The 128,535-nt window shown below is 43.0% G+C and overlaps 1 protein-coding gene across 2 annotated transcripts; it reads right to left on the reverse strand.

The window, feature by feature from the left end:
• Positions 1–4,263: 4,263 nt before the first annotated feature.
• On the reverse strand, positions 4,264–61,682 carry VSNL1 (visinin like 1; the record flags this gene model as incomplete). Of its 2 annotated transcripts, XM_079720693.1 has the most annotated exons (3): positions 4,264–4,461; positions 8,863–9,078; positions 61,521–61,682. In XM_079720693.1, 3 exons carry the CDS (start codon positions 61,680–61,682, stop codon positions 4,264–4,266), a joined length of 576 nt encoding a protein of 191 aa, XP_079576819.1. The 2 variants fall into 2 exon arrangements, with proteins under 2 accessions (XP_079576819.1, XP_079576820.1); XM_079720694.1 differs by lacking the exon at positions 8,863–9,078.
• Positions 61,683–128,535: the final 66,853 nt, after the last annotated feature.

The raw sequence follows: 128,535 nt of genomic DNA on the forward strand, positions 1-128,535 counted from the left end.
CCATGCCGTACTTGTTTCCTTTCACCTCCTGTCTTCATTCCCTGATGCAGATTGTATTTTCTGAAGATGACCACAGCAAGAGATCCCTTCTGTGTCCTTCCAAAACCTTGCCTTGCAGAGTCTAATTCCCTTCTTAAACTAGACAGACTAGTATCTCACTTATAACCGTTAGAATGACAGCAGAAATGTGTAACTTCCAAGGCTAAGTCAGAAAAGGCAATGAAAAGAAGCAGAAGTCCCACCTTGGTCTCTAGAACACTCATGCTGGATCCCTGTGCCACCGTGGAAGCAGTCTGACTTCCCTGAGGCTGCCACACCATGAGGAAGCCTGAACTAGACTAGCCTGTGTGGAGAAACCACACGGAGAAGCCCTGGGACTACATGAAGAGAGGTGGTCAGCCACCCTCAGCTGCTGCAACTCCCAAGTCACCCATCTCACTACACCCGCAATAGACCTCCCAAGCCAGAACTGCCCAAACAGAGTCCCTTCTGACATCGTGGGCCAAACAACCATGAGAGATAATACAATTATTATTTCAAGCCATTAAATTTCAGGGTGATTTGTCACATAGCATTAGTAACAAACAGATTTAGGTATCTGAAAAAAAGAGTACCCAAACAAAAATAAATATAAACCATGTGGCACTGGCTGGAAGGACCTTGAGGACGGTTAGAGTCACAAACGCATGAATCCGAAGGGCCTTGAGGAAGATGCTACTGGAAGCCTAAAGGGCCTTGGGGAGAGTGTTAGCAGAATCTTAAGACTTTCAAGGATGCTCTTGGCGAAAGCTAAAAGAAAGTAAGGAAAATGCCATCGGAAACAGGAGCAAAGGGGACCCTTGTTATGTAGTGGTGGAAAGTTGGCATCACTGATGCCACAGTAACATTGAAAGTAGGAAATATACCTAAGAAACTGGTGATCTAGCTGAAGATATGTGCAGGTAGAATGTGAAAAGTACCTCCTGGCTTCTTGCTGCCTATGACAAAATGTGAGAGGGGAGAGATGAACTAAAGAACAAGCAGTTACGCATAAGGAGCCATTTTTTATTCCCACACTCTTCCAGATGACAACCGATTTTTAAACTATAGAGTGGCTTCAGTGCAAAATTAAATCCAGGGTAGAACTGTAAGACCCTTGATTAGGACCTCAGAAAGATCTAAGGCTGTGCTTTTTGACCTTTTCAGACAGAAAAGGGGCCTTTTTCTTTTTGTTGGGGGGGGCAGGACTGACTTTAATTCTGTTTAGAAAGGAAAGTGGCTGTGATATGAAAGACTTAATGAGGTTGGAAATCTAGAAGGAAATGGAGCGGGACTGGATTACCAGGAGGAATGAAGGCAGCTGTCAGAGAGAACGGGGACGTCCCTGTGCGACTTCCAGGCCAAACAGAGGTAATCCACTCAGGGCCCGCACGTGGTGGGCAGGGGCCAACAACCAATCTTAGAACCACATCTGTCATCGATACGCAGAGCAAGGGGAAGGTGTCATCACGGGGCCGTGGAGGGGGCTCCACCCACAGCCAGGGGGCACTGGGAGTGCCCACCCCACTGCCAATCAGCCACGTCAATCGCTGGGCTCCTCTTGGCTGGGCTAAGGCGGTGACAGCTGGCCTGCTCCCTCACGGCTGCCTCTCTGGGGGGCAAGTGGATGCAGGGGCTGCAGACGAAGGCCCATGGGCCGTGTGACAAGGACACCTGCCGAGACAGGGCCCCATGCATGTGGGGAGGCCGGTGCGGCTGGGGGGTCCTTGGTGGGGTGTGGGGGACAGGCTTCCTGGGCTGGGCTCCCCAGCCTCGGTTCATCCTTGCCGAGCTGCGAGTGTGAAAAGGCCTTTTTCTAAGGGCGTGACTTTCAGGTCCTCTCCATTAAAGAACAGGCTTCTGAGAATATTAGGGGTGTTGTTCCTTAGGAATCACACAGTGAGCCCCTTCTAATGGAGTGGATTTTATAAATTGATACATAAAAACCCTTAAGAGTTTTTTTTTTTTTTTTAAAGAATTGTATCAGCTTAGACTGAAAGAGACAGTACAAAAATGAAAAGAAGGTATTGTACTCCTGAACTTTTATGGGGAGGCAGTAGGCAGAGAAAATTACTCAGCTATAAACAGACTATTTTTTTTTTTTTAATAAAAAAGGAAGGCTAACTCAGAGGGTAGAAACAAGAACACAAAATTCAGAGCCAAAAGCCACGGAGACCAACCTGCAGAAAATAGGACTCAGCCCTAATCAAGGAACTTACAAGGTGTACATGGCTGGATTTCAGAATTGCTATGGACCAGAGACTGCTGTGAGCTCTCCAGTTTCCCCTTTTTTGAAAGTGTGTCTCTACTGCAGTTATACTTCACCTGTCCCAACATTCTATGCCGTGTAAGGGGGAAAAGGGGCAATAATTACCCATTGGGTTCACAGGCCTTTGGATCAAAAAGGATGGTACTCAGTGTACTATACCTGATGAACCACATCTGAGGAGCCTGTAGATGATGAGATTCGGGGCCTCAAGCCTGACCCTGAAGTCATAATGAGATAAGGCTTCTGTGGTTGCCTGGGAGCAGGTGAATGCATTTTGTATGTGGAAGAGATGTGAATGTGGCTACAGGGCAGACTGTGGCTGATTGTTTTCCAGAGAGGGTGGAAATATCTCTCCTGTTCTTCTAGAAACTTGTTGTAACCTATCAAGACATAGAGTTTAATTTCCTTCTTGACTATGAATAGGTTTGTGACTTTGTTGTAACCAATAGAATGCTGGAGAAGTGTTACTTCATGACTATTGAGGCTAGGTCAGGAAAGAATATGAAACTTCCAGTTTCTTAGCAGGAATACTTGTGCTGGAGACCTGAACCATCAGGCAAGTAGTATGACTGCTCTGAGGCCTCCATGCTGTGACAAAGAACAAACTAGCCCATGTGGAAAAGCCCTGAGGCTGGAAGAAGAGAGATGCCCTCTCAACGCCCAGCTTCTCCAGGCACCTCTTGCAGCTCGCGCTTCCATGTGACTGCAACTGCATGAGACACCCCCAGCTAGAATCATCCAGGTGTACCTTCTCAAATTCCCGACCCACAGAAGCCATGAGGAATAATAAAATGATTGCTTCTATTTTAAGCCATCACATTTTGATTTGGAAAGACAGCTTTTTGGAGGACGCTTCTCAGTCAGCTAAATGTGTCCTCCACATAGTTGTGTAAAACATAGTGCATGGTTAGCACCACAGTAACACTAAGAAAACATCTATTGTCATATAGTGAGCATTTTTTGAGAATGAGCAAGTTTTATGTTTTATTTAAACTTTACACGCCATATTAATTGTCCCTCTTTTGAGGGCCAGGATGAAGCGTTGGGAAGTTGCTTTTTTCCCTTTGGTTGTCAGTGATTCTTTGAATTCCCAAGTTGTGTGTTCAAAGGTAAATTTAATAAGTTGTTGCTATTGACCCTTGATAATTATGAACATCTGTTTCAAATTTAAAATTCTGAGATAAGAACTGAGGGAAAAAGTCAAATGTTATAAATTTATTTGGGACATCTATTGCCACCTCTTTGGAAGCCTTTGAGAATTCAAGCAAAATCAATACACATACATCTTTTCTTTACTTTCAATAAATAATATCTTTGAGTATATGTATATATAGATAGATATATTTAGTTAATGAGTCATTTAGCAGTGTTTTTAAGTTTTATACTGCATTAATTCCAACACAGCTCTTTCCAGGTTGATAGGATGCAAATGAGGTAAGAATTAAGGCAAACCTAAAAGGCATGCAAATTTCGTACATTTATATTCACTGATAATACAAGCTCTTGTGTGTGGACCACACAGAGGAGTCAAGGGCCCCTCTGTGTGTCTGTCCAGTACTACTTTACAGGAGAATGGTGACACAGCTTATAATTCAGTTACATTACCGTGAGGGTTTCAGTGCTACTAACATTACGTAATCAAGGAGACACGAGCATTAGCAAAACATGAACAAGAAATCATATAACTCTTTGCAGCACATTTCTGCCCAGGCTTTGGAGGAGGAAGGTTTTTTTAATGAAATGATATCACACATATCACATTGTGGCAGGTTGTTTGTTTTATAATATATGCTTTTAAAATTCATTAGCAAATGACATTCTCATGCACACAAGTGTTTCAAACACAAGAAGCAAGTCCATTTATAGGTAGTCCAAGCAATATTTGTGTGTGTGTGTGTGTGTATGTGTGTGTGTTAATAGCTGCAGACTGAATGGAATATTGAGACTTTTGTGCAGTCCATAGTGTTGACCTCTGCTCATTTCTGAATGTCGCACTGCAGAAGTAATACGATGGAAGGGTCGCTCTTCGCAGCTTCTTTGAACTCATCCAGTGTAATCTGGTCGTCTTTGTTCTTATCCATCTTGCTGAAAATCTTGTCTACTCGCTGCTCAGGCGTGAGGCCATCCTCATTCATTTTCATCATGATCACGGTGCCCACCATTTTGTAGATAGCCTTGGGAAAACAGGAAACAGACCATAAAGTTCTCCTATGATAGGGTAAAGAATCTAAATTTACTTCAAAGGACTCCTTAAATGGTATTAAGTAAGATAGTGGTGTAATCAAACCTGTGTGAGTCTCATGACCAATTGGATAGAGAAGAATTTCATGTGCTTCCCAGGTTTCTGACTGGAGGAAGTGATTAGGAAGGGTAGTGGTGAGATCAAGAATAATGGATTAGAAACAGGTTCAGGAAGGAAACCGATGAGCTCAGTTTTAAACATTCTGAGTTTGAGGTCAGATGAGAGGCAACAAGTTCTACTCCTTGGAGATTTAGGAAAAGATGAAGTGTGGTCCCAACTTACAATCTTTTAAGAAAGCAAGCAAGGTGGACCAGTAAAATTTAGCTGTGAAAGAAGTTAGTTTAGGGGGATCTGTGAATCAGGGACTCTGTTCATAAGTCAAAGAACAGAGTAGGAAGATTCCATCTTCCAGTTCAATTAATTGTGCACAATTAATTCTCAAAATGGGAATTAAATGTATAAATGAGTTTCTTTCTTAGGAAAGTGCCTTAGAAAAATAAATGCTCATCTACACAAAGACTTGCAGGGGAATATTCATAGCAGCTTTTAAAATAATGGCCCCAAAGTGAAAACAGCACAAATGCTCATCAACTGGTAAACAGATAAACAAAATATGACATATCTGTACAACTGAATACTATTTTAGCAACAAAAAGGAATGAAATACTGATACATGCTATAACATAGATAAACCTCAAAAAAAAAGCCAGATATAAAAGGTCAAACATATATTGTACGATTCCATTTATATGACATGTCCAGAAAGACAAATCCATAGAGACAAAGTAGAAGGGTAGTTTCCAGAGTCTGGGGGTATGAACAGGCATGAGGGACCTTATTGGGAGAATTAAAGTGTTCTAAAATTGGATTACGGTGATGGCTGCATACTTCGGTAAGTTTACTAAAAATCATTGAATTGTAAAGCTAAAATGGGTGAAGTTATGGCCTGTTAATTATAACTCAATAAAGTTTCAAAGAATGCCAGTTAGAAACAGTAAACCATAACGAGTTTCATTGAACAAGTAAGATGTCTACTGAGATAAAATATATTTTGTTTGCTCATTTTTTGTAACTAGAGTGTGTTGATTTGTGGTAGAAAAAAATCTAGGACATTTGACTTCAAAAGAAGCAGACTACTGGGACTTCCCTGGTGGTCCAATGGTTAAGACTCTGTGCTCCCAACGCAGGGGGCACGGGTTCGATCCCTGGTTGGGGAACTAAGATCCCGCATGCAGCATGGTGCAACCAAAAAAAAAAAAAAAAAAAAAAGAAAGAAAGAAAGAATCAGACTATTGAAATTTCATTTGAGGGACAATTGGTAGAGGGGGTCCTGATTAACCTAGAAGCCTGATGTGGTATGTGAGGGAAAAGCAGACATGCCTGGACTTTAAAAAAGAGACAGATGGGTCATCCACGTGCAAGCTGCTACTCTTACTCCGTCCTCTGAAGGGTGAAATGACAAGGGCTTAAAGGAGCAATGGGTAGAAAGGCTGTTAGCACGACAAATGCACCATTGATGAAGACACGGCAAAAAGAAACGTAAACCCCCAAAGTCCACCCTGGACCACATCTAACAACTCTGAACATGGCCAGGTCTCATTAACCGTATCCAAGATGCAGCCCTGCAATTGGGATCATGAACGTGACAACCAGGAAATGACGTTCCAGATGCAGACTCACACTTCACACCAACCTAGGCCAAGGGCATGTCAGGCTCAGAACTAAATATGAACGTGTTCCCTGACAAATGTAAGGAATCCCTGTAGGCGCATAGGCTTCATGGGGTACTCCGGCATGCAACGAAATATGTAGCACTGTCTTCTCTGAAAAAAGGATGTGTTATCACAGGTGCTTTCCCAGGAAGAAATAACTGTCTCAGGTACTCTCTTATTCAACCAAAACTTGTGGACCCATTAGGCCTGTGCCCATCACTTCAGGGCAGATGCATTGTCCTTCATTGGGGTTACGTGGCCCTTGCTGGTCTCTCCTCACACTGACCCTCCCCCATCACAGCACCTGCCTCACTCTGCTGTCATTGCCTGATCACTTGTGTGGACACAGGCCCTTGGGTCAGTGAGCTCCTCCAGGGTGGGCACTTGTGTCTCTTCACGTCTGTCTCCCCTCCACCTTGCAGGAGGTTGGCGCCAGCAGGAGAGCTGACTACAGGCTACAGGAGCCTAGAGGGTGGTGGGCAACTCTGGGGTGAAGTGGGCCAAGAAGCCTTCTTGGACATGACAAGATAACCTAGACCTTGAAGTGTGAGAGGATTTGGATGGGCCCAGAGCCTATGCCTGGTACAGAGGACCTGCTCTGTAAAGCCTTTTGATCAAATGAATGAGCAGCTCCTGAAGCACAGAGATGCTGTAAAGACTGTATCAGTTATTGGTACCTTGGTTCTGGAAAGGTAGCTCAGCAGAAAGGAACCTAGAGGCCAGAAAGGGTGCCAGGGTGCAGGTGCAAAGGGCCAGAAGTTGGTGAAAATACCGGAGCTGGAGAAGGGGAGCCACATGCAGAGGGAACATGAAGGTGACACGGCTGATTGGAAGGAAAGAAGCTGAGAGTTGAGGCAGATGGTGTTTCCAAGGGAGACAGAGCCTCGGGAGCTAACTGCCGGTTACTGAGCATTTCCTACATGAGAGGAAGCGTGCCATGTGCTTAATCGTTACCACAGACTTGGGGGGTAGGTTTTTTCTTCTTCTTCTTTTTTTTTTTTTTTCGCGGTACGCGGGCCTCTCACTGTTGTGGCCTCTCCCGTTGCGGAACACAGGCTCTGGATGCACAGGCTCAGCGGCCACGGCCCACGGGCCCAGCCACTCCGCGGCATGTGGGATCTTCCCAGACCGGGGCACGAACTCGTGTCCCCTGCATTGGCAGGCGGACTCTCAACCACTGTGCCACCAGGGAAGCCCAGGGGTAGGTTTTATTACCTTTATTTTTTCACTGAAGACACTGAGGCTCTGGTGCCCTCAAAGCCCTATAGTCAGGAAAGCAGCAACGCCAGGCCTGACCCTTGCTGCTGTTGGGTTTTCCAGTTTACTTGGGAAGGTAAGTGGGTACCAAAGGGAGAAAAGGGACTAAAGATGCCAAGGGAGGATGGGTAAGTGGAAGGCAGGGCTCCAGAGGCCACAGGAGGAGCGGACTGTGCTGGGGAGCCATCCCAGGGGAGGAGAGTGAGCGTAGCATGGTGGGCATCTGGGGATTTGGTCACTTGGGTTTTGGCTACTGTTTCTTCCCATCAGCCCCCAGTTTTCATTTGGGGATCCACCCTCCCTGAATCTCAGCTCTGTGGTCTGGACGGGGCCTCACCCCAGCTCCAGGATGGGACACTTGGCTCTGGCTTGGGGCAAGTGGTGCATTTCCCCCCTTGGGTCACACTGGTCGGTGCAGAGGTGGACACACATGCTAAGACAGTCAGTCAGTGAAAAGGCACTGATTCATTCATCAGTAATTGAGTGCCCACCAGGCTCCAGGACTGTTCTAGGTTCTAGGGATACAGCAGTGAGTGAGCAGAGTCCTCTCTTTACAGTGCTTGCGTTCTACCATATGAGGTTATTTGGGGCAGTGATAAACGCTGTGACAACAAATCATGTTGGTAAGAGGTTAGATGGCCCTGGGGTGGGGCATGGGCACTCTTTGGGGAGGGGAACGCAGGGAGGAAGGCCTGCCGGGAGGTGAGATGAGGGCACAGCCCTGAGTGGAGTGAGGGGCCTGGGGAAGGGCCCTGGGCAGAGAGAGAGGACATCAAGGCCCCCACGTGAGGCTGTGTGTTCTGGGAAAACCAGGAAAGCCCAGGCATCTCGAGCAGGGTGTGTAGGGAGGAGTGTGGAAGATTAAGGTCAGAGCAGTGGGCAGGGGGTCCTGGGACGTCTGCACAGGCAACTGAGAAAGATGCCTGTTGCCATGGAATGATGGGAGCCTGGGGGCCGCGGGCAGGATCTTGTGCCATTGGAGGAATGGGCAGTGAGCGAGCTGGTCTGAGTCAGAGGGTGGCGTCCAGAAGGGCAGAGCTAACACAAGGGCTGGAGAAGCTGAGTCCTGATACCATCCTTTGCACCCACTAGGCTTACGTTTATGGGAGATGTCACACCGTGAGCACGGTTGGTTGAAAGGGCGATTGACAGCCAGGACCCAGCAGCTTGGACCTGTGACCTTTCCCAGTGCCTCGACGGAGCAAGGGAACAGGGACGGAGAAGTCAAGGTCTGGCAGGGCTCCTGGCTGGGGGGTGGAAGGGAGCTGCCGTGGGCCTGGGCCCCAGGGAGCTTCCTCCCAGGGGCCTGCCAGCCGTGCCCACAGCAGCCCCGGTCCTGGCCACACCCCGGGGCTGCTCCTCACCTCGATGATCTCCAGCATCTCCACGCGGGTGATTTTGCCGTCCCCATCCAGGTCGTACATGTTGAAGGCCCAGTTCAGCTTCTGCTCAAAGCTGCCCCTGGAGGTGATGGACAGGGCGCAGATGAACTCTCGGAAATCGATGGTGCCGTCCCCGTTCTTGTCGAAGGTCCGGAAGGCGTGCTGGGCGAACTTGGAGGCGTCTCCATACGGGAAGAACTACAGAGCAAAATGCACAAAAGGTCAGGTGTCGGGAGGGGACGAATCACAGCCCCCCGAGTCAAAGACCACCGCTCGCTTGCTTTCTGCTCACAGTCCAGGCTCTCCCAGCCACCCGGGACTGCGGACAGGCTCGCCTGCCCGGACAGGGTTCGGTCCAGCGCTCAAGGCCAAGGGCTGGCCCAGGGAGGCCATCTGCCCGGGTGTCCTCACGCCCAGGCCCCTCGCTCTCTCCTGTGGGTGAGGCTGGGGACACATCTGGGTTGGCGGGGCGTGGATTGGGGCCGCTAGGATTCCACATCTGCGGCTTCGGAGCCGACTTCTCTCCCGCACGGGGTGGTGCTACCTGTATTTCCACGTGCCTCTGGGTGTGACAATCCAAGTCCACCGTGCGCGGGGCCCGAGCGACATGACCCCGACCTCCAGCCAGCGGCTCCCCCGTCCCCAGCCTGCAACGGTGTCCCTGGGTGAGGGTCCAGGCTGTGACTTCTTCTAACGGGCACTTTTTTGGGGGGCAGATCATTTAAGAGCCACTAAAAATAGAACATGACTGGGCTTATTTCTGAGAGACGTAAAGAGGTGACTTCTCAGAGCCGACGGGGAACTGTAGGAGACCGAGGACGGGCACAGGCAGGGGGGGAGGGGCAGATCGCACAGGTGGGAGAACACGGAGCCCGAGGCCATGGCCCCGGCCCCAGACGCGCGTCTGGGCCGGTGACACACAGCAGGGATCCTGGTCTGATACCTGATCCTCTTACCCAGCAAAGCTAAAGGACATTCTCCAGGTGGAGCGCAGGAAACCAGCAAATAACCCTCACCTCATCCCCAAAACCAAACCAAAGCACACCACGCGGTGTTTTAAAGCAGAGAAGGTGTGTATTGTTTCTGGACGAATAAATCCCGCTAATACAAAATCCAAAGCAGATTCCTGAGGAGCCACTGGGGCTCCTGTTCCTGCGTAGGTGTTGCCACTTGCTCAGTGGGCCTGGCTGTGGCCACACGCAGACGGCCGGCATCGTGCCCCCTCTGGGCTGTGTCCTCTTTCTTGCTGTACATCCTGACCTGGGGCTTGCTGAGCTCGGCTGCCCACTCCTCCTACATCGAGAAGCACACCGGACAATAGAAAATTTCCCTCCAGAAGCAAAATAAACATTTCAGGTCAGGAGTCAATACAGGCGGGCCAAGGACAAGGCAAGTGTTCCAGGGGAGAAGCTGACTTCGGCTTGTATTTCAGTAGCTCCCACTTCCAGATGCCAGGATCTGTTCTGGCTGCGGTTGCTGTGGGAGAAACCACCCCAGAACTTAGTGGCTTGAAACTGCATGAATCATTTTTATTCATCTCAGAAAGTAAAAATCTGACAGTCTCTTCTAATCAAAGAGCTTATTCTGTGACTACGAGCTTCACGTACTCTGAACTGTCCTTTCCTTGTAACTCTTAGGGCACCATATGTGTGTGGGTGTTTTAGGTTTGTTTTATTTTTTTCCCCTCACGACAACCAATTTTCCAACTGGCCGGACGCCAGCTGGGTGTCCTACAGTTCAATTCAATTCTGACCCAAACTGCCTGGAGTTACGGCAGACCCCAGAGGGTAAGGGTTCAGTCCCACAAGACTGCGCCCACCTTCAACGCCAGTCCCAAGTCCCAGGTTGCCACCTGTTCCTCTGAGAGGCCTGCTACGAAGTTGGAGGATTCCCACAGCCCCTCCTCAGGGTGGATAATTGGCTAGAACGACTCCTTATTTACTACTAAATTCAGGAAGGCACTTTATTTACTACTACCAGTTTGCTTTAAGGTTACAGCCCAACGGAGGAGATGCATAGAGCAAGGTGTGGGCATGGGGGTGTGTGGAGCTTCCATGCCCTCTCTGGGTGCACTGCCCTCCCAGCCCTTGGATGCGTTCACCAGCCTGGAAGCTCCCCCAGCCCCGTAGTTTGAGGGTTTTTATTGCAGTTTCATTATGTAGGCATAGTTGATTAAATCATTGGCCATTGGTGATTGAACTCAATCTCCAGACCCTTTCTCATCCCCGGAGGTTGGGGTTGGAGCTGAAAGTTCCAATTCTCTAATCTGCCGTCGTCTTTCTGGGACCAGCCCCCCTCCCAATCCTGCTCCAGTCCTGAAGCTAGGGGTCCCCCAGCCACCAGTTATCTCATTAACATACAAAAGACACTGTTATCACTCCAGAGATTCCAAGAGTCTAAGAAGCTTTTGTGTCAGGAACCGGGGACTAAGACCAAATATGTATTTCTTATTCTCTCAATATCATATGTGCCCTGTGCATGAGTGGTCTTCATCTCTCTCTAGGGGTGTGCTGTTTGCTGTTGTGTCACCTGCTTCACGTTCAGTGGTCTTGGGCAGAGCGGGTACCTGTGAAATAGCCCAAGAACAGAGCAGAGTGACCTCCCTGGTGGATTCCCAAGTCTCCTTAGGGATGTTTATCCATCAGCCTTTCTACACGCAATGACATGAGGCCATTGGGTATAATTTCTCTCCATCCATGTAGGTTTCTGGCGATGTAATCCTTTACCCATCTCATACCTCACAGCAGACTTTTAAGTTAAGGGCTCTCTGACAGTTTTATCTAAAAATAACTGGGCACCTTATGCCAGTATATTAAAAATTAATTTAGATCAGGAAGGCCTTGAGAAAAAAATCGATTGTAAATTTTGAGCTATAAAAGTTACATGTGCCTTGCCGAAGGTCTATTTACTGACTTTTATAGCCAACGTGTTTACTTTGGAAGAACTGAGTGTGTGATCAAGAGCCCTCAGATACCTGGAGGGGTTATTTCCTTTAGAAAATTCATCCTATCATGTTCCGAGTACTTCAAGTTTTTCTAATCAGGGGAATGATCCTTCTTTTGATGAAATAATTCAACTCTGGATGGATCATCACAGAAAAATGAAGCCATACTCCCTTCAATCTCTGTAGGAAGAAATCAGGGTCTTGAACTCATATTCACTTCTCTTGGAGGAAAATAGTGCCTGAGAAGTACAAGTATTTTGGGGGTATTGTTGCTTGCGGGGTGTTTTGTTTTATTTTTAAAATTCAATGTATTTTGCTTCAGCTCCTGCATTAAATATTGGTGTGGAAATAATTTTTGGTGGTCTTAATAATCTAAACCTTTTAATATAATAGAAAAAAAAGAACGGTGAGGTTGAAATTTTTTAATATATATAATTATATATATTTCACTTACATCTTTGTAGTTCAGGCTGCTATAAAAAACTATCACAGACTGGGTAGCTAATAAACAACAGACATTTATTTCTTATAGTTCTGGAGGCTAGAGGTCCAAGATCAGGGTGCCAGCATGGTCGGGTACTGGTGAGGGCCCTCTTCTTCATTGCAGACTGTTAACTTCTTGCTGTGTCCTCACATGGTGGAAGAGGCAAGGGCACTCTGTGGGGTTTCTTTTATAAGGGCACTAATCTCATTCATGAGGCTCCACCTTCATGATCTAAGCACCTCCCAAAGGCCCTACCTCCTAACACCATCATTTTGGGTATTAAGTTTCAACATATGGATTTTGGGGACACACAAACATTCAGCCCATAGCAACTTGTTTGAAAGAAAATAAATTTAGTTATGAAAATTTTCAGAAACTGTATTAGATCATCTAACATAGCTAATCTTCAATAAATTTCCAGCCTCTCTTTTATGCCTATGTACACACGCACACAGAGTTTTTCTACTTTTGGTCAAAAATGTTATATCAAGTGTATCCTATATTTCCATTAAAAGGAAAAGAAATCTTCATCTGGGAAGCAGCTGCAAATGGTCACTTAATGCCCGCTGATGTGAATCCAGGCCCCAAGCCAAGAACCCTTCTGACCCCAGAAGCTGTGTGGTATGGTTCCTGGAGAAATCCTTTGGGGTTTGGCACCTGTGGGGCAGCCTGTCCTCCTGAGGGTGTCCAAGAGAAGGGCAGGGCTTGGGAGTGGAGCAGCGCCTGCTCCAGGTTCTGGCCAGCAGAACCCTAGGCTTAATTCTGGGGGTGTCAGTGAGCTGGCCAGTCCCCCAGGCTCCCTGGCTGGGGGTGATGGGTGGCTGGGCCAGTGCCCTGGAGGCAGTCTTCCCAGGACTCCCTACAGCCTGCTTTCTCAGGTCCTGTCCTTGCCCCTGTGCAGCCCACAGCTCTTTTGCTCTGACACTTGGGGGGTTCAAAGCCTAGTAGCAGAAGTGGGGCCAGAAAGTAGACCCTCTGTCCCTGGTGAATTTTGGCCCTGCTGATGAGACCCTGACCCTGAGGCCACACAGTGACGTGTCCCCATCCTACCACAGACACAATCCTGTGCTCCTGTTATGCTCTGAGGGAACGGGCTCTAGAGGCTGTTGGCCTCGGGTGGGACCAGGACCCAGCTACAAGGTGTAGCACAACGTCCATAGGAAAATGTCACCCTGGTGCTGAAAACCAACTCACAGGTGAATTTTAGAGGCCTGCCCTGTTTCCTCTTTTTTTTTCTTTTCCAAATTCTGCCTAAGTATAGACATTTTCTTTCTTTTATTTTTTAAAATACTTATTTATTTATTTGGCTGTGTCAGGTCTTAGTTGTGGCACGTGGAATCTTCATTCCAGCATGAGGGATCTTTCATTGCAGCGTGTGGGATTTTCATTGCGGCATGTGGGATCTTTCATTGCAGCATGTGGGATTTTCATTGCAGCATGTGGGATCTTTCATCGCAGCATGTGGGCTCTCTAGTTGTGGCTTAGTTGTGCCGGCTTAGTTGCCCCGCGGCATGTGGGATCTTAGTTCCCCGACCAGGGATCGAACCGGCGTCCCCTGCATTGGAAGGCGGATTCTTAACCACTGGACCACCAGGGGAGTCCCCCTGCGCTGTTTCTAGCTGGGGCAGGACCGCCTGTTTGTGGAAGGCAGATGGAATTACCCGCAGATCATAAGTGCCCTGTGCCTTCCTGCCTCTGTCTTTGCCCACATGGCACCCTTTGTCTGTGGGACCGTCGCCTACTGCTCAGTTCTATCTCCTCCCCATCATCTGAAGTGAAGCCCGGATGCCACCTCCTGCGGGGCCCTTCTCTGCAAACGCAGCCTGATGTCAACCCCTCTCTCCTTGCATCCGAGTTATCTTTGTACATGCGGCTTTCCTCTGCTGGACCACACATTCCTTGCTTCGCTCAGCTCCGTGTTCTCTGCACCATCTTTGTTAACCAAGTGAAGGAGCCTTTGCTTGCAGAAAACCGGCAAAGCCTGCAGTGGGAGGTTCCTCCGAAGATGAGAACCTTGGAAATCAGGACAAAGGAGTTGAGGAAAGGCCAACCCCGTGAGATCTCCTAGTTCTGCCGTGCTCAAGCCCACATTCGGGCCAAGACTAGTAGAGAACGAGGAACCCACAGCCCTCCTGCCCCATCCCGAGAGAGGAAGTGGAACAAGGCTTTCTAGTGGGGCCCTAGGGACAGGGCTTCTCAGCAGATTTGCAGGGGACGTCTGGCGTGGCAGAGGGCTGGTGTGCATGCCGGCCGCCTCCTGCTGACTGACGAGCAGGACAAGGGTGCCCTTGTCCCATGGCATTCCCTGGACTGACTTCTGGAAGTTTCTGAGATCATTCTTCTGGGCTGCACATGTTTCTTTCCTGTTGACTCCTCCTCTCCAGGATGCCTAGAAATGAGGGCTGCCAGCTGCCACCAGTCGAGGGGAGCTGGGGCAAAGCAGGGCTGCACCCCCCTCCTCTTCCTGGAGGTGGGGAGGGAGACGTTTCCAGGACCCTCCACTCAGACTCTCAGCAGAACCCAGTCAGGTGGGCACAGCCTGACGGTGGGGGTCGTCTGCCTGCAGAGCTGGGTCACGGGCAAGCTCCCCGCGCCCACTCTGGCCCCGCTGAGGAAAGTGGGCTCAGAGTTCCCATGGACCGCCTCCTTCATCTCTCATTCAGTGAGTCCCCTGCAGCAAAGGCCCAGCGGCTCAAGACTTCCTCTGCTTCTCTCCACATCCCCTCTTCCCGCCCACTTTCCAGTGGGAGGATCCACAGAGGTAAGCACTGCTCTCCCTTCTGCCTCGGCCAGAGCCCACACGCGCCCCACCCCATTGATTGTGTCATTTCTCTTCACATGAACACTCAGTGGAATCAAGTGCAAGCTCCTTTGCTTGTCATTCAAGGGCTTCCATACCTGACCCGATGATATGTGCCTTAAACATTGCATGTCCTGCTGGCTTTCCAAATTAAGTCACTATTCCTTGCCTTGACAACTCATCTCTAGATTTGTTGGCCTGTTGTGTGGCGAGCAGTATGAGCTTGGACGCGGCAACAGTCAGTTACACCTTCAGCATCTCCTAAAATCCTCAAGGCAACCCAAGGGGATGGTTTGGTCCCCTTACTTTTACTTAGTAACAGAGAAGCAGGTTTTTAGGACAGATGTTTAACGCCATCTGTTATACCTATTTATTTAAGGGATTATTTATTTAGTATCTATTATTGAACTGTGCATCCCCAGAACACAAACCTATTTGCTCACCGTTGTATTCACAACACATAGCACAGGTCCTGCAAATAGTAGGTGCTGCCTACTACCTTGTCGGTGTCAGCTGGAAGGTAACCAGGTGACCAAACACTGCTGCTAAAAACTGTTACCGCCTAGTGGACATTTATTATAACCTAGCCAGCTCTGTTCAGTAGAACTTCTTGCGATGATGGCAATATTCTATAAGCCACACTGTCCAAAATGACAGCCACTGGCCATATGTGTCAACCACTGTGTCAGGTGCTGGGAATAAAATAGAAAAAAAGACAGAGCATTGAGCACAGTGGGGCAGCAACCCTTGAAATGTTACTAGAGTACCTCAAGAACTGAATATTTGAATGTCATTTAACTTACGTATCACTTTCTTTTTAAAAAAACTAATTAATTAATTTATTTATTTTTGGCTGCACTGCACAGCATGCAGAATCTTAGTTCCCCAACAAGGGATCGAACCTGCACCCCCTGCAGCGGAAGCAGAGTCTTAACCACTGGACCACAAGGAAGTCCCTACATATTATTCATACTTTCCATAACCACTCGTGGCAAGGGGGCTTCTGTATTGACTAGTATGATCTATGCTATGTCATTAGCTTTCACAATATTCCTGCCAAGCAGTTATCCGCAGCTCCATTTCATGGTCAAGGAAACGTGGACTCAGAAAGGTCCAGCAAACTCTTAAGTTCTCCTCCCACTGTGTCAATCTGTTGCCATTTTGCAGAGGAGTTGTAAGAACTGCTCATGCTCTACCGAGTTGGCTCAGTGTATCCACACCTGTGGATTCAACCCATTGCAGATGGAAATTTGAAATTTGATCCGTGGTTGGTTGAATCCACAGATGCGGAACCCGTAGCTATGGAGGGCTGACTGTACTAGACCAGTTTATATAGGGGATTTGAGCATCTGAGATTTTGGTATTGGTGGGGGTCCTGGAACAAATACCCATGGATGCTGAAGGACCACTGCATACAAAACAGAAGGTAGAAAGTGAAAACTTTTCGTCGGCCTCATCATTTGTTGGAATACTTTCATGATTTTCACGCAGCACTGGAATGAACTCACTTCTAATACTTCTAATGTGTGCTATTTCATTTAATCCTTATAACAAAACTTGCCATCGTAAGTTCCTTGTTGTGGACGAGGAAACAAGCTTGAAAGGTCAAGGCTTTTGCTCATGGTGCCTGGCTGGCTATGGGAGAGGCAGGATTTGAACGCAGATCTGTCTGGTCATTTCTGCTAGATCTTTCTGTTTCTATTAATCAAGTATTAGCTGAGGAAATAAACCCAAGTTCACGTCTGATGAAACAAACAAATTTGCTGCATTATGTAATTCTTAGCTTCCATCGCCTCTAATGCTTGAAATCCTTGGCTGTGTGTATTTATGGCCACCTCCTGGCGGGATGATGTACTACATGGAAATTACTAAAATGCCACTGAGGGATATTTTTCATGATTCATTCATTCTTTTAACTCAACAAACTTTTACTGAGCAGTTACTATGTGTCAAGCACTGTGTTAGGTGCTGAATAAAATTGAAGAAAATGCAAAGACTGTTAAGGATAGTGGGGGAAATAGACACTAATCAATCAACTACATAAATATAAAATTATACTATGATACAAGTGTATAGAGCCACATACAAGAGTAATGGAGATGATCTTATGAGTTTGAAACTTAAAAATTTAGTGTGTGGTCCCCTTCCCCACCTAATATTCAGGCAGCTGATAATTCATTGCTCTTCATCATAGTTTAGGAAAGGTCTCAGAGTCTGAAACTTTCTGGGATTACACAAGCCTACACTGCATCCCCCTGTATTCCACATCCTTACTCGGAACTGACAAATGTGCAGGAGAGGAAACCCCCAGGAAATGCTCATGTACTTGTGTCTCTCCCCAGGGAGGCAATAGGAGAATTTCCACAAATTAACCTGCCTGTTCCAAAGCCACAGCAGAGGTTTTCCTTACAGATCGTGAGCCAAAGCCCCACGTTTCCATCTTTTCAATAATCTATCCAGTTTGAATATTAAAAGGTTTGTTTCCTTAAGGGATGGTGAATGACCCCAGACACCTCATGCTGAATATGCGTCTGTACCCCCAGGCCCTCCACCCGCAGTGAGCACAGGTGGCTGCATTAAGAAATGGCCTTAAAACAGTGCGCTTCCATCCCCCACCCCATCCCTCCGCACCATCTTGCTGCGTATAGTTCATCCTTCTAGAAGTTGTACTAAGTTCCGAGAAAACATTGTAACATTTCCCATGAATCCTTCCCTTCTCCCAGTGTCACTGGTGCCTGCCTCAATTTGATGGAGAATGCAGGTCCCCTAGAAGTTCTCTGCCCAACCTTCAGGTTGGGGGAGTTTTCACAAGCATGGCCTTGTCCCACTGTGACGGCTGACGTGGCAGCGTCAGGAGGGAGTGGCTGCAAGACCACCAAGGAGGACGGTCTCTCTCCAGCTCCCAGCTGATGCTGGGCAGCCCTCGGACCTCAGAATACGTTTCTGCCCGTTAGTCTGCCTGAAATAGGGCTCATGATGGGATCAAAGGACAGAAGACCTCTCTGATGCTCACTGTCCTGGAGAGGTCTGCCATCCAATCTCTCACAAGACACAGCCCCTTTTCCAATGTCCTCACTCAGGTCAATTCTGTTTTCCTTTGTTCTCAAATGTCAGAAGGCGATATTGTCTGACTTATGAACCCACCAACAGAATCCCCTCCCCAAGGGTGGAGTGGTAATAGGGAAGAACAAATCTGGCTCCACATTGGGTCTGTTTCTGTCTGTTTCTTTTACTTTAACCTTCTATTCTATTGCTTTTGTTTCAAGTTAATCATTAAAGGGATGTTGCCTATGGCTTAAAGTAACAGAATGGTCCACCTCCAGGAACCCTGCCTCCCTTGCCTGAGCATTAAGCTAAAATACCTTTGTTTGAGCTCACAGGAAACATCCTGACCGGGCCCACCCGTGATTGGATGCAGGAAAGAAGAAATTAACGCATCCCCTCTGGAGTCTGGTCTGGCTGCAACCAGGAAATATTTGCAACAACTTACCACCTTTTTTACTTTACTTCCTCACCTTCCCTTCTTTGTTCTATAAAGGAAGCTAAGCATCCAAACGGAGCAAGATGGTTCTTTGGGACAGTAGTCCAGCATCTTCTCGGTTTGTTGGCTTTCCGAATAAAGTCACTATTCCTTGTCCAACAACTCATCTCTCGATGTGTTGGCCTGTTGTGCAGTGAGCAGTATGAGCTTGGACTCGGTGACAGAATCTTCTCTGTTGCACCCCTGAAATATCGCTACTCTGCTTCCAAGGTCATCTCCCCTCACCTCTGCTGGAATTAGCTAGAGGCCTCCTCTCGGTAGCCTGGCTCAGTCCCACCTTTCCAGGCCCTGCTACTAGAATAGTCGTTATCATTTCATGAGAGCCTATCAGGGAGCGAGGCCCTAGGCAGGTCCTTTTCATGCGCTGCCTCAGAGGGTCCTTCAACACGTTTAGGACTTGAGGGCCATCATTCTGCGTTACGTAACTGGCATAAGGTCATACCACTAAGTGGGGTAGGTGGGCTGGGACCAAACCCAGCAAGGTCTGCAGACACTGCCTCTCCTGCACCGGCCAAGTCTGCCTGGCCTTCAGCACCGAGATGGAGCTGCAATCCGCCTCCTGCACCAGGATCTGGAAAGGCTCTGCCCGTCGCACCCACCCCTCTGCTTCTTTCTCCCCACGTGTTCTTCCTGCTTTGCGCTGTGCTCATGGGAGCCTCAGTCTTTGTCATCAAGGCTGGGCCAGCTCACAACAGGCCCACAGGGAGCAGGCACCCACTATTAGGGACAAAGGAGGCAAACACCTGCCCCTCCTAGGGAGCATCCCCTCAACTCCAGGCAGCAGGAAAGGCTGGGCCAGGGGGGTGGGGACCGTGGCCCCTAGCTCTGGGACAGGTGCCGCTGTGGAGGGAGAAGTGCCAACCAAGCCCGAGTCCGAGGATTGCAGTCAGCCTCCTGGACCTTGGCTATGGCTCAGCTCGGTGCTGATACTCTGTCTTCCCCGCAGGGCTGCAGGAGTGTGGTGTCCTTGAGACAAAGCAGGACGCACCTCAGGCTCACGAGAGGCAGAAGTGAGAGGTGAACCAAGTTCTGTCTCGTTCTGTGATATTAACTAGGTCAGTTAACCCATCTGAGCCTCCGTTTCCTCATCCACAAACCATGGCGATACTACTTGATACCTCTCACATAGGATTGCCATGAGATGCAATGGGGACGGCACGTGTGGAAGCCCTCTGAGGCTGCAAGGAGCTGGGCCCCTGGGGGTCGGAGGCTGCTTCCTCCCCTCCGTTTTCCCTTCAAGGCTTCCGAGATGCATCCCGTCCCCTGATGCTTGCAGATGGCACCTGGGTGAGCAGGAGGTTATAGGTGGGGTCTCAGCACACATGCCCAGGGCTACTGGTCAAGCTGGTGTCCCTGACGATTCACTTGGTATTTGATTTTGGCTTTAGGCTCATCACGCCCACGAGGCCTCACAAATCCAGAGGGAACTTTTCACACCCGAGTTGGCTCATGTCCACTTCCCATAACTGCCAATAGCATCTAATTGTTCTCAGGACAAGAAACAGAATTATCCCCAAGCCTCCGTGTCCAGTTTCGGGTCCACTCCTCTGCCCTCCGGGCTTCTTTCACCACCTGGGACCTTGCTGGACTCTCTACCACAGCTGTGGGAGCTTTGCCATGTTTTTCTCTTTGTCTGGAATGCTCCTTTTCTGCCCCAGCCCAGTTAATGCCAGTTCCTTCTTTAGACCTTGCTTCAATCTTCACATTCAGAACACCTTCCCTGAGCTGAGGTCGGAACCCCCCACTACACACATGCATATCACCAAGTCTTGCCCTTGGTAATATTTATTATCATTGTGAAGAAATGTTCATGGCATTGCTTGTGGATTATAAGCTAAATAGAGGCAGGGAATGGCCTGGTTTTGCCCATCGCTGTGATCCCTGGTGCCTAGTACAGGGCCAGGCACACAGGAGGTGTTGGATGAACACGTGACTCAGCACAACAGGTCTTTTTCAAGCCTGAGGAGACAGCAGCAAATCTACCCAAAGACCAGTAAAAGGCTTGAAATGTGTTCCGTAGGTTGTCTTAAGTCAGCCATACTAAAGAAGGCTCTCCATTTGGCCTTAAAACTTGTCATTCCCATTACTGCTTTAGCCGGTGATTCATGAGGGTATGAATCATCCCCAGAGCAGTACACGCACTTGGTCATATGGATGGGAAAAGGAGAGAGATATTTCCCCTTAATTAGAAACGGCGAACCCAAAAACTGTTTTCTGCCAAAGTATTCATTCAACAGATACTCCCAGAAGCCAGGTTAGTGTCAGGCTCTACGTGGAAGACACTAGAGAAAAGATAAAAAGGTAGCTTACAACTCTTCCTTCTGCCCTTAGTCTGGTGGATGTCTATGTGTTGGAGTCGACATTAAGGTTTGTGCCATCTCTGACCAGAAGTACCTTTATCATCCCAGAGAAGTGTAACTGACCACACATTGATTCACACCCGTGAGCTAGACATTAAGTCCTCTTACCTGTTTTAACTTAATTCTCACAACGGTCCTATGAGGTAGCGCCCATAGGTGAGGAAGCTGAGGCACAGAGAGGTTAAGTAACTTTCTCAAGGTCACACAGGAAATGGCAGAGTGGAGGTGTGAACCTAGGAAATCTACCTGCAGAGACCTGGGGCTGATCCCTTTTGCCCCGCTGCTATACCAGTGGCAAGACTCTTAGGGGAGAGATTTTGACCTTAAGCACCAAAGACAAGAGCCACAAACCAGCGTGGAATTGTTTAGGGTGGCCAGAATGATGACCCGAACCCAGATCACCCTGCCAAGGCAAATCCCATAAAGGCAGATATTTATGAATTTTTACATTTCGCCTGTCACTTGTTATCAGCCATCCCCGCAGCTTCCCCGCTGCCCATGGCTTTCTGTCAGCATTCTATTTTCTGGAGCATCATTCCCGGCAGGTCCCTGAGATTCCTGGCCCAGCACCAGCGCCGTACGGTCTCTGGGGCATCCTTTTGGTGGCCACACACCCCTGCCCTCAGCTCAAGTCCCTCCCCAGGACCCTTCTCCTCCCACTGGGGTACCTGCGGTTGCAGCAGCCAGAGAGGCATTTAATTCCCAGCTCTGCCCAACGGCCTGTTGCTAAGCTGCTGGTGCACGATGAGATGTGTGGAAGGAAACCCTCATGGTGACAAAAACAAACCCTCATGTTCCCAGAGCCACGTGCATGTGTGCGTGTGCGTGTGTGTGTGTGTTTAAAGGAGCTGGGGATGGGGGTGGTGAGCTTCCCACCCCATCAGGCCCAGCTGCCCACCAGCGCGCTGCCTTTGGGACTCATTCCCTGCAGCAGGACCCCGGCACAACATGGGAGCAGCAGGGAAGCACGGGTTGCGGGAGATGGGAAGGTAGGGGGTGGGACGGGAGAGCAGGGAGGTGACAGGTTTTCTCTTCTTTGGTAGTTGTGCTCCCCCCACAAAAAATACACAGAAATACCTGTCTTCCCTCCTCTCCCAGCTCCTACTGAGAAGCTCATTCTTGCTAGGCTGATCCCAATTTCCACACAGACGTGAAATGAGGGTGTAGGGACAGGAGAAGGGGGGCCACAGTAAGTGTGTGCCTTGGACTCAGTTCTCCCACTTCTGCGCTGCAGCGCATCTTCCCAGACAACACCGCTCACTGCCATCTTATTTGTTGCTCCTGCCATGTACACCGTGTTGAGAAGACCCTTAAATACAACGGCTGCGGGAGGGAGAGACAGAAGCCTGGACTGCCTTCTCTTCTGTTCCACTGCAACACAAAGCTGGCCTCTGGTCTTGGCAGGACCTTTTTTTTTTTTTTTTCGGTTCACGGGCCTCTCACTGCTGTGGCCTCTCCCGTTGTGGAGCACAGGCTCCGGACGCGCAGGCTCAGCGGCCATGGCTCACGGGCCCAGCCGCTCCGCGGCATGTGGGATCTTCCCGGGCCGGGGCACGAACCCGTGTCCCCTGCATCGGCAGGCGGACTCTCAACCACTGCGCCACCAGGGAAGCCCTTGGCAGGACCTTTTACATAATTTGTGGGACCCAGAGCACAGTGAAAATGCTGGCCCCTTGCTCAACAACGATTAAGCATTAAACCGAGCGCGGGCCCTTCTGAGCATGGAGTCCTGAGCCGCTGTGCAGGCCGCACACCCATGAAGCCATCCCTGAGTCTTGCCTCCGCCCTGCTGTTGGAACGAGCTAATCCATAAGCAAATCTAACCCTTTCAGATCTCTACTGAAAGCTTTTTGATGTCCTCGCCACCACAGGCTCCCACAGCCCCAGGAACAAAGTCACCCCGCTTAGCTCAGTCACATAGATCCTTCTGGACCTGGGTCCTGCAAATCTCTCCAGCCCCATTTACCAGCCCACCCCTTGGGCACTCCATGCCCGTATGATCCACTGGAAATTCCTCCCAAAGCATTCTTTCGAATTTGCATCTCACTGCCAGGAGTATCTCCCTTTTCTCTCTCACTCCCTGCTACTTCCCATTAGGCCTTTGTCACTCAGCTCAAGGGTCACCTCCTCTGAGCTGTCTTCCCAGACTGCTCTTTCCTTTCAAGCCCAGAGCCCACACTCTCTCCACCTAAGCTTACCCTCTGAGGGATGACGGAGCCCTGCCTGTATCAGTGTGTACCGGACACTCATCATTGTCATGATCTGTAATATACACCTGCTCCAGCTCTGCTGTGAGGTCCTCCAGAGAAGGGCTGTGCCTGACTCATTTATGTGTCCCCAGTGCCTGCAGTACAGTGGATATTCCATCAATAGCTCTTGATCTACTTAATGGGTGAAGCCCTCCACCACATCTGTCATTTACAGTTCTGTTGTAACTTTATATGAAGTTAACCAAGAGAAACTTCTTACAAGCTCTAGTCCACATTTCTTTTATAATTCTTCTCCATAGATGGCTCTGCTCGACGTATAACTGAAGGAGATTCATTGTTGATGTTTTTAGAAAAGCACTTTTATTTTCATTCAATGAAAATAGCAATTTGTTTTCTGACTATAAAGAAAAAACACATTTATAAAGAAAAATGTAAAACATAGCAATTAAGGAATAATTATCCAAAACTCTGCCACTCAGAGAGAGCCGTTATTCACAGTTCATTCACTGATTCAACAAGTATTTATTGAACACTGACTATGTTTCATGCTTTGGAGATAGAGCAGTGAATCAGACCCACAAAAAGCCTCTTCTTCATTCTAGCCAGTGTTTATGTATATGTCTATGGACAGTTCTGCACACACACGCACATACACACATAAGCATGTATATTTGCAATATCAAACTAGGCTTATTTACTAAGTGATATGCCATAAAAATCTTTTCATGCCAGTGGCTTTAAATGTATGACCCTCTTTTTCATGGTCAATATGTTTTGTAATTTTCTTTAATCAAATCTTAACTCTTGGACAATTGTTTAAAACGCCACTGTCATCAAAACCTTAGTGAATTTTTTTTTATTCATAAAATTGATCAGGTTACCTCCTAAAATAGATGGCTGGTGTTAAGAGTACACAAATTTTAATTTTGATGCATATTGTCAAATGACACTCCAATAGTTAACCAAAGTGTTAATCTGTCCTGCATCTTTGTCAGCACTGGATATGAGCTTTCTCCTTCATCTCTCCTCTTTTAGTAGAAGAAAAATGATATCACATTATTATCTAAGCATTTGTGCATTTCTCTGATTCCTGGTAAGTTTAAATATCTTTTGTATTTCCTTTGACAAAATCATAAGTAAGCGTGGTTATAATTTTCTTTTTTTTTTTCTATACAAAATTTTAATTTTTAGGTAGTCAAATCCATCAGTACTTTTCTAAATGGTTTCTGGTTTGGGGGTCATACTTTTTTTTTTTTTTTTTTTTTTGGCTGCACTGCATGCGGGATGTTCCCTGACCAGGGACTGAACCCGTGCCCCCTGCAGTGGAAGCACAGAGGCTTAACCACTGGACCGCCAGGGAAGTCCCTTGGGGGTCATACTTTGAAAGACCTTCTCCACACTAAGATTTAAAATATTCCTTCACATTTTTTTCTAATTCTCTCTTTCTCTCTCTCAGTTACCCTTGAACAGTCCCATTTGTGAATATAATGAGTAGACAACTGTTATACGATTTAATGAACAGTCCATTTTTTCCCTGTTTGAAATGCCACATTTCCCCCATATCCTGGGGCATATGTTTGCACTTATTATGCTGTTTCTTTGGCTGGCAGGCAATCTATTCCTCTGTCAACAGCATACTGCCTGAATTATCACAAGCTTATAATGAATTTTAATATGTGGCAATCATTCCCTTTACTCTTCTATTTTGGATTATTTTGAAAATATATTCTTCCAGAGGAGCTTCAAAATAATTAGGTCAAGTTTCAAAACAACCAAACAAAGCAAAACCCAATGAGATTTTGATTGGGGTGGCTTTGAGCTGCTACATTCATTTAGGGAGAGCTGGCATCTCTGCAATACTGCATCTTCCTATCCAAGAACTAAGAGCGTCCATTTGCTTATTTATGCCTGCCCAACGGATCAGGCTGCTGGAGTGTGAACAGACAGCTCCCTATCTCACAGAGCTCCAGGCCTCGAAGCTTGGAGTGGAGGCACTGAGCTCTCGGAACAACCCAAGAGAGACTCTGGGTTGGAATTCCCAGGGGTAGCTGTAATCCACTACCAGGTAAATCAATACTGCTGGACTTGGAAGGGCATACATAGGGAAGGAATTTAGAGAATCCTGCCCCGGGAATAAATATGTCTTTCTCTGGAGAACAGCCCCAGCCTAGATCTCAGCAGGGGTGACCCAGGAGGCCTCTTCTGAGCCAAGAGGAGAAGGGTTGCTAATTTGAGCCCACCTCCTAGGGCAGGTGCTTTATGTAAGCATCTCATTGCATCTTCTCATTGACCCTGGAGGTGGGTGATGTCGTCCCATGTAACAGGGACAGAGCTGAGGGTTTGCTGACCTGCCCAAGGCCTGGTAGCTGAAGCTCTGGGATTGGATCCTAGATCTGTCTGGCTCTAAGCCTGTCACTAAATCGCCCTGATCATCATGGGACCTAAGAACAGTCTGAAAACCCAGCTTGGGGGAGGGTGGAGACTGAGGGGGAGGGGGCAGCTCCGGAGCCTCAGGCTGGATGCCCGGGAGAGGGGCCAGGTGGGCGGATACCCAAGAGAAATGCAGGGACAGGGGAAGGCCCGGCGCTCTGAAGCCTCGCCTGGCTCTCAGCTCCGCGTGGAAGGCAGCCATTTCCCTTGTCCAGAGGGAGCCAGGAGTTTGGAGCCGAGGCTCCGTGTCTGTGGAGGAGGGCAGCGTGGAAACAGGTGGCGCAGAGGCCAGGATGAGGGCCCGGAGACAAGGGTCGAGTCCTCTAGGCCTGGGGTGGGCGGCAGGGAGCTGAGTCCTGAGCGCTGGCACCTCCAAGTCACTGATAGGGCTGCAGACCAGGCAGGATGCCGAGCTTCGCATCCAGCTCAGGGTCCAGGGCCTTCCCTGACCTTCTAAACTCAAGGACTTTGGATATTATGGAGTAACCTCCCTCGCACCCCAGAGGTGGGTAGCCTGTTCCAGGGCTGTGGGATTGTGAATTTCTCTTTTAACACTGTGAACAAAAAAGGAACAAAGAGTGTCACTCATCATCCAGTTCTACAAAGGGTTAAGTCACAACCCAGGAACAGGGTGCCCTGAGGGGAATTCAGGCTGGAAAAAATAGGCCGGAGCTCTCTGTGCTTTGGAAAAAGGGCCCATAGATAGTTTGATGTATCTCTCAGAAAGAATTTCAATGACCCCAGATTCTTGCATCTTCCCATACATAGAAAAGCACTGAAATCATTAACTTGAGACATATGTTTTTGTGATTAGCAGGCATTTTTTATCAAGACGTACACTTGACTTCATGAATTTCCTAACCAAAACAATTCATATATACACTGGCTCCTTCCCTACCTCTTTGGAGCAGTTTCTCAGAGCTACTGAGAGGCTGTCTCCTGGATTACAGTCCTTGGCAAGACCCTGAAGAAAAAAACAGAACTCACAGCTCTTACATCGTGCGTTTTTCTTTCAGTCGATAACACCGTTTAAAAGATGTTCCAAAAAACTGAAACCCACATCCGAACACAGATTACTGCAGCCATCACAAATCTCTTCTCTCCCTTGAACAAAGCTACTTTCCCAGACCTCCTGCCTTTAATCACCACCCAAGGGCACTGTTTTCTAGAACACACATTTCACAGCCACTCGGATCTCTTTAACATCTTCCCTGCCCGCTCTTGCCCAGAGGAAAACAGTGTTGACTCCCAAGCATGGCATTCCAAGGCCTTCAAAATGGGGTACTGATCTCTCATCACACCCTCTCTCCTCTCTATGCTGTACCCTAGACGTACTGAATTATTTGTTTTATTCAAATTCTTCATATGCCTCCAATGCTAGGTTAATTGAACAAATGTTAGATATCCAACATGTGTCAGACACCGTACTAGACTCAGACGAATACAGAGACAGAGAGAGGACGCAGGGCTGCCCTCAGCTCACACTCTTGTGCCTTTGCTGACTCGGGTTATAATCTCTATCCTGGATGTGCGCTTTCTTAACCTTTTATTTATACTTCTCTTAGGGTTCCTATCCCAGTGTATCTTATTTTACAGGTAGGTATCTGTTTTGGGGAAAAGGTCATTTCTTGTCTCTCTTTGTATCCCTCAAAGCACAGAGCAGGGCACGACATAGGTGCCTCATTGAGAATGAATAACTGAATGAGCCCTGGAAGCAATTACGGTCTTGTCTGCGTGTGAATATGCCTGAGTGTTTGAGGTATGCTCCCCTAATCTCCTCAAGTAACACCAAGGCACCTTCACAGCAGTGGTGTAGTAGAAGGGTGCCAAGTCTGGAGTCACGTGGACCTGGGTTTGAACTCTGGCCGTGAAGCTGTTTGGATGCAGTGTTGTTAAAATGAGGGTGGAGTTGCTGGGATAGGCTAGGAACAGTAGGCCTTGGGCAAAATAACCCTTTATTGATTTATTGCTGCTTGGAGCTTACCCCATCCTGAGTCTCTGTGGCAGGGATGTTGGACCCAGCAGGCCCTGGCAAGGGTCAGACCCAGCGGGAAGTGGGGCTGGCTTAAGAGTGCTGTAGTTCTTCATTGTGTGAATACATTAATGAATCTTCCCGGTGCTTCTTCCGAGAATCCAATGAAGCTTCTAGCCAGTGACAGATTTTCCCTGGTGTCCTGGAACTGTGGCCAATGCCCCAAACTGGGAATCAAAGGTGCTAAGCACTCCTCATTCTAACTTCAGAGAGCTGCTGGTTGTTGGGGTCAGCCATATGCTGATAGGGGTGTATGAGAAGGTGCTAATCCAAGAACCAGTCCTGCATCCAACCATGGTCTCCCAGGTCAGCTGAGAGAGTCTGATCCCTTTCCTCCCATGCTTCCCCTCCTCACCATCAAAGTGGGTGACTCTATAAAAAAGAACGAAATAATGCCATTTGCAGCAACATGGGTGGACCTAGATATCATCATACTAAGTGAAGTAAGTCAGAAAGAGAAAGACAAATACCATGTGATATCACTTATATGTGGAATCTAAAATATGACACAGATGAATCTGTCTATGAAACCGAAACAGAATCATGGACATAGAGAACAGACTGGTGGTTGTCCAGGGAGAGGGGGTTGGGGGAGGGATGGAGTGGGAGGCTGGGGGCAGCAGATGTAAGTTTTATATCTAGGATGGATAAAAAACAAGGTCCTGCTATATGGCACAGAGAACTATATTCAGTATCCTGTGATAAGCCATAATGGAAAAGAATATTTTAAAACAGAATGTATATATATGTATAACTGAATCACTTTTCTGTAAAGCAGAAATTAACACAACATGGTAGATCAACTACACTTCAATAAAAAACTGATAAAAAAATAAAGCAGTTTCTGTTTCAGGGAAAAAAATACACAAATTAATTGAATTAAATTTAAAAAGTAGGTGGTTCCAAAGGAATTAATATAAAAGAAGAGTGGTTTCCGTGTAAAGCAAAGACTGGCATCTCGTTCTCTGGATGAGTGCTGTGTAGGCGGTTCCTTAGTGGCCCCTGTGTTTCTGACTGGGGAGCACTGGAGACACGTGATGTGGTAGAGAATGCCTAGGCTGGATGCTCCCCACTCCGGTCCCCCTTTCCAGTTCTTAGTTCCTAAGGGGGTTGGACAATGGATCTGGCATGTGCCCACTAGCGTGAGAGGTGGCCTGCGGGTGGCTGAGGGGGAGTACAACCTGAGTCCTCACAGGAAAGCAGCATGAAATCCATGACTCCCAAGGGGCAACCAATGCTTAGGGGTACTGCACGCATAGTCATAAGCTCCGTTCTTGTTGGGGAAGCCTATTGGAGTCATGGCCATCCTTCAAGGAGTCTGGGTCAATCAATGGGCTGGACCAGAAGACCAGCCAAGGAGAGGACTGTAACCTGCCAGGTTCAGTAAGGAGAGGACTACCTTTTCTCTGTTTTCTCCTGCCCTAATGTACTGAAGACATGGAGGAGCTAGTTAGTCGTAAAGGCAGGAGGAGTGCTTTGCCAAGAGCTGATCATTGAAAATTCCCGCCCCCATCCCTAGAAGCTGCCGCCACAGACAAGTCAGCCTACGCTGTGGAGAAGCGTAGGAGAAGGAAGGAGATCCAGACTTGAGATGGAGATGGAATTTTTTTTTAATGAATAGGACTGAGTCCCAAATACCTGAAATGAGTCTGTTCTAATAACCGAAAGTGACTGCAAATTTAGGGAATCTTGCCAAGATGCTGTCAGAGCAACTGCTAGAGGACAGAGTAGCATGGCTGCCATGTGGGATTATAAGGGGAAAAAACCACTTCACGTTTAGAAGTCAAGGAGTTCAAGACTCCTCAGGAAATCTGGTTACCAGTACTGAGTCTCATTACAGCTGCCACTGTTACGGTCACCAGGGTAGTTTCAGTTGAGCATCTGGATGTCGATCACCATAGCAGCATTTCACGTAGGTGCTTTCATTGCAAATATCTTAGTTATACATTTGAGTGTTATTTGTTGCATTGGTTTCCTACTGGTGCTGTAACAAATGCCTCAAACTTGTAGTCCTAAAACAATGCAAATATGTTATCTTACACTTCTGGAGGTCAGAAGTGTGACATGGGTCTCCCTGGGCTAATATCCAGGTGTTGGCAGGGCTGCATTCCCTTATGGAAGCTCTAGGGGATAGTGCATTCCCTTGCCATTTTTTTTTCTTCTAGAGGCTGCCCACCTTCCTTGGCTTGGGGTCCCTTCCTCCATCTTCAAAGCCAGCAATGGGCAGTGGAATCCCTATATCACGTCTATGATCTCCTCTGCGGCTCCCCTCTTCTACTTCGGAGGACCCCTTGTGATTACATTGGGCCCACCTGGATGATCCAGGATTATCCCCCTATTTTAAGGTCAGCTGATTAGTAACCTTAGTTCCATCTACTACTTTAATTCTCCTTTGCCACATAATGTAGCATATTCACAGGCTCTAGGGATTAGGATGTGGACATCTTTGGGGGGCATTATTTTGCCTACCACATTTGTCATTTTCCACAGGAGGCAAAAGGCACAGGGAGGCAGAGGGACTCGTCCAAGTTTACCCAGTTAGCAAGCTGCAGACCAGTTGATAACCACACACTGGAGGTATCCGTCCACAAACAGCCTTGGCTTCCCAAAAACACTGGGTGTGACACGTATCAGCTAAATCAACCGTGGCCTTAACCCAGAAACAAGTCTGGGAGACTTGAGCGCTTCCTTTCTTAAGAGTTGCTTTGCAGAAATCTGTATTTTTGATCAGCTCCTTTAGTCCTTATGGTAACTCAGCACAAGGTGTTTCTACAGCAGAATTCCAGTTGGCTCTTGGCTTTTAATTTGGTCTGTGGTGTTTTTGGAGCTACACTACTTTTAATTTGTATATAGTCAAACTACGAATCTAACAGATATTTTCCATTACTTTTACTTTTAGAAATCACCCCCTCATCCAGGCAATTAACAGCCACTTCTATTTCCTTAGTTTCCTTAGTACTTAAAACAGTATGGTACTGGTGCCCACCACAGAAAAATGGCACAATTAAGTCAGAAACAACCCCTCGCCTACATAAGAATGGAGCATGTGATCAGATGCCATCACAGACTAAAGACCGCTGGGTCATTTGTTGGTTTTGGTATTTTGCGGGGAGAGAGCTGGAAAGAAATTCAGATCCTCTCCCTCCATCAGACACTAAATAAATTCCAGATAAATTAAAGAGTTGATTGTTTAAATTAAATAATAAGGAAACAGAAGTGGATGTTAATTGCCTGGATGAGGGGGTGATTTCTAAAAGCAAAAGTAATGGAAAATATCTGTTAGATTCGTAGTTTGATTATATACAAATTAAAGATAGTGTAGCTCCAAAAACACCACAGGCCAAATTAAAGGCCAAGAACCAGCTTATTTAATTTAAACAATCAGCTCTTTAATTTATCTGGAATTTATTTAGTGTCTGATGGAGGGAGAGGATCTGAATTTCTTTCCAGCTCTCTCCCCGCAAAATACCAAAACCAACAAATGACCCAGCGGTCTTTAGTCTGCGATGGCATCTGATCACATGCTCCATTCTTATGTAGGTGAGGGGTTGTTTCTGACTTAATTGTGCCATTTTTCTGTGGTGGGCACCAGTACCATACTGTTTTAATTACTGAAGTTATAAAACATGTTTTCATATCTGAGGTAACAAGTATCCCGCTTACTTAAAAGTCAGCTGCTCTCAGCCATTTATTCTTCCAAGTGGACCTCAGAATTATCTAAAATTGACATTTAATTGCACCTAAAATTAATTACAGAATAATTGATATCTTTATAATATGTAGTTTTGTTATCCAGGAACATTGTGTTTCTCTTCATTTACTTAACTCTTTTTTATGTCCCTCATCATACAAGTCCCACACTTTTTTTCTAAAGGTTGCCACTAGGTATTTTATTTTATTACTATTATCAGTGTTATCTTTTTCTATCTATAATATGTTTTCTGATTTATTATTGATGGTATGTAGGAAAGTTATAAATATAATGACTACATTTATAACTTAGATCTAGTCTTAGTTTAAAATTAATCATTATTAATATAAATTTTTCTGTTGATTCTCATGAATTTTGGGGGGGCATGGTCCCTCAATAATGATAAATATATCTCTTAATTTATGATACTAGTGCTGATTTCCTGTCTTACTGGATGGAGGAGAATTTCCATAACAAAAATAAGTAACAGTAGTCAAAGATCATGAGTGTCTCTTCCTCAGTCTTGACTTTAATAACTGTTTATTATTAAAGATGATGATACCAATGTAGGTTCATGATAGTGAACCTTCCTCAAATTGAAGAATTTCCTTCAGTTATTAGTTATTTTTTTCTTTTAGATGATGTTGTTTTTAAATGCATCTATCCAAATGATTATGTTTTTTTTTTTAAAAAATGGTATAATTATAAAGTATTTATAGTTTTTTCTAAGGCCAAACTATCCTTTAACTCCTGGGGGAAGAAAGAACTTAGTGGTGAATGATTGTTTTAATATGCATTAAATATTGCTGACTAGGATTCATGGAAGTTTTTCTATCTATGTTTAGAGGTGAGATTGGTGCTGGATTAAGAGATGAGCTGGAAGAGGTTGATGGTTTGTGATGCCCCTGGATTTGACTTCTGTCATGGGTGGGGGGAAGGAGGAGGCAAGAAAGAGTCCCAGAAGAAGTGAGGAGACTGCATGAAGACTTCCCCTGTTCCGATTACCCTCTTGCACTGTGACTCCTCCCAGGCTTCCCAGCTGTCCAGAAGAAACCAACCTAGGAATCAGTAGCCTCCCCAGAAACTGCTGATTTTTATAGGGCTACCTGGTAAGTGAGATTCCCTATTAATTGAGATGCTGGATATTGTTTTAAGAAAGTTATCCTTCATCAAGTTCATTCCTGTATATGAATATGACCAGACTGCTCATGACTCACCATTATGTAACACAGTCTATTATATTTTCATACCCACTTGCCTTATTCTCCTCATTGGCATCTGATTACACAAATATTCTCTTACACTTTCTTATGCTTAGAGGTGAGAGGATTATAATTCCATTTCTTAGGGACCACATAAAATTCAAATGAGCCTTCCCCAGTGAGTTTAAATTGAGAGATTTCACTCTTCTTTTTCCTGAATTTATCAGGAGTTACTCTCTGTGCTTTTTTAATAACACAAGCAAGGAAACATTGTATGACCTTTGCTATTTTTTTACTATACACTCTCTTTGATTTCTGAGGTGTGGAATCTATTTGTAATGGCACTAGATAAAAGACAATGGTGGGCGAGAAAATCTTTTTCTCAAAAGATAATATCATGACTAGCATGTTACTCACCTACCCGCCCACTTTTCCAGGAGAGCAGAGATGACTGCACTCTTTTGGTGGCCCCTCGGTTTTAATTACAGGATTGATCTGTGGGCAAGGGATCCCAGGCCAAAAGCAGAGACACTCCTCCATCCTGAAAACCTTCCATGCAGGGTAATCTCCTGGGAGCTCAGCTGACCTTCCCCGAGGGAGGAGACAGGCCCCACCCACCTCCCACCTGGGTCACCTGGCCGGTGGCTGCTGGCCTTGTAGCCTCCAGTCTGGCCCTCTCATCTTGCCAACCCATTGTCCACTGCTGCCAGAACCAACTACTCAAAAAGGGGCCTGTTCACCTCTCCAGGGTTCATCCCATTCATACAGTGGTGCCCCCCCTGCCTGATCAACACTTTCTGCTCTGGTAAAATATCCTTTTGTACTTCCCAGTGTGCCTCCCAAGTTCTGGCTGGTGGTGTGTCGCCTCCATGCTTCTCCCATTATATGGAAAGCTTCCATTCTGATGCCTTCCTACCTGCTGGCATTTTCCTACAGATCTTCCAGTACTCAGCTCACATAGGAAGCTTGAACTCGAGGTAGGAGGGGTGCCCTTCCTCCATGTCTTCTAACACCCCAAACAGGACTCCAGCATGGCGCCAACCGCGTGCTAGAATAGCCCAGTAACATCCCTGGGCTCTTGAAGAGTAGGGACTGCATCTAATTTTAATTTTTTGTTAATACTGACATTAACTCATCTTTGAATCCCTGGTGTGTAGTACAGTTCCTGGTCATAGCAGGTGCCCAGTAAACCTTTACTCAGTGAATGAATGAGTCACCCTCATTTTTCAGGTGAGAAAATGCAGCTGATGAAATAAAAGGAGCACCAGATGGGAGTCAGGACAAGACGTTCTAATATTGTTCGTGACCGGGCTACTCTACTTCCTACCTTTTCTAAAAAAGGCAAATATGAGAAAATCAACCTGATTGAGCATGTTGAGGTCTGAGGCTCAGATTTTCCTCCAGTGTACACTTAAGAGTAGAGAATACCTGTGGCCTCAGCAGGCTCGGGGGCTGCTGAGTTTGAACTTTCACATTTTATTTAACATTTATGTGAAATATGCATTATCTCCTTCTAAAAATCGAAACATGAAATTCAGACATCTATTGACAGATGAGTGGATAAAGAAAATGTGGTATATACATACAATGGGATATTATTCAGCCTTACAAAAAGATAGAAATCCTATCATATGCAGCAACATGGATGGACCTGGAAGACGTTATGCTAAGTGAAAGAAGTCAGTAGTAAAGGAACACGTACTGGGGGCTTCCCTAGTGGCGCAGTGGTTGAGAGTCCGCCTGCCGATGCAGGGCACAGGGGTTCGTGCCCTGGTCCGGGAAGATCCCATATGCCGCGGAGCGGCTGGGCCCGTGAGCCATGGCCGCTGAGCCTGTGCGTCCGGAGCCTGTGCTCCGCAACGGGAGAGGCCACAACAGTGAGAGGCCCGCGTACCGCAAAAAAAAAAAAAAAAAAAACCACGTACTAAATGATCCCACTGATACAAGGTATCTAAAATAGTCAAACTCATAGAAGCAGAAGGTAGAATGGTGGTTGCCAGGGTTGAGGGAGGGGGCAATGGGGAGCTGTTCAATAAGTACAAAGTAACAGTTATACAGGGACTTCCCTGGTGGTCCAGTGGTTAAGACTCCATGCTTCCAGTGCAGGGGCCGCAGGTTCAATCCCTGGTCAGGGAACTAAGATCCCACATGCTGCACAGTGCGGCCAAAAAGAAAAAAAAATTACAAGTATACAAGACGACTAAGTTCCAGACATGTGCTTACATGTATCACTGAGTTTCTTACATCCCATTTCCCCATTTGTAAATTAGGAAAATGACACCATCCTTGTGGAGCTTTACTGAGGATTAAATGAGCTAATATGTGTAAAAGTTTAGCGGCATGCTTATCACAAATTAGGTACTCTATATGTGGGAAAGATCACTCTTATTGAAACCCACATTCACAGAGCCTGGATGTAGTAGGCAGAATAATACCTCCCCCAAAGATGTCTATACTCCAATTCTTGAAATCTGTGAATATGTTATACAAATATGGAAAAGGGGACTTTTCAGACATGATTAAGTTAAGAATTTTGCAACGGGAAGACTATTTCTGGATTATTGGATGGACCTAATATAATCACAAGGGTCCTTAAAAGAGTCAGAGAAGGAGATGTGAGAACATAAGCAAAAGCAGACAGAGATTTGAAGATGCTACACTTCTGGATTTGAAGAGGGAGGAGGGGCCATGAGCCAAGGAATAGAGACAGCCCCTAGAAGGGAGAAAAACCAAAGAAGAGGATTCTCTCCCAGAGCCTCCAGGAGAAACATAGCCTTGCAGACACCCTGATTTTAGACTAGTGAAACCCATGTCAGACTTCTGACCTCCAGAACTGTAAGATTATAAATCTGCATTGTTTTAAGCCACTCAGTTTGTAGTAATCTGCTGTCACAACAGTAGAAGACCGATACACCAGGTGACGACAATCTTGAACAGCGACAGCAACAATGACCACCAAACTCTGATCACTAGGTACCGTGACAATAGCTGGTCCCCCTCACACTTCTCTCACCCTCCAACTCCCCACATCTCTTCCCCAGGTTGCTGATGCTGTCTGGTGCTGGGAAGGTACATCCATACTTGAAATGTGCCACTGAGAACCAAGCTTTTCCTTCCCAGAGCAAAGGTAGAGGAAAGAGGTGCAGGTGTCTGTGTGCACTTGTGTGTGTGTGTGTATGTGTGTAGACAAAGGCATTTTCAAAACTGAAAACAATATTACATGATGGGGCGATAATTCAGCCCTGCTCGACTCCAGAATGCCCAACCCCGGCAAGCCGAGGATGAAAAGCAGTTGCCATGGAAACATCATCCATTGGCTTCTGCTCACTGCCCCCTTAGCACAGCTCTGCTGCTGTGCAATCCAGTCATCTCCCAGTGCTTGGCAGTTCCTCATCATGCCAGGGTCTGGCTTACCACAAGGCTGGAGCCCTTCTGCTATTTTCCCTCTTTCTAAATTAACTGCATGGATTCTAGAAGCCAGGAAATTGGTTTGAGAGCAGGGATAGGAGGCTGCAAGGTACAATGGGCAGAGCACGGGATTCAAGATCTCCTCGTTAAGTCCTTTCCCTCTGAGCCCCCGATTCCTCTTCGGTGTGACGAACAGGGGTTTGCCCAGGAGGGTGCCTGAGAGCTCCTCTAACAACTGTGAGATCAAATTCACCAGGAGACAATGAACTTAAGGACTGGGGTGGAGCTAAAGAACAGTCAGGTTGATGGCTATTTCTTAGTGTTCCTGAAAACTAGCCTTTTCGACTCAGAGGGGGAGCCCCAGGGGACAGCTGGGTGCCAAAAAGATGCTGCTCTCTGTGTTATCCCAAGTCTCCATTCTTCTCAGAGGAGCGTCCCATTCCACAGTGAATGAGGTAGGAGAATGGGCAATGAATCCACCCTCCTGCCACCATCCATTGGAAGAGCCCCTGCTGTTGAGTTCCAAGGACCTTGCTCCCTGTGCTATTTATTCCTCGGGGACCGTGTCATAGCTTTGAAGCCCTGCTCCTGGCCGGAATGGACTCTGGGGCCCTGATAATACAAAGCAGGAGAGACTCCTCCAACCCATCTGACTGACCAGTTAACTTTTCTAAGGATGCTCAACTAGCTCCTGACTTCTGGGAGCTGTAGTCAAGCAAGGAAGTTGAGACGTACACACAAGTAATGGTTATCCAATCCAGGGTCTACATGGAGCTCACCTTGGCCAAGGGTACATTTATTGTTTTATTTATTTATTTTTTTGCGGTACACAGGCCTCTCACTGTTGTAGCCTCTCCCGTTGCGGAGCACGGGCTCCGGACGCGCAGGCTCAGCGGCCATGGCTCACAGGCCCAGCCGCTCCGCGGCATGTGGGATCTTCCCAGACCGGGGCACGAACCCGTGTCCCCTGCATTGGCAGGCAGACTCTCAACCACTGCGCCACCAGGGAAGCCCCAAGGGTGCATTTAGAAAGCAAATTCACTTCGCTCTGTCAGTTCATGCCACCTAGCACTGCACTACTCATCAGCATGGGGTGTTTGGAGATGTTCCCTCTGTCCTTCCCCATCTTTGTGGGACAATGCTGCAGAGAGGGTCCAGGGAGCTAGCAGTGCTGACGGGGCAAGGCTACACTATGTCATTTCATAACACTTCATAATAAATAAATTGGAGTTTATCAGTTCATCATGAGAGCCTGACAGGAGCCACAGGGCTGACTGCAGGACCACCCGGAGTCAAGGATCAGTGTGTAGCTGCTGGATTTCATTCTTTGATGATGTTCACGGTATGTGAGTGCCTTGTTCCCTTCACCAGGACCTCCCAAGGGAGCGTGTCATAGGCCAAAAGAACAGCTGGAGTGCAGGGCTGGAGGTGCAACGTTGAAGCTTTTTTGATGACTCTAAGCTGCCTGTGTTAGCTGGTGCATGGACCAATGCTGTGAGAAAGGAAGGCTATTGGGCCCTTCAGCAGACAGTCTAAGTCACCTCCTACTCTCCCTTCCCAGGGTTTTTGTTAATTTGGCTTTTGTTCAAAGCATCAGTGTTCCCAGCCTGAGGCACTGGATGATGACTGGACTAAAACTAATCGTGACAATCCTGTTCCTTGCTTTATCTCCATGACCATCATCGTCATCGTGATCATCATCACCATGTGATAGAGTTTAGGCCAAAGAGACAGAAGACTAAGTCTGTTAAAGATGGTTGGGTAGGAGGCACTTCTTGGAAATCTTTCGATTTCCTGATAAAAAAGGATTGAAGCAGCTGGTACCCTTTCCCTTTCTCTGGCAGATCTGAATAATGATGTGATGCCTGGAACTGCAGCACTCAGCTTGCATCCATGAGGGCAAGGCCAAGAAAATCTCAGAGATATATATTTTTTTTATGTGAGAAAAATAAACTCTTGTCTATTTAAGCCTCTGGTTTTTTTTGGTTACTCATAGCCAAGTAACTGAGACATGGGTCCAGTGCAAGGAAATGGAATTGGTACTTTTTCCGGTGCACAAAGGAACCCCTTAGAAGGGCTTATGTTGCTGTTTTGAAGATTAGTTCAAAATGAAAAGAAATACATGTGTGTTGTGAAAACTTTCAGGCCATAAAAAAGCATATAAAGGAAGGAGTGAAGAAGCCCCACTTCTTGAAGGTAAACACTATGAAGACGGAGGGGTGTGAGGAGAGATATGTGTACATTTTGCAAAAATAGGATCGTGCTATACATCTCTCTCTGTATAGTGTTTTGCAACTGGCTCTTTTCATTTAATGATATAGCATGGATAGAGGAGGCTTTTGAGGAAAGGTAGGATATCATGGGATATCTTTAAGGAAGACGAAGTTGGTATGTACTCAGTAATCTATAAAGAGGTCATAAACAAAATTAGACAAAATCTCTCCTCCCTCTGAAAAGAAAAAGGAGAAACTGAGCTGTACTGGTAACTTCCTAAATGCAAGCGCTATGCTAGGCATGTTTACTTAATCCCAACTCCTCTGTGAGGTTATTCTTGTTTTACAGATGAAGAAACAGGCTCACTCAGAATTGGAACCCCGTCCTATCTGACCCTGAAGCGCCTGGTTCCTCTATTTCACCAATAAGCAGGTTTGCATTTTTCCATGAGATGGTCCTTCATAACTGCCCATATGTTTCACGCTTCCAGATGCAAATATATGAATGGCCTTGACGGGGAGGCATCACGCAAAGTGAGCACCCAGAGAGCCTCTTCCTGGTGGGTTCTGCTAGGAAGCAAAATGCTCTGGACCTGCTCCTGAGGGTCCATGCCCCCTTGGGTGCTGGCCAGAGTGGAGCAAGTGAGGCAGGGACAAAGTGGCATCGGTTTTGAAGGACAGGATGAGAAAGCCAAAGGAAGCGCCGTGTGGAGCCCGTCAGCCTGGCTTCCCTGCTGACTGTTAAGCAAAGCTTTTGGGAAAATGACAACTGGCAAACTCATAGTGAGGGGTAATTACGCTGTCAGAGGAACTCTCTGGTGCTCAGGGCTGGCAAAATCTGCCAACAGGATTCATTGTGAATATGTAATTTACTGAACATTGTTAAGCCAACGCTTCCCCCAACTAGGAAGTCTGACAGCAGGAAGTGCCGCTTCAATGCCCCCTTCTCTGCTGCCACAAAAGCAAAGGTAGTGAGAGAGGTCACCAAGTCTTCTCGTGGCCTCAGCTATACCCCAGGGGGCTTTGCCCACATGAAAGGAATGCCTGGTGCAATACCCTCCCCGGCACAACCCTGGGGAAATTCTACCCTGGTTCAGCTCTAATGCAACCTCTCTCATGAAATCTCTTCTGACAGCCCCTCCCCATCATGTGTCCCAGTTCCCTCCCTACTTTCCAAACCTTTGTGACTTCCCTGTTGAAGGGAACTGAGCGTGTTTTGCCTTATAGAGTTAACGGTTTCTCCGTTACCCCGGGGACTGGGAGCTCTTTGGGGGCAGGATCTTGTTGGATCGATTTTTGTCTTGATCACCCCACAAAGAGCCATTTAAATGACACGTGCTACTTATGTTTTGGTGGAATGAATGAATGAATGAATAACTGGTTGGGGAAAGATGTATCCTTTGCTTCTGGGCAAAGGATGGAAAGTGAAGAGCCAATGAGCTATGGACCAGTAGCTCTGTCCTGCTCAGGGGAAAACCGAGCATCCTCCTGCATAGGGCTCCGCCTTCTGCATGCAGGGGGCAGGGTGGGGGGGTCACCTAGGCATTGCCATGAGCGAGAAGGGAGTTCAACCCAAAGGAAACACTGGGTGACTGTCCCAAAAAGGAGAGTCCTTAGAGGTTATTTAGTCCTGACACCTTTCATGATGAGGGAACAAACCCGGAGACAAGGTCTGTCTGGTCTCCAGTCTCATGGGGGTCAGTGGTCGGGCTGGAACGAGAACCCTTGTCTGCTCATGTTCAGCCCAGTGCTCACTCGGCTGCCCGGGCTGCTTCTGTTTACCATCCCTTGGCCGTCATCTGAATTTGGACATAATGATCTGAGGAATGTAGACAAATGTATAATTCATCAAACGCTTTCCAAGAATTTCACTCCATGTTTCAACCAATTTGTTTTTTACAATTCCTGTTTTCTACCTCAGTTAATATTTTCCGTGCACTCACTGAATAACCTGTTGAAGACTGGCGAGGTCACTCCTGTAGCAGGTACTGTCACAGGGTCATGTTCTTCCTTGGTCCACTTAGGCTGGCCTTCCTGGCCATTGGCGGACTGTGATGGATCACAGGGCAAGGATGCTGCAGTGCACAGTCTGAGCTCCCGAAAGCGAGAGAAGGGAGGGGAAGATGGAAACAGTGAAGGTAGTGGATTTGGGGGTGAGGACGAAGAAGGGGGTTGGCCTGGGGAGGAAAGCGAAGGAAGGGGAGGTGGGGCGCTGAGGGGCGGGGGAAGAGACCGTAGGCCCCCGAGGCAGCACTGCGTGTCTTAGTCGCCTCTGTGTCCTCAGCACTGAGGACTGAGCCTGGGCCTGGCTTCGAGAAGGGCTCTGGGAACTCTTTGCTGAGTGGACGAATGAACTGGAGCATGGGAAAACCCACCTTCTGGGAAATGAAACAACTGCTGTCACCCCGAGTCATCGGTCCCCAATCGGTGTTGTATTAAAACCCAGTGGGGGGCTTCCCTGGTGACGCAGTGGTTGAGAGTCCACCTGCCGATGCAGGGGACACGGGTTCGTGCCCCGGTCCGGGAGGATCCCACATGCCGCGGAGCGGCTGGGCCCGTGAGCCATGGCCGCTGAGCCTGCGCGTCCGGAGCCTGTGCTCCGCAACGGGAGAGGCCACAGCAGTGAGAGGCCCGCGTGCCGCAAAAAAAAAAAAAAAAAAAAAACCCCAGTGGGATGCATTTCAGAGTCATCTTGGAGCTTTTTCACAGTATAGATGTTGATCTCACCTCCCTTATACTGAATCAGAAGAGGGAGGGGCTGGCTCCAGCAGGCACACAGAAATCAAGAAAACATACCCCTGAGGCTAGGAGCTGCGCTTTTCATTTCTTCAGCTTCCCTGGCCTCTTACAGATGGCCTTGCAATGGCTGTAGAGTCGTCACTTTGGCATATTTAGGGTGATCCATTCTGTAGGGTTTGGTGGGACTGAATGTCTACTTGGATTTTCCCAACCACAGGAACTACTACTCTGTGTCCCACCTTCACACTCACCTGTCCCTTGGGGTCCTCTGAGGAAGGACTGATGGGATATCTGTGAAAGGAGAAGGGGGCCTTTATACTGGGGACACTTTGAGAAGGGAGATCCTTGCTGATGAGTCCCCCACACGAGCCACAGAGATTGCACGGGTGTCAAGCATCCTCTGTGGCCACCCACCCTCTGCTTCCCTCCTCGGGGTTGAGAGCTTCAGCCCCAGCAAAGAACCACGTTGCAACAAGATTTTTTTTTTTGCCGAAGGGAGCTAAAGTCAATGAAGGCCAAGACTTTCAAAACACCCGTCCCTTTTCTCGTCCCTAACACACACACACACACACACACACACACACCCCTCTGGAGTGAAGCACAAGGCTTGGCAAATTCCCATCCCTGATGATTAACAGCATCTTGCCTTGTGCTGCTCACCTGTGTGATGTGATGTGAATTCCAGCACATAGAAAAGGTTCCTTCTACAGGCCCTGAAATCTCACCATTATTACTCTGAGTTTCCTGCTAAACTATTGATATAAGTCTCTTAGCATGATGTCCACACTAATCTAATCGGTCATTGATATGTTGGTATAAATAAATTGATTACAAACATCTGGGGAGCAGGTTAGGATGAGTGAGGGGACGGCAAGCATGGACAGGTAACTGTGGGGAGAGAGAAAAAGGCCCAGAGAAATGGAGGGGAGACGCTGGGCTCAAAACTGGCCCATGTCACAGTTGGAGCCACCCCTGTCCTCGTCAGAATAATCCTCCAAACCTCATCCTAACCTGAAAAGGTCTACTTTTTGGTCCAGTTCAAGCCCCACTTCCTGGATAAAGCCAACCCCAGAGCAGCCGTACATGAACGTTCCACTGCATATTTGTTACAGGCATGGTCACCCTTCATTCTATCTCCACACAAGCTTGGTCTCTCGGCATAATGATTGAACATGACCGGGCATTGCTACGTCCATCACTGAGATGAAGAAACTGAGGCTGAGAGAGTTTATGTAATTTGTCCAGGGTCACACAGTGAAGGCCAGAGCTGGGGGTTCCAAAGTTATAGGCTGTATACAGCTTAGCCAGTTCATTGTTTATGTGACCGTAGACACGTTACTACTCTCTGTTTGTGCCCGGTTGCCTCATCTGTAAAATGGAGCCAGTAAAGGTACCTAGTACAAAAGGCTGTTGTAGGAATTAAGTGGATTAATATACAGAACATACATAAAATAATGCCTGGCCTATAGTAAGTGCTATGTAAGTGTTTGCTATTATTACTGTACTCGTCCTTGCTATTGTTACTATTCATTATTGCTCCCAAGGGGGTCCTATCTCCTCGGTTTCTCTCATAGCATCTACTGGACACATAGTAGGAACTCGGTAAATATTAGCTCCCTCCCCCTTTCTCTTTTCTCTTTTTTCTGAAAACTGCCATCAGGACCAGAAAAGAGACACAACTGCTTGTTTTATGGAACAAAGACTTTCATGTTCCTCGGGAGAAAAAGCCAACACGGGCATTACTGGATCAAAGCAAGCATAGCTCAGGCTTTGAGCTGCGGCCCTTGCCTGGCTAGAGTTCAGAGGAAGATTCCTTGGAAACACACAGCGGAGACAGAGAGCCAAGGCCCTGTCACCCGGATGCTTCCAGTGCCATATCACTGACACATTGCAACCCAACGTCATGTTCTTGGGTCCTTGACAGGGCTGTTCTGATAAAAGGCTGACTAATGGGCAGGAAGGAGAACGTTTTGCCAGTGTGCTTGTTTCCACTAGATTATGTATGTATTTTTAGTGTGGCTGAGAAGTATCTAGGATCTTGCCTTGCATGTTGGCTTTGTGGACTAGGACTAGGAAGAAATAAATCTCGGGCAAAAAAAAAAAAAAGATTGCAAACGCTTGCTGCTGTTAGGAGCTCCTTCTTTTCATTGCCAACCGGCTCAGTATGTTAAGCTGTGGCTCAAGTGTTTTTCTTCTGGGAAGCCACCCCCGACCCCCAAGATCCTCTTCTAAGCACTACTCATTTTTCACTGCTTCTAGCCTATTTACCTCATTGTATTATCAATACCAGTTTACTTGACATTCTCTCCCATTGACTGAGCTCACTGAGGATAGGAGCCATGGCTATTGGTTCATTTCAATATCCCCAGCTCTTAATTTGGTACTTTTTTTTTTTTGGCCGTGCTGTGCAGCATGCGGGATATTAGTGCCCCGACCAGCAATAGAACCTGCGCCCCCTGCATTGGAAGGGAGGAGTCTTAACTGCTGGACTGCCAGGGAAGTTCCTAATTTGGTACTTTTCTAGGGCGTTTTAATGAATAAATGGATGGATGGATGGATGGATGGCTAGATGGATGGATGGATGATGAATAGATAACTAGATGGATGGGTGGATGGACTGATGGATGAATGGAAAGATGGAAGGAATACAAAGACCAAACAGTCATTCTGCATCAGTAAATCTTACAATGAATGTGATTACAGGTCCTATGTCTCAATATCTCTCACCCACTGTTAGGTGTTTGTCCCTCACATGATGCTGCATTTGCCTAATGCCACCAGAGGCCTGCTGTTCACGTGATATTCAAGTCAAGTGGGCAAATAAACTGACACAAGGAGAGAAACACAAGCACTAATCATGGTCCACTAGTCGAGTGGCACGTCCTGCAGAGGCACCCCAGTGGGGATAAAGATTTGGGGAGCAGGCACAGGAAAAGGGTAGAGGTGACAGGGGCTTCTTGTGTTAGCAAATTATGGACAACAGTTTCTCATGTTTAAAAAATGAACCCCACTGCCTGCAGCATACAGAGTGACTAATCGTTGGTACCTTTATGACCACATTTAACACTCTATTTGGATGACATTTCCATCAAGTCCTGGTGCATCAGACAGAGCAAAGCCCTGGGGAGGTAGTGAGGTCCAGCCCAGGCAGAAGAATAGGGTAACGGCATCACACACTTTTGGTAAAACAAAAGCACACACAGAGTGAGTCCATTTCTGCTTGTCATGGCCTCAAATCTCAACCACAGAGAAGCTCAAATAGCTTCACATCTTGCACCTGACCTTAGAAGAGAGGCTGATGACAGAAAGGAGCCTCCCAAAATGTACCCTCTGGACAGAGACTGCCAGCTTTTCCCAATATCTGGTCTTCTCTCCTTCCAGGATGATTGACTTTTTAGCTGGGCATATGGCCATCCAAAATGAAGGCTACTTTCCCAGTGTCCCTTGCGGCTAAGCATTGCCGTGAGACTAAGCTCTGGATATGGCTGAGGTGATATATGCAACTTCTGGGTCTTGCCCTTGACGGGAAGGGTATACTCCCCCATCTCTTCTCTTCTCCTTCCACTAGATGCAATGCGACATTTTGGGGAGCCACCTGGGGTCCTATGAATCAGAGCAACACCCTAGGAAGGTGCACCAGGAGAGAAGAAGACTGAGTCCCTGAGGGCTTGCAGAGCAGAGCTGCCGGGCCAGCTTGGACTTCCCACGAGAGAAAAATAATCCTCAGTCATGTTGAAACCAGGTGAGTCTCTGTCATACTCAGCTGAACTTTTATCTTAACAAAGGCACCCATATAAACAAATATATTTACATGAAATAACAGGGCATCTTCTTCAATATCTTTGAAATCTTAAAAGGAAATGCTGAGACTGATTCTTAGGGAAATGATCTTCTTTGCTTTTATATATTATATGAATTCTCTATCAGCTGGAATCCTCAGTTACCCAGAGCATTCTTCATCAGTCAGGACTCTAAGATTTTTTCCACTTAGGTGACTGATCCAGGTGTCTAACGCTATCCCCTGCCCAATGTCCCCACCAGGTCCTATGTCCTCATCCTGAACTCTTTTCATCCCTTGACTCCAAGACATCCCTTAACTCTTCCCCGTTGGTCTTGTCTTATGTAACCTCTCCCAAAGCCAGGCAGATCCTCATCCAGCGAGTTACCCTGGCAACCCAGCTGTGTCATCTTGAAAGATGTCTCCAAGCACCAGCTTCTGAGTCTGCAAGAGATTTTACTGGGGCCAAGCTGTGAAGCCACAATGTATTAGCTTTAACACAGTGTCATCATCTATCGTGCTCTTGGTAGACATGTCACATTTTTTAAAAGAACATGGATAAAAATAAGTCCTACCTTGACTATGCAGTGAGATTTACTTAGAAAGCAGACACAGCCATCTATTTTCAGAGACCGTCTATGTCTTTTATGGTATCCCTCGCACCTCTTCTAAAAGAAAATCCTTCCAGTTCTTACAGTTTTGTTTTGTTTTGTTTTTGACAATCTCACTACAAACTCAAACGTAAGCAACCTAATTTTCAAGTCATCACATAGCTTTGTTCATAGTAGACATCTCGAGTTTTACATTTTAGCCTTTCATTTCATCTTTGGGAAACATAGTATTTAAGGAAGTTCATGACGACTCTCTTGCTGGAAAGTGCTTCACATATTCATAAGAAGATTAGCCACTTGACTCTGAGAATGGGGACGGTATGTTATCCTGTTACATGATGTTGCATCCTGTTTAGTTAAACACACTATATCAAAATGGTTCATTATGAATCTCTGTGGGTTTATTATTCTGGATAACACACTGGGAAATGTTTCATTCCTTTCATTTATTCTTTAAAATGAATTTCAGTGAATCTATAAGACAGAGTCTTTATTCATTTATTAACTTGTTCTATTAGCAAATTAGTTTTTGTTACTGGCCGCTGGGGATACAGAGATGAGTAAGACACAGTCCCTGCCCCTGAGGGTAGTTGGGCAGGGAAACTGCTATGATGCCATGTGACATGTGGTACAGGGACATTCACATCTAGCAGAGATCTAGTGACAGCTCCATTCGGCTTCTAGAATCTTGGCATTGGAAGAGAACTTTAGAGGTCATATGGTTCTCTCCATCATGTTTCAAAGGTAGAAACTGAGGCTGTGCTTACCTCTTCTACCTCTTACCTTCTATCCCTGGTCCCTTCATCTTCTCTGCTCAGCCATATTGAATTCCTTTCTTCTGTCTATGGAACATGGAGTTTGTTCCCATATCTGTCTTTAAAAATTCATTTTATCCATTTATTTTATTTCATTTTATTTATTCATTCATTTTTATCCACACCATATTTTATTCATTTCTATATCTTCAGAACAAAGTAGGAAGTGGGGCTAAAAATGTTGCATGTGGTCTCACAAATGTTCTGAGAAGGAGGTAGAACAGGTATTACTTGCCTCTTCAATAAATTGGGATTTCCCCCAAGTGGTCCAGGGGTTAAGAGTAAGCACTCCCACTGCAGGGGGCGTGGCTTTGATCCCTGGTCTGGGAACTAAGATCCCACGTACCTTATGCATGTCCAAAACAAATTTAAAAATGAAATAAAATAAAAACAGTATAATATAAAAATAAATAAATAAATAAATAAATAAATTGAGACCCTATGACTCGGAGAGGTTTGTAACTGGCCCAGAATCACACAACTTATTAGCAGCAGAGTCCTGACCAGGACCAGGGGCTCCTGGCTCTCAGCTCCATTCTCCTTTGTATTAAGTATGATGCTTTCTTCTGCAAGGAACGGAAGACCAACCAAAGATGGCCCAAACCACAGAGGGTTAATTATCCCATACAACGCATGGTCCAGATACTGTTTTAGGATTTAGTCAGCAGCTCAGGGATACCACCGAGGGCTCAGGTTCTTTCTATCTTTCCATTCTGCCACATTCAGCTTGGAATCAGTATCTTCCTTCACCTCTGACAGTTAGCTATAGCAATTCCAGGGATCGCATGCAGACACTATACAAACACCAGCATGCTAGTCTTTCTACAAGTGAAGAAATCCTTTTCCAGAACCCTCCCCAGCTTTCAGCAGAGCTTTTCTCAGATCCCTTTTGACCAGGATTGGTCACATCCCAGATACAAGATGGACCTGGATTTTTGGCCTCTGCAGTGGGAAGTAGGCCATGGCCAGAGAGGAAAGGGTAAGAAGAGGACCATGGCCACCGGGTATATAACCAACAACATCTGCCACCTCATTTCATCCAGCCACCCCTCTGTGTCTTCTCTGGTCAGTGCCAGGCAGTAGGCAGCACAGTCCCATAATTTGTAGTCATTAAGTCAGCTCGAGAAGGAAGCTGTGCTTCCTCGTGGTGGGTGGGCTTCTCCACCCTCGTATACATAGTCAGCCCTCCCTGGTTTTCCACCGACCCAACTCCGACATTGCTGAAAAGGAGCTCTCACACCGGAAATGCAGGCATCGTCAGACTCTCTGCCACGCTGGCCTTCACAAGTACCCTGTCCTTTTCCCTTGTCTGACGAGGAAACTCAGACTCGGAGACTGAAGAACTTGCCTCCGTCCAACAGGCCCCCGGACTCCTTGCTCCTTCCATTCCACCTAGAAGTCGTCTGGAACCACACCAGTTGTTTATCTGAATGTTTTCAATGAAAGGCCATAGGAAGGTAAACTATACAAACTACCCTTTTTAGTAGCGATCAAGTCTCCTTCTGAGATTTCCATCAGGGATCCATCTACCTAGTAAAGAGCACTGGCAATGGAGCCCAACAGCTTGGGTGTGAATGTCATGTGACCCTGGGAGAGTTATTACCCATTTTGTGCCTCATTTGTAAAATGGGGGGAATAATAATGTCTACTTCATACACCCTTGTGAGGATCAAATGAGTTAATATACACATAATGCTGTGTTTGGAACAGTACCTGACACTTGATAAGCATTCAATTAATGTTGGCTATTGTCATCTACCCATTGTTCATCTATGCATCGAGTCACACTTTGATTTTTTTTCTAGAAAGGACATAAGTGCCTGGTTCCTACTGTATTTTTTGTTGTATTTTTTGTTGTAATGACAATGTGCCCCTTTTCTACTCACCTCCAGGGTGTGACAGTCCCCTGGAGCAGACAGTAAATATGTGGATTGCACAGGGACAACAGAAACCGTCCCTGACACCTACGTCAATATCTAGTGTTAATATGCTTTGTCTCAAATGGGATCCTCCTCCTCCAGCCCTCAGAGGGGGCTGTACACACACCCCAAACACCCCACCGGGGTGTCCATGGGACCGCATGTTCTTCTCCCAGAGCTCTACTCTGGAGTCAGTGTAACACCTTCGAGGCTGTTACTGTCTGCAGCAGAGAAGCACAGGGAGGGAGAGAATTCCCTGTCTGCTGGCTTCCCTCCCCAACTGCTGGGAGAATTCCCGCTGGCACCTGCACCCGGGGACAATCTCTTCTCTTCCTCCTTCGCCCCTCTTTCTCCACAGGGGCAGGATGCCTTGCCAGCCGGCAGGGCATGCTGGGGAAGACTGGTTCACACGATGGAATCTGAGACAGCTCTCCCCCGAAGGGAGGGACAGTGTCCTGGGGCGAATGGTGACTTGAGGCTTCAGAGAGGTGAAGAGTCCCAGAAGGATCTCTCTGGCACGCAGAGGCCAGCTTCCTCACCCCTGCGCTCTTCTCATCAGTCCCCGGGGCCCCCAGTAATAATGAAAGTGACCTCGAGTATTAATTGAGCACCTTCAGTGGAAGCACGTGTAAGGTAGATATGAAGAATTATCTAACAGCGGCGGAAGCTGAAGATAAGGGAAGTGGAGGACCTCGTCCAAGAACTCGCAGCTCTTAGGGGCAGACCCTGGGTTCAAACTGCAGAGTCAGCTCCAGGGCTGTTCCTTCCACAAAAGCAGCTGCCTTTTCAGCTCTTATTTAATACATGTTCTAAGCTGCTCTCTGTGTCTCTGATAGAGGGAGGAATCCAAGCCCCAAATGATAATATACATAACTTCAGCTCACATCTTTATGCCCTTTAATGAAAAATACATACACGGGGCTTCCCTGGTGGCACAGTGGTTAAGAATCCGCCTGCCAATGCAGGGGAAACGGGTTCAGTCCCTGGCCCGGGAAGATCCCACATGCCACAGAGCAACCAAGCCCGTGCGCCACAAGTACTGAGGCTGCGCTCTAGAGCCCGCGAGCCACAACTACTGAAGCCTGCACGCCTAGAGCCTGTGCTCCACAACAAGAGAAGCCGCAACAGTGAGAAGCCCACACACCGCAAGGAAGAGTAGCCCCCGCTCGCCGCAACTAGAGAAAGCACGCGTGCAGCAACCAAGACCCAATGCAGCCAAAACTACAAAACAAACAAATAAATAAATTTATTTTACAAAATACACAAAAACACAGGACCACATCCATCTTGCACTTTTCCCTGAACACGCTCTGAACTGCCCTGATAAAACAACCCATTTGTTTTTCATTTCAAGTCAGAACACATTGAGTTTGCTTCTTTACTTCAGAGAAGGGATTTCATCTACAGAAGATGTGGCCGTGGGGTGTGACGGCACGGATGCTGCCTGTAACAGCCAGACCCAGCTGGTCTTCCTGGATCACCCAGTGTCATGGTTTTCACCCCAAAAGTTTTGACTCATCCACTTCTTTCTCAGCGAGTGGAGGGCTCAGAGCAGGCAGCTCTGGCTGGAAACCGGGCCAGGACAACAGGACAGGACTGGTCTTGTGGGCTGGGGTCAGCCTCTACTGCTAAAGTGGGGAGGCAGAGAGGCTGCCCGGGCAGGAGGACTATGGCAAGGAAAATTCCAAGTCCCCCTGAGCATTCCAGGAGGTGCCAACCATGCCAAGATCAGGGCCTTGTCCACCTACTGCTCACCCCCAGCTCTGTGGAGGCAAAACGTTTTTACCCTCTTTGTCTAAGTCTCTCCTGGGGCCTCAGCCCCCAGTTCCTGTGCTGCCCCCGTTCTCCCTGCCCAGGAAGCCTCGCCAGACCCTCCCCGGCCTTTTCTCTTCCTTCCCCTCCCCTGAGCTCTCAAAGCTCTGATTGACCCATAACCTCACTTAGCTCTTGGGTTGTCACTGCAATGATCTGCTTGGAAGGCTGCCTCTTCCCACATGGCCTGGCACTTCCATTAGTGTCCTACCTGCTGCTCCCCTCAGGGTTCAGTGCAGCACAGACAAGGTACAGCTGGTAAATACTTGATGAAGAACTCAGTCAACTTTGATGTTAAGTCATTCGTTCAAGGGCACATTGCGAGCTCCTGCAGCTTCACCCACGGAGTCACGGGGACCATTTATAAGGGAAATGAAAAAGAATGCTTCCTTCCTGGTACTGTCGTTATGCTGTTTTAAGAGGAAGACAATACCAGGTCACCAGAATTTCCATGGTCATCGAACAAATCCCAGCAGGAAGCCATCTCTCTGCCTTGTCTACAACATTCTGGACTTCAGAGCTTTTCTGGCAGTCTGGGCCCTCTGTGACCGGGGCCCACTCACATCTCCAACCTCACTTTCCCCTGATACCTCTTTGGTGATCCGACATTTTAGCCAACACGGTGGCTTGCTATTTCCCACACCTTCCCCTGCCTCCCTGCCCTGTACCCTTGCTTAGGGTGGTCCCCCTCTTAGGACTGTCATCCTCGCAGCTGCAAATCCGACCTATATTTCAAGGCATCGTGAAATCTTCAGTGAAGATATTTATATAGAAACTCGTTACATTAGAATATTTACACGAGTCTTGGGACAGATAGCACTTTCTCTGTGATCTTTTAGCTATCTACACGGATTGTTCCACTAGGCTGCAAGCTCTTTAAAGGAGTGAGGGAGTCTGACTCAAACTCTGCATCCTCCATAGCTCTTGGCTACAGACTTGTTATAGATACCGCTCGGTAGTGTTTGTTGAAGGTGGGTGGCTGCTAGAAACTACTATGGATGATTATCTACAAAAGGATTCCCCTAAAATAGCTAAGGAGGCCCTTGGGCATTTCGTAAATGGATTTAGGTGTATTTTGTGGCTGACCACACCTCCCCCCCAATCTCTCCACTGTGATGAGAGAAGTGCATTGCATGTGCGAGGGGAGAAGCTGTCTTCGAGCCCAACGCAGGACACAATTCACAGCAACATCATCACTGTCACAGGGAGGGGACGCTAAGCTCCATAACACCCTCAGAGAGAAACAGATGAGGGTCCAAGAACCATTCCAAGGGGAGACACCGGAGTGCATAATCAATAAGACAGAGAGCTTTCTTCCGGCAGGTGCTAAATAGGCCACAGGAGGGGAGGAAATGATTTCCACCAAGGTGGGTCAAGGATACCCGATCCAAGCCCTATCACCCTTTCAAAGGGTCAGAAAAATCCAATAATGTAAAACAGCTTTACATTCAGAGATCCAGATATGATTTTCTTATCTTCAAGTCCAACCCTGTATTTCCAATTAGAAATGTATTGTCCTTTAATAATTAGCTGAAGAGAATAGCTAACTGGAGAGCAGGTCCTTCTGGCTTTAAAACCTCATTATCAGGCTGGAGTTGAGACACATCCTTTTGGATGTTAATTGGAGCCATTAGGAACAGGTTCTCAGGCAGCCCTCCTCGCTCCAGGGCGTCTGTTTCCTCTTTTGTAAAATGGGGGCAGGGTGGACTGAGAGACTTCTAAAGGGCTCTTTCTAACCTTATCCTGAGGACACAGAAGTTGAGGTATCCTCTAAGAGCATTCCTTTGGATGGCATGGCTGCAATGACCACTGATATCTCTCTAACTGACACCTGCCCTATCATGGGGAAGCAAAATCCCAAGGTGTGGAAGCCATTCAAAATAATTTCACACCCGTTGAGACAGGAGAAGGTTATCACTTCCACCCCTCTGGGATAAATGCTCTCTCTAATGCAAGACATGTGGGTAGTAGCTAGCTATTCCCTGAGACAATCTCGCTGTAATAAAATGTCTTTGGAGCCTCACATGGGACACTGTTTTCCCAGAACTGTAACTTTATTGTCATCTCTTCCTTGAGATTTCAGACCCCAGCTCTTGTTTTCCACATTAATTCAATTTGAAGTGCAGCCTAGATTGTGTTGGCAAACATTCCAAATGGAAATGAATTCCCAGGTTCTCACTAAAAATTGCAATGTCTTCACTAGCCCAATCTGGCTAACATTTTGTGTCTTATGTAATGTCTATTTCCCAAAGGAATTAAAATGCTTCTGTATATAGCTCTGCCCAACAAATTTTTAATAAGGCGTACTCCTAATTACCTCTTATGAACAAGCAGAATCTGAAGCCCTGAAAATCGATCACCCAAACATGCTTTTCTTGAGCCAAGAGTATTATTTTCAAAATTGATTTGAATCAGATGTTGAGAAGCGATAATAGTCACCTCTGTCACATTTTCTTTGGATAAAATACTTGATAGGGGAGCCAGCGCTTGATGCCACAGCCAAGAGACTGGGCTGTTTGGCATCTGGAAGACTTTCCATGCCCAGATGCCTAAGTTCAAGCATGATGAAGCAGGGCTCAGAATATTCTCCCCATCTGACAGATGAGGAATCTGAGGGTCAGAGTGGTTTATTGATTTATTTAACAACCTTTAAGCATAAGACTTTCCCAAGTTCACACGACCAGTGTATGGTACAGCCAGGTACACATCCAGCCTTCTGATTAAACCACATCACATTTAAGTATATTCTGGCAAAACACTAATAGCAGTGTAGGCTCTGGGGAATGAAGAAGCGCTCTACCCAGAGAGGAGGTGAGAAAAGCTTATAGAATTGTGTTGCAAAACTATAATGTCCTTGTTAACAGAGGTGAGGGGGAGTGGGGAACCAAAGGCTTAGGAACTCAGAGGAGAAAGAGATTCCTCTGGCTTTGAGAGTCGGAAGATCAAAGAAGGCTCTTCTAAGGAGAAGCTTTTGAGCTGGTCCTAGAAGGATGGCTGAAATGGAGCAACAAGAGAACTTTCGATGCATCTGCTTCACAGCAAAGTAGATCAGAGAAGCTCCCAGATGCCTGTTCCTGCGTGTGACCCAGAGGCCACAGGAAGCACAGCAGGAGGGAAGAATGCTGCTTGCAAGGTGGGCCAGGTGTTCAATTGCTGGCCCCTCTGCAGCCCTGGTCAAGTCTCCTGACTTCCCAACCCATACAGCTTGGAGTAAGGAAATGCTACCTCCAACGTCTGGTTCCTTGGCCATGGTGAGAATCAAGTGAGCTAACGGTCAGATTAAAGCACTTTTAGAATGATCACAAAAGAAGGGACGAAAGGGAGGGAGAGAGAAGAGAAGGAAAAATGAGACAGGAGACCTGTGGCAGAAGCCCCGGGGGTATGAGCTTTATCTTCAACAGGTGGTTTTCCAGATTATCTCAGCAGGTCTGCCAAGAGGTTTTGGTTTGTTTGTTTGTTTGTTTTGTTTTGTTTCATTGTACTTTTGTTTCAACCTAATACGCTCAATCTGGTGGGCCTCCTGCCAACACCATGCAGAGGAGCTCTCAAACACACTAGCCGTTTTTTATTCTAGCTTTTGTGATGCTGGTCAGTGAGACTTATGAACTTCCAGACACACTGACAGCTCATGTCCAAATCACCCTTGCTTTGAGAGTCAGCGTCAATGTCACCTTCCCCACCAGCCCTCCCTGGGCCTCCATGTCCTTCCCTGTCTTTCATGGTTCTGATCACAATGGTCCCTGTATTACAGATGTGTGTGTGTGTGTGTGTGTGTGTGTATGGTATATACCATACACTTGACCTATAGACTTCTTGCTGGCACCAGACCATAGCCACCTGAGGGTAGGGATCTGTGACGGTCTCTGTAGACCCAGGGTCTTTTCAGCATCTGGCACATAGGTGCTTAGGAGAATGAATGCAAGCAGGGGTGCATTTCATCCCCTTGGGGCCTTGCCATTTGCATTTTCACGGGGCTCTGGACAAAATACAGCTTAATTAATGGGCCTTGAATGAATCAGGAAAACATCCCACAACAAACTGAAAACAAATTTCACAAAGTGCAGTCCAGAAACTTTTGTTCTCTTTTTGCCTGTAACGTTTATTTGAGAGTCTAGTTTAGAAGGGAAATGTTCTCCATTTGTCTTACTGTCAGTTGAGACCCAATAACTCTACGGTCACAGAAATTAGAATGTTAGGCCTGCCAATGATTACAAGTATCTTTAGTGATTCTTAATATTTGGGGAGCTTGCAAAGAACCATTTATATACCTGAGGAAAGTTATCTCAAGAGAGTGTAGATACAAAATTATACATATAATTTCAGTGTGTACAGAACTCCGGAAGCCTATCCCAGGATACTCCCAGGTTAAGCTCTAGGCCAGTGTTTCTCAAAATGTCATTCATGGATTTTCTCCATTAGAACTATCTTTGAGGTCTTATTAAGAATCCAGACACTGGGGCTCTGTCCTAGGCCTAGTAGAACAGCAGCCCTAAGGAAGGGGCCCAGCAACCTGCTGACTGAGTAGTCTGCCCAAGTGATTTTGATACCCACTCAAGTTTGAGAGCCATCGATAGAGATTGATTTTTTTTTAATTTGCACAAATGATGAATCTGAGAATCAGAGAGAAAAAGTCCCTTGTCCAAGTTATGCAGTAAACAGGGCAAAACTAGATGCACATATTTTATTTCATAATTCTACAAAACAAAGATTGCATGCCTAAAAGCCTACATTTATTATGTGTTTTCATATAACTTTGAGGAGGTATGCCTTTTCCTTCTAATAGTAGGTTTTTAAACATAAGAATACAATTTGAGAGTAAAATTATAAAGCCACATAGAGAATTAGGTAATAATACTTTATTAACGAGAAAATCTTTCTTGTTCTATTAAAATGTCTTTAATCATCAAATGTTTAGGTGCTCCTGATTCTATGACATAATTTGTTTTTATTTTGTTTTAATCCACATCTCTGGGTAGTTGTATCAATAGAATTTTGGTGACTAGATTTATCTTTCCTATGTTTTAGGCCTAGAAAATTTCTCATTGAATGGAATTCCAATTACATTTTGTTGTAAAAATAAACATGGCTTTGCGAAGTGAAAAGCATCATACAAAAAAATGAGATGATGTTCCAGCTCTATCAGGCTCTGAGCTTACCGAGGGCAAAACTCAAGACAGCATCTGTCTTACAGAAAGCACAAAGGAAATGGGTCTTGAATGACTAAATGAATGAATAAACCCACTCTTTGAAGGATAAGCTGCAAGGGCATTTTCTAATAACCCAATTACAGAAGCTCTTCAGGAAACGACCACTTGGATGGACACACGGAATGACTCGGCAGGAACTCTTTCGTTATATGCAAATAAGTTTTACTAAAATTCAAACTGTTGGATTAGGGATGATCAAACGGCACTCAAGGGCCCTCCCACCTGCCTCAGGTACACCTTCCAGTTGCCTAACACCTAACACTCTTGAGAAGAAAATTTGGTACAGTGGTTTTTGCTTGGTGGAAAAGCAGTGGCTCAGAAGAATTGGGCTAGACCCGGGAAGAACAATCTTTGGCCATTTAATTACCTTTTTCTAAAGAGGTAGAATTTATCTCTTTCTCCACCTGCAAAATGATACACTGTAGAGACTGAGCAGGTGGAGACACATGAGAGACAGGACAGCAAGTGGTTGGTGGGGCCGAATAAAGAAGGTCTGGAATGCCACGCCTTGCCTGTCTGGTAGCAGGGATCTGGGAGAGGCCTTTGTGCTGGAGAGGACCCAGAGCTCAGTGTCTAAGAATCTACGGAGGAAATGGTGCTGGTGTAGCCTCGTGGTGGGTCCTGTTACCCTGGAAAGCATGGTAGACACACTATTTGATTCAGGCACATGCTACTGAACCTCCATAGAGCTTCACTTCCTCTTCTGTAGACCATTCTATGCAGCCGTTGCCTTTGGCATGGAAATAAAAGTTGTTTTCTACCTTGGTTCTCTGAGAGTAAATGAGCAGATCATCAATCATGATGGCAAAAACATCTTGTCATAGGTTGTAAGTCATTTTTACTTCCTTCTTTCCTTTAGGACACCACTGAGGTGACAGGACAGGGTTTATTATTTCCATCACTTAGATAAGGAAATAGATTCAGAGAGCCAGAGATCTGGCAAACATTAACACAGCTAGGACTGAATCTCAGGGCTGTCAGACTGTAGATCCCACGACCTTTTTAAACTAACTCCCTTTTCAACTCAACCTGAATCCACCCAATGATCCTGATGAAAACAATCCCGAAAGTCGAACACCAAACAAATATCAAAATGCATGCAGTGCTTTGCAGGACTCTGCCCGGTTTGTTACTTGGTTTCTTTGGCTTTGATGTCACAGAGACTAAACGAAGCAGGAATGGTATCAGCCTTCCAAGGAAGAGGACCTGGGATAGGGACATTTCCTCTCTCATGCAGCTGCTTGCTCTTCCACAGGGTTGGTTTTCTTTTAAGATTAAATTTAAAAATTCTCTGAAAATACAGTTCAAATTGCAAACGCTCAGTCTTAATTTGTGATCTCAACTTGGCAATCCTTATAATTATTGGAAACAGGAAATTCTCATGGGGGAAAAAATCAGGTACTTGGTTCTTGGTGACAAAATGCAAAATCTCTCTCCCCAACCTCTCAGCAGCAGTACTGTGGTTGGGATGATGAAACATCTGCAGTAACGTGGACATCTCTGTGTGTGCCAGGAGCGTTAGAACATTCCTGACAGAAGGCGTGCTTATACCAGATACAGAGGGCTCTGGGTTTGCCCATGAGAAGTTTGTAACAGAGAAGGAACGAGTACTGTTTTTAGTTTGTCAAGGCTGCCATAACAAAGTACCACAGACTGCGTGGTTTAAACAATAAAAGGTCTGAAGGGTAGAAGTCCAAGATCAAGGTGTTGGTAAGGTTGGTTTCTTCCGAGGCTTCTCTTTGATTTGCAGACGACCATCATTTCCCTGTGTCTTCACGTGGCCTTTCTTCTGTACATGTTTGTGTCCAAATTGCCTCTTCTTATAGGACACCTGTCATACTGGATTAGGGCCCACACTAATGACCTCATTTTAACTTAATTACCTCTTTAAAGGCCCTCTCTCCAAATACAGTCAGATTCTGACATACTGGAGATGAAAATTTCAACACACGAATTTGGGGGTGGGTGGGCACATTTCATAGGTACCAAGTTTGTCAAAGGTAAAAGCTATATACTCAGAGACGTTTTATCTTCTGAAAGGCCAGGAGAAAAGTCTTCCTTTCATCACTGCATTAATTAACTTCTAACTTTAATATCCCATTTTGAAATAACCTTTATTTTCCACTTGTGCCCCACCAACAGCATTTATGTCATTCTGCCTTGTTTTGTGGTTAACTGTGTCTCTCCAATTAGCCTGTGAGACCCTGGAGAGCAGGCAGGACTGTCCTTTAGTCACTTCTATATGCCTCCACCACAGGGCTTCCTGAGAAGGATACACACAGCCAGCATTCAATACAATTCACTCACCAACACTGATGCTTGCTCTGTGGCAGGCCCTGTCTTAGCCACTGGGTCGTATGTTGATTTAAGTGAGGTGACTATTCTCTACATGACTAAAGAATGAAACCTGTGAAACCATGCCCCATAGGGTTAACAGAAATCCTTGACTTATGGAACAGCAGATAAGGGAACAGCTTGTTAAAAACCCCTCTGCTTGTAACCTGCCTTTACTGATTAAGCTTGCTAATTTTTTTTTCCTTCTTTAATTGCATACCCTCCAAGCTTCACGTAGCTAGGTCATATATCACAAGACTTCTTAACCACCCTTATAGATAATGCCTCTGACGTATGGGTCACTAGAGTAACAGGCACTTAAGCTGTTTTCCAGAAACCTGGAGTCAACTCCTGTCTAGTCAAGCTGACAAAAGCTGGATGGGACCACTGAGCCTAAAACTGGGCCTGCACAGTTGTCTGATGAATGACCTTTGGATGTCAGAGGGCCAAAAACTCTACCCTCAGACCATGCTAAGAGCCTCCATTCCTGAACACGCATCCCATGAGGAAGCATGTAACCCAATACTCCTGCTCGGAACGCCGATTACCTCACCTTTTCCCCACCTCCAATCACCTTTCCCCCACCTCCAATCACCTTTCCCCATGCCTAAGACCACCCTGCTTCTTTATCCCATAAATATCTCAAGCCTTTTGCCTTCAGGGAGGTGGAGCTGAGACTTCTTCTCCTGTCTCCTTGCTTGGCTGCCTTGTGAATAAACTCTCTGCTCCAAACCTCAGCATCTCAGCGTACGGCTTGCTGCATGTTGGGCAAATGAGCCTGGTTCGGTAACAAACTAGGAAGGTCCATGCCCAGACCTGTGTTTTTCAAATCCCACTCCAGCAGCTGTATGGTGGAGGGGCTTGGAGGGAGGGTGATGAGGGGCTGCCAGGGGAATCCAGTCGAGAAGCAGGGCCGTGTGCTGCAGTGCAAGTCAGCATACCCATTGTTAATGTCTGTCCTGAATTTCACTCATTTTGCTGCACTGGGCAAATTACCTCATTTTGCTGCACTGGGCAAATTACCTCATTTTTCTGAACCTTAGTTTTAGACAGTTTTACATGTAGACTTAATGGAATTCCTTTATATTTTGGATACAAAGGCTTCTGAAGTTGAGAGTTTGTGGCCCCTGGCCTTGTGGGGGTGTCTCTCCCATTATCCTGTCACCCCCATACCCTCATCAGAACCGACTCCACACAATGAGGTGACTCTCCCGGAGCCTAAAATGGATTAGGTCAGTGACAGCAGATGTGTCAGGCTGACCACACAGGCAGGAGGGCAGAGGCCACCGGTGGCTTTGCTCACTCAGCTGGATTCCAGGATGTCTCAATGTCCACACTGAGATAGAAGGAACTACTGAAAAGTGCCTATTCACCACGACAAAGACTGTGTCTTGCTGAACATTTGTACTTTCAAGCTGCATTAAAGGAAGATTTTTCTTCTCAGCCCTTCTCTGGGCCTTATTACATAATACACATCTTTCTCTGTTATTCTCCCTTCTAACCTATCAGACCTGTCTTTCTTTCTTTCTTTTTTTTTTTTTTCCTGTGGATGTGGCACATTTCCTCTGCGATTCTCTTTTGTATTTTGTCCTTGGACAACTCCGGAAGGAGAGGAGGGCTTTGCCTACTTTCTAACTATTTGATACAAGAGCACAGGCTGAGTTTAAATATGGCTGTTAAGAGGCTGCCAAGAATCTAAACTTCATCCACAAAGTTATATATCCTCTTCCTGGAAAAAAAGTCCACTCTGGGGTGGAGTGGGGGAGGTAGGGGTAGGGGTTGATATTGGTACATATATATCAGTTGTACCATAAAACACTGAGGGATGTTTGATGTTTACACACCCCCCTCCCTTATCTTGAGGTGGATTTTATTTTCAGTGCTGAGTACTTCCAGCATGTAAATAAAATACTTCCTTTCCTGCATTTGAACTATTTCTTCAAAGGCAAAACCACTCTCATTTTGAACAAATAGTGAGAAACATGGCACATAGAGCTCTTAAACACAGAGTGACAGCTTGCATGGCTTTTACTGATATGAAAGTGGCTTTGGCAAATCTCATTTGTCTGTACTTTCCTTGGGGCTGAGGGAAGACAGTTCTGAGGCACAGGCTAACTTCTGGGTGATAAAATGGTAGAAGATGTGACTTTGAAAACTATGTTGAGTTGTATAAAAATCTAGGAAAATGCATACCATCCCACTTCTCGGCAAAAGCAATTTATGTCAATTGAATGGTAAATGCATTTCTCAGTGCTTCCACGTAAAAGATCTCTACACACTAAAAACTAATTACTCAGATATCCTTAGAAGTGTCACAGTAAACTTATAACATGCGCATATACCACTTTTTGTGTACGTTTGTACACACATTTAAAAAGATAGCTATAGATACCTTGAGCCCTCAGGTGGTCAGCACTGGATTAATGATAATCACAGATTCTTAACATTCATTAGTGGTCCATGCAGGATTAGCAAGCTTTTATCAATGCAATAACCACCTGCAAACCGAGCACCCAAAGCCATAGCTAAGACTTTAACACAATCCGTCCAACTATCTAACCATGTGGCTAAACTTCCATCTCATCCCTTGCCTCTTTTTTTTTTTTTTTTCCTTTGGTACGCGGGCCTCTCACTGCTGTGGCCTCTCCCGTTGCGGAGCACAGGCTCCAGACGCGCAGGCTCAGCAGCCATGGCTCACGGGCCCAGCCGCTCCACGGCATGTGGGATCCTCCTGGACCAGGGCACGAACCCGTGTCCCCTGCATCGGCAGGCGGACTCTCAACCACTGCGCCACCAGGGAAGCCCCCTTGCCTCTTATGCACTGGATGTAACCATCATAACTGCAGGGTGGGTGATGCAGTTTGAATCCTGTGTTCATCACTCTCTTGCTTTCTTTTTCATGCGATTTTATTGCTTTTATTTGTAGTTCTATAAAACATATATTTATCTTATCTGTGTTATAGTATTTTGAGACTTACTTTTTGCACTTAATGTTTCAGTGTTGCTGCAGTTCAACTGTTTTGACTGCCATGTGAGTATACCACAGTTTATTTTCCACTCTCCCTTTGATGGGCATTTGGGTTGTTTCCCAGTTTTGTTATTGTGAGCAGTGCAGCTATGAACATTCTTATACATGTTCCTTCTTGTACATATGCAAGGATGGAATTGCTGGAGCAAAGGCTATATGAGATGTTCAACTTCAAGAGAGAATGACACTGTTTCATATTTTATATAATCATCCCATGCACATATTATGCATGTGGATGGTTCATATTGCTCAAATTGATACTTGCTGTACTTGAATGATAAGAGCACTATTATCTATTTGGTATTTTAGTCAGAAAAAGTTAAAAGAGAAACAATGCATTTTTTTCCACAAGCCTCACATTATCGAAGTGTAAACAAAACGGAATGTCTTAGATCATGCCAAATCTAGAACAAGTACAGCTGATAAACTCAGACAAACCGAAGCAATACCACTGCAGTACAAATTATACCTTACACGGAACAGTTTTATCTAATGTCCAGGGGAATGTTAACTTCTAAACAGTACGAAATCCTGGGGAAAGTCCATATTTTAGACCTTGATAAAAGGATAGAAGACCATCCTGGTAGACCTTGATGTATACCAGAACTCCCTACTTTCTTCTAAATGCAAAGCTGTGGAGATCTGTATATTTTTCTTACCTGCAAAGAAGGGGACCTTTCTGGGTGCAAAAGCCCTCCCAGATACTTTCTTGCTAACTGAGAGAGGTACAGATACCTTTAACAAGCCAGACAATGGTGCAATTAGCCGCCTGTCAATACTCATCAGCAAATGCTACTATTTGAGATTTTTACTGTGCTTTACCAGATGCTATCATCCTCTGAACTGTTGGGTGTTTTGATTGAACAATTGCTCTTCTTGTTCAGAAATTGCTTGACTTATGGCTGGAACAAAACACATCCCTTTGCATTTTTAAAAATGACCATTTTTCTTTTTGGGTGGAAAACCACCAGAGTTGAAACAAATTGGCTACTTCGAGTTATAATTCCATGTGAAGCTACATGTGATGAGGACAATGTTTTCTGGCCTGAAGATTAAAAAAAAAAAGTTGCAAAACAACTTACCTTCACGTAGAGCTGCTGAAATTCCTCGAGATTCAGCCTCCCGCTTGGACAGTCCTTGAGAAATCCTTTGTACCACTGCTTGAGTTCATGCTCATTAAACTCTGTGCTCTTCACCAGGTCCTCCATCACTTCGGGGGCCAGTTTGCTATTCTGTTTCCCCATTCTGCCTGATGAAAAGCAAATTAATGCAATTAGCGCTGTGGCTGTGATCATTTCAAGCTTGATTAAGAGCCAAGCTAGAGTTCTGAGCAGTCCCTTGGTTGAAGTCCCTCCAGCGTGTCTGATCAAAGTCTCCCCAAGTCTGTTTCCTTCTATTTGATATTCTAGAAAAGAGATGACCGAAAAAGACTTCTCAAAAGGCTGTAGGGTTCATTCTCCTCCTTCATGTGTCATCTTTTACACAGCACTGACTCCCACATGGAAAGCCAACATCCCTTTTTATGCTACTCATGTCAAGTTCATGGAAAATGTTTGTATTCTCATTTTACGAATTATGATTCGTTAGCACTTACTGCACAGGTGCCTAATTCTACATGTAGTTTGCAGGGATATTAAGTGACATTATTGACAAGAACCGTAAGAAGGATCTATAGCCAAATGATCGAAAAGTGGCTTTGGGGGCTTCCCTGGTGGCGCAGTGGTTGAGAGTCCGCCTGCCGATGCAGGGGACACGGATTCGTGCCCCGGTCCGGGAAGATCCCACGTGCCACGGAGCGGCTGGGCCCGTGAGCCATGGCTGCTGAGCCTGCGCATCCGGAGCCTGTGCTCCGCAACGGGAGAGGCCACAACAGTGAGAGGCCCGCGTACAGCAAAAACAAAAATAAAAAGAAAAAAGAAAAGTGGCTTTGGAAATCTGATCAGCAATGGTAGGGAATGCGTTGTTCTAGTTCCAAAGTTTCTGCTGTTTTTTTTCTTTTTCAAATGCCAACAGATCGTTTTTACTCATCTCATTAATTCTCTATCTCTCTTCTCAGCTTCAGAAACTTCCTACAACATTGCCTTCAGTGTTGACAACTTCTGGGTGGTTTTTTTTTAAAGATTGGTTAGTGAATTTCAGTTGACATAATTCCATTCTATTCTTATTACTGCTAGTAAGTCAAAATAATAGTGCATAACATAAAATATAAAATACATTGATTATATGCCAGGTTGTGTGGCCAACATCACAGTCAAGTGTAGGTGAACAGAGCATAGGTTTAGAGTTATCCCTGATTTGGCCCTTTACCTTATGTGTTGCTTACAGCAATATTAATTAACTGCTTTAGCTTCTATTTCTTTCTCAATAAAGCACACATAAAAAAAAAACTCTTTCAGATTTACTGTGATGGCTAATTAAGAAATACGTAGGTAAACAAAGACCAAAAAACATTCCAAAATTAAAACAGTTGTATCAGTGCAGGAAAATTAAAGATGATTTTTTAAAAATTCCCTTTCATGTAGTTGTTTTGTGACAAAAAAAATTAAAACAAAACAAATTAACCACAGAGTAATTTAAAAAGTCAAGTTAGACTTGAAAATCTGGGGGATCACCAGAACAAGGCAAGTATCGCGAGATCTTTCAAGCCCTATGAGAGGAGCCAGAGTTAGGTTTTGGAGAATTTACCCAAGTGGAGCCAGTCCTTCAGAGTGCTTGAGACAAATTCTCTACTAGGCTCTCAGCAGGTCCATACTTGCAACAGCCCAGAAGGGGTAATCTTACCACATACCCTGCTGTTATTATTTTTTTACCTTCTTCTAAAACAGATTCCACACCCATTGTCAGTAACCTGCCCTAACACTGAACACTTCTTTCAAAACAATGAAACCAAACCACTATTGCTGCTTTCAGGGGAAGCTTCCTTTTCGGAAGCACACAGCATGGTGAAAAGATACTGTTTAGATGGCCATTTGCTTCCAAACTCTTCTGTTTGATAAAAGGGCCTGAGGATCAGCAACTATGCCCTTTCTCATGGAGTTTCTCTACATATTTTTGCTCTGAATTTCAAGTTTCAAGTCTCTTATTAAAAACCATCTCTTAATTATAAGTTACTGTGGGATTCCACAGCTGGATATGGAAATCAAGTGGGCACTCAGGTGTCAGGTTTAATTAATCTGGGTACGAAAATGGTAATTCATGGTTATCTTGATAATCAAAAGATGTATTACCAAACTTTCAGTACTTCTCTTTGTTCTTTTCAGTACAGAATTACAAATTTTCATTATTGAACCAGAATCTCACCTAATAATAATAGCTACTGTACCCTGAGTGGCTGCGGGGGAGGCATTAGGATGGACCCTTCACAAACTTGACCTCTAACCCTGTGACAACTCAGCAAAACAATGAGGGCAGCTCTCTTGTACAAAATCATACAACTAACGAGTGGCACAGCTAGAATTTGAACGTGGATCTGCAAGGCTCTAGCGCACAGTTACCGACAGACAGGTGGTTGGAAGGCATTGCAGGAGAAGGAACAGAAACAGCGAAAGCAGGAAGGTTTGAGAGGCTGAATCAGCGTTTTCTGGCGCTGCAAGAGGGATGAGAGAGGGATCACTTTGCCAAGCTCTTGTTTGGAAAAGCCCGTTAGATTTACCAAAACCACAAGCCCAGAAGTGAGTTTGTATGAATGATGGGAAAAGGGGTTAAGGGTTATTAAAAACCACCTCCCCCAAGGGCCTTTAGAAGGTCAACGTGTCAGCTTCTCTCTTAAGCAAGGGAGCTTGGATTCTCTACGGATCATTGCGATGCCTTAAACTGTTCAGTTGACCCGGGAGAGGATGGTCTCTTACACACAAGGGGAACATGGTCAGCACCATGAATCACAGTTTTGGGGACTCAAATGCATAACGTCATGCATCTTGGTTACAGGTCATGGTCAGCACCATCACTCAGGTGTGCCTGGAAATGAGTGAATCATGTACAAAATCAAGTTCTGACCTGGCTCAGAGTGGCACTGCCACCGCCCTCATCAGGTTTTGCCTGGATTAATAATCCTCCCTGGGCTCTCTACTCCAACCTGCCTCCTGCATGGCTGCTTGAATGAATTTCTGAAATGCAAACCTCAGCGTCTGATCGTCTCCCCAAAACGCTCAACAGTTCACCGTTGTCTACAGGATGTAGTCCCAGCTTGCTAGCGTGGCACAGTCTTGCTGACTCATAGCCTCATTTTCTGCCAACCTGTCTTTTCACTTCATATACCAGTAATAATCAACTGTTACAGGTCCCAGGGCTTGCATGCTTCCACACATTCATGCTTTGCACGTGCTGTTTCTTTTCCTGGAATGTCATCCCCCTTTATCTGCTCAGCACGCTTCTTCTCCTTCTTTAAGTAGTCTCAGCTCACGTGCCAGCTCCTCTGTGAAATCTCTGCAGACTCTCCAAGGCTGACTTAGGCATCCTTTGTCCTCGGCCTCTCCTTTCCCTTATAAAAGCTTCCATGATCATGATTGATTTCTCTACTGGATTGTTCGTTGCTTGAGAGGACTGCTTTTATTTATCTTTGCACCCTGGTACCTCATACTAGATGCTCAACAAATACTTTTTGAGGAGATGAATGAATGGGACGTGAGCCACTATGAAGGATCTTGTCACTGGTCTTCATTAGTCCCATTATGGGATTTGGTATGTTTCTTTCTGGGAAAATCAGCCTCATAATAATCTATACATGAGGAGAGTCAATGCAATCCTAAGTATAAAGTGCAGACAGCAAATGGGAGGAATGTTTCATTTAACTGTATAGAAAATAGCCTGACCTTCTAGAGATTGTTTCCTTGTCTGTCTTCATCATTAAAGTCTAAGTAGCTTGAAGTCAGGGCCTGTGCCTTTGTTTCAGCATCCTCAGTTCTTGGCATAAAGGTGATTCTCAGTTATGTCTGATAAATGAACTGATGCCCTCCCCGTATTGGGGCTGCAGTGACATGGGCCAGGTAGTTTTTTTCATTATGAAAAAGAGAATGCCACGAGAAAGCCCGTCGTCACTTCTGCCTGGATCCCCCTTTCTTTTCCTTACCATTGGCCCAAATCTTACTCCTTCTGCAAGGCTCAGTTCCAATGCTGTCTTCTCTGTGACATGTTTCTACAAATTCTCACTAATCTCCTCTCCTCCTGTCCTTAAAGGCATGGATTTGTACCAATAATGGCTGATGGTCTGGTTAACTGAGGCAGATAGAAACTTTCTGGGCAACTCAGTTCAGTGGACATTTATAGGCATCGTCTATGAGAAAGGCCCTGTGCTGGGCGCGGTGGGGTGTAAAGAGAAGACATGGTTCTGGCCTTGAAAGGCTCAGAACTGGATGCAGGAGACATTCACCTCTTGGAGTATGGGGCCTGGAGAGATGAATGTTCACAGCCAAGAGCTAGGGAGCACAAGGGACAGAGAGACAAATTCCCACCCGCATCAGGCAACTTCAACTGTGGCTGGTCCCCAGGTGAAAACTCTTAAGCAGTTGTGTCCCAAACTTGCCTAAGTGCAAGAATCATCCTTGGTTATTTTGTTAAAAATACAGCTTCATGAGACCCTCCCTTAGAGGGAAGTCTGTAACAAGCAGCTTGGGTGAATATGGTTCTCAGTCAACTTGGGAATCACCGATGAAAAACATGAATAAAAATCAAGGTAGATGGTCTAATGAGAAAACACCCAAAGCAGCACAAACATAACCCAAGTTGTCTCTGATTCCTCACTGCTTCCATCTGGCATCCTCGACATGGTTTCAAGATCCTGTACTGGGGCCTAGCATTAAGATTTTAAAAATCACACAACTAGGGAAGACCAAAGCTTGTAAAGATCTGACTCTGGGTTCTTCTGTTTTAAGCTCTTGGTTTCATTTGGAGAGTTTGAGGTCTTCCAATATCACACAGGCAACGGATGGCACAGCCAGGATGAGAACCCCAGTCTCCTGACCTAACTGGGCGGTCCCACCCTCCCACACTCACAGTGTGCTGTCCCCACGCCAAACACACATAGCCCGTAAGTCAGGAGGCATGTTTACCTCTGTGTCAGGATGCTGAAACAATCCCCATCACCAACCCTCTTGGATCCCTTAAACAAATGACACTAGGTTGCTAGTTTCCAGAGACTGTTAAAACAACCCTGAAAATTAAGCCTCAAAATTTCCCAGCACATTGTGTGGGGTTTTCTTTTCTAATAAGGGCAAATATCTGGCCCTCTGGCTCTTTCTGCTCTTCTCTTCTTCATCCTCCTAAAACCCAGGGCTCACAAGTCCCCAGCAGCTCTTCCCAGGGGGCAGGGAGAGTGTCGATCACAGGCTGGCCTTTCATGCCACCTCTGGGGACTAGAACCGCTTCAGAAAAGGGGAGATGGAGGCTTCCCTGGTGGCGCAGTGGTTGAGAGTCCGCCTGCCGATGCAGGGGACGCGGGTTCGTGCCCCGGTCCGGGAAGATCCCACATGCCGCGGAGCGGCTGGGCCCGTGAGCCATGGCCGCTGAGCCTGCGCGTCCGGAGCCTGTTGCTCCGCAACGGAAGAGGCCACAACAGTGAGAGGCCCGCGTACCACAAAAATAAAAAAAGAAAAGGGGAGACGGGCTTTCTCGTGGCATTCTCTGATGACTTTCCCTCCAACTGGGAACCTCCTGGGATGACAGTGGAGATCCTACCCCACAAGCATAAAACAGGCAGGGGGCACCGACTACATCCTTGGGGGTTCAAGATAAGGCAAGAGTACTTACTTGATTTGTCATAAATGAGGAAAAACGTTTTGATGGCAGTGGCAGTGGCATCGTTAGGGCAAGTGACAAGAGTTCTATTCCATAAAGAGGAAGAAATTGGTACATGAAGGTGAAAGCAGAGGTGGGCCTCAGGGATCAGCCATCTGATCCAATCCCTTTGTTTTCTAGAGGCGGCCTGGGAGGTCAAGGGACTTACGCCAGGGAACACAGCAAGTTAGTAGTAGGCTCTAGCAGTGTCCTGGCTACCAAGCCTCGGCAATAAGACTCGAGGCTGCTGCAACGGCCAGGCCTGTGATCCTCGGGCCAATCCATGTCCCTGTGACCGGGGTGTGAAGAGTGGCCTGCTCCAAGTTGCCACCTGAGCAGTCCTTCTACCGCTTAGGGGCCGAGAGCCTGCAGGGGTCCTGGGGCACTGGCTGGATGGGACAGACCTGACCCCAGGACGGAAGCTGCCAGTGGACATTAGCCCTTGGATCTGACTAGGCGGTTCCAAACTGAACCCACCTGGTAACTAGGTGGCCAGGTGCTCAGGGACTCTGATCCACAAGGAATCAGTGGCCTGATCAGCCCCTGGGGGTCAGATTCAACTGCCATCTTCTCCCTCCTTTCCCAGGCACAAAGAACATTTCTCAAGCACCTGGGCAAGGCCACTTAGCCCAAAGCCACACTTGGTGCCCAGGTGCTGGGCTACGACTTTGGGAAAGTTTCTACTCAGAGTAAGTTTCCCGTTGACCCTATTTTGTGGGTTCCCTGCTCTTTCTAGCAGGACACGTGCCTCTTTTATTTTGCACGTGGACTTAGTTAAGTGGGGAAAAAATGTGTGCTGGAGTCAGACCTGGGATCAAATGATGCTCCTGCTGCATACAAGGTGTGTGACTTTTGATAAGTTACTTGCACATTGGAGCCTTGGTTCACTCATTTGTCAAATGGAAATGATGACATTTGCTCACTGGCTTGTTATGAGAATTAATGAGAGAACATTGAATTCCTTCCAGCAGTGCCTTCCACGTAGCAGGTATTCAACAAACAGTAGCTATTATTATCTTCATCGTGGGACCCAGCAAACTGGGCTGCTCCCGAAGATGCAGAGGAAATCATTTCAAGATTCAGGCCTAGACACCCCGGCATCATCCCAACCTCGACACCTACACCAGGCCTGGTATGTGAAAACAGAAGTACACAAATTGTGAAACATGGAGAATTTTACTGAGGTCCTATTTACTCTCCTTCCTTTAAGAAAAAGTGCTTCATATCCAACCCGACAGAGGAAAGTCATCTGGGGACCCCACGACCCTGACGAAGCATCAACTGTTGAGTGAAGTTTCCATCCAATTCCTTGCTCACCCACTGAACATAAGTGTGAGCTGATTAATAGCTGGTAACCTTTCATCTGGGAGTGTTTCAAGCAGCCACCCACTTTTCTGTATCTTATTTCTACTTCCCTGTGTGGCTTGCCTCTGACCATTCTATGTGTTTCTGAGCATCAATTTCTGTGAAAGGAAACAGGCCATCTCTGGCAGTGTCAGAACCTCACTTAGTTCCGTGAGGTAACAGAGGAAATGTTTTCATTAATAATCACCCTATTCTGTCCAACAGATTGTGTTCCAGATTGTGCTACCATGCCCCAGTGGGAAAGAACCATGGCCCTTATCTCAGAGCAGCAGGGAGCGTGCGAGAAGTGTAGACCAGGGGCGCTGCTATCACCTGCACATCATCAGTCACAGGGCTAGGAGCAGCCTGGAGCATCAGTGGTGCAAGCTCTCTCCTGGCCCTCAGAGTAAGGACTTGGATATCCCAAGGGGCAAGTGACATGTTCAAGTGCCTACCAGTAGTGGCAGAGTCACTCAAGTCTTCTGACTCTTAGGCTGGTGGTCTTTCCCCTCTGAGAACCATTTGCTCTTACCATGTTCCTAAATGCTTATCTGTACAGTAATTCTAAAAAAGACTTTAACTCACATTGGTGGGCCTTAAGTACAAAGAACTTTGACATTCTCAGATAAAGGTGACTTGATAGAAGTAAAATGCTCTATCTGAAGGAAGTATGATACTAAAAATTAATCTGTTCACTTATTTAACAAACTTTTACTCAATATTATCATCTATTACAAAGATAAATGTGGGGCTTCCCTGGTGGCGCAGTGGTTGAGAGTCCGCCTGCTGATGCAGGGGACACGGGTTCGTGCCCCGGTCTGGGAAGATCCCACATGCCGCGGAGCGGCTGGGCCCGTGAGCCATGGCCGCTGATCCTGCGCGTCCGGAGCCTGTGCTCCGCAACGGGAGAGGCCACAACAGTGAGAGGCCCGCGTACCGCAAAAAAAAAAAAAAAAAAAAAAAAAAAAAGATAAATGTGGTTCCCAAATCCCTATGGTAGGCCTTTCCTGAATAGTAGAGAATATATCCATCTACCTGCTAGACATTTCTACCTTTATATCCTACAACCGTATCAAACTCAGCATATTTTCCTGTGTTCCTCTCTGGGTAAATGGCCCCACCACCTGCCCAGGGTCCCTTATAAGCCTGGGGGTTATCCAGGACTCTGCCCTCTTCTTCATAATCCTGTATCTAATCAACTATCCAGTTAAGTAGTTTGTAGATTCTACTTCCTAACTCTCTCTCAGATTTCATCTACCTCTCTCTGTTGCCACTACTTTAGTGCAGGACGTGACCATCTCTCACTCTGATTACTGCAATAGCCTCCTAACTTGCTTGCTTTCCCCTCTACGGTGTTGCCCTCCATCTTCCACACTACAGCCAAAATGACCTTTCTAAAACACAAAATCCAATCACATCACTGCTTTGCCTAACCCCTCAGTGGACTCCCAGTGTCCTTACTCTGAATCCAATCCTCACCTGGACCTACTCTGTCCCCACTCCACCTTTTGTCCACACTCCCCATGCTCCCACCCTATGCTTCAACTTCCTATATCATCGCAAACCTCTCTGGTTGTTTACTAGCTGTTCCTTTTGCTGTGAGGGCAGTTCCCATCAGGTCCACTTTGATCTTCCAGTAAACGCCAATCCATACTCCAGATATGGACGGGAATCACCTTCTGTGACTTTGTTGTCTGGCTTCCTCTTTCTCACCTTGACTCTTGTACACACTGCTGTCACCATGCTACCTGCCATGGCATGGTCACCATAAGGCATGTCTGCTATCTCACCAGACCTGGGTTTCCTCAAGGGGAAAGTGATTGTCACGTTCACCTTGGCATCCAGTTCAGAGCCTACCACTGAACAGGTGCACAGGAAACGCTGTTGAATCAATTATGATGTGATCTCAGTCAACAACGAGCTAGAGCTTATCAGCTGAGCGATAAGCAAGTACCTCTGAAACAGAGATCAAAGATGACTGTGCTAAATGCCATTAGGGAGAGACCAGCAAAGTGTTGAAAGAGAGACAAAGACAGAGAGACAGAGAAAGAGAATTGGTGGGGGGGGGAACCTCCAGGAATCAGTAACAAAACTACCTTAGGAACTGAAAAATGAAAAATTGGATGAAGGATTTTTCACAAAGTGGTCCTTCAAAATTATCACAAGGAAATAATCACAAACCTGCAGAGACATATATATAAGAATGTTTACTTCAGCATTGTTTAAAACAATTAAAAGCAAAACCTTTTCAAAAAATAACCTAACTGTCCATCAAAGGAAACTGGTTAGATAGATTTTGGTAGAACTATACAATGGAAATGATGAAGCCATTAGAAGTGGTTATGTAGATCTACATTGACTGCTTTGAACTAGTATTGGGTCAATGTCATTTACTTAAATTAAAACACACAAACATAAAACAACTGTATATTCTCAAGGATAAACACCTGAGAACATATATTAAATACAACAGAATGGAGGAGGAGAATGGAAGTGAGTTCAGAAGATAAAAAACATAATAAAACATAAGAGGGGCTTTATATAGACAATGATGATTGTGTGCCACGAACAGAAGAATATGATTAACGTAAGTGTACTTTTGAGGTCCAAAAAAAGAAAGAAAAAAGGAGAGAAGTAATTGCAATAAACTGTTAAGTAAAAAAGCAAGTCACAAAACAGTATACGTAGTATCACCTTGCTTTTCCTTTATATGTACACAAGCTCAAGTTAGTGTGCACAAAAATTTGGGGCAGTACATAATTTACATCAAAGTATTAATAGTGGTTGTAACTGCTGGCAGTATAATGGTAATATTTCACTCCCCCCAGTATCATTTTGGAATTGTTATAATGTGCACATATAACATTGTAATCATAAAAAAATGTACATAAATAACTTCAACAAACAAACAAACAAACAAACAAAATGTCTTTTGTTCACAAACAGTCTCAGGAATCCTGGAAAGAGAACTTCCGTGGTGCTTTCAATTAAAGCCACTTTTATTTCAAACAGTTAATTCACAGCAGTAGTTCAGGGTTCACCTGTAGGCCAAAGACCTTTAGTTCTCAAGCCCACCCTGGTTAGCTCTGGGTGAAAGGATGAAAACGGGGGAGAAGCTCAGGAGACACCTGAGTCCACTGCCTCCTCACCCATCTCGGCACATGGAGAAGCAGTGATGGGGAGACTCAGTGCTGGGAGGGGAGCCCTGTGTGTCAGAGTCTCTGACCCTCAGCATCTACCCTGTTGGGAAACCCCTCTGAGGCTCAATTCTACCATCTGTGAGATTGATGATAACAATCCCAATCTCAGATGTGTTACCACAAGGTGTAAGATAGGAAAGAGCTTTGTAAATGTCAATACACTACCCGGTGTTCATTATAATGACTGAAATTGAAATTCAAAAGATGGAAAATTCAAAGATAGAGAAAGATGATATGCCATAGATCATAACTTCTGGGTGCCTTAGGTCAGATCCAGGATTGTCCAATGAGGTCCAGAGAGGGATCTATTTGAAGGTCAAAGGAAAGACCTCAGAAGGTGAAGGGGAACAGAATTAGCCACTTCAAAACATGTCTCTTTCACGTAAGGATTATTTTAGGCTGATTATTTTTAAAAAACAGCAAACATAGGAGAATCTCTGAAAACCGAGAAGTTACCCTTCTGAAGGAGACATCTACATTTATGAGGGAAATCTCCATTTGTAAGGTGTCTCCCTCTCTGTACAGAATTTAGGAGGATGACTAAATCTCCAGGAACTCTTATCAATGGAGAAGGTAACTGACTTGAATCTGCATAACAACCATACCCTTGCTTATTTACTGTGTTTTGCCTGATAGGGTCTCACATCTGGCTTTCCTTCCCATCAACATCTTCTTTTATCTTTAGCTGAAGTTAGTATTTAAGGGGATGGCTTGGACCATTTCAGAGAGTTACTCATTTTTTTGGATATTTCACTTGTATAAGAAGTTATACATGTTATTAAACTTATGTTTTTCTCCCGTTAATCTGCTTTAACCAAGAACCTAGAGGGTAGAAGGAAAATTATTTTTCCTCCCTTACAAAGGCTTTGGAAACAATGGTATCTCTGGATGTGTCTGGGATCAAGCTTCCCTGCCATTTTCCCAGGAAAAAGGAAACGGTGATTTGCCTGAAGGTAAAGACCACCATCCTGGGTTCCCAGCCTGGAACTTTTGGCCATGAAACCCACTGACATCCTCAGGAAAAGTTTCCCAGGGCCCTGCCAAATGACCTGTGTGGATTTTCTGTGCTTTGATAGGTTCATGTGACCATGCCTTTTCCTAAAACACAAGAGCCGGTTTTCAGTCTCAACTCTGCCCATGTTTTCCTGTGTGACCTTGGCAACAGTTGGCTTCTTCTTTGAGCTTCCATTTTTCTCATCTCCAAAAGTTCTATGAAAGTTTCTGCCTCACCTAATTCACCGGGTCATTGTAGGGAACAAACCACAGAAGCAGCTTGTAAATTGTAAAAGTGTTTCTAGTTCTTAATCTAGAGGGCTTTCCAGGACACCTCGGGAAAGAAAACAAGACCCAGACATGTGGAAAGAAGTGGGCTTTGTTAAGCAGGAATGAAGAGAGAGAGTGACGGGCAAATCCCAGGCTTGACGGAGCAAAGACACCTGCTGATGAGCAGCCAACTAAAGCTTCACAAAGAAGCTACAGAAGCAGAGGCAACCGCACACTCCTTCTTGGGGCTTTGGGAGGTAGCTGGAAAGAGCCTATTTACCAAAAATTGCCAGAGGAGAGCTGGCCCTCAACATTGAGGTTCCTGTCTTTGATGTATTTCCAGCTCTGAATCATACTCAACCCGTCCTTGCTGGGCCTTTGTGAAGTATCCAGTAAGGCTGGAACAAAGCACTTTACTGTGGTGCATGAAAAATATCTTGGCTAAAAGGAACAATGCCAAGGCTGAGAGGGCTAAAATTAGACCTTCCGGTTCTGTTTGACTTTGCCGTTGTGTGCACAGGCTGCTAACGTGGCATCCTCCACCCGCCTCCCTCCCGGCCGTGGGCCTTCTGAGAGCACAGGTAACATGTGCTGAAGGAAAGGAAGTGCTGTTTCCTCTGGCACCCCGTGGGGATGACAAATGCTTCTGGGCCTATGTCACTGCCACTTGGAGCAGTAGGTTGAGTAATACTTAGTTTGAAGGAATCTGTTTCCACATCAGCTAATTTGTAGATTAAGATAAAACCGTATCTATCCTTCCCATTCATCTAATGCCCTTCCATGTTGAAACCAAAAGGAAATCTCAAGACGATCATATAGTTGAACCTTATATTTACCTTTACCTAAGAATTTACAGCTTCACTTATGTAACTGTTGCAGAACTCAAAGAACTGGTTATAAGTACTTTATATCATGCTGTGCAGTAGTGTCATCTACAGAAAAGAGCATGGACCTTGGAGTTAGATGAGGTGAGATCCCCAACTCTGGCACTTCTATTAGCTGGTGCCTTTAGGAAAGTTATTGAACCTTTCTTATCCCATGCATGCAACTTTAAATTGTGTATGTTAATAACTATCTCAAAATGTTAAATGAAATAATAAATTTATATAATCAATATTTTAGCAGTAATGATCATGGCTTATGTTAGTAAGTACTTACCATGTGTTAATTATGATTATGCTTATCTTTACAATAATTTTTTTTGATATCTTTAAAATAATTTAATGAAGTAGACACCATGTATGTCTTCATTTTACAGTCAAGGAAAATAAGGCTCAGAGAATTTAACAAACTTGCCCAAGGTCACACAGTAAGAAAACAGTGGGATTTGAATCCTGGAAGGCGCTTATCCACCGTTAGCTATTCTGCCTTATTAAAGGAGATGAGAAACAGGAAAGTGCTTTCCAGGGCAAAAACTGTTATTTCAATGTAAGGGTTCATTATTCTCCTTTCTGGCCTGGGCGCTGCCCTGATCTATGCATTTCTTTACCCAAGTGAGGCGACTTGGTCAGTTATCTCCTGGCCCCCAGGGTGTTGGGGAAAGGGTTGGTTGCTAAATACAAGGGCAGCAATTGAAGAAGCTGGGAATGTCTAGGCTAGAGCAGCAAAGGCTCAAGAGAGGAAATTTGAGCTCTCTTCAAATAAGTGAAGGATTTACTGGCACAAAAACAGACATAGATCAGCATACCAGAACGGAGAGTCTAGAAATAGATCTGGCTACACATAATTACTTAATGTATGATCAAGGAAGATTTTTAGAACAAGGAGGAAAGGAAATGTAATTTTGTAAGGGATGCCATCATCACCACTTGATAGCAGTTAGGTGAAAAATGTAAGTCAGAACCACACCATGTACATCTTTTAAAACATCACTAACATTTGGGATAAACAGTTTAATATAAAATTAACTCAAAGCAAACTCTTAGAAACTGAAAATATGTTAGACAAAATGTTAATAGCTATTATATACATATACATATAGCTTTACATATAAAGCAATTACCAGTAGTTAAGGAAACCATTTGAATCAGAAAAGAGGAATGATCAGAATGTGAAAAGATAATTCATGCCAGAGTAAACACAAATAGTTAACAAAACCAGAGAAACATATTTAACCTATTTATGATGGTTAAATTAAACTTTCTAAACATAAAAGCAGTGGCAGAAACTATAAAGTATATGATTGATAAATATAACTATATAAATTCAAAGTTTAGAGAGTCTAAAAACACCAGAAAAAAAGGCAAATATCAAAATGTGAAAAATATGTCACATAAATGTCATTTATGGATTAAATGTGCTTAAAAATAAATGGGAAGAGAATATGACAGAAAGCTGGGCAATGAACATGAACAGAACAAAAGACACAATATCAATGGCCAATTTCAATCGTTTAAATAACCTAACATGGTAAAATTGTATGTTGGTACAACCCACTAGAAAGTACTAGAAATCAAGAAGCATTAAATATCAACACTTTTGTTTCCAGAGGAAGCTATCTTAAAGAAATAATCCAAGAGAAAAAAGTTGCATATAGGGATATAATTATTGCAGCTTTATTTAATAATGGTAAAAACTCTAGAACTATAACCATGTCCCATTCGGGAAATGTATAGTAAATTATGGCATGTTTACTCAATGGAATATAAAGTTGTGAATACAATGCTGAAACATGGCAAATTACTTATGATATGTTAAGTAGAAAAAGCAGACATACAATATTAAATACACATTATAATTACAACTATTTACTGAAAAAATGAAGTCAGTTGTTTTCCTGTCTTCCTCCTTACACATCAATAAAAAGTGCAGACAAAAGGACAGGCAATGGTGAGGAAAAAATAGAAAAATAGAGACTATTCCACAAAATCAAACATATTACTAGTCTGAGTTTCAGAAAGAGTGAGAAGAGAAAATATTGAGGGGAATTATCAAAGAAATTATCAAAAACAATTTGTTTATTATTACTATTTTTTGACTTACAAAATGTTAGAGTTGATTTACAAAATACAGACTATGTGCAGCAACCTTGTTATGTATCAGGATATGGACATGAATAACAAGCTTCTTAATTCCTGTAGAAACCAATGACCCAGTGGAAGATATAAATAATATATAAAAAATTTAATTACAATTTATAATATGGAGTGATTACACATTTCTATAATGTACAAGATTCTATGGTAGCACATTAGTGTTAATGGTGAGAGATCTATAAGTTACCGTTTTAACTTACATTAAAATATGAGAACTTGAAAAGATCTTTGTAAAATCTAATTAATCTTCCCACTTATAAAGTTGAGAAGGCTGAGATCCAGAGAATGTAAATAAATAGATCCTAGTTTAGATTAATGCTTTTCTTTTCCAGATGAGAAATTGAGGCCTAGAGAAGACACAAGCTTTTTCTAAGAGTGTAGAGAATATCTATGGAAGATGTAGTTCCAGAGCCTCATCTCTTGATTGCAAATCTACCATTCTCTTCAAATGAAACTTACACCTAGATTCCATCAACAAAAGCATGAAGTAGCTGACAGAAGAAATGAGCTACTTATCTTCTAGAGAAGCATAAGGCAATGGAGAATAGAGGGGGCAGGACCTCATCTCTGTCTCAATAATTCAGGGAAGAGCCATGAGTTTGCAAGTCCAAGTCAGAAACTTAGATGTCTGTATATGCTTCATCATTCCTTCTACCCTACCTAGTCCCAATTAGTCTGAAATTCTGGCAAAAGTATATTCAATAAAATTGTGTTAGGAAAATATTGTCTAAAGGGCAAAACTTCACACCAATCACAAAATTATATTTCAGATGGATTAAAACCAAAACTAAAGAAAACGCACAAATCATGGTAAAAGGTTGATAAATATGACTATCTCAAAATTAATAACTGTTTTTAAGACAAAAGTAACCGTGGATAAAGTTAAATAAGTGACAGGCAAGGAGAAGATATCTGACATGTATATAACAAAGGATTTGTGTTCAGATTATATAAAGAATTCCAAATAACGAATGAGGAAAAGATAATCCTACTGAAACATAGGTAAAGCATATGAATAGATAATTTACAGAGAAGAAAACATAAATGGCCAATAAAAAATAAGAAAACAGAAAATTACAAAGGACCATTTTTTTATAATCAGTTTGGTAAAAATATTTTTTGAAAATATGCTGATATCAAGTGTCTTCAAAGATGTAAAAAAAATGAATTCTTTCTAATATATTGCTCGTGGGACTATTTATCGGTACATCTTCTTTGGAGAATAGTTTGGCAATATTTAATATAGCAGAAGATGCATATAGAACATAATCCAGCAATTCCATTTTGACATATATACCCTAGAGAAACTCACACAAACACACAAGGGGACATGTGAAAAAGATGTACACTACAAGTTTACAATAGCAAATTTAAAAAAAAAAGTTACAAAAACCTAAATGTTCATCAAATAGGGAATGAGTAATTTAATTTGAAGTATAGTCACATGATAAAACACTATACAGTAGTCAAAATGAATGAATGATATTATATGAATAAAAACAGTGATTTAAAAATAATTTTGAGAGAAGTGAGTTGGAGAATGACACATACAATATGATGTCATCTACTTAAATATCAAAAAGCCAAAATGGGGTCTTCCCTGGTGGCACAGTGGTTGAGAGTCTGCTTGCCGATGCAGGGGACACAGGTTCGTACCCCGGTCCGGGAAGATCCCACATGCCGCGGAGCAGCTGGGCCCGTGAGCCATGGCCGCTGAGCCTGCACATCCGGAGCCTGTGCTCCGCAACGGGAGAGGCCACAACAGTGAGAGGCCCGCGTACCACACACACACAAAAAAAGCCAAAATGGTACTATAGAGATATACATATTTAGTGAAAAGAATAAGTGTATTCATGAAGAAAATGCATACCAAGTTCAACAGAATGATTTTTCTGAGGAAGAAGGGAGGTGAGTGGGACTGAGAAGAAAAATGATGATAATATCAAAATATGAGATGGCATTAATATTTTTGAATGCTAGGTAGTAGGTCAATGGATATTTATTATACTATTCTCTAAATTTTTCTGTACGTTTGAAATTTTTCACAATAAAAAATTAATATATTTTCCTTTAAAGCAGTTGGTAATTTAGATTTCTCTCTAATCCCAACTGACTTTTCCTAGGTATACTTCGTTGCTGAAGATTAACTAATCAAATGGCTTGGGTGCCATTATGATTTTGGATAATGATGTTTTCTTCCAGCTCTTATACAGAGTAATCATGTTCATTTCAAAGAAAACATGTGGCAGAAAATTGAGGAGAAAATTGTGCCAGACTCTAAGAAGTTTACTGAATAATTTAAAGCATGTCCATTTTAAGTTTAGGAAAAAAATACATTTCTCTTATTCTCCGTTGTTAATTCTCAAGTGGTTTCATTTTTGTGATACACAAATTGGTATCATAAAGCAACATGGAAATCAAGTTAATTTCCGTAGTCTTATAACTGCTTTGTTGGTGCTACAATTGCATCTGCAGTTAACACTTTCAAGGTAGTTTTGGGCATTGCAATTACTTGTCTGCTTGCCTGACTCTGCTAGACCCTTGGAACACTTTGAAGATGGGAACCCTGTCTTGCTCATCAACACCTTTACCACATGGACATTCAGTAAGCGTTTTTAAAACGATTTTATAAAATTTCAATTTTCATCTGTGAATGGGGATATTAGATACAACAGTTTAACAAAACATTTGCAAGGAATCTTGATAGATTCTGATCTTTTGAGGCTCTGAATCAATGAAGTTGGAATGATAGTAACTCTTTGAGTCATCTGGTTTCCTGCCATTGTACTAAGCACATAAAATGAGTAGGTAGTTGTTTGTAGTTGCTGTTGTTGTTTTTCCAGAACTGTAAGCACGAGTATTGGGATAATTTTGTAAAGGTCACTCTGAACAGCGTCATGGAATGGTGTAATAAAGTCCACTTAATGATAAATATGCATTTCACTGCCGAAATAGAACACAATCCTTGGCCAACTATCTAGGCATAGTTTCTTTCAGCTTACAGGCTCTAGAAACATATTTGGGGCCAGAAGGACTCAAGGACGGTACAGAGGAGAGGTTGCCAAGCCACATAGAAAAACTTCCTTGTTTTCCTTTTTTGAAATCTCTTTTCTAATTCACTTTTTTTTTCTGTTTTATTTTACTGTACTTGATATATTTCCTAAACCTAACTGAAATCCCTTCTGAAGCATGGAAGAAGATGAGATAAAAGAAGACAGAGAGGAGTATGACTTTAGAAAAACACATGATATAGTTAAAAGAATCGGTTTTAAAAAGGAATACTTAGAAGTAAAAGGGTAAATTTTATCTACACCACAACTATGTAAGAAAGTAGGCATACAGGAAAAAGATCAGAACGAAATATGTCAAATAATCACAATAATTAACTTTGAACATTAGGATGATGATTTAAATTTCTTTCTACTTTAATGTTTTCAGATTGTCAAAGACTATCTTTATAATGAAACTATACCTTATTTTTAAAGGACTTACACATTTAGACAGTACACAGGCAATTCTCAAATGTTTAGCAATTACATATTTGCTTTACATCTTAAAAACTGTCTCGACTGACCTAAACTTAACCAAGTTGACTGATTAACCAGTGTTCTCCCTAGAATTAAGCATACAGTACTGACTGATGCCAGGGACAGCTAAACACTCCTGGTTAGAATGAGTTTGCAAACAGCTCAAGTGCTGGAGTCAAAAAGGCCCGGATCTGCTGGATGTCAAAGCATAGTGTTCACTCCCTCAACGCCCCACTGTCTTCTATTAAATGGAGAAACTTTATAAACTCGCTGGTTTCACTCTGAAGATAATGTGTTGTGTTATAGATGTATGTGAAGTGCCTGAATTACTTTTGTCACAAAATAGTTCCCTTCCCTCTTCATCTCACCTTCCTGCTTATTCCTTGCCAGATATACTGGACACATCGGTATTAATATGTCCCATCTCTTCTTTTAGCTGAGATGGTCTTATCTGTATTTCATATTCAGGGAAGTATTGTTAAGGTTTTCTTAGGCAGAGATGACCTAAAAATCCAATCAGGGCTTCCCTGGTGGCACAATGGTTAAGAATCCGCCTGCCAATGCAGGGGACACAGGTTCGAGCCCTGGTCCAGGAAGATCCCACATGCCGCAGAGCAACTAAGCCCATGAGCCACAACTACTGAGCCTGTGCGCCTAGAGCCCATGCTCCACAACAAGAGAAGCCACCACAATGAGAAACCCATGCACCACTAACTGCTCGCTGCAACTAGAGAAAGCCCGTGCACAGCAACGAAGACCCAACGCAACCAAAAATAAATAAATTTATAGAAAAAAAAAAAACCCAATCAAAGTTGGCACAGCACAGGCCAGCTGATGAGGGTGGATGGTGGGAAGAGCTCTGCAAATAGAGATAAAAGTAATCAGACTTGCTCTTTCAGGGATTTGGAAAGGAAGACAGATGGTATAGCATCCTTCATCAATAGTGACTGCAAAGCTAAACTGCAGAGAGAGAAGCTGAGATGCTATGTATAGAGAGAGGAACATCTTGGATTCCACAAGACCAAGAAAAGGAGGCAGCAGCAAATCCTCAGAGGTCTGCTGGTTCCTGATGGCTCCTTAGGTCTAGTTCTGATGTGTATTCTTAAAATAAGTATTCTTTGTATAATAATGTTCAGAGGCAGACAAACTGCTTCAATGCAATGTATGCCCTGACTGGGGAGAAACTCCAGGTTCTAAACTCTAGGTTCTTTTATGCCAGAGCAGAAACAATACCTGCTTATGTAATCTCATGGCCCTGTCTAAATGCCATCATAAGGGAGCAACAATTTATTCTTTGATTTCTAAAGAATGTGCAGTTCTTAAAGAGATCATGTTAACAGTACCTTTGCTTCTTATTTGAAACAAAAACATTTATGATCATCTGAAAGATAAAATTTGGTCTGTGGATTTCTGGGTAAAGTGTGGAAGTAGGAAAATCCACTAAATTATTGCAAAGGGTCTGTGAATACATATGAAAACTAAGCCTTGGAAATGGAAGAGTGTGTCTTTCACATCCCATTGCATTATTTTTCAAATATATGTCAGCACTACTGCTATTAATAATGTATAAATTTTAAGCATTACTGAATTTATAGTAGCTATTTGTCACTCTGTGTTCTTTCAATCAACTAATAATGAAATCACAATTACTAACCTTGGAAGCTTGAAAAAGTGTTGGCATTATAAAGAAGTCCTAGAAGTATAAAATAGCGCTGGAAAAATTGGGAACACCTGACACAAACTGTAGGTCTGAGGAAACCTCAATAGGTTTGAATTTATCCTCAACAGAATAGAATATTAATTCTGAAGGCTGGGAGTATTGAAGACCCTGCTGGCTGGGTTAGAGCATTTGGTGTGAGTCACATTTTTTATTCTGATGAGTATACCTATTTAGAACAACATAAAGGGAGTGTCAGTTTCTCTATTAACTGCTGGGCTGTATTGTTAAGAGTCACAAAAAAATAGATACTTGACATTGGTTATCAAAAAAATAGATATATCTGAAGAATTATACCACCATCAATCCGCCCACGAACACAGTATCTTCTTCCCTCTTTTCACAAATACAGTCACGCTCCTGTATGATCTACCTCCTAAATATCACCCAAATTTGTACAAGTCTCTGAATCCGTGCTGTACCACTTCAGCCCAAGCCAATATCACTTCTCATGTGGACAATTATGACTGTCTCCAAACTGGTTTGTTTCCATCTACTTCCTCCCTAATTCATTCTCCAGAAGGATCTTTTGAAAATGTAAGTCTGATCAAGTCACTTCCTTTTTAAAACCTTCCATAGCTTCTTATTCCTCTTAGAACACAGTTTTAAAAACCCTTAACACTCCTTATAAGATTCATCGCAATATGAAACCCGGCTGCTTGCTACCTAACTCTTCAGCCTCATCTAATGCCACTCTTCCAAGTTCCTTTTTAAGCTCCAGTTTCTCACCAGGTTCAATGTCAAATCCAGCTCTTTGCACCTGCTATTCCCTGTGTTGGGAGCACTCTTTCTGTACCTCCTTCACCTGGCTGACTCCCATTCTTGCTTTGGATCTCAGCATAAGTCTCACTTTGTCTCTGTCCCGAATCCCTTAGATTAGGTTAGTCTCTTTGTTATACATGCCCACAAGAGCATAATCTTCCTCCTTTTTTCCCGCTGATCAATTCTTAATCATTTGTTTATTGTGTTTTCCCTACCATAAGCTCCATGAAAGAGTCTTTTTTTTTTTTCCACTTCTAATTTTTTCCATTACAGGGCTTCACACATAAGCCCTCAATTAAAACCTGTTAAACTGGATTTATCAATTAATGTCTACTGAACTGGATTAACTGTCGTACTCTCACAGAAGAAACTTTCAAGTCCCAAAGAGACAACTTAAGAAATCTATTGAAAACGGATTTGTTTCAGATAGTTATCATCCATAAGGCACTTTGCCTTTCTTATAATTTTTAATCCTAAATATTTTATCATCTTTCTTGCTATTGTGCATAGAATATTTTTCCAATTTTCATTTCTGAAAGCTTTTTTGATAGACTAAAAGAAAAGGCTATTTGTTTTTGTAACTTATCTTGCATCCAGCCTCCTTTTAAAATATGTATTAATATTTGTTTATACTTGAAACTTTGGATTTTCTCTAAATATACTCAGCAAAAAAAAAAATGATAGCTTAATCTCTTTCTCAGTGTTTATTCTGCTTATTTCATTTTGTAATCATATTTCTTTTGCACAAGTAAAGAACAATAGAAGTCTTTAATTCTTCTCAGAGAAGGCAAGGTATAAATGTACAGAGATAAATCTGTATCTATTCCTGAGAAAAGTGGCTCATTGTGAGATTTTTGCCCTATAACACTTATACTACTTTAAAATTCTAGTAAGAAAACGTATGAGATTTACCTATTACATTTGGTAAAAGTAGGCAGAGATGGAACGAACTTAGAGATATCTTAGTTTAACCCTACTCATTCTACATATGAAACTAAAGCCCAGCAAGGGAAAGTGATTTGACCAAGACAAAAAGCTAGAAGCAAAGCTCAGGCATGAATACCAAGATTTTATGACCTCTGGGACAGTGTTTTTTTTTTATAAAAGACGTTGTTAATTAGAATTTTAGATGTGAATTTAAAACACTGTTTTTTTGTGTGCTGATTTTTTCATATTACATTTAAAGAAATAATTTGATAATCTAAATAAAAATATTTACTATAACTTAAAAGTTTTATTATTACTAGCACAGCAGAAGCGTCAGGTTTCCTTCAAAATCTATTTCCTTCTTCCTTAATAATAAAACCCCTAATTTATAGCAGGTGTTTTGCTAAATGTGGCTAAATTGTGGCCAATGGCATGTATGTCAATTTTCAGGAGGTCTGACTTAGGGAAGGATCCTTAAAAGGGAAGGATGGGGCTTCCCTGGTGGCGCAGTGGTTGAGAGTCCACCTGCCGATGCAGGGGACACGGGTTCGTGCCCCGGTCTGGGAGGATCCCACATGCCGCAAAGCGGCTGGGCCCGTGAGCCATGGCCACTGAGCCTGCGTGTCCGGAGCCTGTGCTCCGCAACGGGAGAGGCCACAACAGTGAGAGGCCCGCGTACCGCAAAAAAGGGAAGGATGCACCCTTTATCTCCCCTTCCCCCTTCTTACTGGTAGAAAGCACATGTGATGGCTGCAGCCACGCTGGACCATGAGATGGAAGTGACATGTTAAGGATCATGGAGGTAAAGGGGAGAAGGAGACTGAGTCCCTGAGAACTTTGTGAAGCTCCCCTATCAACCCTGGACTGCCTACCTCTGGATTTCTTTTTTTTTTTTTTTTTTTTTTTTTTTTTTTTTTTTTTTTTTTTTTTTGTGGTATGCGGGCCTCTCACTGTTGTGGCCTTTCCCGTTGCGGAGCACAGGCTCCGGACGCGCAGGCTCAGCAGCCATGGCTCACGGGCCCAGCCGCTCCGCGGCATATGGGATCCTCCCAGACCGGGACACGAACCCGTATCCCCTGCATCGGCAGGCGGACTCTCAACCACTGCGCCACCAGGGAGGCCCTGGATTTCTTTTATATGAGTAAGAAATAAACTCTCCTATTAAGTCATTTTTATTTGGGGTTTTCTATCATTTTAAGCTGAATCTAATTCTAACTGGTTTGTTAGTAAATTACAAGGCTGTAAGCTCTTGCTCAAAAAACAAAATGCAAGCATAATAGATGTTTAATAGAATTCTGGTTATATTCTCGAGAGCTTTAAATTTAAAATAATGATAATGATAATAATAGCTGTGAATTGACTACTGTGGGCAGACTATGGACAGCAGTTAAGAAATGGGCGCTAGGGCTTCCCTGGTGGCGCAGTGGCTGAGAGTCCGCCTGCCGATGCAGGGGACACGGGTTCATGTCCCAGTCCGGGAGGATCCCACATGCCGCGGAGCGGCTGGGCCTGTGAGCCATGGCCGCTGAGCCTGCGCGTCAGGAGCCTGTGCTCCGTAACGGGAGAGGCCACAACAGTGAGAGGCCCGTGTACCGCAAAAAAAAGAAAGAAAGAAAGAAAGAAATGGGCTCTAAAGTCAGACTTTCTGGTGTTGCCACTTATTGGCTATGTGACAGTTGGCATGTCACCTACTGTTTCTAAGTCTCCATTTCCTCTTTTTTATAGTCAGAATAAAAATTCTTAGCATGATTTGTGACCATGAGAAAAATAAATGCATGTAATGAAGTCAATATAAATTAACCACGTGTAGTATTATTGATCTTATCATTAGAATCATCACTACTACTACCTCTAAAGTCCAGGTATCAAATATACTTATGTGGCAATATTTACAATTTAATTACCATGATAATCCTGTCCCATAGGTATCATTTTCTAAATTTCAAGATAAAACGATTCACATCATTCGGAATATTTTGTGATAGAGCCTGATTACAAAATCCACATTGCTCCCCATTACATTTGATCAAGATTCTATCACCCTTTAACACATTATGTCAGACACACGCATTTGAAAGTATTTTCTTACAGTTATCGTATACTTTATTTTGGTTCCTGCTCCCCTGTCAATAATAGTATCCTTACTCCTCTTTCCCATCGTCTTCCTAATTCCTAATCTTGGCATCCCTGAAATTATCCCACCTCCAACCCTTATCCTATGGAGGTTTGGGTCTGCGTTCCCCAGAAGTGCTCCCACGGCACACGCTGCTTCTCTTATGATTGTTCTTATCAGACTACCAATTATCTGTTTCCACCCACATGTCTATATCACATGAAAACAACCAAGGATTTGGGAAGAGTACCTGACACACAGGTGCTTGCAGATTTCTTTATCTGGAAACTATCCCAGTGAACTATGCATCAAAGAGTATGGTTCTCTTGGAGATGTGCTGTCAACAAAAGCTCTGTTGTCCTCATTATTGGGGCCTTGTGAGAGATGGATAAAGTAGGAGATGCTAAAGGCTGGGAGCAAGACCCACTCCTCTCTTCTCAAAGAGAAAGGGAGCAGTCGTCTCCTTCTTAAGACCCAGCCACGGTAAACATGTCTTAGTAGCAATCCCAGGAGGGTGAGTTGGAAATGTAGACCTCAGTGGATTTCCCTGGAATCCATTACTTCAAGCAGCTCACAACAGGTCTCCCTGTTACATTTTCTTACAGCATCATGTATTTTTCTTCCATGGTACTTAATCTTATTTGCAATTGTATGCTATTTTGTGATTAATTGTTTAATATCTGTTTCTCTAACTAGACTCTGATCTTCATGAGGGCAGAGATTATGGCTGTTTTAGTTTACCCTGTATATTTAGTACTAAGCAGACAATTGATGTTCTATAGGTATTTGTTGAAAGAGTGAATGAATCAATGAAACAAAGAGATGGTACTTCATGTAAAAGCAACAGAGTGAACTAAAAGCAACAAGGTGAAGTAAGTGGACAGAGCACAGATCTGATAATAAAGGCAAAGTATGCTACTAAAACCTGTATAAAATAATGTTCTGGGATGTCAGCCTAGATTCAGCTCTCTTTCCTGTTTCCTGCTCCAAAACCAAGTGACAGACGTGATGAAGTTTCAGGGAATTGCAGGTAGGTTTTGATCAGAAGAGGCTTTTCAGAGCTTCTGAAAGGAATACAGCCATCTGCTCATAAAGTAGGCTCCGAAAACTACAAACTAGTTTTGATGAATTTTCCACAAAGTACTCAACGTTATGACTCTTCAGGCCTACTATTTCTCTAGAATCCCATTCTCTGTCACTAAGCAGCAAAGCCTGGGTCCAAAGAAATTACTCACTCTGTTAGTGATGCCCAGAAATCTACACCAAGGACATTGTCCAGTCCATCCTTAAAATGGCAGTGAACTTTGTGCACAAAGATATTCCATTCAGTGATATTTAAAAAGTTAGGGGCTTCCCTGGTGGCGCAGTGGTTGGGAGTCTGCCTGCCGATGCAGAGGACGCAGGTTCGTGCCCCGGTCCGGGAAGATCCCGCATGCTGCGTAGCGGCTGGGCCCGTGAGCCATGGCCGCTGAGCCTGTGCGTCCGGAGCCTGTGCTCCACAACGGGAGAGGCCACAACAGTGAGAGGCCCGCGTACCACAAAAAAAAAAAAAAAAAAAAAAAAAAAGTTAAAATGTGTAACAGTAAGAGAATAGTGAAGTAAACCTTGTCTATGCATATGGTGGAGTGTAATGTCTCAAAATTACATTTGCGAAGAGTTTTAATTGCAAGGGTGGTGTTAAGAAAAAAAAGTAGAATACAAATTTTAAAGAAATGAGTAGTCTCAATTAGAAAACAATATAAAGGAGGACAATATAACCTATAAATAATAGATTGTAGGTGATTTTTATTCTTTTCTCTGATTTTTCTTTTGTTTTCTGATTTTATTTTTTCTATGTTTTGCTTTCTAATTTTTCTACAATGAGTAAATATTATTCTTTTTATTCAGAAAAAGTACTTAAAAAGAGCAAATTCCCGGCTTTCAGTGAAGCTCACTTAAGAGCTGTCATGTAAGAGTTGGGGCTTGAAGTACTGTATTTGTTCAATGAATTACCTGGAATGCCAACAGCAGCCCTCTTTAGTTCTAGTTTTTGGAGTTTTGTCAACTGAGTTTTTAAAATTAGATTTAAAAAGTTTTTCGAAAGAAAAAAGCAATCTCTCCTTCACTTAATTAACAAAGAAAAATTCTACACTCATATCTAATCCTAGACAACCACAAAGCTGGAATATTCTCACTGTTATAATGAGGCAGACTCAATCACCATGTTAACAATCTGTGGTGTCCAAGTTAGATTCAAATTCAGAGAAATAACGTGATTCTTGATTATCTACTATAGGAACCAATAACAAATAAAAATTTGGAGAAGCTAGCTGGAATGCTGTATGAATTTTAAGCCTTCCTTCTATTGTATTACCTCCCAGTGAGTTTCATTTCACAGGTGTATAGCCTTATAGACCTATTACAAAAATCTGAGTACTCTTTACCAGCAACCTCTGGCTGGCATTTTAGGAAATGTTTCCCACATAACATAGAAGAAACTGCTCACTTTACATATTCTAAATAAGCAGGCATAAGCACTACAAGAACATTACGTTACTGTCATTGGGCTATGAGTCTTTATAAATACAATGTTCTGAGTTCAAATATCCATGTTCTAGAATAAAGTACCCATTAACTTCACAAATGGTTTAGATGTACCCAATTCAGGAGGTGGCCTGTCAGTTGTACTTAGTTCTATACTTCCTGATTATGAATTCATTTAATTTCTCAATTTAAATTAAAAGCTCTTTGAGAATAGCAAATACTACTTCATTATTAAAAATTGATTGTCAATTAAATGATAGGTTTCTGCTAGGCTTTTTTTTTTTTTTTTTTTTTTTTTTGCAGTACGCGGGCCTCTCACTGCTGTGGCCTCTCCCACTGTGGAGCACAGGCTCTGGACGCGCAGGCTCAGCGGTCATGGCTCACGGGCCTAGCCACTCCGCGGCATGTGGGATCTTCCCGGACCAGGGCACAAACCCGTGTCCCCTGCATCGGCAGGCAGACTCTCAACCACTGTGCCACCAGGGAAGCCCCTGCTAGGCATTTAATATGTATTACCTCTGGTTTTCACAACAATTTTGTGAGACAGGTTATAAATTACATTCAATATAGATCTTACAATCATTTTTCTGAACTTGAGATCATTTTAAAGTCACATATTTCCTTCCTTTTGATGTGGGAAATCATACAGAACATGTCAGTGGGGAGGATCCAGAGCTATTAATCACTAGCCACTCTGGCACAGCTGTGGTCAAATTTCAATCCAGAAACAAAACGGGTGATCTCAAAGGATCAGTAGCCAAAGTACTCCAAGAAGTTTCCTCAAGCTTTTTGGCCTAGTATACCTTTTTTTTTCCTTTAAATTCTTTTAAGAAAGGAAACTAAAATTTACTAAAATCCTTGTATATGCCAGAGACAGTTCTAAGTGCTTTCATAGACATTATGTTATTAATCCTTGAAATTAATCTCAGGAATATAATTATTGTTCTCCAAAAGTTAGATAACTTGTTCAGAGCAACTAGCCTCATCTTTGAAGTCATGTCTCTTTTATCCATACCATACTTCCCTCTAGTGAGAAACATGTCTTATATAAATGTCTTATACAAAACAGGATGTTGTCTACTAGCCAACTGGGATGTGTAGACTTTATTTGGATCCTGATTCAGAAAAACTATAACAATACTTATGAGCTTGAACTTTGACTAGGTATTTGATGATATTAAATAATATGGGGGGTATATAACAGTATTGTGGACATGTTTTAAAGAGTCCTTATAGATACATATATAAATATTTATAGATGCAATGATATAGTGTCTTAATTTGTTCAAACTAAACCACTGGAGGGGGAAGAATGGGTACAGAAGTGAAGCAAAGTGACTTTAATAATGGTTAAAGCTGGGTGATGGGTATATGGGCATTATTACATCATTCTCTTCAAATGTGTATGCTTTCCATAATCAAAAAGTTTTTAAAAAGAGGGAAAAAAAAGCCTGTGTAGAAAGGTAGAGAGAGTCCTGGGCTTAAATAACACCTTTATCACATAGTAGCTGTGTGACCTTGAACAAATTACTTTCTGAGACACAGTTTCTCAGTCATAAAATGAAGCTTACCTTGCAGACACTTACCTTGCAGAGCTGTAATGTGGATTCAGTGAAGTGACGTGTGTAAATATCCAACACAGTGCCCTATACACTCTAAATTCTTTACACCAGTGGTCCCCAATCTTTTTGGCACCAGGGACCGGTTTTGTGGAAGACAATTTTTCTATGGACCAGGGGTGGGGATGGTTTTGGGATGATTCAAGTGCATTACATTTATTTGCACTTTATTTCTATTATTATTATTACATTGTAATATATAATGAAATAATTATACAACTCACCATAATGCTGACAGGAGGCGGAGCTCAGGCAGTAATGTGAGTGATGGGGAGCGGCTGTAAATACAGATGGAGCTTCGCTTGCTCACCTGCTGCTCACCTCCTGCTGTGCGGCCCAGTTCCTAACAGGTCACAGACCGGCACCGGTCTGTGGCCCGAAGGTTGGGGACCCCTACTTTACACCATTACTATTTAATGTTATTACAAAGTATAAATTATCTCTGTTTTCATTTCCTTGCTCTCCTGACTTAGCCTAGAGATAACTTCCAATATTCAAATGAATCTGATCTTGGTTAAGAGCCAAAGATGAATGCTATAAGCCCTCTGTGTACATGGTCATCTACAGAGCCCCTCTTTGGAAGAATGTCTCTTTTCCAGTTTCTCCTGTACCACTGGTGACCTGGATCCAGACCACCTTCCTCTGCCACTCCAGTTCACACCAGTTTCTTCTTTCTAATACCTACACCAGCAATTCTGGCCTACACCTCTTGTTTTATGAATGAATCATATGCTATTTTGTATTCTTCCTTTTATAACCAGTTTATTGAATGGGTTAGCTATATAGCTTTATTTTCTCATCACTGCCTCAAATACGCTCTACTGTCCCCTTCCAGGATGATATTTTGGGCTGATCTATATCTTTTCAGGTAACAGAAAAGTGGTTGTTTCTAAGGTGTTAAAAATTTCAGTCTAATTTAAATGTAAATTTCCACTACATATCTAACCCTATCTCTCCTGTCTCAGTTCAGTTTTGAACTAAGCAGTGGAGAAGGGATTGTAACCTGTTCTTCATCCTGCTTGCTTCCCTCCTCCATCGTTTGCTCTGCTTCTCTAGGGAGGTGGGCAAGAAAAGGAGGTTTGATAGGAAACGGGCAAAGTCTTACTTGACTGGTACTGGTGTAACCTGGCCATTGACACCCTTTGTGAGTCAGATGCCCAGATGCTGCTTCTCATAATCCTGGGTGTTTGTGAACTCTTTAATAGCTCCTGATTATAAATTTCCAAACTTTACAACTTATGGATGGGGCATGGTACACTTGACTTGCTACCACTCCTATTCAACTGCCCTGCAGTGGCACACCTCTCTAAAAGGGACCTAAAAATTTATCAGACATATCTCCTTTCAAGGAACTTCCAGTTTCAGAGGACAGCTGGCACATATACAAGTGACTATGAGTCTAGATGCGATAAGAAGCCTGAGAGATAACGCTTGGCTAGGATGACTAGAGAAGGATTCCTAGGAAAGAATCAGAGTTTATCATCAGGGCTGTGGAAGCTCATGAGAAATGATTTCCATTGTCCCTGAGGAGAAGCTATTGTCCCTGCTGGACTGCACTAAGAGGCACAGAGCTTGTCTAAAATGGATTCCCTTTGGACATATGCACGTGTGGGTCTCTTTTGTTTCTTCCATCAGTTTTCCCTGCTCTTACATTGTTCAGATCTACATATACCTGCTGAATCCAGGAATGGAAGGCCCAGTTATTCTGATAGACCTCTTTACCCCATTAGGATAAAAATCTTATTTCCAAAGCTTCCCTGCTGGAACAAACACATGGGCATGCCATGGCTGCCATTCTTTCCCCTAGACTCTCTCTGAAAATTGAGACATGCTTACTCCACTGAAAAATGCTATGGGCTCAACTACAACAGGAGAAATCCTGAGAAAAATATAAAAGATATAGATGTATCTCAAATCTTAAACAATTTAGGTTTTCCCCTCCAGAATTATTTTATTTCGAAATCACGTTTTCAGTTTAACTGTGTGAAAACCTGGTTACAGTTATCATGTATTTGTTATTCTATCCTAGGAGCTGAGGTGGGGGAGGATAGGGGACAGGGGACTTATTTTGGCAGACATACCCTCAATGCAATAATTTGCACAAGATCAGTACTTTGATTCTTAAATTCTAAAGTTGAATAATAATTATAAATTTCTTACCATTACATGGCACTATACAATCTACAGAGTAAGTTCAAAGTCATATCAATCTCACAATAACTCCTAACTAGAGAGGGTAGGCAATCTCATATCTATTTTCACATGACAAAACTAAAACTCAGAAAAGTAAAGTAACTTCTCCAGGACTTCACACTTATGATACCTAAAACATGGCTGTGATGCCTAAAACACACAATTAATGACTCCTAGTCTTAATGTACTTTCTATTACATAGTTCAGTTTTTGTCCTTCTTTTCTGACTGGGTTCTTCAGAACTACAATAAGATGGTAACAAGCATATTTCAACATAAGTTCTCTGTGCAAACAGGTTGGGAAACATAAGATGAAGCAAAGTAAGCAGATACTGGGTCTTTACAACAGGACCACTCAGATTTATTATTAATATGAAAATATGCACTGAAAATATTTAAGAGTGGGGTGTAGGAAGCACTAGTTTCCTCGAAAAACGTTTCCACAAAACTCTTTGAGGGGAAATAACTATCAGTGTCTTGGAAATATTTCTTTAAAGAAACAAAGTCTAAAATGTCCTTACCACCAAATTTAAACCACCTTCCCTTTCAACTCTGCCACTTCACCTACAATGAGAAAACTTTCAAAAGGGCTTCCTTGTAATGCCATCTCAAAAGTGCTGATTTGCTATAAAGCTATTTGCTCTTAAATATTTTGCTTAAAATGTAAAACAATCTATGACAGTATATTGAGCTTATTGTGTGCCTATCATGTATATGTGTATGTATGTAGGTAGGTAGGTGTGTATCTGTATGTAGCTGCACCTCTCCCTCACCCTCGCTTTGAGAGCTGTTCTCTGCCCTTGGCCAACATGCATTAGTGCACACTTCTACAAATGCTCAACAAACAAAGGCTCTGAGAGGCCAACCCTGCCTCGAACATGCTCTGCAGTAGTATGTGGTGTGCTCTACTAAGGATTCCCTTTCTGCCATTTATTTGATGTTATCTGATGGACATTTGATGGACCAAAAATATGTAAGTTTGATAATGCTAGACCTGACACAAAGAAGTGAAGTAAGGATGTCATCAGAATGTTTCAAACACACTCAGGGCACCTCAGAAAAGGTAAAGGAAGGAGAGGATAAAGGTTGGAAGATAATTAAAGGTTAGCAGATATCCTCCAACATAATTTATGAAGAGCATTATAAATCACTGGATGGGGATGGATTGTTCATTAACTGAACATTAGTCAATAGAAGCTTTGGGAACTTTAGTAGGAGGCATGTCTTAAATGAATGGAGAACTTTTCCAAACAGATGCAGGAACACGGGTCTATGCTAAGGCGTTGATTCAGTCAGTATACATTCTCTAGGACCACACTCACCATGCTACCTGGGATATGTGTATATTAGCTATTATTTAACCACCAGCAAATTAGGACAAATCTACCTGGAAAGAGCAGAACACCTAAGTGTCCTGCTAGGAGAAATGGTGAAATGCAGGAGGGAAGGTAGAGGTCCGAAGGGGGAGGAAGAATTATTTACTATGCACTAAGCTCTTTTAGGTGGTACGGATATACATATATATATATATATATATATATATATATATATATATATATATATATATATATATATCTTGAGGACATCATATATATATATGTATATTAAGATTCCTATAAGGTAAATATATGATCCCATTTCACAAGCCCCCTAAATTAATTAGAATCAAAAGTCCTACCCAATTCTGTGAATCATCCAATACTCCTACTATACAAAATAGCCTCAGAATTTAGGTGCAACTTTTGTAGACTTCAAAAGGAGAAAAGGATGCTCCTTTTTAACTCCAGATAAGAACTATACTTGAAATTCCTTAGTAAGTGGGGCAGGAAATAGGGGGAGAAGGGAGGAAAAAGCTGAGGAGAAGTGAAAAGGCTCTTAGAAGACCTAAAGACAGTAAGGCCATTTTGGATTTGTGTGTGTGTGTATGTGTATAGGGTTTGGAAACACGTTTTCAGTTCAGTGGGAAAAAGGGAGGTATTAGGAGGTGTATTTTCCTTATCATAAAAGCCCTAGGAGAAAAAAATGAAGGAGTAGATTGTATGATCATATGAGTCCTCCCACAGATACATTTGAAAGATTAGTCATGAAATTAGTTGGAGTAATAAGGGAGGTGAGCAGAGAGTATCAGACAGAAATCTCTTTTTTGGAAGGTATTAAAGGATAGAAGTATCATCGTATAATATTTAAACCAAAGGCAAGGCTCTTGAAATATTTTCACTGAGTTTCAGTGACCCACTGGAGGCTTGGGTGGGAGGCAAGGGCCACATTATTTAGCTACATTGGAAAATAATTAATAGATGACCTTAAAATGTATTCAATAAGGAAACAAGCTTTAAAATGTCCTCTTAGGGGCTTCCCTGGTGGCGCAGTGGTTGAGAGTCCGCCTGCCGATTCAGGGGACACGGGTTCGTGCCCCGGTCCGGGAAGATCCCACATGCCGCGGAGCAGCTGGGTCCGTGAGCCATGGCCGCTGAGCCTGCGCCTCCAGAGCCTGTGCTCGGTGGCGGGAGGGGCCCCACAGGGGTGTGAGGCCCGCGTACCGAAAAAAAAAAAAAAAAAAAGTCCTCTTAGTTCCATATTCTGTTGTGTCTAATTATATGCTGGTATTATATGGTAGGGAGATGATGGTAAAGAAAAGGTATAATGGAAATCGGATGCATTTAAAGAAAGAATGAGAAATGGGAAGTTTGAGGTCTCAGTGTAGGTACTTCTTCTAGAAATTTTTTCCTCTATGCATCTATACCACATTTTTATTTCACTTGACGTACTGAACTGTACTTATCTTCCTCATTAGGAATAAATTCCTTGAAGGCTGACATTGTATTTTATTTAATGCTGATTCCACAGTGACTACACAGTGCTTGGCACACTTACTTAATAGATATTTGTTTTACAAGGTAGGTTAAGCACTGTTAACTGTTCACTGGTCATAGCTCAATTCCTTATTCAGAGGTTCCATTATGAGTGGAATTACTACAGCTCAGAGACTAAAGTGGTTTATGAACCATTGATTTCTGATGAAAGGAATGATAGTGATGACAATGGCTATCATTAATTGCACACTTTCAATAATAAGGCATTATATTATATCCTTTAATACATAGTCTTCTGTTCTCTGTTCAAGAATCCTGTGAATTACTATTTTAAATGGAAACTGAGGCTAAGAGGTTAAACAACATATTCAAGGTCACAGAACTAATAAACTGTGGAACTGGGGATTTTTATCTAAATGTATCTAGCTTGAAAACTCTTGTTTTACATTTCCTCCTATAGTTTCTTTTGAGTCAACTGAAACCTTCGTGAGGGTTGAGGAATTTTTCCATTTACTAACTAAAAATGGGGGAAGACTAAATGGATGGTTTTCACCTCACTCTGAGGAATAAATACCTTTCTAAACATTTAAAAGAAAAACTAACAATTTTGTTTAGAATTTAAACTTATTTCACAATTTCTTTTTTATTTTTCATAAAATTTCCCATATGAGTAAGAAAGCAAACACCAAGCACCTTATGTATAAATTTAAGAAACACTTGAACTTCTGGAATAAACAAAATTGATAGTCTTTCATTAACTCATCACGTCAAAAGCCAAAGAATTCCAGAAGTTGCTAATTGAAAATCAGACTTGTACAACACTATTTCATACATTAAAAATAAAATATTACATTAGTAAACATGTCAACTTTATTGATAATGCTTAATGGGCCTCCAATGGGAAATTTCACCCAATTTAAGATTGGGTTTCAAGAAATCAGAAATAAACATGCTAATCACAAATTAATAAAGCCAAGACAAAATGTAAAACACCAGACTCCAGCAGCACCAGAATCTACTATTCTAAGAAGCCTTCAAACGCAATAAACATTCTAAAGTATGAAACAACAGAAATATTAGTATCTAGTTGTTAACATTGGAAAAAATTTACCGAGGCTACAAAGCACATTTAACATGTTAATAATTTGCAAAAAATCTATTTACATTCAGCTCTTCAAAAGTTTCAGAGCCCAAGAGATAATAAACAAGATCCAAAGAAAGGAGAAAAAAATACACTTAAAGTGACAGATTTCTTTTTCAGAAAAATCCCTATTCGAGCAAGAATAAAGAAAAATAGTATTCATTCTATAGATCTATAATAATTGCAAGTAAATTTAACTGATTTGTTAACACTTTGCCTTTTATGAGCAATACTTCAAAAAAATGAGCTCTTTTCAATTAAGAGAGTCCTTCTTTCTATAAAAAGTTCAGCAATTACTGCATTAGATATATTGAGCTTGAAAGCCACTTGGTGAATGAGAGTACTCCAAGTCTTAATTGTAATTTAGAACAAAAGGAAATAGGTTGTTCACCTGAAAATAATACAACAAATGGTTAGAAATGCGGTGCGTTGTCTTAAAAAAAACCCAAAATAACAAATGATGGCTACACAGCAGGTCATCTGTGTTAGAACTGCAGTAAAGGAAGGCAGTGGAGAAATCCAGAGAAAACAAAAGAATCATGGACAAATTATCTGACTTGCATGCTTTAAGTTAGCTGGTAAGGGTATAGAACATCTCTTTATGTATTCACAGACACCTTATTATTAAAGTGTCAAACCTCTTTGAGGATTCTTCAGTAATTTGCTATTCCATTTCTGTTTCACTCATTAAGCAGTTTCTAAAGCACCCCCAAGATCCCATTTGTGGAGTTCTCAATGAATGAAGCTGGAAGTAACTCAAACTATTTTGATCACTTAAAAGAGCATAAGCCGTCTTTAGAAACAAACTGTAAATGAGAAATCCAGTGTTATGGTCCCTTCACAGTGCGAACGCGTTAAAATAATTCCATAGCTCATGAGACCCATGATCTAAGTAATTGGTACACATATCTACTACCATAGTCTAGATTTACATATTGATATCAATTCTTATAGATAGGTAAAAATAATATACATTTTTACTTATTAAGAAATAAAAGGGAGTATACTCTGTAAGTGGATTAAAAAGCATTCTTAAAGGTATTAATATAGTGCTTTTACGTCTTTACTGAAAGTAAATTATAAAATAACTTTTAGTCTAGATTTTCCTTTTAGTAACATAAAGATATTTAAAGCAATTCTAATTCTGTGCATGCTTTTAGTATAAATGATTTAATTTCTTGACATAATTAACAAGTTACATGTAACTGATTCTTAGGAGAACAAATATTTAATTGAGAAATATTACAGAGTATCTACTATAAAAGACATTGTATAGATATTGTGGAAATGTGAAAAAGATCATTAAAATCTCTGCCCTTGTGAAATGTGCTTTCACTTTGCAGATATGTCTTTAAGATAAAAATGTTCCTTACTCTACTATATTTTTTACGTGCTGAAAGGATGGATTAGGTAACTTATATGGATCCCATCCAGTTCATATACTCTATAAATTATGTGAATTAACCACTGGGATAGTAGAAATATCACTCATTTATTAATTTATCTCTGCACCATTTGATACTTTAGAAAATTAATATATTTATATCTACTAAATGCAACTGAGATGGACATTGTCAATTTCAACCTTAGATTAACTGAATGTGATCCCTCAATAAGAAGAACCTTCCTGTCTTCCTAAATAATCACTAATCGTAGGAGCATAAAAATTACTCCATACAAAGAAAACGATGTTTAGAACGACATTAAATATATTTGGCCCTTGCGAATTAGGAAACCACACATTTCATATTGATATTATGCTGTCATTCTATGAAATGCCACAGGGAGCTCCTCAGCAATGTTTGGAATCCATACCTATATGCAACCCAAATAGAAAACCTACAGCTTGCCCAGGACAACAGTTCTAACCATGCTATCCTATTACAGAATGAGACTCATGGCAGAGCAAATCAAAGCCGGACGCTTAGCAGCTACAAGTCTCTGATATCTGCAGAAGCTATGTGGTGTTCACAATAGCTTGGACATGCCTGTTTTCAGAACAGGATAGCAAGACCAGGTGACATCTGACCCAAGAGCATTTGTCAGGGACAGACTCTATGGGACAGAGCTCATCCCAATTCAGTAAAGGTTTACCATGAGGGAAGTGGTTAAATTAAATTGTTGATTGGGGAATGTGTTGAGAAACTCACCACCTTGCTTCCTTAGCTTCCTCAACAATTTCCAAGTGTATTTAGCTTATCTCTCAAACGAGGAAGAGACGCAGACTTTGTCTTTCTCAAGCCTCCACTAATGTCTCAGCTTTTTCAGGTAAGAATTCCTGGCATTTCCCCAAAGGAGACATTTGTGATAGTTTCAGTCTGTTTCTGAGTGCCTGCGAGAAGGGACAGGAATGCCTGGATTATCTTTAAAAGGACTAGAGCTTTATTGCACAGGCACTCAGGAAATTTTTATGGAAGGGAGAAAATGAGGGAGAAATAGAGAAAGCAAATGAACAGAAAGGAGGAAAAAAAGAAGGAAAGAGAGGGGCCAATTAGGCAGGTATTATTGCCTGCTTTGCAGTCCCTGTCCAGCAAGACGGCACTTTAAAAGCTCTAAAGGTTTTAAAAAGCTGCACTGCTCTCCTCTATAGCGCCTGCTTCAAGTAGAATGATTCAGGCGACTTCCTTCAGTCTTCCCGCCCAGCCCCCAGCCCCTTTCTCTGCAGGTGGCTTCATCTGGAGGATTTCCATGAAGGCTGGAGACAGGCAGCTTGGATTTGGGTTCTGCCTTCTAGGAGCCAAAGGAGAGCTGGCAGAGCCTGCCGTGTGTTTACACTGCAGCTTCCTCACTCCACTAGGTCCCAGTGCCTGTAGCTGCAGCAGTGCTGGAGGAGGTGAAACAGGTAGAAAAGAGGGAAGGCACCTGCAGTGTCTCAGAAGGCTGGATTCCTTAAAGGATTCTGGGGAATAGAGCAGAGAGGGGATACAAATGGGCCTGGACAGTTTTCAAACAGGAGCTGAAGATTCCAACTGGTTTGCCAGTTCTCTCCAAAAACTTGAAGGATTCTAAAGAAATGGACTGAGGAGCCAGGAAGGCCAGAGTAAACATCTAATGAGGTGGGTATATCAGAAGTGAAGGACAATAGAAAAAAGAGATAGAGACCTTACAAAAAAAAAAAAAAAAAAAGGCAGAGAAGAGAGATGCAATGGTATGAAAAGGAACCCTGTGACTCTCTCAAAAGATGTGCTGGGGAGCAGGCAATTATTTATGTCATTGAGGATGCTGTAAGTGCAGAGAGAAGGGAACACTTCCACTCAACAATACTTTTTAATTCTTTATTCCATAGACTAGCAGTTAATTGACTTTCCCCTAGCTCCATGGCTCTGAGCCTCAATTTTCACATCTGTAAAACAACGGGTTTGGACTAGATGCTTTCGAAGGTCTCTGCCCAATGTTTTCCTCTATAACTGTCAGCCTATGAAGCAGGGTATCTGAGAGCAAACATCTATGAGCTTTCACACCAGGTTTCCCCTTCTTTCTCCACCACCCATTCATCAATGCAGTGCAACACCTGCACCATTCAGGGAGCTGATTCCAACTTTCAGGGTTGATGAGGGTTATGGCTCAATTATGACACATGATTGGTCCTTCTTCCCTGGAGTAAAGAAGGGAGGGACCAAGAAGGCAGTATGATTTACACTTTGGGTTTCCAAGGAGAGGATATTCTCGAATTTTCTATCTCAAATTGCATCCACTTAAATAAATTATAAATTCCTTCAGAGGGTTCCAGATAGTCAGACTGACTAAAGAGCCAAAAGTCCTATAATGATCTATCCTATTTGGGGCAAAATTTATTTCATTTCATCCCAGAAATTGTATCTACTTTTTCCATGGAAATCCAGCACACACTGGTCATGCTCTTCTCTTGTCTGCCTGCCTCATGCCCTTCTGCCAGCCTGCTTCAGTGCAGCATTTTCTGGGGTTATTAACACCCAAGTTTAATGACCGTATACTCATGAGTGAGGTGTTCAATGAAGCAGGACGCCCCTCCCCCCTCACCAGCCACAACACACATATGTAGGCAGTTTAAATGGCTGTGAGGATAAAATGCGTCTTCCCAAGAGTTTCATTTTTAAATTGTCTCAACGTGAAATCCCTTTCAATTGAAAAAATTAATAGGTAGAAACACAGCTCCCTTGCTCCTCCTGTCTCCAAGTGGGCTATGACACACAGAGAGTATACACTTGTTTTTACTACACCCACTAGCATTTCCATTTCATTTCAGTCTCCAAAATATGGCCAGGAGGGCAATTCTAGAAAAATGGATTCCCACTCTGACATCTCACAGGGCACTGATCGTGCAGTGCTGAGCACCCCCAGGGCGCGTCACCATTTCCTGCCCCCTCCCCCAATTCACCAGAGTCCCTGATTTCCACGGGGGTTTGACCTTGCAAAGACCCTTCTTCCGTTTCTGGGCAAGGAAGAACCCATTTTAACTCAAAACACCGAACGACCTTTTCTCCTTTAAAGAAACACTACCAAAGGTAAAACATCTGGGTTTACATTTTTCAACCCTGCATTCCGGAATGCGAATACAGGATGCAAAGGCAGGTAACTAGTTTGGGTCTGACAATCCCCATTCAGAGGCTCTGAGTCTCAGACTCTGTTCAGAATAGACCGGGCTGACAGGGCGGTTGAACATCTTTCCTTTTTTTGCCCATTCACCATCGTGATGAAAAATCAAAACCGAAAAATTATCTACTCATTTCTAAATACTAACAGAGAAATGTGCTTCTAGCGCCTAGCTCTGTGGTTCTAAACACGAACATTCCACTTGGAAACCAACCCTGGTTTCCACACCATCTCGTCCACTCAGTTTTACTTAGCAAACACGTTCGCTGCTCTTCCACGGTGAGAAAAATGGTGCACCAGCCCCACGGATGACAGGTTGGTACTTGACTGCAACCGCTCAAGAGTTTTATCAGCAACCGGAAAACTTCACAGTCGGTCAATTAGCTACTTAAATCTGTGTAAGGAAATCTGCCTACCTAGAGACAAACTTAAAAAGCACCGCTGTTTCACCTATCTTAAATCTAGCCTAAGACAATCCCCCAAACACGCTGCATATAAACATTCCCCCTTCCCCCGCCCCCGTTATTCCAAAAGGTCCCTCATGGACTAACAGTACGTTCATATCACCAGCATTAACCAAAGCAATTGTCACCGTGCATTTAGATGTATCTATGCAAAGTAAAGTAAGTGACAATAGTCAAAGCATCTCCCAGACAACTGGCTGCACTACACATGCAGAAATGCCACGAAGATCGTATTTTCCACTTACTGTTATAGCGCTGCCCACGGCCACTTAGCGAAAATGATAAAACTCAACAGTTCTTTGTAAATAAATATATGTACATATATTTAATTCGGATAAACGGTTAAGCCGTCTCCGTGTATGGTTCTCTCACGCTCTTTTTTTCTGTGGAGCTCTAGACTGCTTAAATTCCTTTTGGGTCGCGCCTTGCAAGCCCAGCAGTCGCTGCAGCACGCTCCGGTAAGTCTCTGGTGCAGATTGGGAATCCCATAGAAAACCTAGGGTCCCTGGAGCCGGATGCGCAGGCGCCGGAGCCGCCGCCTCTCCAGGCACCCCCTCCCCTTTCCCCTCCTTCCTCCTCCCCCCTCCCCCCTCCCCCCTCCCCCCTCCCCCCTCCCTCCTCCTCCGGGCTCCGCAGCCCAGCTCGGAGAGATCTGGCGCCGTGACCAAAAGCAGTCAGGCATTGGCGCATGCTCAGTTGGAGGGGCTCGGAGTTTCCGAGAGTGGATTCCATGCCTCCAGGTTTTAGCAGAAACTCAGAAGGAAAGTAGCTAAGAAAAGGGAGCCTGGCCACTCGAGCAACCTTCACCTGGACTGGCAGAGCGGGCTGGGCTCACCACGCCCCGCGGTTACCCCGTCTGGTGGTGAAGGCTGAGGCCAGAGCTGGGACACGTGGAGCCTGCTTTTCCCGCCACCCTCATGCCTAGAGGGCCCCCGGCCCACTCTTTGTCGGGCTGCAAGGTGAAGGAGAAAACTGCAGAAATTCCTTTCTCTGAAGGAAGAGTTCCCAGCAAGCTGTGAGCGCGTCTTCCCGGCTCACTGTCGAGGAAACTCTTATGGTGGGCACTTTGTGCGGGCCATTTCTTCCGAGGGTCTTATACTGGGAGTACAGGGAGCCAGGCCTTCTAGTACCCCACTACTTAGGAGGGTCCTGGTCCAGAACGGCGTTGGAGAAATGTGTGTTGAAGGGAGCTGGCTCTGAGGGTTCTTGTCCTGGGTGACCTTGGGCAAATCATGCTAATCATCAACCAACGTTTAATAATAAGCGCCTTGTTTATGCACTAAATATATTTTACTGAAGGTGCTTTGGGTGGGGCTGGGGAGGGGATAGTGAAGGGGAGGGAATGAAACTTCCTCGGAATCCAGGGTTGAGGGATTGGACTAAGCCATTTTATAAAGCCCCTTTCTGTGCCCTTGAAGGACACGTGCATTTGCCAGCCCTCCCCGGAGCCTGATTGTCCTAGCCAAAGCCTGGAAGACCTGGCAAGGAGTAGTGCCCAGTAAATGCTTGGTGGCTTGCCTACCAGGAAAGCAAGAATTCTTACATGTTCCCAACCTGATCAGTTTCCTCAGGTGTGTTGTTTGTACATTCGCTTATTTCAACAATTATTCATTGACCACCTGCCTACTGACTTTAGGCACTTTTCAATGCTTTGGGGATAAAGGCAGCGAACAAAATCCCTGTTGAGGTTTACATTCAGGTGCGAATTTTCAAGAGAGGGAAATTCTGGAGGCGCAGTGAAGATCGACTTTCTCTTTAAGCAGAGAGTTTTACGATTTGCAGAGTGCCTTCAAATACCTTATCACGTCCAGGAAAACTGCCGTTTTCGGTTCTGAGGACACCATGAGTATGTCCCTTGGCCAAAGGGCTCGAGGCAGACAAACCTCCATTGCTAGGAGGGAGTTTACCCCTGACTGCTAGTAGGGGGCGTCCAGCTTGGAAGAACCTGAGGCTACTTAAGCAAAGATCAAAAGAAACTCCGCCGGACAACTCTCAGGCTTTAGAAGGCTAATGTTCGGTGAGGGCTTCTACGGTGACGCCTAAGCCGCTGCCTCGAGCTCAAGGCCAACCTGGACCGCCCACAGGTCAGGAACGCGCGCCCCTGGGCCAGACGCCTCGGGCAGGTGGCGCAGAGCGGGAGAGCGCTCCCGGGACTCCCCGGACAAGGCCCTCCGAGGTGCCCTCCCGGCAGGGCTCTTCCGCGCGGTGCCGGTGACCGCGGAAACCCGGAGCGTGGATTAGTGCGGAGCAGGGCGCGCGGCCCCGGCGTGCTGCGGCAGCCGAGCAGGTTGTGAATCTGGCGGGCGCCAGCGCTGCGCTCCTCGGCCGCGATACACACTGCGCAGCGGGGCTCGCCCGGCCCGATTCTTTCCGTTTCTCGGGATGGGGTGGGGGCAAAAGTCAGTTCTCGATAAGTCGCTTTGTTCGGTCACGGACACAACCTCCAAAGCTTTCAAAGTGATTTCCAGTCTTTTGTCATTTCCCCTACTCTAGCATTTTACGCTGTGCTTTCTGGTTTCTCTTCGGAGAACAGTCTCCGCGCTGCAAACCGTATCAACCGTAGGGGTCGTGATGCCATTTCTTTGCTTCGAGGAGATGTACTTATTTATCGCGCCCTGGAGGTCTCTTTCGTGGCAATGTTAGGTCGTTGATGACTTACTGACAACTTGTGTGTAGGGAAAAATGAACACTGATACTTTAGACCGTGTTGTGCTGTAGGGGAGATCTGATTGAGAAGCGTGAGCTTTTGTGAAGCAGCTTTGTCTAATTGGGCAAGAAGATTTTGCTTGTTAGTTCTATTTGCACTGAAGCGTTGTTTGGCGATATCTTATTTTTTAATCTCCAGTTATTGTGCAGCTTTATCTTTTTAAGCTCATTTGTTGTTTAAAAAATTGTATGTGTGTGTGATGCCTTTTATATATGCAACACGAAGTCACAGTAGGGAAGCCCCTCCTAAAAACACCGAAGGGATAATTATCATTTAAATTACAGAAAGCAGGTCCCCTCTATAGGATGGTAGAATGATCTTTAAAAGAGGACTGTGGCAGGGACACTAAAAAATGAGGGAGCCCTGTTTTCTTCCCTTTTTCAGTCATTTTCAGATGTAATTACAGAAGAGCAGAGATGCGCTGCCCTGGGGTAGAGGGACTGGGACACTGCACGGTGTTTAGTAAAGAAGCTATCAGCTGCAGCAGTTGTCGCATGACTTAAAGCCATGTCCCCAGCACTCGGACCGCCCGCGGTGTCAGCTTTCACATCCTGGAGATTTTGGGGAGAGAGAGAGGGGGTCCGTCGGGGGCAGGAGGAGGGAAGGGGAGAAAGGTGCTTTAGGGAGAGGGTTGTTTGTTTTTTCTGGAGTACTTGGTAGAAGCCTCACTTGCCCGGAAACAACTGAGAAGCCATTTTCCTTTCCTCAGTTACAAATTATATTCTTTCCTGAAGTAGCCTTACTTCCACCTCACTCCTTCCTAGATTCAAACAAACAAAATGAAACCAAGGACGATTTTTCAGGTGTACACAACTTCATTTAATATTTCCATCCACTTTATTTGTGGCATAGACAAGTCGAAAACTGAGAATGGCAGTAAAAGTGCAAATTGCCAGTGATATAACAGGTCTAAGCCTGTGCCCCTGTGACCTCATGGTAATATTATTTATCAGACATGCTCTGTATAAAGTATATGAGCCAAGAAGGGTGGACCTTAAGGCATGAGGGCATTTAGGAAATTGGAAGAAAAAGTGTTTGGAAGACAACGTTAGAAAATGAAAAGACGCAGGAATTGGAAAAATGGATTTATACTCATTTAAATTCATAAAGAATAATGATAGTAATTTTCTTGTATGGGTAAAGTGCCTTTATTTCAAAAAGCTAAGGGTATGAATCATTACAGAGGAGAGGCATTATGTAAGATAATTATGTGTATCCTGATTTTTTAATCCTATTTTTAAAAATATATGGATAGACCAACAAAATAAAATAATGTCCCTAAAGACAAACAGGAAGTTCAAACAGGAAGTTATCACCTAGAATAAAACTGTACAGCAGTTTTTCTGACACATAAAGTGTTTCATTGAATATGTCTGGACTCTTTCTACATTTTGTTTTCCTAAAATAGGTGGAAAAATGCAAGACCATGAAGGAGTGATTCCCATGCAGTTAGAGGGAGCGTTTCATGCCTCTCTACACAGAAGAGGGATTAAAAGCCCTAGTTTTAATGGACTCAGTTGATCATTTCACCCAGCCCACTCCTGATTTATCTCTGTAATCCATGATTGAATCTAAATTCAGTTTGAAAGATCATTCTTTGCTGTGTCACCAATTTCTCTTAAAATTTGAACAATCCACAATAAAAATTAAAGTCCCTTCTGAATGAATTATAGTCATAGTTTTGAGTTTCCAGAAGTTTCTTGGAATCTCAGAAATAGTCATAGCGAGCACAGGTGATCTACAGCACTTGCTGTGACTATTTAAAAATAGAAAATGCTTTCCATTCATTCCATGTCTTCTACATTTGGGCCTAACCTATAGATTTATAGCAGTGGTCTTAAGTTGGACATTTTCACCACTATTGTTAGTGATGACACAAAAGAAATTATGATAGCAGAATTGGACTCTATATGGCCCCTGTTCCTTTTCTTTGATGACTTTTTAGGTAGTCCTTTTGTCTAGGCTGTACTCTTTTTTAGTTGTGTGACTAGCCACTGCCAGTATAATCATAGATTCATATTCTGGAACTTCTGTACTTTGGAGACCATCTGATCCTGAAGGGTCTTCAAAAGCCCTTCCTGTCTAAAGCAGATCTTAATGACTTGTTTCTGCCTTCAATCTCTATTTTCCTTATTACACTTCTTTTGAAGTTTTACTCAGACTCAACAGAGAATCTTAGCATATAATTTAAGGGAAATATAATGAATTCTACACCCCGTCTGAGACAACCAACAAAAACCCACAGTCTTTACTAAAGTATTTTCACGGTGGAGCTTACATTTTTACCTACTGCCTGAAGGAGGAAAGAAACAGTTGGCTCTCTCAGTTTTTAGTGTTCTTATCATATTCCTCCTTTAAAGTTCATGTTACCATCCAAAGGCGGTTCAAGAAGAGAAAGAGTGACCATTGATGACCTTTGATTTTTTTCAGAACGTAGGTTTAGCACCTGTACCATAGTCTCTAGGAGAGTGGATTGTACTGATTTTTTAAAAAGAAAGAAAATGCTCGGTAACCAGTAGTGGTGTTCAGTAGTGCCTGCAGGCTGAATTTCTTTTGATCTCATTGGTTATACATTTATCAGACACCTATTGAGCACCTACTTTGTGTCAGGCAGTGTACTGAGCACTTTATATGAAATATTGTATTTAATAACAACTCTATGAAGTGTGAGATAGGTACTATTATAATCCATTTTACAGATGAGGAGGAAACTGACACAACATATGTATTAGTAACATCTCCAGATGCCTTCTTCAGTTGGCCTTAATTCCTCCTTTTTCTTTACCCCATTCCAAATAATACTGTGATTCTCCCTCTGTAAATTACTACTTTTTTATCCACCTAATATACCTATGCAAGATAAGTGTTGTGTATACCGTGATCATATTATTTCTCTTCAATAATCTCCCGTTTCCTCCTGAGAAAACTTCAAACCCTAAGTCACGTATTCAGAATCTTCCACTATGTGGCAGACTGCTACTTGGCTGCCTTAACCACAGAGCATCTATTTATTTTTTGGATGGGGGGATGCAGGAAGGAAACAGGCTCAGATAAAAGTCTACCTTTCCCAGCATTCCTGCCTTTTCATCTACTGCCTGAAGGAGAACAGAAACAGAAGCCTCCCTCATTTTTTTTCTGTCCTTACTATATATCTCCTTTAAGTCCATTTTACCATCCTAAAGAGGGAGTGTTCAAGAAGAGAAAAAATGACCACTGATGATCTTAAATCCAGACATTACTGTCCAGTTCCTTATTTACAACTGCCTACAGAACATCTTCATGTGAATTTCTTACAGATACTTCAGGTTCAAAGTGTACAAAATAATTATCTCCCCTTCCCCCCCACCCTCCGACCTCCACTGATCTCCCTGTGCACCCTAGCGCTTTGAAGGTGCCCCCTATCAACCCAGTCCTCTAAATCAAACCTTGGGTATCACCTTCAGCTCCTCCATCTCTCTCATTCCCCATCAAATCATTACTTAAGTCCTATAAATCCCACTTTTTGAATGTCTCTCAAACTCATCCCTCACTGCCACTGTATTAGTTCAGCCTTTCGTCATCTCACTCCGGAGACTTGTTGTTTTTCATTCTCATAGCTATTGAAAAAAAATAAAATCACATCACTCCCTTGAATAAAACCATTAAGTGGTTTCTCACTTTATACAGTAAAAATAAAAATGCACAGCCTACAAGACCCTTTATTTTCTAGCTCTTGCTTATACCCTTCCAACCTCATCTCCTGCTACATCTTTTCACTCTTCTTTGCTCCGTCATACTGTGGAGTTGTACTTCTCAGTACTTTTGCATTTGCTTCTTCTCTCTTCTTGGGAAACTCTCTTTCCTTTGCCTGGAAGATTTCTATTAATCCATCAAGTTCAGCTAAAATATTATCTCCTGACAGAAGAATCTTTCGTTTCCTAGCGCATAGCAGGCAGTTTTCAGGGTTATTGTGAAGATTAACTGAGATAGCATATATGAGAAATATGAAGCTCTATTTAAACATAAGATACTATGTAATAGCAGTTTGTCTATTAATTATTAATACAGGTAGTGGTTGAGGCCATGAGACTCCATGTGCTTGACAAGGGGCAAGTATAGAGAGAAGGCATGAGAATGGTAAAACTAGGAATCACCTAAGTTTGGGAAAAGGAATTTGGGAGAGTTTATTGTGCACTTGTTATTCTCATTATATGTTTGTTTGCAAACTCCTGGAAAGTAATAGCTGTTTTGCTCATTTTAGTATTTTTTAAGCAGCACTTAGGATATCGCCTTTAAAAAAGTGTTTGTGGAACTAAAATAATGATTGTTAAGGGTTCTTATGTGTATCTAACCCAGCTAAAAGGGAATATGATCCATAGTTAATAAATAAAATGTGTTTCAAATATATGTGTGTTGGTTGAATTGCTTTAGAAAATATTAATAATTAAATTAATGATTATAAATGTATCTATATATAAATACATATTTGTGTCTATCTGCCTATTTATCCATCCACCCATCCATCTAATTTTTTGTTTTCATATTTGGGATCTGTAGTAGATAGTTTTGGAGCAATATGCCTGGGCCACAAATAAACAGCTCCCTGGTCTCTCCTCTAGTCTGAAGAAATAGGTCCTTGGCTACTATCTGTTGCTTGTTTGGACATTAGAACCTAGGAACGCCAACTGGGTTTTTAATCCTGGAAATTTGAACTTGACATGGAGAGAGTTGTGTCAGTTTCTCCATGAGCCAGAAAATTGAATGTGTAAACTTTTCTCATCATGTTTAGCTTTGACCATTTTCTCTGTGGTCAACCCTCTGTGGAGGGTTGAATCTTTGATTTCCATAGCATTGATTTGGTTTTCTGTAGTGTTAATTCTGCTCTTTTATGTCCAGTACAGATTTTAATTCTGTTAATACATTTCATATGTTTTCTTTTTCAGCTTTAGCATTTCTGCCTTTATCTCAGTTTGCTATCTCCCTGCTTTAGTTCCAGAGGCCATTTCTTTTATCTTTTCTGAAGATGCAAAATAGCTGTCTTCTGAAATTTTCTTCCCTTTTTATTTTTTAGAAATAAAAATTTCCCATGAATTTTTAGGGCAATGTCCTCTTTCCTGGCTTTGCATTTTCAATGCATAGGTACAATATTGTTTTGTTGTTTATCCCTCCTTGGTGAGCACCATTTGATCTAAAATTTTCCAACAGAGTTGAGTTTATATTTACATTAGTTTCTCTCACTATTCAATGGGTACTGGTAACTTCTCTCAGACCCAGCTTTAAAGGACAGGTAGATATGCCTAGCCATTAGTTCAGTCTACTTTCTTGTAGAAAGGCAAAATATAATTCCAATTTCTTTATTTTTGATTAAAATTTTGTGACTAGTACATCATATCTAATGTTATGAATTCTGAATCCACAGGACATACCGGTCATAATTTTGAAATTATTTAATTTGGTTAATTATTGAGAGGCTAGTAATTATTACACATTGAAAATCCTTTTTAATGTTCCATAAAATGTTGAAATTCTTTTAAAAAAATCTATTAGCCAAAGAAAGGTAAGTTAACTCAGGATAGAAAAAAAATCTTTCATAACTGTCCCCTATCACCATTTAGGTCAGATGTACTGGCTTGAATAATATCCCCTCAAAATTCATGTCTATCCCAAACCTCAGATTGTGATGTTATTTAGAAATAGGTTCTCTACAGGTTAAGAAGAGGTCATAATGGATTAGAGTGGGCCCTAAATCCAAAATAACTGGTGTCCTTATAAGAAGAAGAAAGACACAGAGACAGAGAGAGACATACAGAGAGAAAATTTCAGGTGACTATGGGGGCAGAGATTGGAGTTACGCACAAGCCAAAGAATGGCAGGGACTTCCAGCAACCACCAGAAGCTAGAAGAGAGGCATGAAGCAGATTCTTCCTCAGAGCCCACAGAAGGAACCAACCAACCCTAGTGACAACTTGATTTCAGACTTCTGGCCTCCAGAACGGTGAAAGAATAAAATTTTGTTGTTTAAGTCACCCATTCTGTGGTATCTTGTTATAGCAGCCCTAGGAAATTAATAGAGAGGATAACTGCATTTGAATATAGTATTCAGCAGATAGGTCTACAGTAAAGAATATTCTGGCATTGAGATAATAGAAAGATAAAATTTTCTTTTCTACAAATAGACATCTCCCATCCCCCTCTTTTTTTTTTTTTTCTGTAAAAAATCACTGGATTTTGAGTTAAGAGACAGTGATTTAAGAACCAATTTTGCTACTTGGGAAAATCACTGAAGTTCCCTTCATAACTTGATTTCCTCATTTATAAAAGTAGAGCTCTGTAGTTCAAAACTTCAAGATATTGGGCCTCCACAAAATTCCAGACAGTAAGTTAATAGTGCTAATTTACATCTAAGATAGTATTGAGCCAGTTTCTTCCAATTGAAAACCAAATTAAATTCATGGTTTTGAGTTCACTTAAAATAATTTCCTTAGAGACCTTTCATACATTTTTGATGAAAATCAGATTAGGGACAGTGATCACAGTACCATGCTAGACCTAGTACAAGTTGGTTTAAGATTTCTCAGGCTAGTTTATCGATGTTCTATTAAAACTGAGTATTAATAACACTGTAGTGTTAAACAGTATTTTGAAATTAGACTTATATAAATAACACTTTGCCAATATAATGTTTTTTAAATAGACTTTACTTTTTAGAGCAATGTTAAGTTCACAATACATATAATGTTTTTAGAAACATTCATTGACGATAGACCTTATTGGTTCTGATTGTGTAGATTGTAATATAGTATTAGAAGTTCAAGCATGTTGATGTTCGATTGGATAAAAAATAAGACTAAATAACAGACTAATGGTATTGCTTCTTAATATAATGTAGACCCTTAGCATTCCTGAGGGATGTGTCCTAAGACCTTCCTGACTCCCTATTATGTGAATATCACTCTAGGATAAAACTGCTTTGTTGGTAAAGTAAGCCATATTGCCTATTTATAGAATATTAAGTGAGACAGTAAATTAAATAAGCACAACAAAGCTAGGTTGAGGTGCAGACACTGGGTGGTCATTTGACCAGATTTATTAATTTAGTTATTAATTACAACCACCAGCTTCATAGTCAGATAAGGTTTACATTTGAGCTTTAGCAAATGACATATTACTGTCATTATAACCTTCAGAGTCATTCACAAATAGATACAGCCCAAAGATTAAATCTATAAAGGCCACATTTTATTAAAATCCTGCTATCTGGAAACATGAAAATGTTCATACCTCATTGTATTACTTGAAAAATAAGTGACTGACATTTGAGATCATGGCCGTTTTGAAAGCACTTTGAATCCAACGGGTGAGGATCGGTTTGGAAACAGCTAAAATTTACTCTTTGGCTTTTATGAATTCAACAGGCATTTTTAAAAATAAGGTTTTCTAAATACTTCTAAATAGATTGAAGCTCTTTCTCTTTAGGAGCTAATAAATCTATTTATGAGAATGGACCATTAATGATATTACTCATGCTTGTACTCTTTCTATCCTAAAAGCTGTGTGAACGATTTTCCACTTAGGCCAGGAGGAAAGAATACAGTAACCCAGCTCTAGTTATGTCTTTAGAAACTACCAGTGTTCATCTGAGTAGTCTGTATCTCTCCAGCAGCTGTTAAAATAACTTGTAGGGTCACCTTAAAAGTAATTAAGAAAGACTTATTCAGGAACAAGGCAGTTAAGACACAAGGTCCCTGCTGCTGTCAGGTGAGTACTTATTCTACTTATGTCTCTGAATATTTCTTTCTTGCTTCTCCCATAGGAAGGATCACACTGTTTCTTGGTGATGCATTTTATTCAAAAATAGTATAAATGAATAGAAAGATGACAAAGATGAATCTCTTCAGATTGATGACAAAATATTTTTCCATCAGAAACTTGTCCTCTTTGGTAGTTATGGTGATACTCTTCTGTGGGGTGAACTGGAGCTGGTGCAAGTAACAGGCTGTGGTAGTAGCTTCTGACCAGATCCTAGATCTGGAATTAGAGTAGAATACAGTCGTCCCTTCGTATCTATGGAGGACTGGTTCCAGGACCCCCTTGGATATTAAAATTCATGGATGCTCAAGTCCCTTATATAAAATGGCTTAGTATTTGCATATACCCTATGCATATTCTCCCATATAATTTAAATCAGCTCTAGACTACTTTTAATTCTGAATACAATGTAAATACTATGTAAATAATTGTAAATACAATGTAAGTGCTATGTACATATTTGCCTGTTCGGCTTTTTGGAACTTTCTGGAATTTCCCCCCCCAATATTTTTGATCCTCAGTTGGTTGAAGCTGTAGATGTGGAACCCACAGATACTAAGGGCCCACTGTAGAATCTTTTAAATGAGCCTGAGCAGGGCAAGATCTTCTCAAACAAAGATCTCCTGACTCACCAATTTGTACCACCAAATGAGGAATTTTAGAATGGATTGGCAGATTTCCACCAAAGAGTCAGGTTACAGGGCATTGCTGAATTTGGATAGCTGTAACATTTCCTACTTATTCTTCAAGTTCTTGTTCAAATACCGTGAAGACTTCCCTGATTATCTATTCCAGAGTGATAGTTCTTCTTTTCAGTTTTCATTAGACTTAAGATGCATGGAATAACCAATGAAATACCACCAAGACACATAGTTTTCCTTTTAGATTTTAATATCCAACTATATTTTAAAGCTACTTAGTGCAGAAGCTGTGTCTTGTATTTCTACTTTGATTCATTCAAAATGCCACATTCCTGATTCATAATAAAGCTTGGCAATTATTTGGTGGATTAATTTCCTCTATCTCTTTAGTGTTCATTCTCAGTGGGTTATTTTTCTGTGATTTTACTATCTAGAATAATTAAAATTCAGTTGAGCATTCTGATAATTGGAAAGATTATTTTTATAACTTAATAATGATTCTGTTTCGTAATTGGTATAGTAAGTGTGATACATAATTTTCTGTTTACAGAACCCCAAATAATGAAAAACAGTTGTTTTTATACTGATTTTAAGAGAAAAAGTAACATCTTCCAGCAGGTGGTTATATTTCTTATTATTCAATATAGGTTTGTACCATATGTAGTGGAATATATTATAAAGGAATTTAAACAAGAAGTGACTTAGTGCTTGAATTAATTTCCGTGAATGCCATGTGATTAGATTTATGAAAGAAAGAGGACATTATATTTGACAAAAGGGAGTTTCTAGATTTATTTGACTGGCCAATAGTGTTTACAATTGGCATTGGACACTGGAACCAAACCATGTTTTAGCAACCGGTATAATCATTTGCAAGCTAAGAAAATGTTTATATTCTTCCTTACGTATTGACAGATGTCTCTTCCTCCTTCTTCCTTCTCCTTCTCCTTCCCCCTCCCCTCCCCCTCCTCCCCTCCCCCTCCTCCCCCTCTTCCCCCTCTTCCCCTCCTCCCCTCCTCCCTCTCCTCCCCTCCTTTCCTTCCTCCCCTCTTCTCCCTCCTCCCCTCCTTCCCCTCCTCCCCTCCTTCCCCCTCCCCTCCCCCTCCTTCCCCTCCTCCCCTCCTTCCCCCTCCCCTCCCCCTCCTTCCCCTCCTCCCCCTCCTCCCCTCCTCCCCTCCTCCCCTCCTCCCCCTCCTCCCTCTCCTCCCCTCCTTTCCTTCCTCCCCTCTTCCCCCTCCTCCCCTCCTCCCCTCCTCCCCTCCTCCCCCTCCTCCCTCTCCTCCCCTCCTTTCCTTCCTCCCCTCTTCCCCCTCCTCCCCTCCTCCCCTCCTCCCCTCCTCCCCCTCCTTCCCCTCCTCCCCTCCTTTCCTTCCTCCCCTCTTCCCCCTCCTCCCCCTCCTCCCCTCCTTCCCCTCCTCCCCTCCTTCCCCCTCCCCTCCCCCTCCTCCCCTCCCCCTCCTCCCCCTCTTCCCCCTCTTCCCCTCCTCCCCTCCTCCCTCTCCTCCCCTCCTTTCCTTCCTCCCCTCTTCCCCCTCCTCCCCTCCTTCCCCTCCTCCCCTCCTTCCCCCTCCCCTCCCCCTCCTTCCCCTCCTCCCCCTCCTCCCCTCCTCCCCTCCTCCCCTCCTCCCCCTCCTCCCTCTCCTCCCCTCCTTTCCTTCCTCCCCTCTTCCCCCTCCTCCCCTCCTCCCCTCCTCCCCTCCTCCCCCTCCTCCCTCTCCTCCCCTCCTTTCCTTCCTCCCCTCTTCCCCCTCCTCCCCCTCCTCCCCTCCTTCCCCTCCTCCCCTCCTTCCCCCTCCCCTCCCCCTCCTTCCCCTCCTCCCCCTCCTCCCCTCCTTCCCCTCCTCCCCTCCTTCCCCCTCCCCTCCCCCTCCTTCCCCTCCTCCCCCTCCTCCCCTCCTCCCCTCCTCCCCCTCCTTCGCCTCCTCCCCCTCCTCCCCTCCTCCCCTCCTCCCCTCCTCCCCCTCCTCCCCTCCTCCCCCTCCTCCCCTCCTTCCCCTCCTCCCCTCCTCCCCTCCTCCCCCTCCTCCCCCTCTTCCCCTCCTCCCCTCTTCCCCCTCCTTCCCCTCCTCCCCCTCCTCCTCTCCCCCTCCTCCCCTCCCCCTCCTCCCCTCTGCCTCCTCCCCTCCTCCCCTCCTCCCCCTCTTCCCCTCCTCCCCTCCTCCCCCTCCTCCCCTCCTCCCCCACTCCTCTCCCTCCTCCTCCCCCTTCTCCTCCCCCTCCTCCTCCTCCTTTTCCTCCTTCTTCTTCTTCTTCCTCCTGCCAAATGAAAGTTGTGCTAGACTATTTTTTTCTCTGACTGTTCCTTGGACCTGATCGTAGCTTTTCAAGGCCTTTGTAAAAGTTTAAATGGTTTTCCCTTTTATACTTTCTAAAGGAAATGTCATATATTTTAATATTTTGCAAGTGATTGTCTATATGTAGGTTACACTTGTTGATCTAAAACAAATAGACAGCCAGTTATTTTTCCAGCAAAGATGGGTTTATTCAGGATCTACAGAGAATTGCAATTGAGGTCTGCAACCACGGTGAGCCACGTGCAAGTGTTGCACAAGCCAGGGGGAGGAGAACTCTTTTATAGAGGGGAAAAGTCGGGAGGGCTACAGTAAACAGAGTCCATGGCTTTTCATTGGCTGAGTTGTTGCCAGGAAAGAAGAGGAGGAGTTTTTCTTCTTCCTGTTGGGCTCTGCTGTTGTCATATGGTGTGAGAATTCCCCCTTCTGGTCTCCTGAGTCTATTTAATTTAGGTTTCTGTTTATTAATTTTTCATATTTTTCCCTTTTAATCAAGATTTTTCTCTAAAAGCATCACTGATCAAGAGTCAGGTTTTCCAGTTTCAGTGGCTTTTTGTCCCTCAGTGCCAGGAAGGGCCTTTCCTGAGCGTTCTGTGTCTTGTCAGAGGGAAAGTCCACAGATGGGAAACATATTGAAGTCACGTCTGAGTAACAAGGAAGGGTAGGAGGGACAGCCTCTCAGGCACTTTTTATCGAAAGTCCATATGTTATCAAGAGCACAGGCATTGGAGAGCATCTGAAGCCTTATGTTATCATCAAAGGTTTGGTGACAAAATTCTAAGAGGCATGGTTCACATATCTTGGGAAATCTGTCTCATCAGATGTTATCTAGTTTATTTCTGGAAAATCTTTACTTTCAGGTCACCAGATGATGTGCAGATCCAGGTAGATTTCAGCACTTTCTTCGGGTGTGTCATATAAATCCAAGAATCTATTCCTTGGAGTTTGGTAGCACAAGGGAAGATTAGCAGTATCTAATAGGAGCCTTTTCAGCAAGGTTGAGGAGAGTTCTTCTGGAGGTGTCTTTTCTAGTAGATGAAATTTCCAGTGGGCCACACTATTAGCTGTGGGTCAAAAGAAGCAGGAGCCAAGGGCTTCCCTGGTGGCGCAGTGGTTGAGAGTCCGCCTGCCGATGCAGGGGACATGGGTTTGTGCCCCGGTCCGGGAAGATCCCCCATGCCGCGGAGCGGCTGGGCCCGTGAGCCATGGCCGCTGAGCCTGCGCATCTGGAGCCTGTGCTCCGCAACGGGAGAGGCCACAACAGTGAGAGGCCCGCGTATCGCAAAAAAAAAAAGAAAAAAAAAAAAAGAAGCAGGAACCAAGTGCATTGGGCATCCTGTGACTATCTCAAAGGGTGAGTGTTTATGAGTTCCAACAGTGGTGGATCTGAGATTTAGAAGGACAAGTGGAAATGCTTCTGGCCAGGGTATTAGGAGGGCCTCTACAAATTTTGCCAATGGTGTCTTAATAACGCTGTCAACTTATTCAACTAAGAGGATTTAGGGTGTTCAGTGCAATAAAATACTGTAAAACTGGCCAAACAGTGAAGACTTGTCAAAGCACCTGACCAGAAAACTGGATTCCTGGATTATTATGAAGTTCAAGAGGAATTCCCCAAGTAGGGATAATTTTTTCCAGAACTTTATCCACAGAAGACACGGTAGCCTGTCTGCAAGGGAAGGCTTCAGTCCAGCATGAAAACATACACACCGTGATTAAAATACGTTTATATCCATGTGATGGAGGAAGTTGTATGAAATCCATTTGCTAGCCCTCTAGTGGTCTATCAGGCAGTTTAAAATTTTCAAAAAGTTCTCTAGAATTAGAACCAGAACACCAGCCCACTAACTTATTGTACAATCAGGCTTGGGCAATTGCTATTGATGACAAATTAAAATTATAATGGAGTAATCATAGTTCAGGCATACAAAAATGGATTTGGGCAGCCATTGAGCACCTGGTCTCATCTCAGGCACATCCCTGCACCACTAAGAACTGGAACTTTCTGTGAACTATACCTAACCCAAGGTTTTTAAAACGTCTGCTAGCTGCAACATTGCGTTTCATGGTTGTTCTCCCTTCTAACTATGCAACCATTTCAGAGCCCAACCAATCCTTACTTAACAAGCACCCTTACTTCTTGCCAGCTCCAATTATAATTCTTGATAAACAATTCATATAACTAACTGTAACCTTGTGGTTCTTGCCTTTATAATCCTCCCCCATTTTGACAGTTCAAGCGCTTCTTCAATCTATGTCTCCCAGGCTGCTGTCCTAACAAACCCCAAATAAGCCCCTTTTTATTTTAATCAGGTCTCTGTTTCTCAAATTTTGGTTAATACTAGATGACTTTATTGGGCAATTTCTAGGGCTTTTCCAATGCCTGTTGATTGGAACAAAACATTGGCTCCCACACAAAATATCTGATGAACCTGTTCATGACTATTACAATCAAATTCAGATTTTTTAAAAGAAAGTTCTGGTTTTCCTTCAGATGTTGCTTCCACTCAGTAGCTTTTAACTCTGTTTATTAGTGGACTGAACCAGGCCCTTCTCCTTCCAGTAAAAAGGACCAGGGTGGGATGGGAAACATGTCCACTCTAGATTTAATCTGTCAAACCTGCTCTAACACTCTAGATGAGTCACCTGAAAGGAAGATTGCCAGAATTTTTCATCTTCAACTCCAGCAAATGAAGGCCCCTAAATGAAACCAAAACCCTCCTAGTTTCTGCTCTTTGCTGCTGTTGAGCTCCATTTCTTTTTCCAACCAGAAGTCTAGTGCAATAACATTTAGCAATTTCTTCAATGCAATATACATAAACCAAACTCCTAGCCTTTACCCTTGTGATATATCGTCAAACAAGTTACAGCCTCTCCCCCTCTCTCTTCTTTTAATGGTGTCTCTATTCTCCTGATCATCTAAACTTGAAACTTTGGACTCATTGCTGATTCTTTACCTCCACAACAGCACAACAGTAATTAAATTCTAATCATATTTTTAAAAAAATATCATTCCCTTTTTTTCCCTTCTCATTCCTATGGTTGATGCTCAAATACAGATCCTTAATATTTCTAGGTGTATGGCAATAGCCTCTTAACTAATTTCTGCTAGGGACAGCATTCTCTCCCACTTGTCTCTAATTCATCCTAAATGCAGCCATTAGGTGAATTTTTTTGAAAGGCTATTTTAAATACCTCTTTCTCCTGAAGCAAACCCACAAATATAGTCTTTCCTATAGCATGAAGTTCACACTTTCTTTTAAGCCTGACATTCAAGGTTCTGAACACGCTGACCTCAAGTCTCTTTCCTGTCTATCTTCTTTTACCCCCTTACAAAACCACTCTCTCTCAAAAACACCTGTTTACTCACTATTGCTCAATTATATCTTACACTTTTATTTATGCCTTTGTTCATGCTCTTGTTCTCATCTGGAATATATTTTACTATTGTTTCTACCCAAATCATAAATATTCTCTGTGATGCCTTATACCCATTCTAATCCTTAATAGCTCAATTCTTTTAAACCACAGTATATATTATTTATATAATCTATTTATAATTACATACAAAACATTTTAAACCTTTATATTGTTATTAAATTTTTTTGTTATTAATGCCTTGTCTCTGTGTCATAACTTCTTTGTATGGCACCTGGCACAATACTGAATATATAATAGATACTCAGTACTTAATGTCTGTTCCATTGAGTAAAAACTGGTTCCCAGAGTAAATACCTTTGAGTCCTTAGGAATGAGGGTCTTATTTGGCTGTATTTAGGAAAACCATTAAAAAAACTCTAAGTGATAACAATTGATGAAGAGAAAATCAGGATATAGTCACAAAAGTGCTAAGCTAATTATTCTTAAATAAGGATTAATAAAGAAACATATGTTATAGACACTTTAAAAAGCAGACTTAATAGTGTATTTGAAAAACAGTGATAGCTGTATATCAGTGAAGTTCTTTGGAAATATCCAATGGTATATATTTTAGTCTCTTTTCCTTTTATATTAAATCTAGAGAGAAAATGAAAAAGAATTATTTCCCATGGAGCTCTGTGTGAAACAAAGGGGAAACAATGAGCAATTTGCCAAATCAATGAAAAAATCTAGAAGTTGGGAAATACCCTGAAATGATTTTTTAAAGGATTATCTAAGGATTCTTATTCTAGAATGGTTAAAGAAGTGAATGGGTTACTGTTAATAACTATAATGCTTATATAGAATTTGTCATGTGTAAGGCACTGTTTTATGTGTTTTACATATAGAATATAAAATCCTACACATATAGAATCATAAAATCCTACAACCACCACAAGGGGCAAGTACTGTTACTAATATTCTCATCTTACAGTTGAAGAAACTGAGGCACAGAGGGTTAAGGAGTTTACCCCAAGGTCAAACAGATAGTAAGTTATGGCACCAGGATTCAAATCTAGGCAGTTTACTTCCAGAATCAACACTTTTTTGTTTTTTTTTTTTTGTGGTACGCAGGCCTCTCACTGTTGTGGCCTCTCCCATTGCAGAGCACAGGTTCCGGACGCGCAGGCTCAGCGGCCATGGCTCACGGGCCCAGCCGCTCCGCGGCATGTGGGATCTTCCCAGACCGGGGCACGAATCCGTGTCCCCTGCATCGGCAGGTGGACTCTCAACCACTGCGCCACCAGGGAAGCCCTTTCTTTTTTTAAAAAAATGGAAATAAGACATACATACAGAAAAATATCGTTCATAAATGTACAACACAATGAATTATCACGAAATGAACAAGCTTCCCAGGTAAAGAAGTAGAGGACTGAAGCACGAGGAGGACTTCTGGGGTAGAGAGTCTATAATCCTATGTTCTTAACTACTCTCTATATCGCCTCTCAATAGATTTCTGGACATTACTCTCCACCTTAAAGTTCTTACTATGATTTTAGTTGAAGTTGATTTACATTTATAGTGCTCATTCTTAAAAAGCAATAGAAAATAACAAAAACAACAAAAAACAAAAAAAGCCTGAAATTTGATGTTACTTTCTTGCCAGAGTTTGAATACTTTTTTTTAATTAATAAAGCCAAAAATCATTTTGTAATTCTACTGAATCTCTGGCAAAGTAAAGTAAAGGCACACTTCTGAGCAGCACAGTTAATGCAGTTTTGACTATATGCAAACCCTAATGCTCTTGTTGTAGGTCTGTACTAAAGGACAAGGGCTGCAGAAAGGGTTAATGGTGAATGATGTCACAGTTCTGTTTCTAGTCTTCTATTTGTCAGCCCCCAGTACCAAAGTATCCTGCAGACCCTTGAGCTATTCCTTTTGGAGTTTAAACTGACAGAGTCTCTTTCTATTTCGAAGTTCCTGACAAAGTTTGACCTTGTATCAATACTTCATGGATATGTAATTATTGTTTGAGACAATTAGTTTATAGATCAATCCAATGGAAGAGGTCTTTTCTTCAATGGCATGCAGAAGTTAAAATATTGTCTTTTTTGAAAAAATTATTATTACCAGAGAGGAGTTTGGAGAATAAAAAGTGGAGAAGGTGGTGCAGCTATTACATTGCTATGCAAGTAGAAGGCGATTCAACGGAGACACATATATATTTAAGTATTCATGACTACAAGAAGAGGATGGCATTCAATACAGTGTTGAGCACATATTCTGTACTAAATATTGTTTGAATTGAAATAAGGTTTTTTTTTGTGTTTGTTTTCACCCAGCAGAGATTTTATAAGCAAAAACCAAAGAAAACCTCTGTGCCCTTTTGTACATTATTATTGAACAATTAAATTGTTACAAAACATGGATGGTCATAGATCATATTAAACTAAAGTTCTATTTACAATACTTTGATTCATTATATTATTTTTATATTGGAGAACACACATACTTATTTTTCCTAATTAGAGCTTGGAAATATATGGTCACCCTGCTTCTGCTTCTGCTTCTCCTTCTCACCTTCTAGTTTTTCACATACAAAGAAAGGATCATCCCAATCATGATCACTGTGGTTCTGTCTTTGCTTAGCTAACTATTATGTACCAAGCCCAGCCCCTGCCCTGTTTCTCTATTTTCTGAAAAGATGGCATTGTTACTGTAACCAGTAGCCCATATCCTGTATCTATGTTTTTCCAGGTTATTGTCCAAGATCTGAACTACATAACTTTTAAGAGAGTCACCTCTAGAGTCCCTCTGAGTGGTCTCCAGAAATCATGGGCTTAGCTTTTGGAAGCTGATATATAACTGTAGTAAGTGAGTGATTAGCATGACTGGCCTCAGGCAAAGTTGTAAAACAAGTGACATTTTGTAACTTTCCTTTCTATTCATAATTAAGTACCATGTAAAACAAATACAGTCAGTCCCCTACATATGAACCTTCAAGTTGAGAACTTTCAAAGATGCGAATGTGCGTTCGCATGTCTAATCACGTAAGTTAGCTCACGTGTCTGGCGTACATCGTCACGTGCGTGCATCCTCTACAAGTTGTTGTGCTTTTGTGTACTTTCCTGTATAGTACTGCATAGAGTACGGTAAGACAGTATCTTTATATCAAGCCCAGGATGTCCGGAAGCAAGCATAAAAGCAGCAGTGATATAGCTGGTACTGCTAAGAAGCACCAGCTGTTGTACAGTAGTGTACTACTGTACTTTTCAAGGTACTGTACTGTAAAGATTAAAAATGTTTTATTTTTTGTGTTTGTTTTTTATGTATTATTTGTGTGAAAAGTATTATAAACCTATTACAGTACAGTACTCTATAGCTGACTGTGTTGGTTGGGTACCTAGGCTAACTTTGTTGAACTTACGAACAAATTGGGCTTACGAAAGCACTGTGGAAACAGAACTTGTTTGTATGTAGGAGACTTACTGTATTATGTATATAATGCATATGTGTCAGATAACATTACAAAACTAAACATGTATTCTTGCCCTACTTTGTTTCTCATAGGGTATAGTTATCTATGAGAAACTTTTAAAAATTAGGGAAAAGATTGCTCTTTAATAGAATTGTGTGACAACATACTGCCATGGGCAACTAACTGCCTCTCCCCATGTCCTAAAGTTACATTTCCTCCCCACTTTCTGTGATTCTTGGCTCTCTTTTTCAAGACTCTTTCAAAAAACTGCTCAAGGGAGTCATGGCCTTGGTCACATTTTTATATAATTAATTCTCCTCTTATAAGATCCACTAATGTATAGAACGTGCTGGACTCAGTTATGAAGAGCGTGCTCAACTGATTCATTACAATTGGAGAAATTCTGGGGCATATATTACATTCATAATAGGTACGTTACTGTATTATAGACTGTATTTAGATTTGGTTTTTAAAAATATCACTCAGTTTCTTCTAGATCCTAGTTGTTTTATATCCTGACTGGGTATCTCTTCCTGTAGCCAGACCCCTTGGGTTAATGACTTTCCTAATTAGTTCATCTTTACTTCTATATCTCAGTCCAATGCCAGAGCTATTTCTATACTTCCTTAATCTCTGAGAAAGCAGAGCTCTATTTTTTTGGACCTTAGGTCATTTTTTGTTTTCTAGTTGAAACAGAATCTAAGCTGTCTAAATTCTGTTTTTCTAGGCCCAGTTCAATTCTTCCCTCTGTAAAGCCTCTGGCCTTCCTATCTAGAACTCATTTCCTCCTTCACTGAATTCCTTATAGTATCTATTTCTTAATACTGCTTATGTTATATATCACTCACTTGGTATATATTCAACACAACAATTAGAAAAATATGATTATCTATTGTATGGTAGGTCCCATGCTATACACTGGAAACACAGAGTTCAACAAGGTAACTGTTCTAAGTGTCAAGGAGCTAATAATTTAGTGGAGTAGATTGTATATACACAACCAACCATTACGTAATTTTATAAGTATTACAATAGAAGTCTGAAATGATGGGGACATGGATAAAACTTGAGTAGTATGGAGAAGAAAGGGGGTTTTATAAAAAATTACAGCTCATAGGAATGGAATGAATGAATGTATCCATCAAGAATAAGCTTTTGGGCACCATTTCTTCCTGAGTACCTTCCCTAAGCTTCTGGACTAGGTGTGGTCCTCTTTCTTCAGTGCTTGGATATTCCTCTACTGTAATACTTATCCTATTATATTGTAATAAACTCTAAATGTCTGTTTCTCCTACTATACTGTAAATTTCTTGAAAAAAGACTGTCAATTTTGAATATCTAATAGCCAACACAGTGCCTGGTACATAATAGATAATCAATAAATGTCTTAAAAACTGAACAACAAAAAGAAAACATGAGTATCTGGGGAATTGTAAGCAATTTGGTGAGGTAGAGTGTGAGAGGCATGGGAGAAGGGAAAGAAGTTGCTGGCGATCAGGCTAGAAAATAGACTAGCACAAAGCTGTGAATGACCTGATTAACTAGGCTACATAATGGGCCATGTAGTGTTAGTTTTATATGCATATTTATCTTTTTATATGCATATTTCTGGCCAGAATGCATTTTTTAGAGACAAAGATTACATTTTTTATGTCATAGCATTTACTTCAGTACCAGGCATGCTTTCTTGCAGATAATAGATATTCAGCAAGTCAAAGGATAATTAAATCATCAGATGAGAGCATTTACTTAAGGTACTTTGAAAACTGTTATTATTTAGCCGTCAATGGTTATTGATTGACAGTAAGCAGTGACTACACTCTGCTGTAAATAATGATAGAAAAAGGATTCTTTTGATCCATTATTTTCCTCTGAACTGAACCTATTGCCATTCTGAAATCATAGAGCCATAAGCAAACTTAAAATATTGAAAAGTACAGTTACTTTTTTGTATTTGGCAAATTTGGGGGCTCTTCACTCATGAAAAAGGATTGAATGAGATGAAAACAAATTAACATAGTTTTTTTTTTTTTTTTTTTTTTTTTTTTTTTTTTGCGGTTAGGCGGGCCTCTCACTGTTGTGGCCTCTCCCCTTGCGGAGCACAGGCTCCGGAGCACAGGCTCAGTGGCCATGGCTCACGGGCCCAGCCGCTCCGCGGCATGTGGGATCTTCCCAGACCGGGGCACGAACCCGTGTCCCCTGCATCGGCAGGCGGACTCTCAACCACTGCGCCACCAGGGAAGCCCAACATAGTTTGTTTGTTTGTTTTCTTTTGTTGTAATAAAGTTTTCACACTGTGTCTTGGCACCAATATAGACTCTGTCAAATTTCCTCTCTTTGACCTTAGCAAGACAAGAAAGAAAAAACAGCCTGGCTTGCTAAGGCTACAATTCTGTAGTGAGAATTGATTTATTCAGTAATGTTTCTAAAGTACTGTGAAATAGAGTTTGATTCAATACTATGCTTGTAACTGTTTAACAACTGGCTTTCTAGAAAGAAAAACAAAAAAACTCCCTAGTTGGTAGTGTTTGCTGATTTTAGCAATTTAAATAGAAATACTTCCATCATGGCCTACTCCAAGCTACCCACAGGAAATGACTGACATTTGGGGTTGGGAAGAGATGCCAGTGTTTAATTCGTTAAACTGTAGGAGCCAGTCTAACCTTGCTAGTGTGATGTTAATAATAACTATCATAACTTAAGAAATGTTTAATGGATATCTATTTACACAGCCAACTCTCTTCTAAATGCCTTACGTGGTGTATTTCATTTAGATCACACAACAGCCTATGAGGTAGGTTCTACTTTATAATTCCCATTTATAGGAATCTGTGTCTCAGAAGGGTTAAGTAATTTGCTCACATTACACAGCTAGGAAGAAGTGGACCATAGCTTCAAACATAGACAATTTGACTCCAGAACCTGCTCACGTAAATATTATTCTATTTTGCTTTCAGGATAAAAAATTATGTTTAGCATAGTTTTTATGTTAAATGTATTTTGTATTTAATGTAAATGTAGGTAATTCCTTCAAAATTTGAAGTAAATTGTAGTTCTATGAATTTGCCGTGTCCAGCTAAATATTTATTATGCAACCAAAAACAAAGTGACTAATCTCAGCAGAAAAACTATACAAAAGGAGAAAGCAATCTAAGTAATTACAAGTTTGTATGATAAAAATGATAGACATTTTGCTATCTCAAAATTTTGAAAAGATTCTTGTGAAAGTTTAATTGAAAAGAATTCACAATTAATTTTTAAAAGAGGTGTTATTTACAGTTACATGAATTCCAAAATAATACAGACTTTTGCTTTTATTTCAGCAGCAAAGAATCTTTTAATTGATGCTGAAATTTATTAGACCATCAGATGAGTGTTGGAAATAGTTGAACATTTCCAGCAACCCCCCCCACCCTGTTTTTCCAACACTGAGGGCTCAGGTAAATGATTATTTTTGAATAGCTAAATGTGCAGTAAATATAATAGTACATTAATGAAATAATATTTAGAACTAAAGAAAGGGGAGCAGATGAAACTGTGGATGTCTAAACATACAACATGGCTCTAAGCTGGAAGGACTTAAGAAGATTTAAGTAAGGCCTGACATTACACCTTAGGCCAATGAACCAGCATAGGTCCAAGACCTGGAATTGTGAAAGGGCTTTATATATTTGACGAATAGTGAGAAGCTTAGTGCTGCAGGAAAGCTAGTTGTGTTGTGGAAGTATACAGAAGCTGAAAAAACAGTTTGGAGATGAACTATGAAGAACTTTGCATGTCAAATTAAAGAGCTTGTATTTTATTCTGTATGTATCAAAGAGTCAAAAGAAGTTCTTAAGTCAGGAAACATGTAACAAAGTGATTAATATTTTAAGAAGAAAAGTCTCATGGTAGTGGTGGGTAGAAGTGGAGGGGAGACTAGTAAAAAGATCATTCTTTTTACTATTCTCAGCAGGAGATGGTGAGGGCCTGAAATAAAGCTGAAATATTATGGATAAAGAATAGAAGATTAATTCCTGGGTTATATTTGATATAGAATTAACAATATTTGATGAATGTCTACATAGGGGTTGGGTGATGGGGAAAGACTGTAAAAGAGAGAAAAAATTAAGGATAACACTAAGAGTCTCTAGTTTAGGAGAGTGGGTAGATAATGATGTCATTAATGAAAATTGACAATAAGGAGGTGATTTAAAGCTTAAAGTATTTGCTTATACATTGTCTCATTTAAGACCATTTTATTAAGTTACAGTTGTTGCTCTGCTGAAAGGTTAATTGCATATGTGGATATACAGAACACCATGGTTTTCTGAAATATTTTTCCAACTAGAACTTCTTAGTGACTTGATAAAAAATGCTTTTGGTGTTATTTATAGCCATATTTATTTTAAATATTTTTAGTAAGTGATATTTTCCTCTTTAACCCCTGTATTTTGTTTAAATATTTTTTTTTTTTTTTTTTTTTTTTTTTGCGGTACGCGGGCTTCTCACTGCTGTGGCCTCTCCCGTTGTGGAGCACAGGCTCCGGACGCGCAGGCTCAGCGGCCATGGCGCACGCACCCAGCCGCTCCGCGGCATGTGGGATCTTCCCAGACCGGGGCACGAACCCGTGTCCCCTGCATCGGCAGGCGGAGTCTCAACCACTGCGCCACCAGGGAAGCCCTAAATATTTTTTAATAAATTTTTTATTTTTATTTTTATTTATTTTTGGCTGTGCTGGGTCTTTGTTGCTGCACGTGGGCTTTCTCTAGTTCCTGCAAGCCAGGGCTACTCTTCGTTGCCGTGCGCGGGCTTCTCTTCGCAGTGGCCTCTCTTGTTGCGGAGCATGGGCTCTAGAGCACAGGCTCAATAGTTGTGCACAGGCTTTGTTGCTCCGCGGCATGTGAGATCTTCCCGGACAGGGCTCAAACCCGTGTCCCCTGCATTGGCAGGCAGATTCTTAACCACTGTGCCATCAGGGAAGCCCTGGTTTAAATATTTTCGTTAGTTGTTCTTATTAAGTGTTTAAAATATATTTGATTGTCTTGTCAGTCTGAAATAAAGTTTTAGGTTGAGTGTATTTAGTCATCATTTACATGCTTTATTAAAAGACATAAAAGAGAAAAACTGTCCTGTTGAATATCTGCTCTTACCATGAAATTTAAATGACATTAATACTGGTAATATTTAAAGTCAATTTTTGGCTCTATTTTTTTTTTTTTTTTTTTTTTTTTTTTGCGGTACGCGGGCCTCTCACTGTTGTGGCCTCTCCCGTTGCGGAGCACAGGCTCCAGACACGCAGGCTCAGCGGCCATGACTCATGGCCCCAGCCGCTCCGCGGCATGCGGGATCTTCCCGGACCGGGGCACGAACCCGTGTCCCCTGCATCGGCAGGCAGACTCTCAACCACTGCGCCACCAGGGAAGCCCCAAGTCTCCATTTTAGCATATAAAATCAAAACCAAAACAAGAAGCTTAAAACACACTTAAGACACCACAAAATCCATTTGGATTGGTAAAGGTATAGTAACAGTAACATAATTACATTTTTTCTCATTAACTGAAGTTAACTGAGGCACTGGGAATGTAAAAATGAATAGATCTTTGCCCTGATTAACACAGAGTCTGGTAGTGAGGATGTAAACAGCTCAATACAATGTTGTAAGTGTTATAGTATAGTTGAAAATTAAGTTCTACAGGAACACAGATGAGGATGCAAATAATTTTGCCTGTGGTTTGGATAGGGCAGGGATGAGGTAGAGCTTTCACAGTGGAGGTAGCTTTTGGGTAGAACCCTTTTAGGCTGAATAGGAATTTGTCAGGTGGAGAAAGAGAAGGGCATTGAGAACATGCATGAAAAGACAAGAAAATAACGAACAGTCTCGTGTAGGCAGCACAGGGCAAATTGTAAAAAAAGATGAAGCCAAAAAAGTTAAGGTAGGATCTAGTTGTGAAGATCTGCCATACCGTACTAAGGATATTGGACTTCAGGCATCCTGTGGTACTGAGTGAATTTCTGACTTAACTCTAACAGGAGCTTTTTTCATATTTTAAGTATGAGGTTTATCTCATTCTTTCATTTCTTCAGAGCTGAACTGTAATAGGACACGAAGCTGAAAGGAATGACAGGTGCTGGCCTTAAAGCTCCGTTTACTGTTTTTTAAGGAGGTAGGAGTTTTCTAAGGGCAGGTAAAGCGCTATAGAGAAATGTGACATTTGAAATGGGCCTTGAAGAGTAGGGAAGATTTGAATGTCTCATTTATATTTTGATTAAGATGAGTTGAAGATACAATTTTTTGCATTTCTCATAACTATTTGCAAGGTAGCATTTTAAAAATAAAGGAAAAGCACACGTAGTAGTTTCAATAGGCATTGATTAAAATGACAGTGGTCATTAATGTAATGTTGAAATAAGTAAGTGCAAGAAAAGACTTCTTTTCCTGTCTTCATTGCTGTGTTTCTTCAGAAAAAAAAAAAAAAAACCCATACATTTCTGTACACTTAAGAGCATCTTAGACATAGTTCTCAAACAATTGTTGAATTAAACTGAAAACTTCTGCGTTTATTTGAATCCTAGTCCTTAAACAACTAATGGTGTGATAGAGATTTAAAAAATAGTGTGTTCTGGGGAAAACTAGCAAGATGAGAAACAAACACCAAGTTACAGATCGATCTAGAATCACAAAGCTATGGCATTTCCTATACAGATAGAAAGCTTATTTCTAATGTTATGTTAATGTACCAGTTACATCCACCTTGGCTATGCAAGTCAGTCTAGAGGCTGATTAAAGCATAGAACAGAGTGCATTTGAATGGAATGTAGAACTGAGGAAAATCTGGGATAAAAAAACAATGGAACTAAAGATATATAGAAGCAGCACTTTGAAAACTTCCTGAGGTATAATCTGAGCCACTGCCACATTCTTATTTACAGCATTGATGAAGTGCTTATACTGTATGGCTTTCAGCAAATTTAAGTAAACATTTCTCTGGAAGAACTCACAGCCAAAGTAATGCCTAGAATTGGAATCACAGCATATCTAAGTATTTACAAGACAGGAGGCTGATGAACAGTTTATTACCTAAAGTATTATGCCAGTCATATTTTGCCATTTATACGCCTATGGGTTATGAAATTAGGATTCCTGTTGCACATTATTGCAGTCCATATAATTTTTTTTTTTTTAACCAGGGAACATACAACTTATCAACTTTGAAACAATCATCAAGGGGACTGATGTTTTTGATTACTGAGCAGTAATTGCAAGTTTCTTAATAAATATTTTGAAAATCATTTTCTTCTTTATAAGTACAACATTCACAAAAATCAGAATTGACTGAAGATAATATATAAATTGTTCTCAAAGCAGAGGAAAAAGAAAAACAACATTTACAAAATTTATTATGTGTGACTCAGAACTGTATGATTATTCATGCTTACAATAAACAGAATAGCTGAAACATATAATTTTTACCTTTAAGTAGTGGCATTCACAATATTGGGAAAGAAAACTCCACAGCGCGTACGAAAACTTTTTTTTTCTACAGTCTTAAAATGAAGATTAATAGTTTATCTGGATAATAGTTTCTACACACGTTTTTTCCTCAAATATTCAGATCGTTAAGTACCAGTGCCGTCCCTTCCCAAACCACACTTCATGAGTGAAGTGGAAACCTGATTTTCAATGCCACTGGGGTCATTAAGAGCATTTTGGAAAGTTTTTCCTCACACAGAGAGATTTGGTTTGGTGTTTACAGAACTACATGGTTTTACTGGACAAGACGCTCGGGAGAAACTGTGGAGAAGTCGCTTCTGAGGAAAACACGGAGTTTTAGAATTAAAAAAATAAATTCACAAATTAAAAAGAAGA

Source organism: Hyperoodon ampullatus, assembly GCF_949752795.1.
Source record: "Hyperoodon ampullatus genome assembly, chromosome: 15".
NCBI lineage: Eukaryota > Metazoa > Chordata > Mammalia > Artiodactyla > Ziphiidae > Hyperoodon > Hyperoodon ampullatus.